Raw genomic sequence first — 144,179 nt, forward strand, 5'->3', positions numbered from 1 at the left:
CTGTTGCGAAGCCAAGACCACTGTGAAGGGAACTTGAAATGTGCTGCTGAGAGGATACTAAAAAGAGGTAGTTCCCAATAACAACTTAGGACATTTCAGCTTGCCTCCTGCTCTCTTCTAAAACAAGCCAGGTGAATCAGGATGAACTATACTCCCCTTGATGCCTACCCCCTTGAGGTGTTAATATCGTAACTAAGGTATTAATATCATCATTTAACTACAGCCATTTAAATGTTAATGTTAAATTTGGCAGCCAAAGAGCTTGTCTATATACACAAGTTGTAACACTTTAACTATATGTGTGTAGATAATGTGGTACAACTCCTCTAATGTGGAGATAATTATATTGGTGTAAAGGGGTCTTATGCTTGTGTATATTATGCCTATCAGGGAAAGAAAATAAACTGTACCAGTCCAAGGCACCTTTTACTAGTATAACTCCATCCACGTTTGGGATTGTACCAGTGCAATTATTTGGAAAAAAAAAATCACACCTGTAACTAAAAGTTATAGCAGTACAAAAATTGAGTGTAGAAATGAACATGCTCCTCAGAGCAGGTGATCTGTTCTTATTTGTATTGTAAATCATACACATGTAGGGTAAACACATCTTTACCCCAGTCTAAAGAACAATAGCCTGGACTATGTGCGGACTATCCACTCTAGCCTTTACAAACTTTGTTATGTATTCAAGATACTTGACAATCGATTAACTCTAGATAAAAAAACTAGCGAAGACAAGCCCATATGGAGCTATGTATCAGTGATTCTCAGACTTTTGTTTTGGTGACCCCTTACACACAGCAAGGCTATATGTGTGACACCCCCCCCTTATAAATAAAAACACTTTTTAATATATATTTAACACCATTATAAATGCTGGAGGCAAAGTGGGGTTTGGGGTGGAGGCTGACAGCTCATGACCCCCCACGTAATAACCTCATGACCCCCTTGGGGGGTCATGACCCCCTGTTTGAGAACCCTTACTATATACAATGAATAAACTAATAAATAAAAATCAACATTAATGGCACATTTAAAGGTGCTTTGCTTTATGCCCTCCCCCTATGATTTTCTTAGAATGGACTCTTCATCCTTGTGTTCCCTAAATCGGAAATGTTCTGTGTCTCCATGCCAGTATGGGAAAGGGGAAGTTTCCCTGCCAATGCACCCATGGATTTTTTTTCCTTTTTATCAGTAGAATAACTACACTCTCCTAGGTTGTGATGGATACCAGCTTTTTCCCCAATCCATGTAGTAATGCAGCCATTTTATCTGACAAACTTTGTTGAAGTTCTGCCCAAAAGTGCACGGTTCTGCCCAATAGCTCCAGGCTCTGGCCTTCCCCCAAACTCCCCTCCATAACTGACATCTCTGCTTTCCTTGGTGCTTTCCCATCTCCAGCATTTCCTTTCTCTCTGTCCCAGTTACAGCTTCCCACAGCAACCTGGTCGGTAAGCCTGCATGTTCTTCTTAATTCCCTCCTCCCCCCCCCACACACACAAATCACACTGAGTCTGGGATGAGCATATCACCCAGCACCTTCCTCAACAAGTCTTCTTATTTTCCTGGATCTCACCTCTGAAGTACTTTTCCCTGCCATCTGTTCCCCACTATAGCATCCCCGTGTGCTCTCTCCACAATAATCCTGTAGACTCCGACACCCACATGAGTTTTCTGTCCTGGGACAGTGAAAGCTTGTCTTAGCAACAGTAATTAGATAGGCACTAGTGAGGTGGCTAGCATAGGGTGAGAAGTGCCATATTAGATCAAACCAGTTGTCTCTCTAGCCCTGTCTCTGGCAGTGTCCAGTTCCAGAGAAAGTGCAAGAAACCCTATAGTGGAAAATCGGGGTAACCTGCCATGTTGAAGAGATCTTAATTTAGAAATGCATCCGTAAAACAAAAGCGCTCTTTTGTGAAGGTTTGTGAGGTAGGATTAATCATCACAAAATTCTGCAGATTGAGGGCAACATCTCAGCAGAATTTTTTTCAAATTTCATTGGCTCAGCTGCCTTAAAGGACAAAAGGAAACAAAGGACAAATACATGTCGTAACATGGGCCTTTGGGCTCCCTGACAGAACACCAGACTGCTGGTGGCTTGTTCTTATTCTTTCTTACTCTTCCTATCCCTGAAGACATCAGGACTGTGGCGTGAGGCAAATGATGGACCACTCTCTCATATTATCTTCAAGATTCATGCATGTTTTCCTCTGCTGAGATGCCAGCTCATTGGAATGCCACTTTCAGTCACTCCATGTGAAACTGTATCCTTAAGAAATCCTGTTGTTCAGTGTTTGTTTAGTAAGGGAATATGGACTGAGATCAGAAGTGGAACATATCTTTCCTAACACTCCCACCAAGAAGATGGCCCATGAAGAGCGCAGTAGGGAATAGGCCCAGTTGCCTATTCTTCCTGTCCTTGGACTATTGGATGTCTACTACAGAGAACCAGAGGTAGGAGAACCAGTGAGGGCTGGGAGATAGAGGAGAAGCTCCTGTCCTTTTTCTTGAACAAAAATAGCCAAAGCACTGATCTAAAGTTCTGCAAAATACAAACGTAGAAGCTATTTATTTGGGGATGTAATAAGAAACTTCTGGACAAATTAAATAGCACCTAAACCACATAAATTTGATTAACAGACGTTATTTTACATGATAATAGTCTGCTTTGTTATTGTCACAAAAGTGAAAATTGAATTGAAGTGTATATATTTTTTCACTTTATCACTTTCACTTGCTGTTTGTTTACTTATGTTTGTGACTGATAGATAAGTAAGGCTGTAAGAAAATCACTGGCCATGATATTGTTGTGGAAACCATAACTTTTAACACACACTGCAACTTTTTTGTAACAGCACTCACTCAAATTTGGCCTGACTGCCCCTTCATCATAACTCTCCAGGGAGCTCCTCATAGGTGACAGATAGCTAGGGCTAAAGGGGGTCTCAGCCCCATGCCAATCTGAGCTACCTTACCACCAGCTCAGGAGACAAAGTCCTGCCACTCGCAGCATTAGGGCCTGCTTGGTGCTGAGCCTCCCAAGGGGGGTGAGTTACTGGACCCTGGTGATGGGCAGTGAGGTGAGTCTGCAGGGCCCAACATGGTGCTGTGGACAGAGGCTGTCCTGAGAGCAGACAGCTCCCAGCAAGCCAGCCCTGTCCCTAGTGCAGCAGGCCAGCAATCCGTCCTTCCCAGGTGCTTTCAAGTGAAGTTGAGGTTGGGGCCATTGAGTGAGCAAATGAGGTAAATGGAGGAGAAGAGAGGGGGAATGTCTGTGGAGGAGGGAGCCAGGCACTGCCATAGCCAGCTGTGGCCACCAGTACCATCACACAGCTCCCTGTGGCTCCCAGCCTCTCCTGTAGCTTCCCACCCAACCCCTCCACTCTGCTATAAACCTCCAACTCACCCTTCCCACAGCTCCCACCTAACTTATCTCAACCCCCTTCCCACAGCCCCACACAACCCCCAGCTCCTGTTTAAACCCATCCAGCCCCCTGCTACCCTATCCCCAAATAAACACATATTATTAATATGGGAAACCATCAAACATTAATGTAGAGGACTTATACAATTGTTCTAAACATGCCTAAAAAGCCTAAACAATAAGCAATTTACTACATCGGAAAAGTAACAAAACATTTATAAGCATTTTATCAAGATATTTACACCCGGGCTAATCCCGGGGTGCTTAGACCCATATTGGTTGTCCCCAGTGTGATCAGGCAAATATTAGCAATGAAGCCTCTAAGAGTTTACTTTTTTACACCCTTCAGCAAACAAGTTATGTCATTCTGACCTCAGCTAAAAACCAATTTGAGTTCACTTTTATTTCCAGTCTTAATCCAGATAAGATTTACAATCTCTTTTCTTCCCAAGGTCTTTCCTCCCCTCCTTCTTGCTGTTTGTTTGTTTGTTTTTCCATTGCATGTGGGTTCACATTGGCTTTAATGCTGGTGTGGGGGTTGGGAAGGTCCATGTTGGCACAGGCACTGACTTTCCAATCTGCTGGGGAGTGCTTGACCCCTGGCTCTGCCCCACTCCACCCCTTCCCCCAAGTCCCCAATCCCTTCCGCTCCCTCCCTCCCCCGAGCGCACCTCATTCTTGCTCCTCCTCCCCCTCCCCGAGCCTCTTGCACGCCAGGTAACAGTTAATCACAGTGGCCAGGAGGCATGGGGATAGAGGGGAAGGCACTGATCGGCAGGGCTGTGAACGGGCAGGAGGCACAAGGAGAAGGTGGGAGGGGGGTCTGATATGGAGCTGCCAGTGGGTGCTCAGCACCCACCATTTTTTCCACGTGGGTGCTCCAGCCTCCAAGCACCCTCCTAGTCGGCGCTTATGCATGTTGGCTCATTTTAAGACAGATTCTCTTTGTTTATTTAAAATCATCTGCAGTTACCCCTATTGGTCAGAGGCCTTCTTTTTAGAAACTTCCTCTTATCTCATTAGTTATTCTTTGAACCTGACATCCTCCCTATTTTATTCCTTTTGGCCTTACACTTATTATTTTCAAGGCCTTCCTTCTACTTGCTAGTCAGGGCCTTTCTTTACAATACATATATATGTCCTTAACCAAACTTAAGCTAACTCTAATCCTTTAATTTCATATTTATCCTACACACCCCAACTCTCTCACAGGCCCCAGATAAACCCAAATCATGGGTGGTGGGTGAACCATGGGAACGGGGTGGACTAGTCCCCACCTTGGCTCACCTGTTCTGCCTGAGGCCCTGCTCCTCCCGCCCCCCACTTCCCCTGCCACAGCCCAGAGGGCTCCCCCCAACCCCCACGGCCACCAAGCGTCCCCCTAGCCCTGGGCCACCTGAGCGCCTCCAACCCTGGAGCACTGGGAGAGTGATGCACTCGCCCCCCCTCTGAGCACCAGACGGTGTGGCCCCAGCGCCACCCCAAGTCATAGCCCCATCCCCACCCAGTAGGGTTCCTGGAAGAGGAGGCAGCCTGCCTGGGCTGGGGTTTGGGGCAACTAGCGGCCAGCAGGAGGGGGCCTTGGAGCGGAACATGGGTGAAGCCACACGGGGCTGTTTGGGGAGGCACAGCCTTCCTCAGCCTATGCTATGTGCTGCCCATGATCCAAACCCTCCTCCTGCCACAGTCTCCTGTTGCACAACCCTCCCAGTAAATGCCCCCAGCAAAACATTGCCCAGCCAAAACCCTCTCCCACCCCTTTTCTCCACTCCCCAAAGCCTCACATTCACACATCCAAACCCTCCCCTGCTGCTGCTTACCATTTCCCTAAGCCCCATTACCCAATAATGGGAAGGCCTCAGTGAATGGGGCTGGGCAGAGTCTGGGGCTTATGCTTCATGCTGGATGCAGGACTGGGATAGGGCAACCCTGGCAGTGCTAGAACTGCACAGGGCCTCTGAGGTGGGGCTGGCTCTAGGGTTTAGGGTCATGCCCCCTTTCGCCCACCCTGGGGATTGGAGGAATAGGGGGGCATCCAGTCCCTATTGGAAGATTAAGGATGCTGCTGCCAACTCAACAGCCAATCAGTTACAACATGAGTTTATGTCCTGCATCCTCCAAGCCACCCACACATACCTGCACCTCCACACCACCTTTTATGGCACTGAATTGACCGCACCGAAGCTACCACTTTAACAAACTATGGCCACAACTTTTGAACCAAGAAATCTGTACAGTTCAACTCAGTATTTATGTGTGTGGTTTTGTTAAAAGTGATCTGCAAAAACAAACGGAGAGAATATCATTGCTCGTCTTCCCTCTTTGCTGGAGGACTCTGTGAAGTACCAGAGAGCTGGAGCTGGAGCTTTCATAGCTCTCAGTGGAGGAGGTAGGAATATTGAATCTTTCCCAAAGTGTTTGTCTGCTGTTTGAGTTAACTTGATTTTGTGATCACCCATTTTTCATTAAACAATCTTTCCTCTCTCCATTGCTCAGTTTCTTCTCTTCAGACTAGTGGTTCATATTTCTTACTAGTTATCAAGTCTTCCATGGAGCAATCCAAGAATAATAGGGTACATAAGATCGGAATTCCTAATGTAATAAAACCAAGCAGATTTTAAAAAACAAAACCACCCCCTTTCATGGTCTTAAAAAAATAAGGCAAACAAAACAGGCCACAAACACACAAACTCTTTTATTTCTAATGCAGGTCAGCTTTAAGACTGCAAGTTTTGGGTTACTGTTTAAACATACATGGTGTTTCACTTGAAAAAGTAATTTGAGTCAGGTGCATTTGTGTCATTAGAATTCCTAGTGACTGTGTATCTTAAAAAATGTGTTTGTCCTCTGTCCTATTCAAAACCCTCCCCCAGTCACAAATGCACACAAAGACAAACCAAGGCCAACAGCTTCATACCTCTGGCAATTTTAGATACGAGATTATCTATCAAAACAGTTTGATGGTATGAGTTACTTTGTGGTTAGCAATATTATCCAACGGCTTTCAGTTCCTTCCTTCTATTTTTGTATATTTCTGAAAATAAGATAAAATATATATATATTAGTAGGACACATGGAATAAATCAAATGTATCCTGCTTCTTTGATGCTTGTTTAACTGAAAACAAACAACATAAATCACTATTTGCCAAACACAAAGGACAAAATTGTTGAGGGAAAGTGTTTTCAGCTATTGAACACTAATAAATAATATAAAGCATTTGATAAGGTTCCTTTTGAATTAAACAAACTGCTACATTATTTTCTATTCAGATTCTTATACCGCTGATGACTGTATCTGCAGGCCTTCCAGAAATGCATTAAGCAGTGTGACTACTATTTTTTTTCTTTTTTTTTTTTTGGTACTACAGTAGTGCTTAGGAGTCAAAGTCTTGGACCAAGACCCTATTGTGCTAGGCACAGTACAAAAACAGAACAATAGATTAATATTTGTCATATGATTCCCTCTTTCTCTCTTCAAGGGCAAAATTTTACAGGAGAGTTTTTTCATTTTGTTTTTATTCAATATGTGTTATTCTGTGTGTGTCTGTTATTGAGGGCAAGGTCAAAGAAGTACAGCATGCCTATATATGAACTGGTGCATCTGAGCGAGATTCTGTAAAGTGATCAACCAGGCACCAGTGTGGCATTTTTCAGGTGAATGAGATCCACATTGACAGAATACAATTGAAGGTACAATTGACAGTACAGGCAAGGTGCTAATGAGTCATAGAGTTGAATGCTAGAAGGGACCCCAGATCATCGAGTCTGACCTCCACCAACACCACTCAGCACCCACCCATCACACCTTACAACAGTGACAATTTAACCAGTGTGATACTTTTCTACATGGGGAAAATGACCTGCAGAGTGATATCTTTGCCAATACTATTTTATTCCTGAATAAAAGTGACCTTTTCCAGAATAACTACTCTGAGTAGATGCAGTATTGTTGTAGCTGTGCTGGTCCCAGTATAATAGAGAGACAAGGTGGGTGAGGAAAAATCTTTTATTGAACCAACTTCAGCTAGTGAAAGAGACAAGCGTTTGAGCTTGCACAGAGCTCTTCTTGAAGTCACTCTGAGTGGAATAATTATAATTATTCTGCTATAACTTTGCTGGTCAATTTCCCCATGTAGACAAGCCCTTCACACAGTGGCTTGGAAATAGGTGGTTAAAAACGCCAACAGCTGGTCCATTGGGAGCTGGGCATCTGAGTGTTAAAGACAAGCACACTTCTGTTAGCTGCTTTCAGGTAAACCTGCAGCTTTAGGGCAAGTAATTCAGATCCTGTGTTGGAGCAGACGAGAGTGCCTGGCTCAGCAAGACAGGGTGCTGGGGTCCCAAGCTGGTAGGGAAAGCAGGAGGCAGAGGTAGTCTTGGCACATCAGGTGGCAGCTCCCAAGGGGGTTTCTGTGATTCAACCCGTCACAGTGCTGTAGTCGGCAGGATCTGTGCACAGCTGATTGCTTTGAGGTACTGGTAGTGATTTTAAATGAGTTTTAAGTGTGGGGGCTGGAGAACAGGCAAAGAGGTTACTGGTTTGTTATTTTCTGTTTGCTTATTTTGGGTAAGGGAAGTAGGGACAGAAAAGGAAGCAAAATAAATAAGATTGAAAATCAGAAGAAGCTTGAACTATACAACTTGCAGATTGCCGAGAAAGGCTGAACACAGGGCACTGGAAAAGTCTCTGTTAACTAAGAAGCCCCTGAGCTGAGTGCATTTCAGTTTCAGTGAACAGTTTCAGTTGGCAGCTGCCAGGGGGGTTTCTGTGATCCAACCCGTCACATGGTGGTGGCTAAAGAACAGAATATACTGTTGAAGCCATCAGCCAAAAGATGGAAATAGGCATGTGTGGTCTACACTGGCAAAAACAGGATGCATAATTCACCACCAGTGCAGGATAGTAGCAATGGCAAAAGCTGTAGGGTAGACTGATCACATGTGTTTACCTGGAGCTCCCTTGGAATCCATGAGGTTTGGAAGCAGAATGCTATCCAAACCCCACTCATGCGCCCCTTGTTAAGGAAACTCATCAAGGAGATCCTGATGAGGTCTTCCACTCCACGAACACGGTATCCTCCATGAACCCTGCATTTTGTAATGAAGGAATGATTGGGCCCAGGTCCTTTTATAGCAAGGGTGGCCAATCTGAGCCTGAGAAGGAGCCAGAATTTACTAATGTACATTGCCAAAGAGCCACAGTAATACATCAGCAGCCCCTCACTGGCAGTCTCTCCGATCAGCACCCCCCCATCCCTCCCCGCACCTCCTGATCAGCTGTTTCATGCCATGCAGGAGGCTCTGGGGAATAGGGGGGAGGAGCAAGTGCACAGCAGGCTCAGGGGAGAGGTGGGAAGGGGTGGAGTGGGGGCAGGGCCTGTGGCAGAGCCAGGGGTTGAGCAGTGAGCACCCCCTGAGCACGTTGGAAAGTTGGCACCTGTAGCTCCAGCCCCGGAGTCGGTGCCTATACAAGGAGCTGCATATTAACTTCTGAAGAGCCGCATGTGGCTCTGGAGCCACAGGTTGGCCACCCCTATTTTACAGCATATGAGTATGAAAGAGCAAAATAGTCCTATAGGAAAGTTTGTATAGTTCACAAGTACATTCTGTAGCTCACTTCATACAGTCATCTGAGTTGGTTTACATCTGGAAAATGTCTGCAATCCCTGTGCTTACAGCAAGATGTAGTGCATAGTTCCAATTCAAAATGAGGTGCAAGAGAGAGAGAATATAAAAATCTGAAAGAGGAATAAAATAAATTACATTAAAACATGTAAATACTGAAAGTGGTACTTGAAGAACAATTGCTGCAAGTGAAAAATACTTTTCTTTAAGTGTCTTAAGTTCATCTAAGAGATTTTAAGTCATTTGGTCCGATTTTCTGCCTTTGCAGTAGATTATTGGAAAGTGAAGTGATTTTATGTCTGCACTAGGAAGTTGTACCAGATTAACTACACTGGTATGGTTAAAAGGGTACAAAACTCCTAGAGTGGATACAGATATAGCAGTATACAGGTGCTTTATACTCGTGTGGCTATTCCTGTATGGGAAGAGGAATAACTATATTGATGTCACCTTTATACCAGTATATCTGCATCCACATTAGGGCATTTACCAGTATAACTGTATCAGTAAAAAAAAAAAATCACACTGCCAACTGACATATTTATACTGGTAAAACTTTTAAGTGTAGACCATGCCTTAGACTATACCAGCAAAACTGCTTAGTGGAGATACAGCTAATTCCAGCTTCATTTACCCACTATAGCTTATACCAATTCCCTGAATGAAATAAGCTAAACTGGCTTGCTGATATAAGGGCATCTACCTGAGGCTTTTGCTGGCACAGCTATACTGGTGACGGGTGTGATTTTTTTCATACTTGTAACTGACAGCTATGCCGGCAGACTTTTTACTACAGGCCTGAATCACCAAACTGAAACTACCATTGCCAGAATAATCTACTGCAAGGGTAGAAAATCGGACCAAATAACTCACAGTTGGCCAGTAAGGGATTACCGGTCTCAAGAAGATTGCTGGTTTCTTTAAGCCATATTAAAAAATTGACCTGAAACCTGAAAATTGTGCACATAGCTAGTGTATGTAACTATGTGTCCCTGTCAGTGTTGGGGCTTGTCTACACAGTGCTTTAGTCCGTACCAGAGGGGTGTAAATTTTATTCCACGTTAAGGTGTTGTACACTAACTGACCCATGTAGACTCTCCTACTGGCCTGCACTAAAAGTTCCCTAGTACGTGGCAAAGTTGGGAGCCCTCATGTAGACAAGGTGCTGGTGAACATCGGTGCTTTTACCATCATGTCATACAAATCTGCACTGAGCAGTATTAGAGGATGCAGTGATTTAAAATGCCACCAGCCACCCAGAATCCTGCCTAGTTTCCCATCATTGCTAACACTGCATCAGCTTTAGCAATAACAGCAAATTTTTCAGAAAAAAAGGCTGATGTAAACACATGCTGGGTGTTACACTGTTTACATCCACTGCCAGGTCTTTGGGACAGGGAATGTCTCTTGCTATGGCTCAGATTTCCATACCTTTACTCATTCTGGATAACATGTTGCTCCATAAGTAATGACAATGAAGTCACCTTTGTTCACATCTGCCCCTAAGAGTTTGCACAGTGCCTGACCTAATGGTACCTCAATCTGATTGAAACCTCTGCATACTACTGTCATTCAAATTAATAATAACCATCTTCTTTCTATTGTCTGAGGCCATACAACATAGTTTCCCCCTAGAACTTGTTCCAATTCAATGTCTTACTGGAAAGATCAGATAATATTTTATATAAACACTAAATAAGAAAACAAAGGATCCCAGGCCTCCCTATATTCAGAACTAAATTCACAACTCATCTCTTGTCTTCAGTGATGGAGTCTCTGTTGAGTTTGATGGCTGCGCTACAGGAGACCTGCACAAATAGTTGTTTAAAGTGGTACTAGGTCATGCACAACTAGTCACACTCTCTCATCCTTGTTGGCCATTTTGTCCACTGGGGCAAAAGCTTGTAACAAGTGGGCAGATGAGTGGCCACGTTCTGTATTCCCTGCTATGGTAGTAGGAAAAGAGAGTGGAGTAAGAGTCTCTATATTGTTTTTTCAGTGCTGGAGGATCACCCTTACACTGGGGTGATCTCTGTGGGTTGGTTAAGATGGTTTTAGGGAGAGATTACACTGTATTAGAATGTGGTGTAAAGCTGCTGCACTGTACCTGAGAACTCCTCCCTCCCCGCAGCATTTTCACACAATGTTACATGTATGCTTCTATAAACTATTGTAAACTTTAATAGACAGCAATCAAGTGTGTGATTTAGGTAAACAATACTAAAGATGAAAAGTAATTGCTATTTTAATATCCTTATGAGAAAAACATTCCAAAAGGACATGAGAACAGCAGGGCATGATTTACCAAGTCCCTGGACTCTACATTATACTTTGCACCCCTTAGCTCAGGGGCAGCCAACCTGAGCCTGAGAAGGAGCCAGAATTTACCGATGTACATTGCCAAAGAGCCACAGTAATACATCAGCACCCTCCCATCTGCTCCCCAGCCCCCAGAGCCTCCTGCCTGCCAACAGCCCCCACCAATCAGCCCCTACTCTCGTCTCTCCCGCTATCAGATGTTTCACCTGCATAGGAGGCTATTGGGAGGAGGAGCGAGGGCATGGTGGGTTCAGGGCAACGGGCTTTGGGCGGAGGGGTGTAGGGGGGCAGGGCTTGGGGCAGAGCAGGGGATTGAGCAGTGAGCACCCCCCAGCACATCAGAAAGTTAGCATCTATCGCTCCAGCCCCAGAATCCGTGCCTAGGTAAGGAGCCTCATATTAACCTCTGAAGAGCTGCATGTGGCTTAGGAGCCACGGGTGGGCCACCCCTGCCTTAGCTGATCACTGGCTTATGGGCCCATCTGAATTCCTTATTCATTGTTCTTCCTTCATTTGCAGAAGTTGGTAGACTACAATATCTACAGTAACAGTTGGGGTAGATTCCTGAAATGTGGTTTTTGTGGCTTGCTTCTGCCTTTCCTCACTGACAGCTACTACTGTTGCCATCCTGGAATCAGGATGGACTCCTCCCCAAAAATCTATATTTAAATTAAAATGGGCTGGACATGTCTTTCTTAAATTCACTTTTCTTTTTTTCTTAAATAAAAGACTTAAAAAAACCCAGCTTTTCTTGTAGAAGGAATAAAGGGAAGTTTGATTTGCTAGACTCCTAGAAGAAAAGATGTTCTGCCTTGATACATTTGAGAGATTCAGAGTGCTACTATGCCTGAGTGAAATCTCTGTGTATGAAGGCATCTGCAGTCTTAGGTCATTTATTTTATATCTAAGATAGAAAATCTTTTGTTCCTTAATTCTGTTTGTCACAGCTTGGCCTGGTACAGTCTGGCACACTGTATGGTTGCCAGTCTGTTGTGGTCCCATGTACTTCTAAACCCCCAAATGGGCCTAACTCACCAGAAATAAAATATAGGTGACCTCTATCCTAGGGCATGTAACTGGCCATTTCACAACTAAGTGCTTTGCAAAAGGCTAGCTGAAGGAGATAAGCCTTGCATGATGCCCTTAAAGTGACAAAACTCAGGCTCCAGAGGTTGTAAATTCATGGAGGCAATAAATTCCACAGCTGAGAGTACCTGTCCCCAATCTGGGGACCATCAGTGTTATTGTCCCCTTGAAAACGTCTGCTGCAGCGGCATCAGTCGTGTGTGTCTAATTGCATTTTCACATACCCTCGGGTAAGTAGGCTCTAGACCAGTGGTACTTAACCTAGAGTGCATGCACCCCCTGGGGGTGTGAGATGCCCTTTCTAGGGGTGCGAGACAAGTCAGATTTTTTTAGAAGGTAAATCATCGAAAACACAAATTAAGCACAGGCACGTAAGTACAACTACACCTCTACCCCGATGTAACGCGACCCAACATAACACAAATTTGGATATAACGCGGTAAAGCAGTGCTCGGGGGGGGGGGGGGGGCTGTGCACTCCGGTGGATCAAAGCAAGTTCGATATAATGCAGTTTCACCTATAACATGGTAAGATTGTTTGGCTCCAGCATTATATCAGGGTAGAGGTGTACTTTGTTTCATCAAACCAATGTATTTATTAACATTATACATTTTAAATGATTACTGTAATATACAAACTAAAAATATATCTAGGTTTAAAGAACTGAACTACTGCAATGATTTTTTATAAGGGGTGCGAGACCATATTTTGATTTTTGATAAGGGGCACGAGAACATGTTTTGAGAACCAAAGGAGTGCAGGCTGCAGTAAAGGTTAAGAACCACTGCTCTAGCCTATTTAAGGCTTTGAAGACAAGAAGTGGGATCCTAAAATGGGTGGTTAAGCAACCAGAGTGGAGTGCAGCATAGTATCAAGAGGATGTTTTAAAAAGAAGGTGGGTGAGGTAATATCTTTTAGTGGCCCAACTTCTGTTGGTGAGAAAGACAAGCTTTTGGCTTGCACCAAGCATTTTAAGTTCCCAGCAGGCTTCAGTACCTCACCAGAGCTGAACTTTGCTTTATGTTAAATCAGAGCGGGTGGCCAGATACCAAGTGTGAAAAATCAGGCCACTTTTTTTTATTTTTTGGAGGGAGTGGTGTTTAGTTGCATGTATGATACAAAGCCCCTAAAATCCGTCTGCGTGGTCACCGTAAACCTGATTCACACAGGAAACCCAGCCCGAGGCACCTGCTGTGACGCCCCTAGGAAGCCCAGCTGTGCTGCTGCAGCCGGCGCAGGCAGCGCGTCTGACTGTGCAGCCGCAGAAGCCGTGGCCAGCAGACCCATCCGCCTCCAGCGCGGATCGCCATCCTCCTTCCCGCTGCCTCACCAGCAATTGCTCCGCAGTCTTCCCTGGAAGCCTCCCCACCCACGTGCCCGCCTATCGTGGCACAGCCAAGAGAGTCCCCCCGCCCCGCTGCGGGTCACGTGAGCGCCGAGTCCCCGCCCTTGGCTGCCTTAGGCTGGGAGAGCCGTCGTGTCTGAGCTGCTGCTGCCTCCCTAGCTGGTGCTGACGCCGACGCCGCTGCCGGAGAGCGGGAGCCGCCGCTGTTGGTGTGAGTAGGGCGGGTGCGGGGCCGAGTAGACAGGGCTGGCGGGGCCCGTCCGGCGCGCGGGCGGTTTTCATTTCCTTCTCTGCTCTGCCAGGGCTGACACTTGGCGGCTCTGTCACCCCGCGGCGCTCGTGCCCCCGTGGGAGGAGGCAGATGCACCAGGTAGCCTGGGTCTGGGGATGTTGGGGTTTGGAGACAGGGAATCCTCGTTCACAACCTTCTGGGTCCCAGGGAGCAGCCTTTGCTTTAGGGTGGCCTAGGACGGGAATCACCGGCTCCTCTGCTAAAGCTGGAGCTGCTGCTGACGCTGCTGAGAAGCAGGAGTGTAGGGAGGGGCGGCTGGTCAGATTTAGCAGTCCCCCCCCCCCCCCCCCCCCCAAATCGACAAGCAATTACTGTCTTGCGTTAATGGGCTTTGAAGCGCCAAATGGGATAATGAGTTTCTCGGTATGTGTTCGAGTGGCTGTTAATGCACCGCTGCCACACCACTTCCACTTAACAGGGACGGTCATGTGAGGTGCCATGGGCTTATATAGTCCGGTATTCTCTCCAAGTCCATGCCTACCTTGGCAATTTTAGGTAGCTCTCTCCCCCTGTTGCAGCAGCGAGGGAAAATGTGTAAGTTGACTATTTATATTCATACTATTAAGTCACGTGGGGGGGGGGGAATCCCCTGAGCCCAGCTAGCCAGAGATCTGGGCTAGAACTCTCTCCATCAATATTAGTGCTAGCTAGTGCAGTGGGTGGGAGATTTTTAAGAAAATCTTAGTGCAGACCCAGCCTATGTGGTTTGGGGCAAATAGTACAATAATTGTACTACATGACCATAGTTGCAACAGGATTTGGTCTTGTGCATGCAGGACAATCAAACCATATTGTAACACAATCAAGGCACCACTGTGTTGTTGTAGTATAGATCAGTGCATAGTGATACTATATACTATGGCATATATCTATGCCAGACCCAGTTCCTGCAGAATAGACTGCTGGTTTTGGGTTTACTGGAGTGAAGGGGTGTAGGTGTCTGTTTTTGTTTTTGTTTTTTTTAAATGAAACATAGGTAAATGAATTAGATTTGAGCTATTGCTACCTTTGGGGACACTAGTTATAGCAGTATGTGCTCAAGGGTGTGATTGTTATATGTATACTGGGGACTTCTTCCATTTGAGATACCACATTTGGTAAAAAAAAACAAAAAAAAACTATTACTGATTCCCTTTCAGAATATGTCTTTCTTGCAAATTTGTTAGCTATCACAGGACTTGCTTCTCCAGTGTAGTATAAAGTACTAATTGTAACAACAGAGAAATCATTTCTCCCTGTACTAGATAGACTGTTAAGCAATGACTTCATGGGTTTTTTTTTTTTCTTTGATAAACTGCCAAAAATAAGAAGTCATATACTGTGCCCAGCTTTATCTAATAAGGCTTTAATTCCACTGAGCTTTTCTAAAAATGTTGTAAGTGATATATCCATGTCACTAGGGCACAAAATGGTATAAAGCTTGACCCTTATTCTGCTCTCTCACCCATCAGTGTAAGTAGTAAACTTCGAGCATAAGTGAAATCAGAATCAGGCCCCTTAAAATATGATTATTATTAGTGTATCTTCTGGGAGCCCCACTGATGCACCAGGACCATTGTACTAAGCACTGCACAAACAGAGAATAGAAAAAAAGTTCCTGACCCAAAGAGCTCGTAATCTAATGTAAGAAACATCTGATGGATAGACAAATATATTCATTACTTATTATAACATAACTTTTTAACTCCCCTCCATATTGAATTTTGCTTCCACCCACACATTTGTTCTCTTCTTTCCCATCTTGATTTTTTTTAAAATAGCCATGCTAGCTTTCACAAATTCATAGTGTTGTTCACTTTTCTGTCATTTTCTTATAAACTCAGTACTGAACACCAGTATTAATTTGTTTTAATATGGCGTATAATATATCCACAACTGCTCATAAGACTGAAAATTCATTAAGAAATTCTGCCAGCATTTTAATAGATTTTAAATTTATATGCCTAAATAAGTAATACAGCTGTGTTACTTACATATATTTATACTGCTTCTAGGTGAGTTCATGAGAAGTCCAAAGTTCTAGATATGATAGTTAATCAAGAGCCACCATTGAAATTTTGCTTGTGTATTCTAAAACTCCCATTTTCTTCCTGTTTGGCAGCAACATGAATGCTAGAGTTAGAGGTTAATGCTTTTATATCACCTGAAAGAAGTTGTTCCCGCTTTCACATGATAAAGTTACAAGTATTACTTCCTAGATCTAGTTGTTTTGAGATTGTGATGGCTAAAATAATATCTTCTTTGAAGTGCATGTTTGAAAAAGATAGTCATTAGAATTATGTGGTTTTTTTTTAAGATGCATTTTGCCCACAATTTAAGGCCATCCCAATGGAAAAATAACTTTTTTGTCCTTGTGGTACATGAAATATGCTTAAGTTTGATCCTCTATAACCTTTGTTTTCTGTTTTTTTTCTTGCACCCTGATTTTGTGATATGGCTGGGTAGATATTATCTTTACCCTCCACAGTCTCTCTCAGGGCTTGTCTACACTTGAAAGTTGTTTCAGATTGTTTTTGTGTATTAACTTATCAGGAACAATTGTTCCAAAAGCAGCTTGTCCTCACTGCTTTATGCCAATTGAAGCTGCTTCCCTTTTGAATCATCTTGTCCACATGGTGCTGTGTTTTACTGAAGTATGTGCACAGCATTCAGGGCAGAAATCCCATGGTGCAATATTCTGCCACTAGGTGCTATGCATTTGGGGATTTTTCTTGTGGCACATAATAAGATGCCTACTAGAAGCCACTGGAATTCTGGGACTTAGGGTCAAATGAAAAAATTCCCATGATTCCTCTCCTTTTATCCCATCATTCACCTGGCTTTTGCAAGCCAGCGCCATTGTCAAACTGTTGTCAGGCAGCATAGGCGAGACATGGCTGAGTGCTGTGATCCTGATGGTAGTTAATACAAACTGGCGGATGCACATGTATTGGCAGTCATGCTTTGGATAACTTGAGAGACAGCCATGGTAGTGCTGTGGCAATAAGAGCACAGGAGGAGGATGAAATTGAGCAGTGACCCCTGTACGAACTTTTCCGGGAGCAGCTTCTCTCAGTGAGCTGCCACTTCTGGACTCGAGTGACCAGCACTTACAGGTGGAATAGGATAGTGCTACAGACCTGGGAAGATTAGCAGTACTTAAGGATGAGCGAGCCCACTTTACTAGAAATCTAAGCAGAGCTCACCCCAGAGCAGTAGTAGTGGAACACGTACATGAGAGCTCCCTTCAGCATGGAGATGCATGTGGCCATTGCTGTCTGGAAGCTTGCCATCACAATTGCTAGTGGTCTTTAGTTAACCAGTTTGGTATTGGTAGATCAACTGTGGGGCTGTTGTCCTGGAGGTATATACTGCTATCAAGAAGTACCGGCTTCGTTTTATAACTTCTTCTAATGAAAATCCTCTTAATTCTATCCCTGATTACCTTAGTGTGGGACATCACAAACTCTTACATGTTTATCATATCTCTTTGTAATTTCTTGACATTTGGGAAAAAAGAAGGAAACCTTTCTCTAGCTGGTTGATTTTAAAAAAACAAAACAAAACACATCTTGTTAGAAGTTGCTCAGAGGTGTGGAATGTTTTAAGTAATCCTGGCCCAAATAGAGAATTTGGCAGAGGGCAGGTGACTAATTCAATGTGTCATGTCTCTGTAATATCATATTGATATCACTTCCACATATGTGGTCTGTAGCATGCACAGGCTCTTGGTTTTGGAATCAAGGAAAGGTGCTCCATCTGGATAATTTAAGATCAGGTGATCTTTTTCCTAGTTAAATATTCTGCTAAAACCTATTCAATCACAGGAAAATAACTCTTTTTAGCTTATTTTTTCTGATACAAAAAGTACTTGGGCCAAGATTCTAAAAGGTATTTAGGCTCCTAACTTCCATTGAAACCAGTGGAAGTTAGGAGCCTAAATTCCTTTGAGTATCTGTTCCTAGGAGAAAACTGTAGCTGTATCCTCCAGGAATTCTTGACTCCAGATAAAATAAGTCTTGTTATTGAGTATTAAATCCTGCTCATCTTACTGACTCACTCAAAAGGCCCTAATGAAGCTAGAGGGGTGTGTGTAAGAATTTAGCCCCAAATCTGTCTGTCTAGGTAGTTATGGTATGTTGTCCATCCACTCAATATAGTATTTAAAATCTGCCCACTGGTTAAAAATAGAAACAGTTACCGTAATCTTTCTCTTTCTTTTCCCTGTAATAGCTTGGTTACTGTGTATGGTTTTGAAACATGTGTTTGTTTGTGTGGGTGAAGAATTTATTGAAACAGAGCTAAATCAAGGAAATGAGTTTGACATTTAGTTTTTGGAAGTAAGAGTGGTCACAGGCCTCCCTATCACTGAGTTAGAGCTATAATTTAGGTGCATATCTCTTATGAAAACCTTCCTTTGTTGGTCAACAGTATGGATGTTCCATTGAAATATAATATGGAGAAAGAGAGGAGGTCTCTTGGTCACTATGAGCAGTCCTAATGGAGGGCTCTGAGCACCAAGACAGGATCTTGAGTAGGGTGAGCAGATGTCCCGATTTTTATAGGGACAGTCCTGATTTTGGGCTCTTTATAGGTTCCTATTACCCCACAGCCTCCTCCTGATTTTTCACACTTGCTGTCTGGTCACCCTAATCTTGAACCAAATTTTGTATTCAATGGGAAGTCATTGCAGAGAGTGGAACATGGCAATCACTTATTAACTGTGACTTGTGATGCTAAGGAAACTGGCTGCTGCTTTTTATATGAGCTGGAACTTTATTCTTAGATATGAGATGAAGTAATCAAGCCAAAAAGTAATGAATTCATGGATCTCTATGAGCAGCCTATGTCCAATGGGATGGAACACAATCTTCTATCCATTTGCAGTTGGAAGCAGACATTGTTTACCCCCATGGCTATTGGGGCACCCATTGGCCCTGAGAATTTAAAAAAAAAAAAAGGTCCCAAACCCTGAAAACCAGTTTGACAATCCAAGGACAGATCAAGCCCTCATCAGTGAGGGATGTTACATAAGAAGCAAGTTGTTTGAAGCCTTCTCCTCTTCTTACCAGCATCACCTGAATCTTACTTGAGTTCAGCTTTAGCCAGCTGCTCTTCATCCAGGTCATGATTTCTTCCTGACATTAAGATAACTGGGAAATGTCCTTGTAGGAGGGTTCAGTCCTGGTGTGCATCCCCTTAGGGCATGGTAAGACAGTACGGGCACCCTGCCTTCAATTCGCTCAGAGTTTTCCCCAATAATTCAGGCCCAGGAGATCTGACTGTCATGCTCCAGCCTCTGACCTCTCTGGGGAGTCTTTCACACAGTTTTCTTGTGCTGTGGTCTTTAGACTCACAAACTGCTTCCCCTTGGATTAGGACAGGGGTAGGCAATGTATGGCATATGTGCCAAAGGCGGCACGCAAGCTGATTTTCAGTGGCACTCACTCTGCCTGGGTCCTGGCCACCGGTCTGGGGGCTCTGCATTTTAATTTAATTTTAAACAAAGCTTCTTAAACATTTTAAAAACCTTATTTACATTACATACAACAATAACTTAGTTTTCTATTATAGACTTATAGAAAGAGATCTTCTAAAAACATTTAAAGTTTTGCGTGCCAGTAATACATTTTAATTAGAGTGAATAAGTGAAGACTCAGCACACCACTTCTGAAAGGTTGCCAACCCCTGGTTTAGGAGCTCCACAGCTGGGCTGTGATTCAGTCAGGCTTCCTCATCCCACCAGCATCTGAGTTCTGATCCTGCTCCAAGGAGCTTCCCTTGGTCTCTAGACTCACAATCTGTTTCTTCCTTGTTCTGGGGCTGTTTGCTGTAGCTTAGGCTAGACCCTTTATTTTCAGTTTTTCTTTTATTTAATTTTTTCCAGGAATTTATCATTGTTTATTACCACAACAATAACAGGTGAAAATCAGTGCAAAAAACTATTTATTTTTCTGGGTAAATATTGGGGTTTATTTTGGTGGATGGAAAGACAGGGGGAAAAGGTATTCAGTAGCTTTGAATTCTGTTCATTAATGTGGCTTGCTGCAGAACTAAAACAAAACTCAAAGCACAATGCCACCTCTGAGTTTAAGAAAACAATACATCTCTAATCCCCAAATAAAACTTTTCATTTGAATAAACTATTTGCTGTTGTAGACTTAGAACTATTAGCCCATAAATATTTACATTTAATAATTGGGCCACATCATATTTGCAGCGCATACACTCAACTTCATACTTTTCTCCTGTTTTTGTTAAACTTTTGAATACTTCCTTATGTTATGAAACATATTCTGATAAAGATTTGTTTTCCCATTTTAGTGTCTCAAATCTTTAAACTGTTATCTGCGAACAGCTTGAAATGTGTACGTAGTGAGCGTGAGATTCATCAGTATGCACTTCGGAGTTTGCATGCCTGCCTGTTTTGTTTTATAGTGTGTATCTTCTAGGCTAATACATAGCCTTACTTCAACAGGCAGCTTTGCATATAGACAGAGACTAATGTGTTATCGTAATACACGTATCTCATGCAAGGTATTTTTCGTAATAAAACAAGTTATTTTTCATATATTTGAATGATACAAAAGTAGGGCGGCAATCAGAAAAGAACTGAATAATACTTTTTGTAAAACTCGGGAATCTTTCGGTAAAAATTGATTTAAACTGAAAACGAAGGGTCTTACTTATGGCAGATATCCTCCACCCACCAATATGCAGATTCTGGTTCCCATCCAGGAACCCTTTTCACGGGCCCTAACCCTATGCTTCTGTTTCTCTTCTCCAGCTCAGAATTGGGTTTTAGCATGTCAGGAGGCACCTGATTAACATCTGGCCCCATTCCCAGCTTGGCTGCTGATTCCTAGAACAGCAGTTTTCATAAAGAGGGCACATCATGGAACAGGAGTTGGCTGGCCCCTGGGCTCCACTGCTCATAAAATGGACAGACCACCCTATTACAGTGCTGTTTACATTTGCTGTAAAGGAGGTGTATTGTCTGCATCTTGCTGGCACTTCAGACTCGAACTCTCAGTAGCTTCAGCAACTAGATATTGAATAATAAAAGCAAGTGGATTGAACTTTGCAGGAGAGGGCTCATAACAACCCTATAGTCTTGGTCTGAAAGAAGGGACTTCAGCCATTTCAAATGAGTTTCTGTTTGCTCTTGCATCATCTTAGAGGCAGGATTTATTTGTGTTCAGTGGCATACAATGTCACAGAGAGGTCTAGAGGATGTGTGCTGATGTACTTCTATTGTCTAAGAACAAATACATTGAAACATAAGGGTTCTGTTATGGAGATGTTTTCATTTCTCACTCAAAATTCCCCAAGACATCTTATGGAACATGTCTTGTGAGCATGATGATGTTTTTTCCCTTGCTGTTGTCTTGTACCATGTGTCTTGGAGTGTCTGTCCTCTAGTATTTTGAGGGTTTTCTGGCTTAAGGAAATACTTTTTTTTTTTTTTTTTTTCCCCACTACCAGAGTGGACAGATGGAAGAGAAACACTATATTTTTATAACAAATCATCTGCTTTACTGGAATGTGAAAAGTGATTCATTTACGGAAGAAACACTGTGACCTTTCCGTGTATGTGCAGCCAACAGGTTATTGGCATCTTAACTCCAGCTTCCTGCTGCTCCTTTCCCTCAGGGTCCTAACTCCTAGCCAATTCTTTGTGTACACACAATGACAATAATTATAATACAATTGGGTGTCTATTAATAAACTTGTCATTTTTAATCAGTTGTGTAGTAGGAATGTAAGTTTTGGATTAGTCATAATTTTGGTATCTCTTTTAATGAGATCTTGGTCACATTCTGGGAATGGGAATTTTTATTTCACCCAAGATGTTTTACTCAGAGCAGTGGAGAAAGAGGTTCTAAAAATCCAGCATTAAAGGGTAAATTCAAAAGCTGAATGGAAGACAGTGCTTCACAGGGGGAAAGGCAATAGCTAAGTAACATATGTAGTCATAAGCTTTGTCGATAATAGAGCATTTTGGCAGTGCCAACATGTCTAACATGCCTGTGACATCCCCATTCACAAGAATTTGCAACAGTGCGCAAGTGTTCGCAGCTGCCATTGTGACTGAACTTGCTTTCAGCAAGGCTAAATACTCTAGCCTTGTCCACACTATCGTTGTAGCTAGGAATGGAAATTTGGGCGGGTACCAATTTATGTCTGTTATCTCAGGACTCTACAATGGGGACACAGGAGAAAAAGAAAATACATTGTAAGCTGTGTATGGATGGCGATAATTAAAAAAAAAAAAAAACAAGACATCTTGAAACTCCTCAGAGGTTTGGAATGTGAGTCATTCTGCAGCCAGAGGGATTATTAGACAGAGTGCAGGTGGCACAGTCAGACTTGCTTAATAAATCCCAGTTTCATTTACATCATCATGTAATATCACCTGGCTGTCACTGCCACATGTCTGGTGTGTGTATAATTATTTTCTGGGAGAGGACTGATGATGTTCAAGTTTGATTAATTAAATGGCTCTTTGATTAATTAAATGGCTGTGTAGTGCATGACACTCTCCTAGATGTGTTTTAGGTGATTTCAATTTATTTTCCTGATAGAACAGTTCTTGATAGTAAGGGTGCTTGCCATGTGGTAGAATGGTGAGCATGCTTGATTGGAATTAGGCATCATAACATTAAAGAGAAGTCTTTCTATAAGCTCAGCATTTCATCAGCCATTGAGCTGAAGTCCTGCAAGAATGTGAGCAGTTTCACCTAGGCATCTTGACAGTGGCTGCTAAAAGCCCAAATTTCAGGAGGAACTCTGTAAGTTGCTTCAGCATGCTTTACCAAAAGACTGTTTTTGAAATTGTCCCTCATTGCTGACTCGTGGCCAGTGCTTAAATTCTAATGAAAGAGGTGCCGGGGCTCAAGCAATTTTTTTTCATTCATAACCAATGCAGCAAACCTAGAGGTGGCTGCCGAAATCCTGCTGATAATTTGGAGTCCCTTATGGAAAAGTGCCCAGTTTCATTTGAAACTGTCCTTGTTTCCTGTTAATAGCCATGTCAACGAAGTGCTTCTGCTGCTGGGGTGGAAGACCATGACTAGAATGTGCCTCAGGTTGCCAATGCACAAGGACAGCTGGTCTTCATGGACCTTTAATTTGGTTAAATTAACATCTGAATACTGCATTGAATTAAGATGAGGATACGTTTATTTTCCTTTGACTATTTCCTCATATTTTCAGTGGGGGCAGTGCTGTAATAACTGCTTGGCAGCAAGAGAAGGGCAAGTTGATGCTGTGAATGCCAAACTGGGGTATATGAGAGAAGCAAAGATCCTGTTTGGACAAACAAACTGACATGTCCATGGCCTAGAGTACTGGACAAAATCCTTTGTCTGTGGGAAGAATGATTCAGACTTAGGCACAAATGCCCCTATATGGCTGGCTGTTAAAATTTTTAATACTAAGTTGTTTCCTTGTTGCAGGAAGTAACTTGTATGTTTTATGTAAGTAGTCTTGTGTCCGTTAAGTATGAGTGATGGGGTCCATCTGTATCTATCACAGCTGATCCTCTAAGGCCATGGGACTGATCCAAGGACTGGAAAACATGCCTTACAGCGAAAGTTTCAAGGAGCTCAATCTGTTTTACCTTAACATGGTAAAGAGGTGATTTGATCATAGTTAATAAGTACCTACATATGGAACAGAAAACTTGATACTAGAGACCTCTTCAGTCTAGCAGACAACGCTATAACAAGATCCAGTGGCAGAGAGTTGAAGCTAGACAAGTAGAGTAAGGCACAAAACTTAAGTGAGAGATAATTAACCATTGGAACAACTCAGGGGGTTTTGATGGATTCTCCATCACTAGAAATTTTTAAATCAAGATTGAGTGTTTTTCTAAAAGATACTCTGTAATTCAAACTGCAATTAATTTAGGGAAGTCCTATGGCCTATGTTAGGCAGGAGGTCAGACTAGGTAATTGCAGTGATCCCTTCTGATTTTATAATCTATGAAAGAACAGCTTGACTTCCGCTGACCACTCAAAGTGAGTATTTTCACAGTCCCACTTGAGTGTCATAGGCTATAGCCAAAAGGAAACTAGCAACCCTACTTATTAATACAGTCAGAGGGTCATATTCATTGCTGGTATAATACTGGTTGAAGTCAATAGCTTACACCAGAGCTGAATTTATTCAAAATTGTCTGAAGAGGTCTGCATGTGGAGCAATGTAAGCACATGTGAATGAAACATCAGAGGAAGTGAAATTGAAACAGGAGAGCTTATTGTAATGTGGGGAGTTGCTGGTTAATGCAGTGTAGGTCTTGTGTGTGTGAATTTTATGTTAAATATAGAGAGGCTAGTAACCCAGGATCACTGCAGGTGTAAGGTGTAGGGAAGACTGCAGTTCTGGACAGACAGGACCTAGCCAGGACAAGGAGGTGGAGAACAAGCCCCCAGCTGGGGGAGGCTACCTGGTTGGTGAACGACTCCTACCTAGGGACTGAGCCCTTCAGCCTCAGAATGGCCTCCCTCCTGGGGGTCCTCCTTGCACAGCTGGCCAGAAGCCTCTGCCCTGGCAGGAGCATCCTCAGCCTGCCCTGCACCTTGTGCCTGCAGGGATCCTGTGTCACCGCAGGGAGCTTTCTGCAGCCCTGCTGTCATGGGGGGTCTCTGCTCTGCCCCACAGGGACTACTGCCTTCCTTGTACCTGCTGGTGTGAGTATTACCAGCCTTGTTGTAGCCAGGGGCAGCTCTAGGCACCAGCAAAGCAAGCACATGCTTGGGGCAGCCCATTTGCAGGGGCGGCAGGGATCCAGCACGGGAGCTGAGAACCACAGGGGCCTCTGGGAGCTGTAGTTCCTTGGTTAGCTCCCTGCCTATAGAGCCCGCTCTGGAGCAGGGGAAGAACATTTCTCAGCATTCCCTTGGCCACTACCAGCTGGAACGGAAGGAGGGGGACCTCATGCGGCAGTGTGCTGTGAGTGGAGAGCTGCACTGTGAAGGGTAGGGATACCATATTTTAACATTCAAAAAACAGGACACTCCACAAGGAGGGAGGGTAGCCCTAGCCTGCCATCTACTCCCTCCGACTGCCCCCCACAGAAACCCCAACCCATCCAGCCCCGCCTGCTCCCTCCCTGATCACCCCTCCCAGACACCTGCCCCAGGACCCACCCCTATCTAAGCTCCCTTCTCCTTGTCCCCAACTTCCCCTAGGACCGCACCCCCTACCTGTCCTGACAAGCCTCTGGGACTCCATGCTTATCCAACCATAGCCTGTCCCTGGCTGCCCCCCTGACCCCTCTACTCCCCGCCTCCTGTCCCTTGACTGCCCCCCCCGCCTGCTCCCGGAACCCCCTACCCTTCTCCAACCCCCAGTCCCTTTACCGTGCCATTCAAGACTACGTGTCTGGCTCCATGCAGCGCCAGACACACTGCTGCATACATTCTGCGTGCTCACCCGGAGGCCACTGCGCCCCCCCCCTGCCTTCCAGATCTGAACACCTCAAAATTCGGAATGCTCAAGCTCAGTTTGGGCAGCTGTTACTTTCATTTCTCCCAAATCAATACACTGATCCACTGTAACTTTTGTAGAAAAAGTAGGATAAATTGAGCAAGAAATGCTTCCCAGTGGTTATTGGACTGGAATGGTATTTCAACAGCCATTGCCTTTTTGTTTGTTAAAAGGAACGTGAACTGCAGGGCAATTCCCATAGAAAGAAAGAGTGGAACAAAAGAATAATACACCTCACAACTTTTCTTCATTTAGTAGGACAGTCTTATAATGTCCAGATATCCTCTAGTCACATGAGCTGAAAATTGTTCCACTTACTGCAGTTCTGTAACCATATGGGAACCAATCCTGTCTGTGTTCTGTGCACATCTAAAATTCCTGCTGAATGACCTGCCATGGAGCAAGTTACAGTGACCCAGGGCTGCTGCAGAAGAGGTGCAGTGGGGGGGGGAGGAGCGCCCAGGGCTGGGCGGCAAGAGGTGTCTGTGAGTGGGAATGGTGGGAGGAGGTCCCAGGGCTGGGGCAGCAGGGGGTGTGGGTGGGGGAGGGGAGAGCCCAGGGCTGGGGCAGCAGGGGGTTGCGGCGAGGAGCCCAGGGCTGGGACGGGGGACAGCCAAATTTTTTTTCGCTTGGGGCGGCAAAAAACCTAGAGCCGGCCTTGGTTGCAGCACAGGGAGCCCTCTGTAGTTCCACACAGCTCCACTCGCTGACCCCCAGGACAGCAGGATTGCGGAGAGCTCTCTGCGCTGCCACAGGGCTGGTGACAATCAATCCCTGAAGGCACATGGGGGGTGTGTGTGTGTGTGAGGCTGAACTAACTTGTTACCAATGGATATTTTTTGTTGTTGAATTTCAGCTGACACATTCAAATCACATTTACTGACTCTATTGATTTATATCAAATCCTGCCTAGCCTCAATATCTAGTATCTGTAAGAGACGCCAAACTGGGAACATTGGAAACAAAAGCTCTTTAATAAACAGAACTAGTCCTGCTTTGGGCAGTGCCAAGCCTTTTTTCCACCTCTTTTCTCCATTGTGCTGCCAACTCTGTTCTACTAGAAAGACTACTCTAGGGGTGAGAGAGCAGTTCCAGTGCTACACCCTTTGCCTCAGCTGAAACTGATGGTGGTGTCTACAGTGATGTGAACAGAGACGATCAACTCACGTCACATAGGACAACTAGCTTCCCTCCCTCCCCTTCTGCCCCCAACAAGAATGCCTGAAATTGCCTGCAGCTTGAAGGAAAATTCCATGAAATAATTATTAGAAAACACTTTTGTGTGGACTTTGTGGTAGATTTTGGTAGTGAATGGTCAACTGTTACCCAGGTCTGAAAACAAAATTACTCTTCCCTAGCAACAATTGAAGTTGGTTGTTAGGTTGGCTCCTTTAGAGAGATCCAAAGATGGATGGATAGATATTGAGCAGAGGATCAGTGTTTCTTGTTTGCAGGAAGCATAACAAGAAGATTTGTGGAATGGACTAGAGGCTTATGAACAATATCAGAACACACAAAAGCACCAGCAGATGCCACCAAATAACAAAAGGCTGATCATACCATTGCCATATAATCTAATATAAATATAACCTAAGATGTTGGGAGAGGTGAGGGATTTCTCTCCCCTTTATTCCATATTCTGCTGCCAGTGATTTAGAGACAGCCAATTCTTGAGTGGGTTGCAGAGCTTCACTAGGATGCTGGGGCAGAAAGCAATTGGTTCTTTTGATTATATTTATTTGCTTAGTGCTCAGGCCAGCCCTGAGCTCACACACTGGCAATTTTTTGTGCCTATATAGTATTGCTTTAAGTTTGGCTATTAGTTATGTTTGGGAGTGTAGGAAAATTGTCAGTCTGTCCTGTAGTGGCTCAAGAGTATATCAGTCTCAGAGGAAACTGTTAAAGAAGCAGGGTACAAACTGTCAAATTGGTTGAGAATTCTGTACTTAGATTTCACCAGCCAATCATCAAGTGTAAACTCTTCAAGCACTGTAACAGCCTAACCCTGAAGTCAGACAGTCCTCTAGGGTACTCTGATATTTCTCACCATCTGGGCAAGCTTACCTTTGTGATAGATGGTCCCTTACACCAAAAATCACAAAATATTTAGGCTACTTCTAGTCCCAAAGGACCACTCACTTAACTTAGGCTCAGCTGACCTGGGGTCTCGCACCAAAGACAACACTTGTAGCCTGTCCTATAATAAACTATCTGGAGATTTATTAACTAGGAAAAGTTATTTACAAGGTTAAAACAGGTAAACACATACACGAATGACTTAGTTTTAAGTGTCAAAAGATAATAAAGCTTCTATAATAAGCAAGCTCTATATGTTCCTTAGGGCTAACCCAGACTTAACACTGGGGATCTCTTGTTTACACCTAGAAAACCTTGCTCTCCAGAGTCCAAGCCGCATAGAGACACTGTTCCTCCTTGTTAGGGCTTTTTATTCCTTTCTCCCTTCTGCTCTAAGTTGCAAACTTAGCTGATTGGAGGAATTCACTTGTACGCCTCCTTTTCATGGGGGCATGGCAGAGAGGAGAGAGCACAATCAACAGTCTTTTGTTCTCTGGTGTTCCACAGTAGTTTATTTGGTGTTGATGGGCCTTCTCTGTTTGGCAGGACCTAACATGGGGTAGGCAAACTTTTTGGCCTGAGGGCCACATCTGGGTATTGGTATGGAAATTGTATGGCAGGCCATGAATGCTGACAAAATTAACAAGTCAGAGATATTCAAATAAACTTTATTAAAGATACATTCTAGTGGAAATAAACATAAAACCTTATGTATTATAAATATACCATCATAATGTATTACAATAATTAAACCAAACTTACATGCTTTCCATGCCCTTTCTCTCTAGTGTGGATTTGTTGGGCATCAGCTTCCTGTCTCTGGAACTCATTGAAATTCACCAGCCCCTGCCCTCAGAAATCTCCTCCTCCTCCTCCACGTAGGTCCCGACAGACTATAACTTTGAAAACCGCCACTGAGCACTCCCTGGCCAACTACTCTTCTTTTTATCCTCAACAATGGAAAATTAACACTACTAAAAACATCAGTCAGCTAAGCCAACAAGTAGCAGGCACGTAGGCTTGCATGTTCCAGTCTCCGACGGCACGTGAGCCGCGTTTGGGTTATGCAGTCAGAGTAACATGCGTGACCTCATGCCTGTCATGCAGGTTCTGAACATGCTGGAGCGCTGGGCTCGCATAGTGGGGCAAGGCCCCGACCCTGCTTCCTGGCTGGAGCAGGGCAATAGAGCTTAAAGGCTGGATCAAAAGGTCTGACAGGTCAGGAGTGGGCAAACTCTGGCCCAACACCTTCTTTTGGATGCCAGCATTTCACAGTAATTAGTATCCATTTCCTGTGATTTGCACAGTTTCAGAGGCTTACAGTGCAAATGCTCACATATTACCTTACCACATGGAATACAGATGTTACAAGTGAGATTAATGCATACAGTAACTTACAAGCATTCAGTAAAGGCTAAACATGTTTTTATAATGCTATCACCCGTTTTAACAATACTAACACACAGATGAACCAGACTGATTCCAGCTATGTTTGTCAGTATTCAAGTGAGGCATGGGAACCTTGGCATAAGCCGGCACCTGGTTTGCCAGTGTCACAGCTACCCATCTAATAGCAAAGCTTAGTTTTCAAGATAGTGATATTCCTGAGGCTGTTCTATTAGATAGTGTCTGACCTAAGCATTCTCTGAGAGGGCCCCTTAGCTTTGGAATTCATTCTGCCCTGATCTTGATCTGCAATACCCCTAGTTTATTAACATTCAGAGCACACTACATGGCCCAGTGTAAGGCAATAGTAAGGCTCTGGTTGATGATCTTAAATATAGTTTGTTTGGTGGTTCAAAAAGTTTACATGAGTGGTCTGTTTTATGGTGTGTATTTAAGAATTGTCAAGGTGTTGGTTTTTTTTTTTTAAAAGAGGATCTTCGCTTAAGCAAACATTTGAACTGTTAATCTGCTTCAGTGACTCCTGCACATGCTAGAAAACTGCAGTGTATGTCAAATCCCTATATTGAATTACAAAAGAAGAAGAAAAATCACTAAATGTCTTTTTTACAAAATGTTTAAAATTTTATGAATGAAATCTTGGCCCCATTGAAGTCAACTCAATCTTGCTGGTCTGACTACATAATTTGTGAAATAGTAAATTGCACTTCCCATTTGAATGCAAGAAATTTTAAAACTTGTATCAATTTTGTGTTTAAAGTTTCTAATACAAAAGATTACTATTATTACAGGCAATTGCATTACAAAAGTTTGGAAAGCTTCTTTCTATTCTCATGCATTCAAATACCAAGAGCTTTGTCTGATTTTGCAATTTTATAGGATCTTTTCCTTGTTTCTAACTACTCTTTTGGTCTATGCCAGGGGTAGTCAACTATTTTTTGGTCAAGGTCTAAATGTCTTGGTCAAGGTATAGTATATGTGCAACTGATTGTTCCTTCCTAAGTGGAGTACTTTGCATTTGTCCTAATTGAATTTCATTCTATTTACTTCAAACCATTTCTCCAGTTTGTCAGAATTAAAATTCAAAATGATCCTATCCTCCAAAGCACTTGCAACACCTCCCACCTTGATATCATCCACAAACTTTAAGTGTACTTTCTATGCCATTATCTAAATCATTGATGAAGATATTGAACATAAGCGGACTCAGAACCGATCCCTGCAGGACCCCGCTTGTTATGCCCTTCCAGCATGACTGTGAACCACTGATGATTACTCTCTGGGAATGATTTTCCAACCATTTATGTACCCACCTTATAGTAGCTCCATCTAGGTTGTATTTCCCTAGTTTCTTTATGAGAAGGTCATGCAAGACAGTATCAGAATCCTTACAAAAGTCAAGATATACCACATCTACTTCTCCCCCCCCCCCCATCCACAAGGCTGGTTACTCTGTCAAAGAAAACTATCAGGGTGGTTTGACATGATTTGTTCTTGACACATCCATGCTGACTGCTATTTATCATCTCATTATCTTCTAGGTGTTTGCAAATTGATTGCTTAATTATTTGCTCCATTATCTTTCAGGGTATAGAAGTTAAGCTGATTGGTCTGTAATTCCCTGGGTTGTCCTTATTTCCCTTTTTATAGATGGGCACTATATTTGCTCTTTTCAATATATTTAGTTTTGACTTTCTTTGTTGCATATGACTTAATGTTCAGTAACTGAGTTTTCAATTGTATGCAGATAAGAACAGTGGTGCTAGTTTTCTAGACACATTTCCAGCTGGTTCTTCAAGAATAACTTTAGATATTCAGTTAATTAGCTTTTTGTGTGTGTGTGTATATTGATGTGAAATTGGTAGCAACTACCTTACTTTTTTTGTGATTATTAGAATAATTAATATATCAGGACCTTACTGAATTCTTGTGTGCACTTGTAACAATACTGCTATTCAAAACTGTAGTCAAGGTCCAGACTCCAGAGAAATTTAAATAAACCAACAATAATGAGTAAGTAAAATGATGTGGTCTGTTCAAAAGCGTCTGTCTGTCTGGATTTGGCATGTGGTCCACCTATAGACTACCTCTATGCTCAATAGATTTTGTGAAGTAGCATGCATATGACAGACATTACTCTTCATATAATTCTATTGTTAACTTATCTGAATTTCTCAATTTAAAAAATAAATCAGCTGTGCCATAGAAAGGGGATCCCACTGTAGCTCACACTTGCTAGAGTGAGCAAGCAGTAATACCTCTCATTTTCTGCTGAGCTTTCAGGTTAGTTTTATGGTAGGCTTACTTAAATAGAGAGTAGGCCAGTTTGTGGACTCTTGCCTTATGATGAAGTATCTCTATCTTTTTAATGGGATACTAGGTCTAATTCTGCACTAATTTATACTAGTGTGTATGGGAGTAACTCCCCTGAAGTCAAGGCATTTACAATGGTGTAAAACTGATGGAAGGGAGAGTAGAATCAGACCCTGGGTTTTTAAAAGCATTTGAATATTGGATATTTATCAGTTTTTCTTTACAATTGTCAAAATATTTTGTTGAAAACTGAAATAGGGTCTGAGCTACTTATCTGGGGATAGCCAGCATCTGACACGCTGATTGAACAGTCTCTGGCTTCCCAAAGGGGATGAAGGAAGCAGATAGAATTTCCTGGGTACAAGTCCTGGGGAGGCAGAAAGATGCAGCTTTTCTCCCCCATTTACTGCTATAATAGGGTTGGTGAAAGTTGCGAATGGGCACACAGAGCCAGCTGATTTGAAAGGTACTAGGCACAGATATAGTCAGTGTTAAAGTACAGGTGATGAAGGAGATGGCATTGCAGCTTCCTGGTGTAGAGGTCTGGACTGACCCCTGTGGCGCCTCCTACTGGTTATCCTTGGAAATTAGATCACTACCAGCCAGGAGCACCCTCTGCAGGCCAGTGATCCACCTGTCCTCTTGGCCCCCATGTCCCTCCCTGGACCCTGGTGCCCCTTTTAACTGGGGGTGCTTCCCCTTGGCAGTACCCCATCAATCTGGGTCTCCCCTCTCTGGGGAACCCCCACTCTACTATCCCCACTCTGCCTCAGTTTTGACTACTGCCCAATCTCCACCTGGCCCCCACGCCCTGGGGTAGACTGCATTATCAGACACTCATCATAGGCAAAGGGGTTTGGACCTGCTGCCTTTGCCTACCCTTGGGCTGCCCCCTGCAACTCCCAATACCTCTTGCCTTTATCCTAGGCCACAGCCTGGGGCTTTCCAGGCAGGAGCTCCTCTGCCTTTCCTCAGCCCTGCTTCACTCAGGTACCCTGTGTCTAGCTTCCTGCAGCCAGGCCCTTCTCCCTCTATGGCCAAAGGGAGAAAAAACAAACAGTCTCCTGGCTTCCGTGGCCTTTTTATACAGGCCAGCTATGGCCACTTCCCCAATCAGGCCAGCTTTTAGAGCTGCAGCTTTCAAGCCCTCCCAGGCCACTTTTTTAACTCCTCAGGGCAGGAGTGGGTAACCACCCTGCTACACTTGGTCTTAGAAACAAATATTTGGCTTCATTCTAGTCCTCTCAGTCTGTCTATTGAAACCTGAGTTCAAACATTAGTAGCTGAAGACTGACATTTTCTCTAAAGATTCAGGTTTGTATGAATTGCTTATGTAATGCAAGTTTCATGAGTATCTGATCCCAGACTGTGGAACTGACTCCCACAAGAAGTAAGGCCCAATGCAAACCTTGCTATCTTCTGCTCCACGTGCAAGGCACACTTCCTCATCCTTGCCTTCACTAACACACTTAACAGCCTGTACATATTTATACATATAAAAACCTAATCAAAATTACCCCAAACTCTACATTGTGCACACAGCTTCCCCCATGAGGAGAAGATGAGAGAGAGAAAATGAACCACAGATGTTAATCCTGTTTCTTAATGCACTATTAAAAGTTGTTCAGATGCTGTGGTGATGAGGGTGGTGTCACCTTGCCTCAGTGGGTACCTGCTCAGAATATCAGATTCAGGACAAACTGTTGAGAAATAAGGCAGACTCACCCCCAAACTGGTGGTTACTCTACCATTAGATATACAAAGCCAGTAACAAAAGTAAACTGTCTCACCACGCTGGTTAACAAGAAGTCAAAAATGCAGTCTCCTTAGGCATTCCAGCACTTTTCACCGCCACCCCACCCCCCCCGACACTAGACTTTGAGTGGTTATTGAAAACCAGTTTTAATCAAAAAAGGGTTCTTCTGATCTCAAGAACTCAGCCACAAACCCAAGTCAATATATAACTCAGATCTTACCCAATAATCATGCTGCTTCCAATCCTTTCATAATTAAAATCTAAAGGTTTAAGAGAAAAGAAGAGTTAAAATGGTTAACAGAGTGTGTGTCTGTATAGATAGATAGATACACCACTGCTATAACCTAATCCAAAGGAATTATGTATAACAGACTGTTGGCTTGAAAAGTCTCTGGTAACTTCCAAAAGATTGGAAAGTCTTCAATTCGTAGTCAGAATGCTCTTTTTAATTATCTGTCCAGAGTGTTAAAACAGGAAAGAGGCAACATGGAGATGTTCCAAGGGTCTTTTCTATCCTCCGCCATGTGGGTGGAATCTTACTATCTAAACAAAGCTCATAGCCTAGTTTGTGGAAAGATACTGGCACAAGATGGAGTCCAGGGTCACCTGATCATGTCACATCCCCTTACATGGCTTGCTGACTCACAGGTGCAGCCACTGGCCATTTGGAATCTGCAGGAAGAGCCATCTGGGAAGAATGAGTTTCTTCAATGGCCCATTGTGAGAGTCCATTGCCTTTGACTGGGCCATCAAAAAAAAGCTATCTGGCTTCAATGTAGATTTTACTGGGTGGGTGTTAGCCCAGGAACAAACACATTTTGGGATATAGCTCTAGAGCCAATATTTATAACTTCAGATAAAGTGATAATCATCTTTAGTGAATCACACTTTTTCATTGACTCCTTACATGATATACTTTGCACAAGTTTTGTTGCACTTGGCTAACAGTGGCAATATTAATGAGACAAATGTTTATATTTCAATCCTACATCATCACAGGTGGTATAAGGACCTACTGACTTCACAAGTAGAGCAGCTTGAAAGCAAGGGGAAAATATTACCCCAAACTCTACATTGTGCACACAGCTTCCCCCATGAGGAAGTAAACATTTTCACAAAATTCCCCACTGTCACACTTATTTTGGGAAAAAATTTGCCCAGCCCTAGTTCTAATCGTAAACAATGGGTCTCCTCATCTTAATGATGTAATAAAATTTTTCCTCTGAACTAGTTTGAACATGTTGGTAACTGGTGAAACATGTTATCTTATATCTGCTTTGAAGGACAGTTGTCTCCTTCAGAGTGACAAAACACAATATGCTAATCATTTCCTCCCACGGGCTTGTTAATAAAACCTTTATGACAAACAACACCATCATATACTATGTAATGCCATATGTCGCAGAAAAAGTATTTTTGAAATGTTGTAGCAGTTTTTTAAATATATTGGGAATACATTTTTGTATTTCTTTGCTGTGAATTCAACTGTACGGGACTTTCGGGGCGGGGAAAATAAAACTAAGGCCTTATTTACGTGGAAATGGAACTGAAATAACTAAATTTGTTGCATTTCACTTTCGTTATTTCAGTGAAAGCTTGAGTCTGGACACTCTTATTCCAAAATAAGACCCTGACCCCAAAATGACTTACACATGTACTTAAACTTGCTACTAATGAGTAGGTGCATTGAAATCATTGGAGCTACTCATTGTAGTAAAGTTAAGTACTGTGTGGAAGTAGGACTGGGACCTAAGAGTGTCCACGCACAGACTTACACCTAAATAATTAGAGGTGTGAATTAGGTACAATGTAGCTATTTTGGTTCACGTGTCCATATGTATAAGGTTCAATTTAATAAACATGTAAGACTCCTCTAAAAATTACCAGTAGTATATTTTCTAGATATAACGTGCAATGACTGGAAAGTCTGATAGCTCAGGAGATTCCAGAGCGAGAAGCAAGTGCTGTCCATATCATTGGGAAGCTACCAATGACATGATAGTCTACCCTTTCTAATGGTATAAGCTCCTGTTTTTGCGCTCTAAGGATGTGAAATTGAACCTTAAACCTTTCACTGGTGCACAGATAAATATTGTCCATTCTGGGTCCTGGGTAATCCTGAGGGAGAAATAGCACACTCTCAAGTAGATCTGGAGAGAGAGTTGTTTTGAAGCTGTGCAGAGATTTGGAATGTACTCCTGAAAGAGACTAGGTTAGTGGATAGAACAGTGATTCCCAACCTTTTTCATCAGGCGGGCTCCAGACAGCAAGCCACGGAGGACCAGGGCGGCAGACAAGCATCCGCCAAAATTCCGCTGACAAGCAGCAACATCAATAGGTGTCGCCCCTGAAATACCACAGAAAATGGTGGTATTTCGGTGATGATGCAGCTTGGCGGCATTTTGGCGGATGCTCATCTGCCGACCAGTATGCGGGCGCACTTAGACACCCTGGCAGGCGCCATGGCACCTGCGGGCACCACACTGGGGACCCCTGGGATAGACTGTAGGTGAAATGGTCAGAGATGCATGCAACATTGAAGAGCCGTATGCATGATAACTTAATTTTGGACATGGGCACCACTTACACCCCCCCCTCCCCCATGTGGATCTATATAAACTGCATACAACCTAGTCTAGCTTGTCAGGGGTATTCATCTATCCTGAATCCATTCACTAATTTTAGAAAAGAACTTAAAAACCTCACACACAAACACAAGACAACTCTGACTCCATGAAATTTACCCACAGCTAAAGCCAATGTATGCTGGTAGGTCACTCATAACATGGGAAGATTTTTCTTTACAATCATGCTATAGATAACCTAGTCTAGAACATGTTTTAATACATATTTATGAAAAAATCCCTATATGAATCCTAATGCAGATATTTGTCTTATTCCCTAATGTAATATGATTCCAAAAATAGTCCTGCACTCCAATTCAGATAGGTGTTCTTCTTTATAATCCATATTATGCCTATAGGTATGACCTTATGAATCATGAGGAATGCCTATGGATTATGTAATTTATAGCAGAGTTTTATAATCTAGTGAGAAGCGGGGAAAGTCCTACATTACTGTTCATACTACCTGTTTTGCACAGTATTTATTAATATTTCATCTGACTCAAAGTTTCTCTAGTGATTATATACTGTGGCTGAGGGACAGGTGGGGAGGGAAGGACCCCTTTCCATACTCCTTAAGGACACTGTGGTGGAACCTGGATGGTAACAACCCTACATCATAGTTCTTGCTGGCATGGTTCCAGCTGCTGTGTGGACAAGATCTTGGTAACATTCTGATATAATTGGACTGAGCATATTATGTGATTCACCAAATAAGGCTGTAGGCAGTTATGAAATAAGCTATCACAATACATTTTGCAAAATGCTTTTCCAGTTCCTGTTTCAGAGCAGATGAATACTTATATATTTATTGTGCAAAGAAAGTTAATGGGTCAGGTACTCTGCTTAATCCAGATCATGCTGGACACAGCAGAGGGGAATATCAGGAAGCCATTGCTGCTCCAGGAGTGCAGTTTAGACTCCAGTTTTTGCTGTAGTTCCTCAAAGGACTATCTGTAGCCAGAGATAGATGGGGTGTATTGCGTCCTCCACTCCCCCCACCCAGGCACACAAGACTGTGTGCAGAGGCTGCAGGGAGAAAGGCAGAAGCAGCATCTACTCCATCTCTGTCCATAAAAGACTCCTGCATGCCAAGAAAATGCCTCCACTCCATTTGTTGACATTTTCCATCTGAAGTGTAAAGTTTTAGGTAGAGATTCAAGCCACGTTGTTGTCCCAGAAACCCTCCTAGCTGTAACCCATGGCACCATATTATACTGACCCTGGTCTGGCCCATTCTCTTGTGGCAGAAGGATTATATAGCCCTATTTTACAGTAAGTTAAAGGCTAACTAGTCTGCCCATTTTGTTCTACAGGTTGATTTTTATCTTCTGTTTTGAGGATGACACCAAAACATGAAAAACAAGTAAGTGACTTTAATGGTAATAAATAAATAAATGCCAAGTTTCATGGTGAGTATTGATATAATTTTACTGTACAAAGCCCTGTGGACCAGAGCTTGAAAGATCATAGGGGCAACTAACTTGTTGGGTAAGCATTAGAGCAGTGGTGTGCAAACTTTTCCAGTTGTGCCCCTGGCCCTGCCCCACCATCAATGGAATCTGTCTGTGTCCCCTCTGCATTACTACACAGCCAAGGCTTCCTCAGCAGCAGAGCCTGGGCTGAAGGCAGAGCTGGTGATGGGAGAGAAGCTGGGACTAGAGTTGGAGCTGGCCTGGGGCAGAGAGGGAATGAAGGCAGAGCTGGGTTAGAGGGGTGGAGTGAGACGGGATGGATCTGGCCTGAAGGCAGAGCTGGGCCAGAGACAGAGCAGGACTGAGGGCTGTATGAGGGTGGTGGCAAAGCTGGGTTAGGGGCACAGTGTTCCCTTCTCGGCCCTCATGGGGGCTGTCATGGACGTGGAGGCAGAGCAGGACTGAGGGCTGAATGGGATTAAGGGAGGAGTGAGGCTGGGGTGGAGCAGGAATGGAAGCACAGTGCTCCCTCCCCACCTCCTGTGGGGGCTGGCCTGGCCCCCACCACATGGGCCCCCGGAACATTCCTCTGTGACCCTCTAGGGGGGCATGTTGCACAATTTGAGGACCACTGCATTAGAGCTGAGTGAGCAATGGAAAATTGATGATAGAAAAATGGTATATGATAGTGGAGGAAGAGGGGGATACATTTGTGAAAGTCTAGGCACCTCTGGGATAAAAAAAAATGAATTTTTAACCCCCCGCTTCAAATAAGCAGTTAAACCAACTATTTGCATACTGTGATATTTAACAGTCAGAGTATATTGAGTAAGCTCTTCTATGAAAGCTTGTAATGCACTGAGCTTAATAGTCATGATGAGATGTGTATACAGGTTATGGTGGTGTGTGAGAGAGAGATAAATATGAAGAAAATTGCAACTGTGGTGCAACTTCTTCAGCATCACCTCATAACAGGGCAGTGAAGTAATCAGTTGGAGAGGGGCAACCTCCCCAACAAGATACAACTGGCTTCAAGCACCTAGCTAATGTTAGCTTGTGAAAAAACAATGAGGAACCATCAAAGCAAATGGGAACAGCTTAAAACTGAAAAGAGAACCTCAGTCTTCAGGAAAAGAAGATAGCATGGAGTTTTCCCCACTTTAAATATCTGTAGTGATTGAAGGAAAAAGCCCTGCAAACCCTTTTGAAATAGAGGGGGTTTGAATTGAAGGGCATCCAGATCTTGGGGAACAAAAGGTGGGAGGCTGTCCAGGAACTCTGGATCCCTCCTATAGCTGGAGATACATGGGGGAAAATGTTTGAAGACAGTGGTTCTCGTACCGCTTCGTTCGTTCTCCTCTTCTGTGTGTCTGTAATAATTTATACCCCCGGCTACCTGGCCAGCAGCCTCACTCTCCAGCTCATAGATTTTAAGGTCAGAAGGGTCCATTATGATCATCTAGTCTGACGTCCTGCACAATGCAGGCCACAGAATCTCACCCATCCACTTCTATAACAAACCCCTAACCTATGTCTGAGTTACTGAAGTCCTCAAATTGTGGTTTGAAGACCTCAAGCTGCAGAGAATCCTCCAGCTCTGAAGGCAGAGTGGAGAGTGGCAGCTGCTGGCCAGAACCCAGCTCTGAAGGCAATGCTGCTGCCAGTAGCAGCACAGAAGTAAGGGTGGCATGGTATAGTATTGCCCCCCTTATCTGCTGAAGGTGATTCTGCCTTTAGACCTGGGCACCTGGCCAGTAGCTGCTATACTCTGAAGGCAGTGTGGAAGTAAGGTACTGCAACACCCTCCCCATCCTCGCCTCCTATAATAGGCTTGGGACCCACTTTTGGGTCAGGATCCCCACTTTGAGAAATGCTGTGTACTTCTGTATACTTTTACCCTACTTTTTTTGTGTAAGAGTACCCAAAAGACCAGATTTTACAGTCCATAACCTAATTTTCAGAGTCATAATGTGGTAGACCTTTACATATGGGTGTTTTTTATTTATTATTAGGCATTAAAATGAATTCATAGATTCATGCACAGAGCTTTAATTTACAATTAAAATATATGGTTATGGGTTTGAATGACAACTAATCTATTGGCCCAAACTAAATCAACAAATCTGTTTAATGAGACAGAACAAAAACACAAACCATGTGAAAGTTGAGTTGCTATAACTGAAAAATAAACTTAGCAGGCAGTTTTGCTGTAGGATTCCTTTGAGATTTGTATTGCTTCCATTATTGTGGCTCATGCCATGAAGTACCATGCTGGTATTTTTTCCTGTTGAGTGGCTTGCCTAAGGAGTTTATTTTTAGTGGTATATTAATTAAATATTTCCCTTTTAAACTGATGAGCACTCCAAGTTGCATGTTCCTGTTAATGGCTAGTGACTTGAACTATGAGCTCACACAGGGGTGATTGAAGAGTAAGAATCTGGACTACCCAGGTTTTGGATCCAGCACACAAGAGTAAGCCAGTGCTCATGCTTGCTGCTCCCTGCACTCAGAGCAGGTAGGTGGGGATTGGGTGGAGTCTTGGCTCTATTTCCAGCTCTGTGCAACTGAACTGGTCTGGGGCACTTGTAGCTTGCTGCTGGGATGGGTGCACTGGCATTTTACTTGACATAGCCAAGACCAAACTGTTTTATCATGATTAAGGGACTATTGTGTTATAAAAGAATCCCCTGAAATGATAATCTTTGCTGTGTAGGCAGCCCTTACGCTCCACCTGCATTGGCCTAGAGCAAAATTGGGAAGTTACGTTTGAAGAGAGAAATCTCATGCCTGGAATATTGATATAAAGGAGTATGGCTTGCTCAGGAAGGACATGTTGGAGGAAAAAAGGGAGGTGGTGTTGCTTTGTACATGAACAATATACACTTGTTCTGAGGTTCAGAAAGAGGTGAGAGTCAGATCAGTTGAAAGTCTCTGGGTGAAGATATAAGGGGGGAAAAACAAAGGTTATGTAATGGTAGGAGTCTGCTATAGACCACTACACCAGGAAAAGGAGGTGGATGAGCCTTTTGTAGAATAACAAATATCCAAAACACAAGACTTGGTGATAATTAGGGAAAATATTGACTGCTGTGGGGGGGTGGCGGGTGGGGGTTTTCCCTACACTCACCTGTCCGGTAGTTCAGCGACAATTTGGCAGAGAGTCCTTCAGTCGCGGATGGTCTTCGGCGGTGGGTAGTAAACCTTGCCACCAAAGACAGAAGCACCTGCTGCTGAAGACTGTCCATAACTGAAGGACTCTCCGCCAAATTGCTGTCGAAGACCAGGAAACAAAATATCAGGACAAATGGAGTCCCGACCGTACTCTGGTTGGTATGCAGGACAGACGCCTCAAAATTGGGACGTCTGGTCACCCTAGTGATAATGGACTTTAACTACCCAGATATGTGCTGGAAAAGTCATGCAGCAAAACTCAAAACATCCAGTGAGTTCTTGGAATGTGGTGGTGTCATGGGAACTTCTGCTCACCACCGGAGCACCTCCTTCTGGTCATGTCTGGGGAGTAGCTCTGCCAGCCTGAGAGCCTCTTCTTGCAATTGTTCAGCCTGTCATCTCAGACTCTTGCTCTGTGGCCTCTCTTGCACCTCAAGAGCTGCTGTGCCTCATCTTCGTGTTGTAGCCCTCCAGCCAAGTCAAAACAGTCGTCCCCATCTGGGGTGTGGTCAGTCTTCCACACCACCCCAGGCAGTCCTGAACTCCACTGCCTTAGCTGAGCCGTTCCCTTGGTGACTAGGATGAACAATCCTAGAGAGTAGTCAAATTCATTACCCATATTGTGCCACTCACTCAGTGGCTGGTAGGGAACCCATGCTCATCCCCTATACTGGGTTCCAGCCTAGGGGCCCTGTCTCCAGCAGCTAAGGTCAGTACTACCACGAACCTTCTTGTCACACCCCTGGACCAGTTTCTGCCTAGGCTATCCCAAGTTTGCATTGTCTGCTCCACTAGCTAAACCCCTCTCTCTGGTCTGCTAGACAAACTCTACCTTGTCCCAGGGAAAGTGATTGTAGCTGTCCTCCCTGCGGTGCCCTTTTTGCTACCAGCTGTGCCATCCCTAGGGGGCGGCAGGGCCCAGGACAAATCAGCCTGTATGGGCTGCACATAACATCTTTTATACAGGTTAAATCTTGTGTGGGGAGGGGACACCGATGCTGGTGGACAAGGGATGATGGAGAGTCACAGGGTGGCACCTGTGCTAGAGGCGAGGGGGACCCCCTGTGCTGGAGGTCCCGGAAAAGGGAGGGGTCCAGGGGGGAAGGGCAATGGATGGGGTCAGCCTGGCGCTGGCGTGTTGCGGCAGCGCTAGGATGCTGGTGGCCGACAATGCCAGGAGTCAGTGGGGCCAGGCTGGGTTTGCTACTGGAGACTGAGCCCAAGTCCCACAATGCCAAGCAAGAAAAAGAAATATAATGTGCTGGGGGGGGCGGGCCCAACCCCTGCTGCCGGTGCCAGGCCCCCCACTAACCTCCCAACCAGCCTGGACCACCAACCCCTAACCCCACCTCTTCCCTCAGACACCCACCCTCTGGGCCAGCCTAGTGCCCCACGCATGACACATGCACATTAAAGCGCAGGGCCTGGAGCAGTAGCCCCGATTCGCTGCACCTAAGGGACAGCTCTGGCTACCAGCTCCCTGGTCTTACAGAAGCCCTGTCCCTGCACAGGTGAGCGTCTGTTAATTAGGGCTCTCCTCTCAGCTTAAATGCTTTACGGTTTGCAGCCTATTAGGTTAATTGCACCCTCTAGCCTAAATTAATCTCTTCAGGGTGAGTGTGGGGAGTACAGCTCCATCACAGCTGGGGAAAACTTCTTGTTTCAGAAGATGGAGGAAGTAACAAGTGAGGGAGTCATTGATTCTGACCAACAGAGAGGAATTATTTGAAACTCTGAAGGTGGAAGGCAAAATGAGTGAAAATGATCATGAAATGATTTGAGTTCAAGATTCTAAGGCATGGAAGAAATGAGAGCATAAGGACATAGGCACCAACTCTGTGGGTGCCTTGGGACTGGAGCACCACCAGGGAAAAAAGGGTGGGTGCTGAGCACTCACAGGTAGCCCCCCATCACCTCCCCCTCCCAGCGCCTCCCATCCATTGGTGGCCCCTGCTGATTAGCACCTCCCCCATTCCCTCCCAGTGCCTCCTGCCATCAGCTGTTTTGTGGCATGCAGGAGGCACTGGGAGGGAGTGGGGGAGGAGTGAGGGCATGGTGTGCTTGGGGGAGGGGGCAGAACAGGATGGGAAGAGCCAGGACAGGAAGACGTAGTGTGGGGGTGGGACCTGGGGCTGAGCTGGGGTGGGTCAAGCATGCCCTGGCACATTGGAAAGTCGGCACCTCTGCATAAGGACAATGGACTTAAAAAAAAAAAAAAAAAAAAAAAAAAAGACAACTGATAGGTAAGATCCCATGGGAAGAAGAACTAAGGGAAAAAGTAGTTCAGGAGAGCTGGCAGTTCCTCGAATGAACAATATTGCAGGCAGAACAACAAACTATCCTTATGCGAAGAAAAGCTAGGAAGAATAAGAAGAAGCTAATATGGCTTCCACAAGAGCTCCTTGTAGGATTCCTCTTTGACTTTCAGGTCATTAAAGAGTGGAAACGTACAAAGGAGAAGTACAAAAGAATAGCACAAGCATGTAAGGACAAAATTAGGTGCACCTAAGAAAAGTTTTTATAATTAGGAGTGAGAGATGTAGAAGAGTGTAGATCCACTTAGTGGAGCTAATAACGGATATCCAAGAAGGCTGAGGCATTTAATGCTTATTTTGCTTCAGTCTTCATTAAAAAGGTTAACGGTGACAGATGTTTACACCGTTAATACTAACAACAATGTGGAAGGAACATAAGCCAGAATAGGGAAAGAACAGGTTAAAGAATATTTAGATAAGTTAGATATATTCAGGTGGGCAGGATCTGATGATTTGGGGGTCATGGTGGATAATCAGCTGGGCATGAGCTCCTAGTGTGAATTAATGGCCAAAAGAGCTAATGTGATCCTAGGAAACATAAACAAGGGAATCTTGAGTAGGAGTAGAGAAATTATTTTACCTCTGTATTTGTCACTGGTGCGAGCACTGCTGGAATATTGTGTCCAGTTCCGGTGTGCACAATTCAAGAAAGATGTTGATACATTGGAGAGGCTTTGGAGAAGAACCATGAGAACGAGTAAAGGATTAGAAATAATGCCTTATAGTGATAGGCGCAGGGAGCTCAATTTATTTAGCTTAACAAAGAGAAGGTTAAGGGGTGACTTGATTAGTCTGTAAGTACCCTCATGGGGAACAAATGTTTGGTAATGGGCTATTCAGCCTACCAGAGAAAGGTGTTACATGATCCAAGGCTGGAAGTTCAAGCTAGACAAGTTCAGATTGGGAATAAGGTGTACATTTTTAATGGTGAAAGTAAAAAACAACAATGGAACAATTTACAGATGGATTCTCTGTTACTAGAAATTTTAAAATTAAAATTGGAAGTTTTTTTCTAAAATACATGTTCCAGGAATAATTTTGGGGAACTTTATGGACTGTTATACAGGAGTTCAAATGAGATGATCACAATAGTCCCTTCTGGCCTTGGAATCTATGAAATTCACCCTAGGGTACTTGAAGACCTAGCTAAGCAATCTTGGAACTATTAATGATTACCTTTGAAAACTCCTGGTTAAGGTCCCAAGGACTGGAGAAGAACAAACATAGCTGTGACATACCCAGAGTACAATCCGGACTATTGAGTAGCTGTGTCCCCCTGCTTCTAACCTGGGGTGCCCTTTACGCTGCTTTAGCCTCCAGTCTGGACTGCTCACAAAGAGCCTCCAGCATGTAAGTCACTCCCAGCTCTGTGTGTGTGCACATTGGCTCTTACCTGCTTTGTTTATACTGCACGGTGACCTCAACACACTCCCAGACTTCAATTTTCCCCCAGAAATGTATGTCCTGTACTGCCCTCCCCTCACCTGAGCAGTACAAGCTTGTAATTAAATGGCAGACTTTTTAATAGAAATGGAGTTTCCCAGACAGTTCAATTCAAACACACTGGATTAGATAAAACAATAAAATAAGTTTAACAACTATGGCGAGAGAGAGAGTTTAAGGGAGTACAAGTAATGAGGCATAAAAGTCAGAAATGGCTACAAACAAAATAAAGATAACACAACTGGTGCCTAATTTAACAAACTGCGTTAAATTCAAAGCAAGGTTTTCTCACCACATGCTTTGGTAGATTACAGGCCAAACTCTTAGGTCAGGACCCCTCGCCCTGTCTAGTGCTGCTTCCTTCCTCCTTCAGGGTCTAGAGAGGAGAGCGAGAGAAGGGAGTACTTTTGGGGTATCCCTCCTTTCTTTCTGTAGTCCTTTCCCCCCCCTTTGAGAAGCATCTCCAGCTGGGAGCATGGTGACAGGCAGTCTGTGTGGATGGGAACCCCATACTGTTTCTTTGCTAAGATGTAGATATTTTTTGCCCATGCACTGTTTCCTGCCAAAGAAACAACATTTAGCAGGTAATGGCCCATTTACCTTGTTTACACCTGGCTGTAGTGCCAGCTTACCCTTTGTCTCTGAGGCCTTGGCTACACTTGGCGTTACAGCGCTGGTGGTGGCTTTACAGTGGTGTAACTCACTTCCCGTCCACACTGGCAAGGCACATACAGCGCTGTATCTCCCTGGCTGCAGCGCTGCTTGTACTCCACCTCGACCAGAGGAATCAAGAGAACAGCGCTGTTGTTGCAGTGCTGGGGTGCCAGTGTAAACAGTGATTAATCTTACTATGCTGTAACTGACCTCCAGAACCTTCCCATAATGCTTTTAAGTAAAGATAACACTCCTTGTTTTGTTGTGAACTCAGGGCTCCTGGAGCTGCTTATCTTAAAAACAAACACAGCTACTGTTTGCTGTGAATGAGCAGTGGCAGAGTGTCATAGTATCTTTCCCCAATCTGAACCTTAGAGTCCAAAAAATGAGATACTAGCATGAATTCTTCTAAGCTTAATTACCAGCTTAGATCTGATACGCTGCCACAATAAGGATTGATTGCCTGTAACCCTTGTCTCCCCAAAACCTTCCCTGGGGACCCCCAGACCCAGACCCCCTGGATCTTAATACAAGGAAAGTAAGCTCTTTCCCTCCCTGGGTTACCCTGAAGATCACTGGATTCAACTCCTTGAATCTTACACACAGAGGAATTCCCCTCCCCTTTTTTTCCCTTACCCAGAGTCAATACAGATTCAAGCTCGTGAATCTAAAGCAAAGAGGACATTTACCTTTCCCCCCCCCCCTTTCTCCCGGAGAGAGAGACAGATAAACACAGAGAGCAGGTTTTTCCTATCCCCTTTCTCCTTTTTCCCACCAATTCCCTGGTGAGTGCAGACTCCCTTCCTTTGCCTTAACCAGGGGAAAACATAATCAGGTCTTTTACAAGAAAAGTTTTTTTAATGAAAGAAGGAAAGAGTAAGAAATCTCTGTAATTTCAAGATGTAATATTACAGGGTCTTTCAGCTTATAGAAACTGGAGAAAAAGCTTCCTCCAACAGAAATACAATTTAAAATACTTCCAGCAAACTACACATTTGCAAATAAAGAAAAAGAATTAAAAAAAACTATACCACCTTTCTACCTTTGTACTTACAAAATTGGAATAGAAGATTAGAGAGCCTGTAGGTACGTGTGGTCACTCTCAGAAACCAAAGAGAACAGCAGACAGAACAAAAGACACACCCAAGCTTCCCTCCACCCAGATTTGAAAGTATCTTGTCCTCTGATTGGTCCTCTGGTCAGGTGTTGCAGGTCACTGTTTGTTAACCCTTGACAGGTGAAAGAGACATTAACCCTTAGCTATCTGTTTGACACAGGGGGATCCCTTTGGAATGTCCACAGCTAGTGCTTACTTGAAGAGAGAAGCAGCATGGCAGGTGGGCGGGGGAGGAATCTGTTTCGGAGCAGCTGCTTATCTGGTCTGTGAGGGGGAAAAAAACAAAGGCTATTTGCATTTAGTGAATGAGAGAGGAGTGGGGAAAGGGGTCAGAACTTGCAAGGCAGGGAGATGACACAATGTCAGCTCCAAAAATCCACTCTCTGTCTCCCCCATGCTCCCCATCACACTCCACCCCACCCCACTCTTTTGAAAAGCATGTTGCAGCCACTTGAATGCTGGGATAGCTGCCCATAATGCACCACTCCCAACACCGCTGCGAATGTGGCCACGCTGCAGCGCTTTCCCTACACAGCTGTACGAAGACAGCTTTAACTCCCAGCGCTGTACAGCTGCAAGTGTAGTCATATCCTCATGAACCGGTTTGGCTGCTGCCCAGACTTGGAACATGTGTTAGTAACATCATACAGTGGAATCTTGTAATTTTATATTAAACAGGATTGCCCCACACATTTTACCAGGACAATAATGACCAGCATTATTGACCATAATGATGTAAATTGTAAATTTTCAAATGATACCTCGGAAGGCATACCTTGAATAAAGACTTACACTAGTGTGCAAGGGGTGAAGTCACAATAGATTTATGGGGGGAGGGATAGCTCAGTGGTTTGAGCATTCACCTCCTAAACCCAGGGTTATGAGTTCAATCCTTGAGGGGACCAGTTAGGGATCTGGGGCAAAAAAGTCTGTCTGGGGATTGGTCCTGCTTTGAGCAGGGGGTTGGACTAGATGACCTTCTGCGTTCCCTTCCAACCCTGATATTCTGTCTTTAAAAAGTGAAACAAAGAGCAGAAGGGAATTATAGGTCATGCAGCCTAACAGAAAGATACTGGAACAAATAACAATAAGTTTGTGAGCACTTAAATCAATGTTGGCCTATTGTTCTTTATCAAGAACAAATCATGCCAAACCAAACTCATTTTCTTCTTTGATGAGGAAAGCAGTAAATATGATGCATCTTGATTTTAGTAAGGTTTTTGATACAGTCCCACATAACATTGTCATAAGCAAACTAGGGAAATATGGTCAGATATAATTACTATAAGGTGAGTGGACAACTGGTTGGAAGATCATACTCAAAGAGTAGTTATCAGTGGTTCAACTCTCTGGCTGGGTGGATGTATCCAGAGGGGTCCTGAAGAGATCTTTCTTTGGTCTGGTACTATTCAATATTTTCATTAACAATTTGGATAATGGAGTGGAAAGCATTTTAGAGGACAGGATTGGAATTCAAAGTGATCTTGAGAAATTGGAGAATTGGTCTGAAAATCAAGATGAACATGAATAAAAATAAGCGCAAAGTACTACAGTCAGGAAAGAAAACAGAAATGCCCAAGTACAAAAATGGGGAATAACTGGCTAGGCAGTAGTATTGCATAAAGGATCTGGGATTTATAGGGGATCAGAAACTGAATGAGTCTACAATGTGATGCAGTTGCAAAAAAGACAAATATTCTTCTGGGGTCTACTAGCAGAATTGTTGTATGCAAGGCTCTGGAGGTAACTGTTCTGCGAAGCTGGAGTATTGTGGGAAGTTTTGTGTACCCACTTTTAAGGAAGATATGGACAAATTGGAGAGTCCAGAGGAGAGTAACAAAAATGATAAAAGGTTTAGAAAGGTATGACCTATAAGTAAAGGTTAAAAAACTTGGTGTGTTAGGCTTCAGAAAAGAAGAGTGATGATGTACATAAGTCTTTAAATATGTTAAGGGCTGTGATAAAGAGGATAGTAATCAACTGTTCTCCATGTCTACAGAAAGTAATCAGCCTAATCTGCATCAAGGGAAATTTTAATTTAATTATTAGGAAAACTCTTCTAACTACACCTCCACCTCGATATAACTGTCCTCAGGAGCCAAAAAATCTTACCACATTATAGGTGAAACCGCCTTACATCGAACTTGCTTTGATCCTTCGGAGTGCACAGCCCAGGCCGCCAGAGAACTGCTTTACCACGTTCTATCCAAATTTGTGTTATATTGGGTCATGTTATATTGGGGTAGAGGTGTATGAAGACAGTTAAGTGCTGGAATAGGTTACCAAAGGAGATTGTAGAATCCCCATCACTGGAGGTTTTTAAGAAGAGGATATATAGAATCATTGAAATTTAGGGCTGGATGAGATCTTGAGAAGTCACCTCTTCCACATCCCCATGCTGAGGTAGACTAAGTATAGCTAGACCATCCATAATAGAGGTCTATGTCCAAGACTTTTGGCACAACTTGGAAAATGATTAAAACATAGTTTGACCCTGTATGCAATACAAAACCAAATTCTTTTGGAACCAAATCCTCCTTTTTCACCCATTTTTTTGTTGTGTTTGAGGTGGTGAAATAGCAGATTCCACTGTGTTTGTCAAAGTAGCTCCCTTGGCTAATTTGGAGGGAAATATGAGACATTTGATTTTTAAAGTATGAATTAGCTCTGTTAGATGAGAGACTTGCTAAAGAGAATTGAACATGTAGTACAGGGGTTCTCAGACTTTTGTACTGGTGACCCCTTTCACATACGAAGCCTCTGAGTATGACCCCTTTATAAATTAAAAACACTTGTTTATATATTTAACACATGTATAAATGCTGGGGGCAAAGCGGGGTTTGGGGTAGAGGCTGACAGCGTGCAACCTCCTCATGTCATTGTTTTGCTAATAGGCAGACTGACTGGAAGAACTTTTTTTTTTAGGGAGCTTCATGGAAAATGCCTGGACTGGAGTTGGTGAATAAGCAGATGAGTACCAGTTGTGATTTCAGTCAAACCATTGTAATGATGGAAATATCAGATGATAACCTCATGTTCTAATCATCTGATATTTCCATCATTATAATGGTTTGACTGAAATCACAACTGAATAGATGAAGTAAATAGCTAAACAATGAGATGTTTTTTTTATCCTTCACAGTAATTTTTGCTATTTTAAAAATAGCTATTTCCATGGCAGACATTCTGTTTTACAATTATAAGTATAAAAACTCACCATAATTCTTCATGTTATATATGCTTTCTCAGAGACCTAGTGCTTTTGTTCTCAAACTTTATACAGAGCACCTGGTTTGCCAGTTATTGTAGGGCAATATGCTTTATAGTCAACAAATTAAACCGGCAGCAGAAGCAAACCTTAAGAATATTTCTTGCATTTGCTTCAGTTCCTTTTGCAACATATTCTCTCCTTTGTGGCTAATCATAACAAGAAGACTCCTGATACCTTCAGCTTTCAGTGGTTGTGTCTACATTAGCCTTTTCCCCTACATATTTCCCACCATTGCCAACACCAATGCAGCTCCATCATGAGAAGCAGCAGTGAGAGGGCTAGTGTGGAAAAGCCTCCTGCATCGTCTTTACCACTGTCATGCACATGTATCCCTGCATGTCTAGAATGCCCCCATTCCAGACAATATGGTGGTGTAATAACATCACTGGTGCCTTGTTTACACTTATCAGTGGAGCTGCGCCAGTGGAGGGAAATATTTTAATGAAAAGGGTAGTATAGACAAAGGCAAAGAATCATTAAAGTGAATTTATGGTCAGAAGAGAGGCTATGCTGGTACCTGCTTATTAAATAGCTAGAACTTCTCTTGGTATTCCAGGCCCTGTCTGTTTGCTGTTCTGAAAGACATGTTAGCTCTCCGTAGCCATTTCAGATATAGGAAAGTAAGCTGAGGTTGCATTCTTCCTCACTTATAATCAACAATATTCTTAACTAAAGCCTTATCTACACAGGAAGGTTATACTGGTCTAAGGTAAGGTGTGGATTTATACCTCTATAGTTATACTGGTAGTTCCCTACGGGGAATAAGAGTGACTTTTTCTGGGTCAGCTTCTGCCACTTTGGAAGTGGTTTAAGCAATACCAGAAAAAGCCACTTTTATGCTGGCATTAGGGAGTTATGCCAATGTAACTATATCAGTATAGTTGTACCGGTATAGTTTTGCCACATAATTTCCCTGTGTAGATGAGTCCTAAGTTCTAATTGCAGAGTGTGTACTGCTGGCCCTGGTGTGTGAGCCAGAAAACACCAGGCATGACTGTTGGATCCCAGGTGAAGGTTACAGGACTGGCAGTTAGGGGGGAAATGTTTTGCTTGTTAACTTAGCTATTTGTTATAAAGTTACTCGAGAGAATAAATGAGAACCTCATGATACCTTTTTCCCAGTGTCTTTCTGTTCTGTCTGTAAAGTTCCTAACACTTTGGGGCCTCTCATCCCTGAGTATGGCTTCCAAGTGCTACTGCAGCACAAATAATGATACTTTTAAGAGTATAACAGCACCATAAGCATATATTCTGTGAAACATTTGTGCCTTAATAATCACAAGGCAGCCTCAATTTATAGCATCAATGTTTTTTGTTGAAGACTGGCCACTTTTAAGTCTGTTGTTGAGTGTCCAGGGAGACTGACGTGCTCTTCTATTGGTTTTTGAATGTTACAGTTCTTGATGTCTGATTTGTGTCCATTTATTCTTTTGCGCAGAGACTGTCCAGTTTAGCCAACGTACATGGCAGAGGGGCATTGCTGGCACATGATGGCATAGATCACATTTAAAAGTGGCCATTCTTCAACAAAAAAAAACTTCAGAAACAGACTTTAATGAGAAACTGCAGAACTGGAATTAATTTGCAAACTTTACACCATCAAATTAGGCCTAAATAAAGACTGGGAGTGGCTGGGTCACTACAAAAAGTAATTTTTCCCCTCTGTTGATATCCACCCCTTCTTGTCAACTGTTGGGAACGGGCCACACCCACCCTGCTTGAATTGGCCTCGTTAGCATTGACCCCCCCACTTGCTAAGGCTACTCCCATCTTTTCATGTGCTGTATATTTATACCTCTCTATTGTATTTTTCACTCACTTCATCTGATGAAGTGGGTTATAGCCTACAAACGCTTATGCTCAAATAAATGTATTAGCCTCTAAGGTGCCACAAAGACTCCTTGTTGTTCTTGCTGATACAGACTAACACAGCTGGCACTCTGAAACCTTTAATTCGACTGGTCTACATAAAGCAGTACACCTTTCTAGTGTGGACGGGGCCTAAGAGTTGAAAGGAGTTGGGGCATTCTAAGCATTCAGTTCCTGGCTCTGCCGAGCACTGCAACAACAGCGGTGGTTGCTCACCACTTCTTGGAGCCAAGTCACTAATATTGAAAATTCCATAGATCTTGGGAAATGCTGTACATTTTCTTTTCTTCCCATTAGTTAATATTTGTCTTGCTGCCTTCTTTCCTTTTAGCCTTGGTATTTTTTGTGGGTTACAAAAACAAAACAAAAACAAAAACCCTGCTACATGTTGTTAGCTTGAGATTGTGAAGTTCATTCACAGTGTTCAATAAAATGATATAATTAGCTGAGCTTTGAGTTAGTTCCTTGCTACGCTTCCTCATTGGAAAACGGTACAGCTTACGATGAACCCAGCAGCTACTAATGTACGTAATCACCACAGAACCCAGTTCGTGTTTTGTTAGTTGTACAAATAGAATGTGAAAGATGTCTAGCTGGTATATTACTGCCCTACCATGGGATCATAGAGGTTAGGGCTGAATCAGACCTTGGGCATAAAATGATTGGGGTGTTGGTTTGGGGGTATTTGGAGGTATTTACTCTAAATGGTCAATACTTTGGAATAGCCAATTTTTGAAAGCAGAATTTTACTTAACACGGCTCTTTTGATCTGTTGCAAAGGGTGAGGGAATTTAAAGTTTATTGGAAAATAATATAATTTGGGGAACCTATGTATAAGGAGGTATTATGGGCAGATGATATGAAGAATGGTGAAGGGAAAGGGATCAAGGTCAGATTGCAAGAAGACTTCAACCCTGTTTGCCTCATGGGGTGGAAGCTTTTAGTGGAAGGTAAGAACAGTGACCTCGTTCCTTGTGGAGACGCCTTCTTTCAGCTGGCTGAAGCTATGTATTTGTGGGGTGGGGAAAGAAAGGGAACAGCGTGTAGGAGAAGAATAAGAGTACATAGCACTAAGATGGAGCAGGGAGAGAGCATGAGGAGCAGAGGAAAAACTCAAACAAGAGAAGACAAAACAAGATTAAGAAACTGAAAATCTAGCAGGAGAAGAGCAAAATGTAGGCACGGGGAGCAAGATATACAGACAGTAAAATAGGATTAGACTGGGAGATTTAAAATGCAGTATAGACATCCAAGACTGGGACTTGAACTTTTCTCTTTCCCTGGTTTTTACTTGGTATGTCGAGTTATTCTGTTTTGGAGAGGGAGTGCTCATTCCCATCCAACTCTCCCATTGCCAGTTCCAGCAGCATGTTTTCTTTTTCCCCCCCATTTTAAACCTGTGGTTACTGTAGAGGTGATAGTTCTGCAAACTAAGAGCCAGGTCCTCAGCTGGTTGAAATCATCATCATAGCTCTGACTTCAGTGGAGCTACGTCCGTTTACATTGTTGAGAATCTGGTCCTAAAGGTCTCAGATGGCTCTGCACTGTGCCGTTGACTCCTATGTAAAATGCCACCAAATCAGAATTGTGGTGTTTTACATCCAGTTGGCCCTAGCGTTTAAAAGCTATACAGGATGCAGGGCAATGGAGAATCGGGTCCTGAATGTTTCTCTGGTGCTGAAAGAGGAAATGGAATCACCATGAAAACAGTTGTTCCATGTGATGAATTATTTAATCCAGACCACAAATGCCTCTTTTCACACATGATGAACAAATGCGTTTTCAGTCTGAATACACCCTTTCCTCTCTCAGATGTCACAATTCTCAAGCATCCACTTGTTTAGTTAGCAGTTTACTGGTGGGAGTATATGGGTTGTGTGAGTTGGAGGCAGAGGGGAATTCAGTTGAAGAACGAAGCAGTCTTTTCCGGTATCTGCAGGTTGGGGGTAGAAGTATTCTTGGGAGCTCTCTGTCAGTACTTTTTGGTTTCTGAAAAGAAAAGTGTAAATTATTCTATAAATAACACTGAGTTCAGAATTCTGGGCCAGACCCTCAGCAGGTGCCAATCAGTGTGGCTCTCTATTGAAGTAAAAATCACATCAGCTGCCAGTCTAACCATCTCTATGCAAAATGCATTTTTTCTAAATAGATCATTGCATTTTTAACACCAGCTCCTTCTAAAATAAGTTTGTGAGTAACTCTGCCCCTCTTTCCAGGATTGTTTCACTTACCCACAGAGCTGACAGAGTTCTCCCCTTTCTGTTTTTCCCCTGCTGCCCCAAAAGTATAAAGTGATTTTTCTTTTCTTTGTTTCTTTATGTAATTTAGAGCATTTCTAAAGTGTATTATCTCCAGACATGCAGGCATATGACAGACAAGTCTCCAAGATGGACAAATGACTATAACACAGTATTTTCTCTAATTTTACTAAATTGATAGGAAAAAATGATGTAGTTAAATCAGTGCAACCCTTTAGGTGTTTATATCTATATTAGTTTTTGTGCCAAAAAAAGCTATACTAACACCTTTATACCAGTATAACTGGCCACACTGGAGACTAAATCATTGCAAAAACTGTGTGTAAACAAGGTCTTCGAGCATCCTGTCCAGTTTTTCCTATTTATTTTTGGCAGTTCTCTGGGGGAAATGATTTGGTTCAGTAACTATCCTCCAAAAGTTGAACTGGTTATTAAATTACCGTACAAATACATTAGTTAGATGCTGCCAAATATTTGTATTTTAAAGGATGCTTTACTATTTACTACTTATGAATTTAAGGCTTGCTACGCCACTTTCCTTAAAATGATGTAGGATCTTCCAGAGATGTTAGGTGAAAGTGTCTGCATTTCTTCAATCTCATACAGCTGTTATTAGCAGTACTTATTTATAGTGTAGTATTGTCCAAAGGCCTCAGTCCTGACTGGGACTCCATTCTGCTGGGCACTGGATAAATACTGGGCCACATCATGGTCCATTCCACAAGCCAGCCCAGGGAGTTGGGGGGGCATGTGTCCCTTATTCCCTTGGGCCATGCACTGTACCACTGCTTCCTGTGTGTAGGGAGAAGTGGGCTCTGAAGAGCCACTACATTCAGGTAGGTGGGAAAGAGCCTTGACTCGGCTCCCCTTCAGTGTCCCCAATTATGTAGTTTCACTGGTGCATCAAGGAGCATATGCTGTGACAAGTCTAGGCCTCCCTCCACAGAGCAGCTAGGAGAGAGATTGTGACTTTGCAAGGCAAAATCTTTCCACTTGTGTTGCTCCTGGAGCAGCCTGTGATGTGCTTCCCCCTACTCGGGTGTGGATCACAAAGAGATGATCTAGACCATAGGGAAAAGACAATTCTTGCCTCCTTTAGGCTGGTGTTAAGCATTTATATATCTTAATTTCAGAGATTTTGATTGTTAAAATGTTGTTTTTTTTAAGAAAATGTACAGAGTGGTGAGAAAACATAGATTCAGCAGCATGCTAATAAAATGTAATAGTCATTCTGTACCATAGAGTATTTTTTGTAAAGCGTCTTATTTAATTCAGTGATTGGCATTTGAAAAAAATTGCTGCACAGCTATTTTTAGTCTGATTTAAAAGTTAGATAATTAGTTTGTCGCCACTCAGATCGCCGATTCCCCTGAATGTGGTGCGTTTGACAGTTTAAAAATCTACAATATTATTTAATTTGAAAAATTCCCGTTTTAGCTAGCTGTGTGGCAAGGAGTTTCCCGGACATATACTGTAGTTCAGATGATTCATTGCTTTTTGCTTCTCCTTTTAAAGGATTGCAACATTGCATAAGCAGCAGTTCAGATTTTAGTCTGAACACACAAAAGCAAAACAATCAAAGAATCTTTCAAGCTGCGTTCTTATTCTAAAACTAATTGCTTGATTTATTATGCCCTTACAGGAATTTGTAACTGTCCTGGTACGGGACCCTAGGACACAGAAGGAAGACTCTTGGCATTCACACATAGACTATGAAATATTCATTCATGTAAGTATAAAAATAAGTGCAAAGTATTTTTACTATGTTATGTAGCACATCTGTTCAAGGCTGTGATCGTTTCAGAAATATTAATGATTTAAGCCTTATAGCACCTGGAACATCAGCAAGTGGTATGCTCCTTCTACAGATGGATCATGATACACACTGGCTCACATTTGTGTGCTCTAGGATGTTTTGTCCTCTGACAGATACTGTTCATGGTTCAAATTCTTAACAAGATGACCAATGTGCAGTGACCATGCAAAGTCTTCATTTTATCATACTAAGAAAAAACATTGGATTTCAAACATCTGCGTTTATACAACTTTCTTTTCAATGAATAATCCAGTTACTTACATCATAATCAAAATTCCTGAATCTGTTTTATCTACCAAGCTATTTGAACATTTGCACAGTTATGACAATCAATGTGTCTAGACATTTATATTGTGACCAGCTCTGTGGTATCTGGGTACTTTTAAGTTTTTCGTAATGCTTATCATTTTAATGTACTGCATTCTAATAAGGATACATTGTGATTCTGTCATATCTTAAATCTGCCATACATTTCATTCAATTAAATATTGCTGATTATTCTTGCATTACCATACTTTGTTGGATGAAACATTGAAGGGATTATAATAATTTCCTTAATCTAGATCCTAAAATTGGAAAATATGACACATGAAAAATATCTTCCAATCCCTCATGGCGGCAGGATTATTGGGTTCCGCCTATTACTGTTTTGAGTGTAAAGTGTCCCCTACAATATTGGCTGCCAGACAAACCTAGATCACTTTGGTAGAAAAGTGAAATTTCATCCTTTGTCACACATTGATGCTGTACTTTGAGGCAGCCCATTGTTGGAAAATTGACGGGAAACTCGTAATGTGGACAATGTGAATGCATAAGAGGATAATTTGGATGTCTCAGAGGTTCAGTTTCTGCTATTCCAAGCACTCAAACTGCAGTACACCATACCTCGTCCAGCTGCCTGTCGTTACCTGGAGCTTAAGCACCTCTTGAAGGACCTATTTAGTCCTGTTATGCTGGAAGCACCAGAGACTCCAGTATTGTTGCCGATCTGGAGAGCACTCCATAGGTTCACCTGACCAGTTATAGCTTGTTACGACTTCGTGGTCCAAAAACTCCTCCTTAATTTAGATTGCTAGTGACAAGCATTGAACAGTAATTTGTATATATTCTTAAAACCTAGCCAATGGAGAAATGCCATGCAAAGCATTAAAAACTGAATGGTTCTACGATTAAGGCTGATTTTAATAGAAAATTTATATTTCATTCACACTGGTCACTGACAGGTTACAGTGCCTGAGCCTTGCCAAAAGAAACTGCTGTTGGAGATGTGGGTCTCCCAGAGCTCAGATGTTTTGGGACTGGCCCAGGATACAATCCTTTTGGCTAGAAGTGGGCAGGAGGATTAATATGATAATGGATACCTCTTTAAAAAATTACTTCCCAGAACTGTGTTTTGGGATATATCACATCATCTTGGAAACTCTCCAACTCACGGAGAACTTGTTCTCTAGAGCAGTGCTGGTAGCCAAATGACTCATACTGCTTAGGTGGCAGAGCAGACTGCCTTCAGGGCTAGAAGCTTGGTTCAGCAACTGGGCTGACCTGGCAGCTAAAGAGCAGGTAACATTTCTGAGAAGAAAGACCTCAAACAGAGTTGGTCTGACTTTTTAGAAGTCTTTGATTAAGTCCTAGCAGATGGAAACTGAGGTCATGCTCTCCTCTCCTTTCTTTTCCTTCCCTCTTTTCTTATTTTTTGGGAGGAAAATATAAATTGAAAAAATCTGGCATAATTACTCAAATATTGAGGTGAGAGTTTGAGAGCATAAAGTCATATGATTGCTAAATAAAGCCAAAAGGCTATCAGCAGTTGTTATGTGTGTGGGAGGAAAGCATTAATCATACTAGGGCAAACAGTCAAGTTACTGGTAACTAAGGGTCCAGTCACTGCAACTGCTTTGCCCTGTGTAGCAAGTATTCATGCTAGTCATATTGGTAGACCCCTGCGCAGATGCACAAATATGTATTCACATCTGATCCGCAAAAATTATCTGCGGATGCGGATATTTGCAGAGCTCTACACCGGGGGCTGGAGCCTTGTTGGGGAGAGATCCTTTGGAAGCTGTGGGGAGCCGTGACAGACCCTCCACCTGTCTGGGGAGGGGTGGGGTGGGCAGTGTTCCCTCAAACTTTTCCCACCCATGTGCAGAATGAATTTTGTTATGTACAGCAATATGGAGGTAATGTGTGACACATCACCCTCATATTGGTGCACATAACAAAATTCTTGTGGTGGGGATGGGGCTGAGGGGTTCAGAGTGTGGGAGAAGGCTCAGAGCTGGGGCAGAGGGTTGGGATGCAGGGATGTGAGGGTTCCAGCTGGGGGTACGCACTCTGAGGTGGGGCTGGGGCTGATGGATTTGGGGTGCAGGAGGGTGCTCTGGGGCTATGGCGGGGAGAGAGGACTCCCCATAGCGCTCTCTCTCCCCACAGCAGCACCTGGGCTGGGGAGGAAGAGGTGCCTCTCCCCACCACAGCAGCTCCAGGGCTAGGGCTGCAGGATAGGCGCTACTTCCCCAGCAGGTCCAGGCTGGGGCTGGGTCCGGGCCGGCCGTGGCCGAGTTGTGGCCAGGGGAAGGGCACCCCCACCACGGCCATGGTAGGTCCCCAGGCGGGTTTCCCGAGTGCTTGTGCAGTGCAAAGAAGGCTGCTGCGTGGCTGCACTACAGGGAACTTAGCCAGGAGGCCCGAGCAGTCCCCCACCCAGGGCATGTGGACGGACCCAGGGTCCCCACAGCTGCCAGTGCAGCTGTCCCCGACCGGGCTCCAGCCAGGGAGGGGGCAGCTCAGAGCTGCGGCCCAGCCACAATAACAGCTGGGGAGCTGTGGTGGACCCTCCACCGGCCTTGGCTGTGGGGCCCGAGCAGCCCCCAACCCCTGTTCCTGCCCCCTAGGCCCTCCTCCCAAGGCAGATGGAGGATCCACGCTGCGGTTCCTCACAGCTGCCTGCCCACTCTTACTGTCCGAGCCCTGCATGAATATAAAATTTGTGTCTGCATCCGCGCTGGTATCCACAGAAATGGTCCACGGATATAAAGTGGATACCCATGGATTTGCAGGGCTCTACCTATTGATTTAACTGGCACTATGCACTGGAAGAAGCATAATGCAGGAGTAAGTGTTTGCAGCGTAATGACCAGAGCTAGTTTTAAAAAAAAGTTAGGTTTTTTTAATGCAAAAATTGGAATTTTCTGTTGGAAATCATTTTCTAACAAACTTTTTCACCTGCTGTGATTGACGTCTTTGTTCTGGTCATTCTTTGCTTTCAAAACAAAGTGAAGAAAAATATGTTCCCTGAGAAGTTAGAAACTGATCCCTATCCGGTTCAAGATACAGCTGTTTACATAGCTCTTACACTGAACTGAAGTCAGTCCTTTAGTTTTCAGGGACAGAATTCTCAATCAACTTTTTTAGTATCAAATATCTATGCTGTTTTCTTAAGTCTAAAGGATTTACAAGTAAAGTGAGTCTCATTTCCTAACAGACAAATAGCATGTGCTTTACAAGGAAAACATCTTGTGTTAGACGACGCTTTCGAGAATTTGTATGGCTGCGACAGAGACTTCAGAAGAATGCTGTGCTACTGTGAGTGACTTTTTTTTTTTTTTTTAAATCGTATCTTCTTCCATCAAACACAAGTTTAATACTCTGCAGATGACACACACTGCTAGTGTTTTTATCTGTTCTGCAGGGCTGCCCAGAAGGGGGGGCAAGTGGGGCAATTTGCTCCAGGCCCCGGGCTCTGCAGGGGCCCCCAAGAGAACGACTGAGGCTCCCACCTCCGCCCCTCTCCTGGAGCCTCAGCGCAACAAGCAGCGTTCCCGCACGGCGCTGCAGCATCCATCCGGCGTGCCTCCTGAGCTCCGCCCCGCTCAGAGCCGCGTGGTCAGGGGGCAGGGCTGCGAGCTCCGGGCTGAGCGGAAGGAGCTCAGGAGGCGCGCTGCAGCTGTTCAGGGGCGCGCTGAGCTCTGGGTGAGCCGGGGGCAGGGAGTCTTGGGGTCAGTCAGGGAGGGGGCAGAGGTTGGGAGGGCGGTCAGGGGACAGAGAACGGGGGGGTTGGATTGTGGGCATTCGGGGGTTTGTCAGGACTCAGTGGGGGGTGGATAGGGGTCGGGGCAGTCAAGGGGACAGGGAGCAGGGGTGGGATCCCGGGGTGGTGATTGGGTGGGGTTTCTGGGGACAGTGAAGGGACAAGGAGCAGGATGGGTCAGGGATTTGAGGAGGGCAGTCGGGGGGGCAGACGTGGGTGGGGGTCAGAATAGGGGGCAGGGCCAGGCTGTTGGAGGTACAGCCTTCCCTGCCCTAAAGCTCATTCAGCAGTTTGAGGCTTGCAGAAGAGCCAAGCTGTTAGGTTTTCCGTTAGGGCTACCATCCCTTTCACTTCTCAAATGCCAAATTATAGTTAATATTTAATTTCAGTGCCATAGGGAGATTCCATGTCAGGGGAGGGTAGCTCCATTTAAATTAGCCACTGGAGGAAGGATCACATGAGAAGAGCAATATCCTTCCCAACCCTACAATGGAGACCCCCCTCCCTCCCCCGCATTCCCTGAGGCTTCAGAGGGGTTAATTCAGTGGTTCACAACCTTTTGTCCTGGTGACCGCTTTCACATAGCAAACATCTGAGTGCGACCCTCTCCCTTATAAATTGAAAACACTTTTTTATATATTTAACACTGTTATAAATGCTGGAGGCAAAGCGGGGTTTGAGGTGGAGTTTGAAGCTCGCGACCCCAGTAATAACCTCATGACCCCCTGAGGGGTCCCAACCTCCAGTTTGAGAACCCCTGGGTTAATTTAATTTTAGCACCATTGCATTCGGGGTTTGTCAGGACTCAGTGGGGGGTGGATAGGGGTCGGGGCAGTCAAGGGGACAGGGAGCAGGGGTGGGATCCCGGGGTGGTGATTGGGTGGGGTTTCTGGGGACAGTGAAGGGACAAGGAGCAGGATGGGTCAGGGATCTGAGGAGGGCAGTCGGGGGGGCAGGACGTGGGTGGGGGTCAGAATAGGGGGCAGGGCCAGGCTGTTGGAGGTACAGCCTTCCCTGCCCAAAGCTCATTCAGCAGTTTGAGGCTTGCAGAAGAGCCAAGCTGTTAGGTTTTCCGTTAGGGCTACCATCCTTTCACTTCTCAAATGCCAAATTATAGTTAATATTTAATTTCAGTGCCATAGGGAGATTCCATGTCAGGGGAGGGTAGCTCCATTTAAAATTAGCCACTGGAGGAAGGATCACATGAGAAGAGCAATATCCTTCCCAACCCTACCAATGGAGACCCCCCTCCCTCCCCCGCATTCCCTGAGGCTTCAGAGGGGTTAATTCAGTGGTTCAAACTTTTGTCCTGGTGACCGCTTTCACATAGCAAACATCTGAGTGCGACCCTCTCCCTTATAAATTGAAAACACTTTTTTATATATTTAACACTGTTATAAATGCTGGAGGCAAAGCGGGTTTGAGGGGAGGTTGACAGCTCGCGACCCCCAGTAATAACCTCATGACCCCCTGAGGGGTCCCAACCTCCAGTTTGAGAACCCTGGGTTAATTTAATTTTAGCACCATGTAAAAAAAAACCACAACAAATTTTGATGGAAAGCAGACATTGTCCATGATTTTTTTCTGCTTTTTAAAAACGCCTAGTTTTCGATCCAAAAAAAGTTTTGATGGAAAATATTTGTCCAACCCTTTCAATGAGCTTTAGTGCCTTTTGGTGCTAGCTGATGCTGAGAACCAGTGATACCTTGTAAAGAAGTTTTCTCAAAACTGGGTTTGTGCTGAGATGTGGAAGGTTTATTTTTCCCAGGTCTGCGCGTGGAGGGGAGCAAGTGGGGCAATTTGCCCTGGCTCCACATGGGCCCCCACGAGAATATAATGCAATTTTTTTTATGGAAGGGGCCCCTGCAATTGCTTTGCCTCAGGCCCCCTGAATCCTGTGGGCGGCCCTGCTGTTCTGAACTATTACTAGAGAATCATGTAAGTTAGAGTTGGGCAAGACTTCAGCCCATATACTCTCTACCCTACCAGTGCAAGGTTGTTTTTAACAATATATCTTCTAACGGTTTGCTGGTACTTCTACACAGTAATAAAAAACTCGCGGCTGACCTGGCCTCCAGGACTGAAAAATTGTTGTGATGGTCCCAGAGCTTGGGTTCTAGCCTGAGCCTGAATGTCTACACAGCAGTTTTTCAGCCAAGAGCCCAAGCCCAAGTCAGCTGACAGATTTTTTTTTTTTTTTTTTTTAATCACTGTGTAGACTAATTCCAGGCCAGGCAGGAGTACAACATCTCAAGCAATGGGGTTTCCACTATTACCTTTTGGTAACTATTCCCCAACTAGTAAGGCTTAACACATTTAATCTTATATTTTGTTTCATACAAGTTTGGACAGCTAGTTCTTTTGATAAACCATTTAAGATGACAAAAAATGTAAATTACACTGTTCTACATTTTCCTGACCCAACTGTTAATCCTTGGAGTCTAGGTGTCTACATACCAGGGGTCTCATGTGGTCCTTATCACTGTGGTATCTGAGCACCTCCCAAAATGATAAAATGTGTGCACAAAGATAGGTTTATCTCTCTCTCCCCCACTCCAGTCAACAGAGACTGGCTTTGCTTTATATTTGTCCAAGATATTTTTTCCTTTGGCCTGATGTTGTAATTTGTCCTCCTAAAATTAGATCACTTGCAAAAACTATTTTTTCTCAGCCACTTATTTTTGGTTTTAACTCTGTATTTTATTTTTTAAAGCCAATTACCTGAACTTCCATCTAAAACTCCCTTTTTTAATATGAATAATCCCCATCACGTGGACCATCGTCGACAGGGCCTACAAGAATTTCTTGAGAAGTAAGTACTGCATCTTAGTGAGTGTTTTATTGTTAATAACGTCACTAATTTGCTGCATTAGACAGTCCATCTCTTGTACGGGAGAGCCATCTTGTGGCCAGCATTATATATTGCTCTTTTAGATTTGCTCTGTCTCTCATTGACACACTTTTGTATATACCACTTCGGCTGAACTGTTGGAACAGAAATTTCAGCTGAAGTTCTGCACATTTCAGTGTATTAATTAAAAATTGTCATTTTTGTAAAGCATCAGTGTTTAAATTATTTTATTGCCTTATTTTGGTTAAAAGTGCTCTTCTGGTGAAATCTGTTAGCTAGCTCGTTCTGGAAAGATATGTTTAAACAAAGAAACAGATTTACAGTGGTGAGGAAACCAGTGTTAACACCTCTCTAGCAAACTCTGCTTAAACACAGTGGGCTTGGGGCTGTAATAAGGAATCATTAGTCTCTCTTATACTACAGCTGGTTCGGTGAGCTGGGGTTAACATTTTTATGTTTGGGTCCCCTAGTTTAGATAAGGCAATCTCACAGTTGGCACCATTTTTACCACTTTGCCAAATAAGTTTTATTCTAGCAGGCATAACTGAAATAGTACCAATGCTCCTTCATCTGGACTGGTGATAACAGCGGTGGAATTTTATTTTGGTAAATTTCCCCAGTGTAGCCTTCTTGCAGTGGACACTGTGTGTGAAAACATTGTTTAAAGGGATGGACCCAAATAATTTTTAAAATAGTCTCCTAGGCTAGGCTTCAACCTGAGCTATGAAAAGGTTTTAAGAACAGTTTAAATATGGTTATTTAGCTCAACGCTCTGGCTGTTTAATAATACTTAGCTCTTACACACACTTTTTTTTCTTCTGGGTAGATCTCAAAGCGCTTAACAAAGGAGGTCAGTATCATTATCTGTATTTTACAGATGGGGAAACTGAGGCACAGATGTGTTCAAAGTCATCCAGCAGCTAGCTGCAGAGCTGGGAGAAGAACCCTGGTCCCTTGAGTCTGAGTCTAGTGTTCTAGCCACTAGACCAGGGGTGGGCAAACTTTTTGGCCTGAGGGCCACATCGGAGAGTAGAAATTGAATGGCAGGCCATTCATGCTCACAAAATTGGGGTGAGGGTGAGGGCTCTGGTTGGGGGTGTGGGCTCTGGGGTGGGTCTGGGGATGAGGAGTTTGGGGTGTAGCAGAGTGTTCTGGGCTGGGACTGAGGGGTTCGGAGGGTGGGAGGAAAATCAGGGCTGGGGCAGGGGTGTAGGAAGGGGTGCAGGTTCCGGCTGGGGGTGCGGGTTCTGGGGTGGGGCTGGGGATGAGACGTTTGGGGTGCGAAGGGTGCTCCAGGCTGGAATTGAGGGGTTTGGAGACGGGGAGGGGGATCAAGGCTGGGGCAGGGGGTAACGCTCAGGGGTGCATGCTCTGAGTGGTGCTTAGTCAAGCGGCTCCCGGAAGCAGTGGCATATCCCTTCTCTGGCTCCTATGCAGAGGGGTGGCCAGGTGGCTCTGCATGCTGCCCATCCGCAGGCACTGCCTCTGCAGCTCCCATTGGAGTGTGTAGAAGCTGGTGCGGGGCCATGCTGCGGCTTCCAGCACCCGTGTGGAGCGGCCTCCGACTCTGCGCCCCAGCTGGAGTGCCAGAGTGGGGCCAAGTCTTGGCTTCTGGGAGCCACGTGGTCCTGCCCCCGACTCTGTGCCCTGGCTAGAGCGCCGGAGTGGGGCTGAGCCTTGGCTTCCGGGAGCCATGTGGTAAAGCCTCAGACACAGCGCCCTAGCTGGAGTGCCGGAGCAGCTCCCAACCCAGCACCCCTGCCGGATTGATGCCGAGCTGCGTGGTGTGGTCCCAACCCTGTACCCTGGCCGGAGCGCCAGAGTGGGGCCGAGCCGCATGGTCCAGCCCCTGACCCCGTGCCCCAGCAGGAGCTCGCGGGCCAGTTTAAAATGGCTCATGAGCCCATAGTTTGCCCATCTCTGCACTAGACCAACCATGTTTGTACTACCTTGTGGCTCTTGTGGCTTTTTCTACCATTTGTAAAATGTCCTACCATTGTTATCAATGGTGCAGCTCCATTTGTGGTTGCAGTGGTAGGCGCATTAGTGAAGTCAGGCGGCTACCAGCCACCAGCTTTTAAACCATTGTTTTGTTTAGAGCTACTCTGAGCTTGATTAGATGACATGAGGGTTAGAACACCAGTCTCCTTAGCACTTACCAGTGTGGAGTTCTACCAGTAATATCAAAGGCAGGAATTTTTAAGCAAGTTACTGTACTTTTTGGCACATGCTCTTCCTGGCCAGTGTCACGTAGCTTTTAAGCTGAGTCCTTTGCTCCCAGTTTGGGAAGAGCAAGGGAAAATCTGTTAGCAGTGTGCTCAATAACTGGGAACAGGGCGTGTGTCTATAGTGACCCCATTAATCATTTCAGGAACAGTCTTATCTGTTCCTGCATAGAGTCATATCCAGTCTTTGTTGGCCAGGACTTTAGTCATGACTCTGGTGCATGACACTAAGAGTGGAGAAGGATCCAGGGATTTCCCCTCAACCTCATTGATAAAAAACAACTCAAGAGTTGGGAATACTGATAGGCTGGACAAAGCCACATATCCTTGTCTGAGCTCTCAGCCTTCTCTGTGCCATGTTGTGGATCATTGTTATTTTTAAAGATACTCTAATTTTAAAATGAAACTTGTAGGAATGTTGAACAGCTCAAACTGCTCCAAAGTGACTTTAATAAAGGACACAAAATATTTCCATCCAGTGGCTGTTTCTAGAAATGACATTAAAACAGAAATGTACTTTCTTTCAGCTTTTTGGATACCTACAGTTTTACTGAGTATTGTTAGTGGAGAATGTTGAGCATTCAAGAACATTGCTCCATGAACGTGAAAATGATTAGTGTTCGGTGCATCAAAGTTTTTAAACTGGGTTTTTCCTCTTATAGTAATGATTTAAATGTTTGCTCTTCAGTGCTGCATGAAAGGTTGCACCGTTCTCCCAGACATTCTCACCCACAGGAGAAGGCTAGACTTGAAAGGAGTTTTTAAAAATATAGTTTTGTGTTAGGATAAATTGGCATAGCATTGACATTCTGTGGCGCTGCCCTCCGCTGGATGGAATATCAGACATCCCAGTTTGTAGAAAGGTTCTCTCCATTAGCTGAACTAGGAGGCTGCTCCAGACGCCTCTGTCTTGGAGATTGTGGGGTTTTTTTTCCCCTTGGACCAAAATGTCATGAATTCTTTCCCCAAAGCTGCATTTATGTGACTCATTGACAAGCGTGAGATCTCCATAATTCCAGCACTGGATCACTGCAGATTTTTTTTTTTCATATGACACATGCTCCAATAATTTAAAATAGTGGCACTGACATATGGTTAGTCTGGGGCCTTTCAAATTCCTCTGCCTTGATTTTATGTACATATATGGACATTTATTTATTTATTTATTTATTTTGACATTGCTTAGTCCTTTAGGTCTAAATTCTGGGCCCCATGGTGCCTATAGCACAGAGGCCTCAGCAGCTCCCCAGGACGTCCAGGCTGTGCATCTGTAAACAACCACTTCCTTTCAGAGACGGAACATCCTTTGGTAGCACTTATGCCAATGCTCTGCCCTTATCCTCCCCCACACAGCAGTTTGGTGGCATCAGTAGGGGAAATCAGTCACGGAGAAACTGAATGGGACCCTACCGGCCAAAACAGCAAAAGTGAGCTATTAGCCGGGGCAAGGAGACAGGTGCCTGTCAGGCAGAATGACACCCAGCTCTCTTTCCTCTCTTCCCCTCCCCCTCACCCCAATTGCTTATGGGAGTGAACAGACCAGGGATCACAAGCCACACATGCTAACCAGCTTGAGGAAGATGGGGCCATGGGTAAAACTTTCAAAAAACCCTCCTTGAATCTTAGGCTCCTAAATCTCTTTTGAAAAATGTGACCTATGCTCCTAAATCATTTAGTCGCTTTTGAAAATATAATGCCTCATCCCTAGCTGTTTTCTGTTTTTCCTCTCCTCCATCCACCTCTCTGTGTAGGAAGGTTACTGCAACAGCTCCCAGGGCACCCACAGAAGACAGAGGGGCGAGGATTTATGGAGGGCTGATGGGGAGAGGAGGCTCATTTGCACTCTGTAGTACTCAGCTGGAGAGTGGATGTGTATCTCTCTCCCCCACCTCCACATACCATGCTCTGGATTAGTTAACTCTGTGAACAGCTAGTTACTTAGACATAGGGGGTTTCTGCAGCTCTTCCTGCTGCATAAATGAGGGCCAGGATTTGACACTTAGTTTGAAACAGACTTAAAGCATTATAATACATGTTGGAAGTTGAGGTTGGATGAATCTGGCTTTATCATATATTTCCAGCTCTGATCCTGTTTTGTTTTGTAGGGGATTATAACTTTGATTGATGAAAGAACTGTATAACCCAGTCCTTGTTACTGTCAAGTTCAATGTTTAAGAACTCTGAATTCATTAGCTAAATGTTAGATTGCCGATCTTTCAGTCATAAATTGCTTTTTGGGAATGAGGAAAACTACACATTTCCTATTGGAAATATTCTGAAGATGTTGTATTGTGATGCTGATTGAATTCTCCTTTAAGTTCAAATAAAAAACCTTATTACTGAATTGAAAAAAATCAAGAAATTTTCTTGATTAATACTAAATTTTGTTAGACCTTTTTCCTTTTCACCCATTTGTTCCGCACAAAACTTAATTTTGGGGCTTAAAATTACCTAAAATGATTTGCATTCCTGTTTGCTTTTGGTAAATACATATTGGAGTTATAACAATTTATTTTATTTAAGTTGCATTCCATTATTTTGCTTTAATGGAATGAAACTGGAGTTTTCTCATACCAGTGTGTGGTTTAGAATAAAAGGTAAATATCTATTAGTAATCTCTTGAGAGTGGCTATTCCTGGCAATTACCACAGGAAACATGCTTAATGTTACATCTCCTGACAAGAGATTAATATGGAAACAGATTTAAATAATATTTTTAAAAGTTCACTGCTGTCTCACCAAACCAGTTCCTAATCCTGCCTCCGTATCTTGCATGCATAAATATTGTGTGTGTGGTCCCATTGGGCCTGGTTCACTTTTGCCCTGTATAGTTATTTGCATCACTGCCAAGTGGGTACTAAAACTACCATTCTGATATGGTTGTACTTTACTCTCACTTTGCACTGTATAAATGGCTATGCAAGGTACAAGGCGATAGTGCACCAGGGCCATTGACTACATGTAAGATTTATTCACGCTAATAAGGGATGCGGAATTGGGTCCCATCTTTCTATTAGCATTATTCTGAATAGAATGCTCCAAATATTTCAAATTTAAGTTGTGCTGAAGTGAGTATGGGATCTGGCAGCCCCTCCTAGCTTCTCTATTTGGTTAAATTCTCTTTCATATTTCCAGCTAGCACCTGCTACCTTTCACACTGGCCTATCATAAAAGAGGAAATGGTATTGATAAAAAGTATGAGGAAATAGAGCTTTAATGACTGTGCCCTGTATTTCCACATTCTCCCTGTCTGAATCTGTGTGTGTGTTCAATAGAGGGCACCAGAACACAGGCTGTGATCAGTTGGTTTTGGTAAGTTTTATTTTTTCCTCCTCTCATGATGTGATGTAAATGGGCAGAGTAAATTTGCTGAAAACGAAATCAGAGTGTTAACCTTCCGCACACATTCAAGTGTACATCTGTCATTATATTAGGTTACAGTAGATACAGGAAATCTTTAGTTAGGATTAAGTTGTACTGTTCAGCCATATGTTGTTCTCCAGCAGAACAGTGGATAATATACCTAATAAAATCACATTGAAGAAAACCAGATTTTGGCCTTTATCCAAATAAGACACAACACATGTTTTGCCTTTTGTAAATGTTCTCTCTTTAGCTTGGGAGAGGGAACATGCCTCATGTAGCATACAGCATCTCCTCAAAAGCTATGCACTTTCTTTTGCGTATCAATTGGAAGTTTATTAGACCTGAGCCGACCTCTAATTTTAAAGGCCAACCCAACCCAACTAGACCACAGCTGACCTGAATCCACCCGAAGTTGAGTGTCAAGGCATTGTCCTAACTGACCTGACCTTTATAGTCAGGCCACATCAGGTTGCAAGGTCAGGGATGGAGCAGCAGGAACTGGAGCTAGCATAACAGCATGTTCAGGATGCTGCAAACAGACCCAGGTGTTTCTGCCATTCACAGACCTGGCCCACGCCTCTTCCCTCCCCTGCAGCTGTCCCAAGAAGTCCAGGGTTGCCCATACCTCAGTAGAGCCTCAGTCCCTCAAACTCCCAGCCAGGGCAGCCACACAGCAGGACAGATGCATTGCTGTGCAGGCATGGGGCAGCTCCCCTTCTCTCCTCCACTGCCACCTCTTGCCTGGCCCTACTGCTGAGTGGATGGGGGCATGGGCCCAGGGGTGGTGCAAGGTGGGTATCTATCTGCAGATCCCCATGAAAGCCTCCATGCTGGGCAGGAGTGGTGAGGTGCTGGGCAGGCAGTGCCTGGTGTGGGGTCCCAGCTGGCCATGTTGTTTCTCTCTGTTCACACCTGAACCACACTGTGTGTCTGTCTGTCTGAAGGCAGGAAACAGCTGATGCGAATTCAATGCTGCCTCTCTTGGTGGCAGCACCTCCCACCAGTCACTGACCCATGTAGACAAAAGACTGTTTACCACCTCCCTGCCGTGCCATCCCTATGGCTGCCTGTGACTGCGCACCTGCCCCCAGTCTGCTCAGATCTAATTTTAAAGTCTGACCTGAATCGAGTTTAAGCACGTCATCTCATTTTCAGCTCCAAACTGACCTGAACCCAGCACCTGTAGTTAGGTCCCCTTGGGTTTGGGTCGGATTGCAAGACTGTATTTTATGCCGTCTTTCTGTAAAGGTTGAGAGATAAATTTTTACCAAGGCTGCTTACAAAGATTCTCATGACAACAAATAAAAGATTTTACTATCTCAAATTCAAATGTAGGGTCTGGTTCTGCAAACCCTTACTCATGGAAGGGAGTTCTTATGTGAGAGTAATGACTACTCGTGTGGGGAAAGGTTTGCAGGATTAGGGCATTAATTTCTATATCCTAGGTAGGTATAGGAAAAGTTTGACTTTCCTTTAAATCTGCCAAGTCCAGTTTTTTCAGATGATCTAGAATTATCAGTGTGAGCTGTGACTTTTTATAAATTAACTGTGTGGGCCAGATTTTGATCTCATTTACTGAAGATTTACATCAGAGCAGCTGGGTCAGAATCTGTTACTGTGTTGGTATTTGCTGTAATGGCTGATCGTCGAACATTGTGATAATTGCTGGTTGGCTAAAAATTGCACACATGGTTAGTCAGTGCTAAAACATCCTAATTATATGTTACCTCCCCCTGCCTCCTCCACTTCCTTGTGCCCAGTTGTTTGTTTCATCTACATGTCATGTCTTGTCGTTTAGACTGCAAGCTCTTTGGGGCAGAGATTGTCACTTTTTATGTGCTTGTACAGCACCTAGCACTATGGGGCTCCAACCTAGTTGAGGCCCCTGAGTGCTACTGTAATAGTAACATTCCACAATACTAACAATGGGCGACAAAGCATGCATGTCCTTGTTTTAGAGGTATGAATATTTTGAACATTAAAAACTAACAGAACTGAATAGTGCAGACACTTTGTTTCATTTTGATGGCTTTTTAATTACATCCTTCAAGCAATATAAGCGGCTGGTGCAGAAGGAAGAAAGCAAAAGTTGTCATTTCTCAATTAAAGAGTAGAGCAGGCGTTCCAAGGGCATACCTAGGTGAAGAGTGCTTCTATGACTGCTCACATGTTGGCTTAAAGTAGTTAGTAAAGAACTCTAAATGTTTTCCCTTCTAGATGGACTGTGTGGGATTGGTTCAATGAGCATCTTTCTCTAATTCTTCCTCTCTCTGTTTCTTCACTCATTTAACCTCCAGATGGCACTATTAAGCAGAAGAAAAAATAACTGTGAAATAATGAGTCCAATGTAAAGTAAAATTGGAAATTGAATTATAGCTGCAGAAAAAGGACAGTAGCCTTGAGGTTCTGATCAACCTGTACTCGTATCACTTTTGTTTGCTATTCCCATATGTTAGGTTACCAGCAAGTTAATAATAGTGCTTCAGCAGTTCAAGGCTTAGTAGAATTGCTGTGGACATGAAATAAAGCTAAAATGAATTTGTGTCCAATATCATTGACATTAGTGCTCATTACTTCTGTGGTGTAAAGCCTCAAACCATCTAAAATCAATTTTAAAGATTACCCATTATTTTATAAAGAAAATAAAATACATTTCAAACAGCAACAAAGCTGCAAGTATAGCATAATCTGACGAACAGTTAGTTACTTGCGCTTTAGCCTGGGTGGCAGGAAGCTACTGGAGGTAAAATACAGGAAAATCTTTAGGGGACACTAAAGCTTATTCATGTTGAATTTAATGGGCTGGCTTTTTACTATATTACTCTGAATTAGAAATACAGACATTAGTAATGCAAAAATGTGAATCTCCTCACTGTTATCTGTTTTTAAATCTGGAACATAAATTCTAGTAAGATTTACTTTAAGAAAACAAACAAACAAAAGGAATGAGTTTGCTCATCCAGTGCTTACACTATAAATCTGTATTTATTGTGTGGTATGATTGGGGGTTTTTTTCCCCCTTTTTGTTTTTCATGATGTTTGTGTCATTTCTTGTTTGGGATTTCACATTCACCAAGAGTGGCCAATGAATGATGGCTTTTCATACTATAGTCATGAAGCTATTGCTGTTGAGGGAGGGAGGTGTGTGGATTTGTAGGTTCTGTGGCTTGATTAATTTTTGTACACTATTAGGTGATTTCTTTTGGGGTTACTGAGAAGTTGTTTTTAAATATTCTGTGCATTAAGACTTTGTATGCATGGATTTTAAGAGAGAATATATTTGTGATGTCTATTTTTAAGAAAACTATGTGTAGGTTTATCAGAGTAAAAGCTGGGTTTTATCAATATTTAAAAATGTCCTTATCTTAAACAGTAGCAAAAAGTGATCTCTGTTGCAGCCCCACTCTCTGATAATTTCACATAGAATGTGGTCATCATTATGGGCCACTGCAAATATTTTTCATTACTGCAAACTTAACAGTTTCAAGTTATGTCTTTTTTTTTTTTTCATTTTGCTGTCCTTAAGACAGAAATCCTTAAGTATATTACATTAATTAAATATTACCAGTATATTGGTCACAACAGAGAAGAGTTTTCAGAGTTCATTTATATTTAAAATATTACAGTCCAAACACGTGGTTAAGATTGGAAGAACCAGTCTGTTGTACACTTCATGTTAATTTGGGTATTTATAATGCAGTTGAATTTTATTTGTTTATTTTACTTTCATCAGTTCTTGTTGTCTTCTATTCGATTATATTCAGTAATGCTGCCAAATAAATGGAAAAGATATTGATAACTAAAAATTAACCTAAATATTTGTAAGCAGATAAACATAAATTCTCAATGGTTCTGGCTTGCTTAAATATATTGCAGTAAATTTGCATGCAGTGTTAGTTGTTAGTGTCATATGCCCTTATTTTGCAAATGCTGAGTATTCCCACTGAGCTCAAGAAGACTACTCTCATGAGTAAAGTTACACATGCACATCAGCATTTTGTGGGAATGGGCCCTTATTGTCTGCTGCTGATCATGTTAGAATAGACCTATCGTGCAATTAGTTCCTTATTCAAATATTGCAAGAGCATTGCATTTTCAGAGTAGCAATGCTAATGCTCAGATTTCAGTCCTTGTAGAGTAACTCTAACTTTCCAATTTTTTTGAATGCATTGTACTTGGATTACACAGTTCATGTGATTAAAAAGGTTATACTAAATGCATTTGAAGGCTTATTTTCACAAATATGAACTGCAGTTGAAGATAGACTTTTTCAAAAAACAGCTAAAATGAAGAGTATAGTCAGAACTTACTGAAAACATTTTACAGATTTAAGTCAATGTACATCAATGGCATTTTTACTATCCCTTAAATATATACAAATTTGTAAAAGTGTAAATATGTACTTCTAGTTTTTTTAGTGCACACACATTCTATTTCACAGGTATGTCAAAGTCCTGACTTTCCATGCTCTAAATTCCTTCATCTTCTTCCACTCCCCCTAGAGAAATCAGGCAGTTGAAATTTTAAAGTAGTTTAGTATTTTAAAATATAGACAATTCTTGAATGTAGACCAAATTTCCGTAAGTGCATGTGCCTTTGCCCCCCTTACAATCATTAATTGATACACATGGTAATAACAGATGGTTAAATGGAAGAAACGCCCTTGAAGTTATTCTTATAACAGATGTTCTTAACTATTAGCTTCATGTTTTTACTCACCCAAAATTCCAGATAATGCAATAAAAAGATAACACATACCTAATCATTTTATTATATGCAGTGCATTCTGAAGCTAATTTGGGATTCATTTGAAAGCCGGACACCTCTGAGAAATTGTTCTAGTAATTACAAATGTTTTTTGTTTTTTTTTTGTTGTTTTTTTTGTTAAAGGATCCTACGAAATGCATTATTGCTTTCGGACAGTAGACTTCACCTCTTCTTACAGACTCAGCTAAGTCCGGAAGATATTGAGGCTTGTGTATCTGGACAGACAAAATATTCTGTTGCTGATGCGATTCATAAGTTTGCCTCTTTGAAACGACGTTTTCCTATTGAAGATGAAGAGAGAAAAAGAGGGAAAAATGAGGCAGATTCTGATTCAGAGAGGTTACTTTCTGTCTTCTTTACATTCTGATATACATACATATATACACACAGACTTTACTTTTTTGTTGATGTAATACTAAGATAATGAAAAAATTAATTGACTGAGATTTTATTGAGCTGTGACAGCTCATCATAGAAGTCTTCACACACACCTCCACACTGAATTAATGAATGCAGTAGAAATTCAATTATCTGCATTCTGATTATGTGAATTTCATTTAGTCAGACTTGAATTATTCGCGTTTAAATTATCTTGCTAAAAAAAATATCCAACTGCACTCCAAATAGCTAATTAAAAGTCCAAATTTCCTGTCTCTCTTTGTGACTGGAGATAATTAAAGTTCTCCTCTGTTACTCAGGCTTTGAGTGTGTTGTGAAAACCAATTTCCTCTCTTTATTTTTTTTCTCCCCTTCTCTGTAGTTCATTCTCCGGGCTTGGACACAGTAGTGATGACAGCATTTCACATGGATGTAAAGCAAGCACAGTCCCTGAAGAATCCTGAAAAATCACTTGTATGTTGCCATCCTAAGACCTGCAAAATAAAGTTCTCTCTCAATTTTCAAACCATAGCTTTGAAACTGTTTCTTTGTTGCTTTTATTAAATTGCACTGATTTATTTTTACATGTTGCCTATTACATTTAGGTTTATGCAGCCATTAAAATCTTGACAAATATTGGGCTAGTGGTGTTCTATTGCCAAGTATGGCTGATAAAATATTTCCCTGCGTGACTATGTAAAATAACGGTATATTACACTAGTTTAAAAGTGGTGTATCAAATGAAAATATACTCAAAGCAACTTTGTGTACTTTATACCAGAGAAGTTTCACTCTAAACAGCTGTGTGACATTGATAAAGAAGTTATATAGACTACAAGGCATTAACTTTTTAAAATAGTATGGTGACTTGAGGAAAACAGAATCTGTGCTGTGCTATTTGTTGCTGACAATTGGAGATATAGGCTGAGGGAAGATCGTCTTTCTCCAGTGTTTATGGAAAACTTGCTCTTATCATGCACAAGAGCCAGAGGCCAACATTTTCAAATGTAGATGCCTAAAGTTAGGCACATAAATAAATGTGACATGATTTCAAGGGGTGTTGAAAACCTTCAGCTCTCATGGAAGGTAGTGGGAGTTATGGTTGCTCCCTCCCTGCGAAAATCATGTGTAAAATCTGGCCCCACTGAAGTCAATAGGCATTTTGCAACGACTTCGACAGTGTCAACATTTCACTCTAGGTATCTAACTTTAGGGACCTATGTTTGAAAATGTTAGTTAAGTGTTCTAGGTTAACATTTTAAATGAAGTGAAACTGTCTTTCCGAAAGGATGATAGTCACGTAGATATAACACATTGTTTGAATATAGAACTCTAAGCTATTGGATACAAACTGAAATGAATGGAGTTTTTAATTTCACTTTTACTGTAGTAAACATGTTGAAATATTGACTTTTTCACAAATGGCAGGCTTGAACACAACTTTTTAACCACAAACATTTGTTATAATCGACTTTTGCTCTTTATAGCAGCAACTATGAGTTGGCTTGTTCCAGAGCCTGTCAATAGAAAATGTTTCAGTGTTTGTTTATATTTGACGTTTAACTGCTATTAAAGACAAGGCAGTGGGTCTGATCCTGTTCTATTGAAATAATGGCAAAACTCCTCCGGATTTCAGTGCTGCACGTTCAGGTCCAGTATGGATTTTTGTCTCTGACAAAGATACAGTAGTTAGTATCTTTTTAACCTGTGAATTACACAGAAACAATATATAATTAATTGGCCAGCTGATAAAAGTTAGTGGGGATGTGTTTTTAAAGCATCCTCCTGGGAATCTGTTCAGTTTTAGAAAGGTGTGTCTTAAGAGCTTGAGGATAACATTTTTATCTTTTAGGTAATTATTCTGAACAAGTTTTCTCTTCATGGTAGCACTTTTATAAGATAAATATCTGTTTCTTTTGCTCAGTTTTGTTGAATTGCACAAATATATCTAGTCACCATCTCTGCTTGTGTGTAGAAGGGTCAACAAAATATTTTCGTATAACAGCACTAACATTAATTAAAGCAACAAGTTATCATGGCAAGATAGCTTCTATGGCAAAGTGCAGATTTTGGGGGGGGAAGATGTTGCCTCATTGATATACTTATTATTTAGCAAAGCTGCCCATAACATCAGCAAAAAAATCTTGAAATGAACAAAAACTGAGAATGGGATAATTTTTTAGAGAAGGAAATTATCATTTTGTTTTACCATACTATACTGTTGGGTTTATTTTATTTAAATGTTGAGCTAGATCATTGAATGCACTTTACACTTTGTGGCCTGCTAACACACATCCTGACTGTCTGTTTAAATGGAAGACTTGGAGAACCTTTGCGACTACTTATTATAATTCAGGGATCTTGTCTTTTGTGTATTAAGGAGATTTTGCAAAGCAGCCTGTTTCAGTGATAAATACTTGGGATTCATCATAATCGTATCGTTATTAACTTTATCATACTCTTCACAAAGTTAGATCTGTGCTCTAAAATCTGTTCCATTATCATCATCTTGTCCTGCATGGAAATTTATTTAAAATGTTACTCTTTTGAGTTCTTTGTATACCTAGTATTAGTGAAAATGTTCGTGTTAAGTGATAATGAAGAATACTCTGTTCTAGGGTTTATTTACCAAGAAAAAACAATTGTAAATGTTTTAGGGTATGTTTCTTATTTTGTGAAATTTAAATATAAAACTTCTTAATTTTTGATGTGATTTTAGCACTACATCAAATATTATTTTTTCTACAAGAAACTCATCTTGTTGGGGATTTGATTCTTGGCTTTTCTTGTTGTTTTTGACTACAAGTGACATTTCTGTCTAGTTTTTCAAAGAGTCAGGATTTTTAATGTGCCACTCCTGCATCCAAAATCTTACATCACTTTAATTGTTCCTCCTTTGCTGCTTTCCTACACTTAAACTTCCTTATAAAAGTATAGTACAAACAGAACATTCTTAAGTAATTAAATAAGACAAAAATAAATTGCTGTTTTAACTTGTAAATGAGATTTATTTTATTTGTAAAATCCATTTTCTAATTTATTTATTTTAATGACTTTACACAGTTTTCTGTTTCTCAGATATTTTTGTGTGTGCTATATGTTGTTAAACATAAATACCCCCACTCATTTATATTTTTGAATTGTAATGCATATTTAACTTAAGGATATTCTAAATCAGCATTCCAACAACCTGTTACTTGTAATGCAACTGAAACAGTTGTATAAACAAGGTAACAAAAATCCTCTCTTTAAAAGAAAATAATTCATTCAATAACAGCTCAGTTTTTATAAACATTAAGAGTAAGAAACTTGACAGTCTTATTTTCTCAACACTCATTTCTAAATTCTGTGCGCAACTCTTCCAAATTCTGTGCATTTTTTTCTTGAAATATTTTTATTTGTTGATACTTTTAATATAGTTCTGAAAAACTATCCAATTGTTTGTAATACAAGCAGCATGCAAAGTTAGCAACCCTTTCAAGGAATGGGTAAAATTGAAACCTTATGTTTCTAAGTAGTTATAACAACAGTAGTAGAATCAATAATGATCAATGTTTATCCCAAAAAGGTTGGGGGTTTTGTTGTTGTTAAACTACTTTTACAATGCTGCAATCTTTCTTTTAAACACAAAAAATGTAATTCAGTACTTCCAGTGTCAAGACTGATTCTTCTCATGAAAGGCCTTCAATACTTAATGAAAAATACTTTTCCTCTTAAAATTAAAAATATTGCAGGTTAAATTGCTTTTTTGCCTATTTGAATAAACCATATTTAGAAGATAATAAACAATAATTTAATAACGAACCAAAAATAATACTCCTTTTGGTTTGGAACATTTAGAGTTCTTGAACTGAGATACCCATAACATATGTATATATTTCTAAGTATTCCTATGCTATCAACTTTCCATGAGCAATTATACAATATTATATTATATGGTTTGCAGCTCTAAAATTTTCTTGTAGGATTGCTTGTGGAAAGTTAAATAACAATACCTCGTTGATATACCTCTACAATCTAAGTTTGCAATTACAATATATACTACTTAAAATCATCTACAGCTTGGCAAATACAAAACTGTTCCAGTTCCATGAAGAAATCAAGCACTAAAGCATAGCTGAGCACATTTACTGGAAATCATATGTTAAAACCTGCAAATCAGAAACTTTACCAACTCATTATACTTTCCAAAACCTTGCTATCTCTTTGTAGCTGTATCTTAGTAACCAGATCCCCTTGCTTACAGAATGCTACATGGCAAACCTTTCACTAAGTGATACTGTAATTGTAAAACTTTTCCTAAATGTTAGCAACACAGTTCCACCAGTTTGATATCTGCCACCAATTGATCTAGCAGCACAAACTCTTCCAGTGCCTGCTTCTTTCCTCTAATTGTCTGTGCTCTCTCCCAAGGTCACCGTGAAGCTTTCAAACTACCCTTTCCTGCCATGAATTCCTAACTTTATAAATTCCCCTTGCTAGCCATCTGGCTCTATGCGAAGAGGCAAACAGTTCAACAAGTGCCTAGTCATCAGCAGCCCCCCCATCGCCTCCTGCCTTTACTCCTGGAGGCAGAATTGGCACCACTTTCAGTTGAGTTTTGCTAGTTTCTTACCTCAGGGCCTTCATCCTCTCTTCCCTCCCACCCCACTTGCTGTAGTTTTTCCTGCAGCTGCAAGCACAGACTGACTGTGTGTGCAGGGGGCTCTCGCGGCAGCTCGCTCCCTCCCTCCCCGCCCGTGAATATGTTCCAGGCGCCTCCATGCGCCCAGGCTCTGCCAGGGGCTGTTTGTCAGGTAAAGCAGCTCGCCGGCCTTGATCCGGTAACTCGTAGCAACCGCAACCCATAGCAACAGCGCGGGAGGGGTGGAAAAGGGAGGGGAGGGAGACGCAGCAGTTTGCGGCTTCTCGGCCCCAAGAGCCAGAGCCCCAAAGTCTCATGCATGAGATGTGAGTCTAGACACTGACCCGCCCCCACTTGAAAAATACAAAAGCACCAAGAGATGGGGGGGGGGGGAAATCCAGCAGCATCCCCCTCAACTCCCAAGAAAGCAGAGTTTAGAGGAGGGTGCCTGGGGAGCTCTGCAGGGATCGGACATTTTTAGGGCGCTGCTGGTTTATTTTTAAATGTATCCACCACCACCACCCCCCTTCACATGAATGTAAAACAAAAGGCTGGGAGCGGGGTGCGTGAGCCAGGCTGTGATAATAGGATGCTGCAGGAGCAGGAGGGAGGCTGATAGAATTCTTTGTTATGCAAAAGCCCAGGCGGCTGGGCTCCTCTGGGCAGGCTCCGAGCCAGAGGAAACGTATTGGGGGGGCGGGGGAGTGTACAGAGCAAAAAGGGGGAGCTCAGGAGCGGCAGCTGGGAGTGAGTGTGATCCCATAGGATGCACCGGTCCCTTCGATTAGGGGTAGCCTACTCCTCTTTGCAGTTACATTTCAAACTTCAATCAATGCAATTACCAGAGCATAGCCAACACTTTCCTGTTTGCTGCCCTCAATATCCCCACCTTCCATCAAATCGTTATGGCTTTATCTAGTTGCAGCGACACTTGTGCCCCCATGAATTCTTTCCCCCAGGACTGGAAGGAACTAAGGTAAATATTTCGTTAGGATAATGCAAATTTAACATAAGGATAATGCAAATTACACCAAAACACGTAACAGGTCTAGATTTCTAAAAAAAAATATTTAAATTGACTTTTGAAAAGTAAGCCATCATGGGATAAGAGGGAGTCCTCTCATGGATCAGTAACTGGTTAAAATATGGGAAACAAAGGCCAGGTCTACACTGCGACTTTAAATCGGTTTAATGGCCGATATACCGATTTAACGCTGTACCCGTTCACACGACGTCGTCATTAATATCGAGTTAAATGGCTCCTTAAATCGATTTCGGAACTCCTCCCAGACGAGAGGAGTAGCGCTAAATTCGAAAGTGATAATAAAGGTGATACCTCGGATTAGGGTTCGTATGGACGGGAAATCGACATTATTGGCCTCTCTAGAGGTATCCCACAGTGCACCACTGACACACACTCTGGTCCGCAATCCGAACTCGGATGCGGAGTGCCGGTAAACAGGAAAAGCCCCGAGACCTTTTAGAATGACATTTCCTGCTTTCACGTGTCCCAGCTGTTGATCAGCACTGTGGCGATGCAGTTCAAATGCAAAAGTAGCTCCTGCATTGAACCTTACGGGAGATACTAGATCTGATTGCTGTATGGTGAGACAAATCTGTTTATCAGAGCACCGTTAAAGACAGGAAATGCCAAAAGCGTTTGAAAAATAAACTCCAGGAATACACAGCGGTGCGTGACAACCGTAACGGGAAGCCCAGAGACTCAACGGTAGAGAGAGATATGCCATGGAGGGAGGAGGGTAATGAGGACTACAGCTACCAGTCTCCACAGCAGTCTCTGAAAACATCTGCATCTGGCTGAGCGCCAATTCTGTAGCTTAATACACGTTCTTGCGTGGTTCACGGAACAGCTCGTCATCTCTTCCCCCCCCCCCCAGCATGGAAAAGAGAAAAATAAAATAATATCCTTGAGTACTGTAAATGTCACCTCTGGTACTGAATGCTCGCGCAGAGAGTACGCGAGTTGACGAATCGGTCGAATCCTGTGATCTCAGGGTCCAGATTGCGCTGCTATGGCGTTGCTCAATGCACTCCGGAAAAAGGCGCCAAAGGGTTTCTGCTGCCTTCACAAAGGGAGGTAGGCATGTACCCAGCACCACCCGGGGCAATGTTTCTGCCCACAGGCACTGTGCTCCAACCCGGAAGGGGAACTATGGATATGCGAGGAACAGCTACCCACAGTGCACCACTCGAAATCGATGGTACTTTGGACCATGGACGCAAACAATCGATTTTTGATCCCACTGTGACGCGCAAAACCCGATTTTATAGATCTGTTTTGAATATCGGTTTAAGCTAATTCGAAATAAGGCAGTGAGACGTACCCAAAGTAGGAATAATTACAGTTCAGAAGGAAAGAGAGAAATAGGGGTACCCAGAGGGGCGATACGGAACCATCATTAAACACACTCAGATAGCTGGAAAAATGGTAAACAGTGAGGTGGCAAAATTTCAGATATACAAAACTATTCAAGATAGTTAAGTCCCCAGCAGACGGCGAAAGTAAAAAAGGGATCTCACAAAACGGATGACGGTGGCAACAAAATGCCGATAAATCAATTTGATAAATGAAAGTATGCACAGGAAAACAATCTCAATTAACAACAAATGCAGAGTCTGATTAGCGTGAACACTCAAGGAAAGATCTTGGAGCATTGTGGATAGTTCCTGAAACATCCGCTCAATGTGCAGGCAAGCAGTCAAAAAGCAACAAGTTGGAACATCAAGAAAGGATATGATCAAACAGACAAATGATCATATGGCTCATATTATAATACATCAGTATGTGTACATCGATCCTTGATGTACTGTGCAGATCTGGTCCTGCATCCCAAAAAGAGAAGAGTATGGAACAATGCTAAAGGTAAGAGTGGCCAACAAAGATATAGGGTATTGAAGAAGATTAAATAAGGGAATGCAGCTCTAGAAGCAGAGACGGACTAAGGGGGTGAAAGATGTTATTAAAATCTTGACGGTGTGAAAAGGAAATAAGGAAATGTTATTTGAACTTCTCACATACACAGAACAGCAGCGTCAGAGTGTCAGCCCGTGTTAGATCTTGTGGATTCGCAAAGTCAACGGAGTACTTTGTGCGCGCTTTAGAGAAACCTAAAACAAATTAAATTTGAGCATAAGCTGTGTGTGGTGCTACAGCCTCACTTATCAGATGCATTAGAAGGGAACAGTTATTAGTGAGAGATATATAGAGCTGGTAGAGAACTAATAAAGAGGTGAGTGCCCAATCGAACTCTAGAGGCTTAATTAATTTAATGACGTAGCATTATTCGCAGGAAAGAAAATTATGTAATGATAATGCAAGATGACCGCATTTGTAAGGACAGTGGCACAAGAACGGTGTGAGATACTAACTGGGAAATTAATTCTCATGTGATGGTAATGGCTCAGCCATGTCCGCAGTCTTTTAAGCCTGGATTGTTGTATCCTAGTTATTGCAATAATCAAAGTCAGCATTCTTGTGGATCTGTTTTTGAAGCTTTTCTGGTTGCATAAATAGCCGACCTTAAATCGTACGACATGTGCCAGAGAGGTTGAAGGTGTATCTCCTACTGGTTTACATGTTATTGATCTAGGTGTCGAGTCTGGTCCATTTATTTCTTTAGTAGAGACCTAGCATGTCTTGTCTTGGCGCAAATGACATGGCCAGTGGCATTGCTGCACATGATGGCATATAATCACATTGGAAGATGTGCATGGTTAGCCAGCCCGTCGATGGCAGCGGCTGATGTGATAGTGTCCTATATGGTAGTGCACTGTGAATAGACCATTCATGGTTCTTGAGGAAGATGGACATGCGTTGACAGAAGTTTTAGTGTTGTCTGTGGGTGAAAATGCTGTGAGTATTGGCTTCAGGTTTGGGGTGTGCTATAAGCGGCAGACAGGTCGTGACTCCCAAACTTAGTAGAGTGGGGCATCCTTCAGGATATGGTTGTAGATTTGCTAGGAAGCAGTTCTGTCAGAAAAGAGATAGGGTTACGTAGGACAAGGAGCTGGATATGATCACAGTGTGCCCTGTGCCAAGAGGGCTAATAGGCATTTGGGCCTGTATAAGCAGGGCATTGGCCAGCTAGATCGAGGGATGGATCTATGCCCTTGCTGATTCGAACATTTTGGTCGAAGGCTATCATCGGAGTACTATGTTCCAGCTTTGAGCCCCACACTACACGAGATGTGGAAAAATGAAAGAGCGCGAGGCGGGCCAATGCAAAATGAATTTAGGGCGGCTGGGAGTACATGACTTATGGCCAGGAGAGACTGAGGAACTGATTGTGTCAGTCTCGCAGAAGAGAAAATGGGGGGGATTGATGCAGCTCTTCAAACTACTGGAACGGCGGTTCCAAAGAGGTGGACCTGATGTCTCATGGACCCGCTGACATAAACAAGGCGGAATGGCTCAAGTTGCAGTGGGGGAAGTAGCGTGGATATTTATTGGTAAAAACTTTGTCACCTAGGGAGGTGGGTGAAGACAGCTGTAATGTACCTAGGGAGATGTGGATACCCCTTCCTTAGAGTTTAAAGGTTCAAGGCTTGACAAAAGCAGCTGGCTAGGAAATGATTAGTGGGAAATAGGTTCCTGCCTTGAGCAGCGGTTGGATCGTAGAGACCCCTCCCTGAGGTCCCCTCACAACCCTGATTATTATGATTCTACATAGTCTTTGTGATGCGTCGGAAAGGGTTAGTGGGGACTGAAGGTAATGAGGCTTAGTGAGGTTCTGTTATTTCTTTTGGCGTGCTGTCTGTAGAGATGGTATCCTGGTACTTTTCTGCTCTTGTCAATCTTTTTTTTCACTCAGCAGATGAGATATTGTAGTTTTAAGAAACGCTGATAGACGATTTGATGGTGTTATGTCTTGTTTGAGGATTGAGCAAAGCAGTGGATCTAGAGCTTCTGAAACAGTGACGTCAATGTCTGTGCGATATGAAGGTGGAGCATGAAGGTAAGTAAGCGGACAGAGGTCTGTAAGGGGTGTGTTTAGTCCGTCGAGTATAGCACAGTAGTGTCAAGGCAAAAGGACCCGCGTTGTGGGAGTGTCTAGGCTGAGGTCAATGGGGATTGGAAATTGTTGAAATCATGGTGGAAGTCCTCAAGGGCTTCTTTTCCATGGGTCCAGATGATGAAGATGTCATCAGTGTAGAGTAGGGGCATTAGGGGAATGAGAGCTGAGGAAGCGTTGTTCTAAGTCAGCCATAAAAATGTTGGCATACTGTGGGCCATGTGGGTATCCATAGCAGTGTCGCTGACTTGGAGGTATATATTGTCCCCAAATGTGAAATAGTTGTGGGTGAGGACAAAGTCGCAAAGTTCAGACACCAGGTTTGGCATGTAACTAGTTCACAAAACTAGGGGGAGGTGTTGGGGAAATTCAAGGGAGGTGTAGGGAAATCACTGAGCCAATGCAATTTGGTTAGTCCTTCCTTTATATTAGATTAGAAAACCTAGTGTCTGCAATGAGAGTGCAGAGTCTGGGACTGAGCTGGGAAGAGAACATTGCCTCTGTGCAAGATGAGGAGACTCTATCCTGCTTGGGCATGGGGCAGGCACTGCTTCCCAGCGTTAAGTCTGCCTGACCCCATTGGGCCTAGAGAGCTCTTGGTACCTCTGTGTGTAATTCACCTAGCGGCCGGAAGGAGGCGCTGCCAGGCAGGGAGCCCGCACGGGTAGATTGAAGGAGCTGAGAGCAGAGCCCAAAACTGAGCCGCCGCCACCTTCCCCTCCTGGGACATTGGACTCCAGCAATCTGCTCCCCAGCCCCTCTTAACAATGCACTAAATCTCTGTGGTGGGTGACAGGGCCCTTCTGGTTTGTATGGGACTCTCCCAAAAGGTGGAGCTTACAGAGTATGTTCCAGACACAGAGAGCTTAATGAGTTCATTGCATTTAACACACACACACACACTCTCTCTCTCTCTTCCCAGACCTGGGTATCTCTTTAGCCAAGGAAAAGAATCCATTGCTACAAAATACATATAGATCCACCTTCCCCACGTGCAGTGGCAGTTATTGCTGGGGTGTTAGATTGTGTGTGAGAAGAGACAATGGCTTTCTGACGGGCCCACTCCTTAATTCCTCCCCCGTTCCTCCCACACACAGCAGCTCTAAGCCCTTTAATTAATTAATTTTTTTAAACTAAAGCAATTACAGAAAAGTGCAAATCTAACTCATGACATTTAACACTTCGCTGTGGCAAGCAGGCTGCCTTTAAATGGGGGCCTTTCTGCGGAACAACAAGAGCCAAAAGGCCCTGTGTCATGGAGTAATGTAAGACACAATCTTGCCTGCAAATGCACAATGAATCGGGAAGGATTTATGTAATTAATTGACCAGTCTTAACCTGTTATCGTGATGTAAGGAATTTGGAACTCATTAATTTGGGCCCTGACAGATTTCATATTAGAGCTGGCAAATATGGATTGAACCTCTTATTCTTGCAGCAGCTGGAATGTCCATGACAGTGAGGATTAGTGAAGAAGACCTATTGCTGGAGTCAAACTGCCTCTTTTGTAATCAGCAGCCCTGCTCTGCATTAAAGAGATAATGGGTGATAGGAGAGACAAAAAGTGTGTGTGTGTGTAGAGAAGATATTACCCTGGCCCTTTTGCTCACTCTGCTAATATTTATACAGGTCCCAAGCATTTGCAGCTGAGTGGAAACCTTAATACCAATCATAATGAGAGTGCAGCTACCCAGAGCTAAAGGGAGAGGAGAAGGCCACATGCTGAAGATGTTCTGGGGGAAGTTTAAGGTTGAAAATGTGAGGAGGTGGGCGTTTCTGCAAAAACATTCTCTAGCTGTAGCACAAAGTCTGAGAGTCAAAGGCTGCAGAAGCCAGGAGATTCTAGGTTTAGGCCAAAAGGGAGTTGCTGCAGTGCTCTAATTGTAAGTGAGCACACCAGGGCAACTCATAATGGAGGCTGGCCTTCTCTGGAGCACACTTACTGTCTCCTAGACAGTGGGCTACACACAATCTTGTGCAAAAATAATGAATCTGTTGAGGTACCTGTACTTTAATGTGTGCCTTAGTCCCTCTGTGCAGAATTTATGAGTCATCTCTTCAGCAGTGTGGAAAGGTGGTTTTATGGTTAAGGGATTGGATCAAGAGATCTAGGTTAAATTTCTGGCTTGTCCACAGACTACTGGTGTGACCTTAGCAAAGCTTTTAATTCTTCTGTGCCTCAGTTTTCAATTTTAAAATGGAGGATAATAATACTGCCTTTCCCATCCTTTGTCTGTTTCCCCTATTTAGGGACTGTCTCTGATTATGTGTTTGTAGTGTCCAGCATAAAGAGGCCCCAATCTCCGTTGTGGTCTCTGGGCACTAATGTAATAATAAGGTATCCAGACTCCAGCTTGTATCTGGAAGGAAACAGTCTTAGACCTTTTATCTTTCCTTGGCAAGTCATAAATTATGGCACAGAAAACTGATGAAGTTCTTAGAAGGAACACTAAATGCACTGAACCAGACCCCATCTGCTTAAAAATCACATTTCTGTCTACAAATTTTTTATCTACTATTGTTACTAATACAATTTACTGAAAGACATTAGAGAAAAAACATTTCTCCCTTTTTTCTGGTTTCTCCACTTTGTGCATTTGACAGCAAGTTGTATCTTGCCACTTTGAGTGGTTCCCCTGCATAGTCAGTGCACTAGGTCTCTCTTTTATTTGTGTGGGTCTTCTGCATAGCATTAAAAATAGGCAGATATGGCTGTGAAACCACAACATTTGGCAGGGGGCAAATGTGGTACCAAAAATACAGTTGGATTTGTGCTCTTTAAGCAGATCTATCATTTATTATGCATTTGGATAGTGCCTGGCACAATGGTGGCCTTTAGACTGCCCATATAAATGTCAGATAATAATACTGCTAATAGGTTTAACTCATTTTATTAAAAAAAGACCAGATTGCAAGTTGCTCCTACCCCTTTAAAGTGTGTCTTTTTATTGCTTCCTGGTACATTAATCTTAACATATGCCATGGAGATCTTATTTATCCACAGGTGAAACAACATTTATCTTTTACAGATTTACATGAATCTGTCCTAACAGTTGCTTCACCAATTCTGTACTTGCTTTTCTTAGTGATCAAGAACAGCAAACGGCTCAGTTTACATTGTAAGCATACATTTTACCAAATTTTTACTCTCATTAAGTGTCGATCAAGTGTAACTAATTTCCTTGTTAAATTAAATATGCTGGCATATGGTGAAGCTTAACATTATTTAAAAACAACAAAACAAAGCACGTTTAAGGTTTTGTTTATTTGTAGGGCCTGTAGTTTTAAGTATTTTCATCCTCTTTGATTCTTTCAGGTGAACAAATTCAAAGTACGAATCATTTATATTTTTTCCTTAATATTATCTGGTATTTTGGATGCTTGCAAAATGAAAGTTAGTGGTTGTTATTAGTAAGGGTGAAGGTTTTTGCAAGATATATGTTGGTTAAAAAAACAAATATTAAGTTTCATAGAAACCTTAAGATCAGATTTTTATTTTGTTCTGAGATGATTAACATACAATGCAAGGCAAAAACTGTGTGTATTATATTTCAGTATAGTCATACCTTCCAGACTAATTCATTTTTGCTTCAGATATTTTGTACCTGAAGAATACAAACGTATATGTCTCATTAAAAGTTTAGTTTATTTATAGAGGGTAAATACACATTTCTGCCTAGACCAGATGAAGGATGGAATGGTGGCCCCATTGAAGTCAATGACCAAACTTCAGTTGATTTTGATGGGGCCAGGATTTCATTCAAATGGTGGGTTGTTACTGTTACTTTAGTGTCATCTTGTCTGCTGTTTATGCTCAAGTTGAAAAAGTGCCCTTTCCTAAGTACAACTTAGGTTAAAATTATGTCCTCTTTGAACCAACAGGTGGCCTTTTTTGAATGTAGTTAATTTTTGCCTGTACATCGATGAAAGCCTGATTTGAACTTAGGAACATTTTCAAATACTATCAGGATGTATTTTTATTTATGAAAACATGGTAGACAAACTGTCTACTCTTGACAAAGGAAAGTGTTTACTTCTCTGACCATTCTGGTCTTCAGGCAGACACTGTGAAGATCCATTTACGTTTACATATAAGGTAAACAAAGCTACACACCACCAGTAGAGAGAAATTTTATCTGAGCTATCAAGAGAGGGGTCTGTCCTCAAGTGACAAGCAACTGACTCAACTGATTATGTACCATATTACTGTACAATAAAAGTTTAACGAGTGATGTTTTTTCTGCAAGCCTGTGACCCACCAGTGATTAATATCATTGTTAATTGTATGTATGTATGTATGTATACTACATAAAGAATAATGGATTTTTTTTTCTATTATGTTTTACAATCTGAGACCAAACAAAGGGAGAAACATGTCTCTCCCAGACAGGAGGGACCATCACAGTAATTTATCTGTCACCAGTGAAATTAAGTAAGGTGTGACAACAACAATAGAAGCTTCATTTACATTGAATCAGCAAAGGAATGGGAAGCCCACAGAAGGGAAGAATAGCATGAGGTCATCCTGCCTCTTGAAACAAGGTCACTGAACTTTGAGAGATTTAAGCAGAGACGGAAAGCCATTTTGGCATCCATCACTGGACAGACACAAGGGGCCGGAGTTCTTGCAAGCTGAGAAAGATGGGTCCTTCAACCAAGGAGGGATTGCAGTCTCTGAGAACTGAATATAGATGAGAACCTGCATGGGCAAAGATCTTTCACCTAGGAAGACAAGGGAACCCAGCACCTTGTGCTTCTGTGAAAGGTCCTGACTGAAGGAAAGTCAGCCTGGCTGGGAAGAAGAATGACTGGCAAGAGGAACCATCTTGATTAAAGCCTGTATCGTGCTAGATTAAGTTTTAGACTTTTAAATGTGTTTTCACTTTTATTTGCTTTTAACTATCTCTATTTTTATTTCTTTCACTTGGCACCACTTAACCATGTCCTATTGTTAACAAATCTGTTTTATTTTTACTATAAACCAACAGTGCTGTTTGAAGGGAAAGGTGTTTTTACCCCAGTCAGGTTAATAAGTTGTAATGTGGTTTTGTCTCTTTAAGGAGCAAACAGACCTTATTATTTCTCTGTCTTGTCCAGGAGAGGGCTGGGCACTTGCAGAGCACACTGTTTGGGTAAAACTTGTGACTGGGAGTGTGTTGAGGCACCCTGTAAGTAGTAACTAAGGCTGGTGGTGGCCAGGATGGGGCTGTTGTGCTAGAGACAGGATGCTGGAGCCAGAGTTGCTGATCCAGGGATGTACAGCACACAGACGCTTGGGTGTGACCTGCATGTTTGTCTGCTGGCTGCTGGTGTCTAGGCTGTGAGCCACAGTATCGGGGCATTTCATGTACCCAGGGTTACAGGGCAGGCAGTGATCCCCATCACTGGTCTGGATTGTACCCTGTGCCCTGCACACTATGCCAGTAGTGTGCAGTGTAGATGGAGCCCTAATGTGGAATCAGAGTGTCCCCACCAGGAGGATAGTAGGGAACAGCTACTGCATTTTTAATGCATATGTGAGCTGTTTCACACTCTCCTGTGAATTCCCCATGTAGACAAGCCCTCAGTGTTCTTTGTAGACACAGGACAATATTTTGCTTTTTGTGGTATTCAGCAACATTTGGGGCCCATTTCTTCTCCCTGGGGAATTATTAGTATGTCTAGATGGGTTATAAAGTAGCACAGCATGGAGTACTTTCTCCAGCACTCTCAGAGTGAAATCCTAAGTCCACGGAAGACAATGGGAATTTTGCCACATTGATTTCACCAAGTATCAAAAAACAGCGTCATCCATACTGTACCTCATGTACAGCAATTGGTTGGCTAGTTTCATAGTATAGGGCTGGAAAATGCATTAGACATGCTGTTCATATTAAGCTTCCCAATTATTGCTGCTACTTCTTGATATAAAAAATGGCACTTCAGTATCCTTTGTTAACAGTTAAGCCTCCGAACACCTCAGGAGGTAGGTACTATTGTTTTACAGATGGGAAAACGAGCTCTAGAGCAGTTAAGTGACTTAACCATGGTTGCACAGAAAGTCTGTTGCAATGTTGGAAAGGAATAACAAGTGTCTGTTTCCTATTTCTGTGTTATAAAGGACTTCCCATTCCCAATGGGACATGCTAGGTAACAAGCTCTTTTGAAAATCTGGCCACAACTGTGGATGCAGAGTACTTTTAAAAATATGATTTCTGGGGCCATAATTTTTGGATGCCCAACTCAAGACATCTCAAAAACACCTAATTTTCAGAGGACAATGAGCACGCACCCACTCAAACTCAAGGCACTCAAACAGCAAGGCATCCAAAATCACTAATCATGTTTGATAACATTGGCCAAAGTATTTTTCAGGCTTCAGCATTCATAGTAGAGGTCTGTGTTTATTTTGGGGAAGAGAGAAGCAGTGTAGTCACCTTGCTGATTACAGAGTCAGAGAAGGGGAGAGAATTAGTGTACGCTTGTACATATTGGTTAATTCTGTGGATGCAGCCCATTTTCCTTTTAGGGAAGCTAGTAGCAATGTTGTAGTCTTGTTAATGTCAATAGGTGTTATCATTGGAATTGGTGCCTGAGAAAGCAGGATTGGTGTTGATTAGAAACTGTAGGAAACATATAGATTTTTGGGCCAATCTTGCAGTCATTAGTAGCCCCTACTAAAATTATTGGGACTACTGGCATAAGTAATGACTACTCATTGAGTAAGTTTGCAGAATCAGCTCTTAAATATACCTTATAATAAATCTGGGCCACATAGGGTTGTTAATTTCAAGCAGAACTCCCCATAAATGGGAGTTCTGTTGTTCAAATTATGCTATGATATGCGCTCCATTATTGTTTTCTCATATAATAAAATTAGTTCTTGAAAATTGATCTTATTTTACAACTTATCGTTTTAGAGATATGAAACGTATAGCACATGACAATCAATTTAACCAAATACACTGAAAATGTGTTGAGATCTATATTTTATTTTCTGAACAGGTCTTTTCCCCTTAATGCCTTTTGTACAGGTTTTTGGCCAGGAAGAATTATGCAAACAGCTTGTATTTGAAAACAAAACAAAATTTTGTTTCTTATTTCACGGGTATGTGTTTGCATGTTAACAGAAATAACATGCACTTACAGAGTAAGATTTTTGCCTTCCATTGCCAACAAGCAATTACAGAGAAACATATATTTTCTTGTTCTATATTTAAGACTTATTTCTGCACCTCTGACTGACAGGAAGAGTCCTTATGCCTATGACTAAGACACACTTGAGTAGGATTTTACAGGATTGGCCCTGATTTTGTATTCTTCACATAAAACAATACAACTTCTTTTCATTAGCTTTAAACTATGCCGGGCCTGGCATAAAGACAGCCTGAGACTCAAGGAACCACAGTTGAGTCCTTTACTCCTGCCCACCCTCTGCTGTGCCCATTGGTGTCAGGGGCGGCATCTGAGAACTTCAGATGCTTTCCCATATGTCTGTCTGTCTCCCTATCTAATCACAGTGGCCTCTGAATGTATTACAATGCATTGAATAAAGGCCAGAATTTGTAAATAATTGAACTCTTGTTCTCTCCCTCTATTCCATGAGCCTGTAGTAAGAGGCTCTTTCTCTTCTTTCCCTTGAGTAACATCTGTTCGCTTAGTATGATTTTCATATTAGTCTTCCCCTCCTTGTTTCCCATCTCCCTGGGTGGGGTTCGTTCTGGTGGGAAAGATCTGGGTCTTACATTTCCTTCTGAAGATTCACTTGCTTAAGTGCTTTGCTGGATCAGGGTCAGAGAGTTCAGCATTTGCAGGATTGAAACCATAAAGATCAAGACTAGAACTTGGAGTTCAGTCCAAAATTCTTTGGGAAGTCAGTGCAGTATGCAGGAAGCATTGAGGAGCTGTGTTTGCATTGACCTGTGTTACTTAATAGGGTAGTTGTTGTATTGTGCACCAGCTGAAGTTTCTTCAGGGACATTGGATTAATTCCCAGCTACAGTGCATTACAGTAACAGGCTGTCACAAATGTGTGGATTATTGTGGCTTGGTCCATGTCTGTTTAGATGAGGTTTAAGCCTTCTGGCTAGCAGGAGGAAGATTTTCTGGTTTAGAATGACCCAGAGACTGTTCATTATCTGAATGACTGGAGGAGCGACACCCTCGGTTGTTATCATTTTGGCCAGTCCTCTGAACTCTTTCCCTGTTGCACTATACTCATGTCTGTTTTGCTATGGTTTAGCTCCCACCAGCCGTTCTTCAACCACACGCTAATTTTGGGATCCCTGATGGGAGCAATGTCTAAGATCTGGGTGTTGTCTGCATATTTTGGCATGTGAGTCCATGATGATTCACAATCTGTCCCAGGCTTAGGTCTCAGAGCTCTCCTGTCATGTAGGAAGGTATTAATAGTATATGGATGTAGAAGCTCGAAGTACAGAGAGTTCAAGAGTTTGACTTACCTAAGGTTGCATGGCAAGAGACAAATCTTTCCTTTAGTTACAAGACTTAGGAGACCCCAGGGGTCAGTTGTTCATGTGAGAAAGGCAAGCAGGACCTCCTGAGATGTGCAAAAATTATCTTCTGCTAGAGGTGAAGGTACACAGTTGTCCCAGGAGGCCCTCAGAATCTTTCAGGATTAGATGTGTTAATTGTAAGTTCTTCCAGGCCTGGATCTTGCCCTTGTATTTGTCTGTGAAACACACATTTGATGCTACATGTGGTAAATAATAAATAACGACTTTAGACACCTGCTGCACATGGGATTATGAACTGATTCTCCCTCCTGATTAATTTCCCGTTCCAAGATGCCAACTGTGCAGTTTTCCTGGAATATGTCAGTAGCTGGTATGATGGCCTCTGCTACTTTCTTTTATACTATACAGCATTAACTGTTGGGATACTGTCATCTGCCATATACAACATATTTTACAGCACAGAGGAAGAATTTTAATAAGACCTCCAAGGGGCTTGCTGCTATTTTTTAGTGGAAAGGTTTTCTACAAAGAAAGTGCACTGAAGCTCCCAAGAGATAGCAGGAGAAAACACTCCTACTGAGAAGAGACTGTGTCATCCCATTTTATTGTCTATATGTCACTACAACACTCACATGATTCTGACAAGCTGTTCTTTTCTGCCTTAGCTAGTGCTGCTTAATGTCATTTTCTTGGTTGAACATCTTCATTTCAGACTTGTTACAAGGCATTAACTAGTTTCTCAGTTTCCACATGTTGCCTGTATGTTGCTTTGAATAACATTCTCCTTTCTCCTTCACATAAAGGTAAACTACACGTTTACTTGATCCACATTTTTTGTAGCACATCACAGAAGAAAAAGCTCTGTGATGTCTCCATCCAGATTAAGCATTTTAGAATCACATAAATGAATTTGATGGGCAAACTAGACAGCACTATTTCAATAAGTTACAAATAACAGAGAAAAGAACGTTGTCCAGTGCAGTGACTCCAAATACTATACATTTAGGCCATCAATTTACTACAGTCATATGATTCTCTCTCATTGATAAACCACCAGTTAGTCCATTTCTTGGTGCAAAATTACTGAGAATAGCCTTTGAAAAGCAATGGGCAGCTCATCCAAGTGTTTCTCTTATTTTTGCTTGTGTATACAGTGAGTACATCCTGTTTGTATAATTTTGGATTTAGCACTGTTCCAGGAGAAGTGGATCATTCTGAGAGTTGGCAATCAATAACCTTACTCAGAGAATCAATCCGATTGAGGCCCCTTCTATAAACATTCATGTGGGTGGTCCTTATGGTTCCTATTCTGATACCGTTACTTGTTCAATAGCCCATGACTTCACAAATAATCCTATTGATGTCAAGGGGCCTATTCGTGGTGTAAAGTATTGAACGTGAATAAAGGTATCAGGACTGTTTCATTCAGAGAGGCTGTTGTGAGAACGTTTGCAGGATCCTACCCTAAGTGATGAACCTAGTCTGCAAAACAAATGCAGTGGGCTTTGAAAATTAAACGGCCTCATGCTGCAAGGAGTAGCTTCCTTGAAATGCAAGTACCCTCTCTCCCTCCATGGAGATGGGGTTGGGGGCGGCATTCCACCTTGGCCAGCACCTAGCAACTGACTTAGAACTGGTGCACACCCCTGAGTGACACATTATATTGACATAAATGGTAGTGTAGACATTCATCAGGTGTGCTACAGCACCTCTTCAGCTAGTACCAAATGTGCACAACAGAGTAGGATCTCATGTTTGGGTCCTGATCCTTACTTGCCTCAGAGTTATCTTTTGAAGTCAAGGAGACTACTCATGTAAGAACCGCACATGTGAATACGGGTTTGCAGGGTGGGTTTGTGTTCCTGAACTGGTATAGCTTCACCCTTCAATTATAGTCAGCAGCTATAGGGTTAGCCAACAAATTCTCTGCTCTCTCACATTGCAGTGCTCATTCATTCTTCACTAATATATATATAAAGAAACTGAATGCTTTAGAAAGTTTGCCTGAAAGCTGATAAATCATGTTTTCCAGATTTAACTTTTAATAGGGAACAGTGATATTTTTTGTGCATTCACATAACAAACTCCTAACTACTGCATCAGGCGTATTGAGTTTTTGTTTCATTTTGCTTTTAAATTGAACCTGAGAAGCTGATGTACATGAGCTGCCCTGTTCTGAATCTTTGTCATCCCAGACAGCTCTGCTCATTGCCAGCTCATTTCACAGAGATCTATTTCAAATCAACTCATAAATTATTAATCGTACAAGTGTAGGTCAGAGAGACACTAACCCTGACAATCACACCCTAATATTCTCTCTTTAGCATCAGAAATAAGAAACGAGATAGGAATAATCAATATTCAACAACCAAGGTATATCTCACACAGATATGGTTATGTGCACTCAGAAAAAAAAAATTGTATCTTTACAAAACCTGTCAGGTTGGCATTAATCTTGCATGATGAATAATGTGGCAATTTATGAATTTTTAACACCTTTAAAATGATGAAATTGTGGGAGGTGATATTCAAAAGTAAATTTGATCAAATCCGAGAATATTTCTGATCAAATGGAGAGATTGAATAATGTGTAAAAAAATATTTAGACATCAATTAAGCTCACACAGCAAGCAAGAGAGTGCAGATAGGTTTGTACTGGGAAGTAGTTCTGGTCACAAATAATTCGCTTGAAGATTTAATTATAATTTAAAGCTTAAGCAGTAAAAGGTAACAAACCAAATCCTGTAAGGTGTTGAGTGCCTCCTGAGACTGGGAGTCACAGATGCTAGCAATTCACAGGAGGCACGCTGTACCATACAGGCTGTTGTGCCAGACTGTGCTACCTCAGCTTCCATTGTGTTGTATCTTATTTACGGAAAGCCCAACTGATTTCAGTGGAACTCCTTGCAGAGTAAGATACTAATCAGAGTGAATAAGGGAACTGGGAGAGAGTCTGGCCATTTATTAATACTGGGGTCTGAACCTGAGAGGTGCTAAGCAACAGTGACTCCTATTGACTTCACTGGGAGTTGTGGGCATTCAGCACAGAATCAGGTCTTTATTCTGATAAAACGAACACCAAATAATTTGCCTACACATTTATTTATTCGTTTTTGAGAGAGGCACAAATTATTGCTGTTGGCTAATAATAAAAACTATGGGACCAATCCTGTCACAGCTGAGGAGTTTGCCATGACTTTTAATGGGAGTAGGGTCAGACCTTATCTTTAAAATTTCCTAACTTTGAAATTGCCAGACATATATCAAACCAAAATGTTTCATTTATTAGCTGTCAGGAAGGAATAACTAACATTTTATGATTATTAAAAATAGTTACAAGTTTCCAGGAACCATGGAACAGTTGTACATTTTAATTTTTCATTGTAAGTAAAATAAAAATGAAGATCAAGAACTTTATTTATTAACAAAAGGCATCAACCCTTTCAATGCAAACATTTTATTCAGTCTTTGTTGAACAGAAAATAAAATGTTTGTTTCCACAGATCTGAGGAGAATTAACATGTGTCTGATTGTTAATATTTGATCCTTCTTTAATTATTTATGATGCCAAGGAATGAATCTGTCAAGTAAATAATGAAATGCATACATGCAGCATATGTAATTAGGTTAGGTGCATAAATCCAAAGTGTTCACTTTGTAGTTGTCAGTGCAAAATTTATAAATAATGAGAAATGCTAAATGAAGAAAATCTCTGTCTACTCATTAGCATAGGTTTGAGAAGTTGCTGAAAAAGAAAGTGGCCATTAGTCCTCTTTAGCTGCAGTTCATAGTTTAAAAATGTTGGTAAACTGCTGTCCATTTTGCTCTTCCCTGCTCTGAACTTGTAACAGGAGCATCCTCTAAGAAGAGTGTTGAGAATGCATATTGTAACTTCGCTTTGTAAATAAATGTACAACTATCTGACTACAGTAATGTATAGGTAGAGATTTTCTGTATCCACCCAGAATTTAATATTCAATAGACTACTGCATGTTTTATTTCTTATGAAACTGAAGTTCCAATAAACACTAAAATAAAGTGAACCATGTTTGAGTGTTAGAATGTTAGGATCAGAAATGTGCAATAAATTCTCATATTTCAAAAAACAACAGGAACAATACTGCACATAGACTCATAAGTAGAATGATGCTTGCCATGTTATGTACTTGCTTGTGTTGTGTTCTGTGCACTGGGCAGAACATGGGAGTGTGTGTCTGTGTGACGTGTGTAGTTCATTTAAAATTCCTAATTGTGGAGCAATGAAAATCCTCCTTTAGCTCACAGTCTGAGTCTGTAGCGATTTTGTGTCCACACAATCAAAAAATTTAATGTATCACTTTATTAGCATGCCTTCAACTTGTTGTCTAGCTGCCTCTGCCTTTTGTGAGGGAAGACAAAAAATGGTTCTATTTAACAACAAAAAAAAGCTACGAGTTCATGTCTTTTGGGGTACAAAAAAAAGTGAGAGAAATACCTTTTTGAGACAAACACCTGTCATTGTGGGACTCAGAATGAATGTCTGTCAATCCCAAATGATATTTTGAGTTTAACTGCTAAATTTGTTTAAAAAGTCTTTTAGTATGATGTCTGAATTACATAATTAGCACATGCAAATAATAAGACAATTATCTACACATGAGATGCTAACACATCAGTGGCATTCTGTTGTATTTTAATACATAATATCATATGAACCTTGTTGTTAAACCAAGTCATATTCTGGGATCCAGAATGAAAATCTTCTCAGGATGGCCATAAGATAAAAATATTTCAGCCTATCTAAATGACCCTAGCTAAGAGCATATGCTTTATTTTTCAAGGCATCAAAATATCAAGACCACCAAAAGAAAACTGGTAGCCACCCATTCAACTCTGCAGCAAAAAGTTAGTTTGCAACCCCAACATTCTGCATCAGAATCACAAATCCTGTTATCTGCCATCAGGGCTAATCCCAGGACTAACGTTTCTTTGCCCCACATCAGATACTACAATATTCATGTCTGCTAACCAAACCTAGAAGTTCGTTGAGTTGTCCATCCATAAAATCAGGAACAGGCATATAGTGACACAAAATAGTCTTGCTAAGACCTAATGCCTGAGGGGCAGATCACTCATATCAGACTCCCAGTTCTGCCTGAAAAAGACCAATTAGGTTATCCTATCTCTATTCCACTACCAGTGCAGGATTGCTCCCAACAGAATATTCCCTAGTGCTTTACCCAATCTAGTTTTAAATTACTCAAGTGCAAGGACTTCTATCACCTCCCTTGGGGGACTATTACAATCTCAGCTCTCACTGGTAGGAAATCTTTCCTGTTATTCTGCCAACATTTTCTTGTGCTCTTTCATCCCAGCACTCCTAGTTACATCTTCTTGGACAACCCTAAATTCCCTTTTCCTTAGTAGTTTCACTATTCCAAAATGTAATGACAGTTACTTTAATCTCTTGCAGAATTAATTGGCAAAGCTATTTATTGTTTTAAACTTTCGGCAGGAGCGGTAGGACCACGATGCCCAAGCTAAGCCCTCCCTCGTTTGTTTTGAGCCCCCTCAGCGACCCTGGGCTGGACTTTTGTTTTACCCTCCCCCATATCCTGTTGTCACACCCTTCACCTGTGTTATCAGACAGGCAGAAGTGGGAGCCTAACAGCCAGATCTCGGATTAACCTAGGAGCCATAGCCTGAAATTTCTGTCTGCAATAAGTAACCTATTGATGGGGCTGCCCATGCCCTTATGCAGCAGTTCAAGGTGATAAATCCTAGCTGCAGAATGATATGCTGCTGACATTTCTATGATATTAATTGGATCCACCTTGTCAGGCTGGAGGGAATTTGCTTAACATTCATTAGGAATTTCTTACAGAGAAAGATAGGCATCTCCCCTCCTTCCCTCCCCTTTCTTTCGGCTTTGATTGACAGATGAGGTCAGGCCAGAGCCAGGTCTGCCCCCACCCCCCCGCCATGCTTGAAGAGCCAGTCCCCCGGCTCCATGTAGCGAGGGGAGGAGTATGAGCTCATTACACGGGACAAAAGCTCAGCTGCCTCGGGGCTCAGGCTGGGCGGGGCTCCGTGCAGCAGCCTGCGCGCACCAGGCAGGCGAGGGCGCGACGCAAAAGCCATTTGCGGCCCCTGCAGTCATTTTTCCACGCGGAGGTAATGAAGTTGTCAGCGCAGCCCCGCTGTTCAGCTAGACCTGCCAGCGTCCTCCCCACCCGCCCCGCGGCTCCTGCTGCGCGCGCACTCCCGCCTGTCCCGGGAGCCGCCGGCTGGCGCGGGGGCGGCTGCGTTCGGCTACGTGCGCTGCTGCCGGGCCCAGCTGGCCGCGCCGGGGCTGTCATTAGGAGCCCGCTGCTGGGCGCCCTTTTCGGTGCACTGGATGGGCCGGGTTGTTGGTATCAGTGGGGCAACAAGTGAGATCCTGGCAGAAACTGGGGGGCGTTGTGTTACGGGCCATGGGAGAGGAGGAGGAACGTAGGGTTCCCGCGTGAGCCGGGGCTGTGGTTCGGTCGCACCCTCGGGGTGGTTTTGTATTTCGATTGCACACGTGTTCCCGCAGGTCCCACGAGCGCTACACAATCCACCTGCTGGGGGACGGCGGCAGCCGAGCGGTGCCGGGCAGGCTGCAGCCGCTGTTCTGTTGGCGGTGGTAAAAGGGTGGGAGTTTTGGCTAAGGAGGCCAGAGCTGCTCCCTACACTCAAAAAGTGCCATAGGCGGGATCAGACATGATACCAAAGCAGATCAGACTGGGTCCCGATTTTTTTAAAGATCATGTTTGAAAAACTCCCTCCTGATAAGATTGCCCTGGAACGCTATATATTGACATCAGCATGAAGGGGTGACAGCCCTGATAGCATTGGAAATCAGTTACTCCAAATCTGAAGCCAGATCTTCAGCTGGTGTCAGTGGCATAGCTCTCTTGCTGTCAGTGGAATGACACTGATTGACACCAGATGAGGATCAGGTGCTTGATTTTCAGACCACTGAGGTGCACACTTTTCAAGGGAGCTCAATCTCTCTTCCATTTTTGTACTTGTCATGTGTTGTGATTACAAAATTGTAGGTGCAGATGATCACATTTAAACAACTAATTGATTGGTTTGCAGGTTCAGTCAGGTTGTTAGAAATCTACATTCTTTAATTTGGGCCTGTAATTGACAGAAGGTGCAAAATTAGGGGCTAATAAAATTGATCCCACTGATAAGTATTTATCTGCCATGATAGTCTCATTTTTGGATCCTCAATTTATTTATCACTTTCAGGAAAGAATATTTTGTGTGCCCTTATGAAAATGATCAGTGATCCTTTAGCACAGAAGACCCACTGGAGTAATTTATTTTGTAAGCAGGATTTTAAAAACAATGGTTCAAGCATTTTAAAAGGTACAGAAAGCTAAAAAGAATCAGTTAGCTGATGTTTTGTTCTGCCTTTGTTCTTACCATGAGATTTTGCAAATCCCTAGAAATTTGGGAGGTCCATGGATTTACAGTGTATGATACATAGTAGTGCAACTAGCAGTGTTTATGCCTTTAGGATTTTCTTTTTTCTCAACTTTAAATTCATTTAGAAATGTATATACACTAAAATAACTATTCCATCTGTATTTTCAGGATACAGAGTTACTCTGCATGCCAGACGTGTAGAGTAAAGGCTACCCAAATATACTTGACATGATGCACTGTAAATGATCCACAAATGGAGGAGTCCCTAAGTGTGCATTGATTCGATATACCATGACCATAACAGCTCCTACAGAGATTTTACAGCATAGTATGCCAATGACCCATGGATTAAGGACTCCCTAAGTACTCGTTGACATGATAGACCAAAAAAGCTCCAGTCTATTGTATCAATTATCCAGGGATAATGACAGTGTCTTGTGCATGTCCATTGAGACTGGAGCTGTTACGGAAGAAACAAAATTGTTCAACTCTAGTCATATTGCCCTTCTTGGGTGCCCTAGGAGCTTGGCATATGTTCCCATGCTTCATAAACCATCTAAGGTGTATATACAACACTTTTACAGCACTGGCTGCTTTCTCCGCTTGGGTATATGTTTAGAGTAATGCTACTCAGATGCATATAGCTTCTTCATCTAAAGTACCACAGAATATCAATGTTTTTATACAGAAAGTCTATCACAATTTAAAGAGAAGAGTTGGGTTTTTAGGGAAAATTTAGTGAAGTGATTCAAAGTGAAGATGAATATCAGACAGATGAGTAGCACTAGAGTCAGAGAAAACTCCCCTCCATCCCCAGTACAGAGAATAATGGGCAGGCGAATGAGTTGAGATAAATAACAATAATACTTTACAGTTATACAGTGCTGTTCATCTTCAAACTGCTTCCTCAACAATAACTAATTAATTCTCACAACACCCTAAGAAGGTGCTAAGTAAACGTTCTTATCCCCATTGTACTGATGGGGAAACTAAAATGTAGAGAGGTTAAATGGCTTGCCAAGGCCAGTGGCACATCTGACGCTTGAATGCAGAAATTACTGGCCCCTAGTCCTCTCCTTCACCTCTAGACAAAGCTTGAAAGTCTAGGAAGTAGATTATATGAGGCAAGGTTGACATGTGCATAGAGAGTTTTGAAAACTAGCATCACAACATGGAAATGGATTTGGAGACAGAAGGGAAGTCAATGGTCAGTAGTGTTCTTCCTCCAGCAAGAAAGTAGTTGGCTGTTGTCAGGATCTAGACCCCTCCTGAAGTTTATTCATTAGGGATTTAAAAGCTTGGGAAAAAAAAAGAAATTTAGTAGTCAGGATGGATCAGAAGGTAAAAGGTATAAATGGGATTTCAGCAGAGGCAGAGTCAAAGTGAGGATGATTTTTAACAATGTTCTGGAGGTAGAGATAAAGAAGTTTAGGCTCAGATTATCTGTTAGCCTGATAGGATTGGTGTGCAGAGCCCTAAGGTCTCCAAGCATTGGGACTCCTGAAGATTTTGGAGAGACAGCCTCTGTGTTCGGAGTCTGTCTTTTGATGCTGCTGAACCAGAAAGTTAGGAGGTAAATGAGATTCCTGGGTTGAAAGCAGACTTTCAGTTGTATACATTTTTCTTCTTCAAAAGCAAGAAAGTAGCAAACTGATCACATTGTTCATTGAAGACAGGGATGGAAGAAAAAGTGTACGTGTTGGGGGGAAGAGTAGGAATGGGCAGAAAGCAAGGGCTGGAAATCAGTAGCTGGCACAGACTCTGTAGTCACCTTTATCTTCACTGGTGATTGCTGAAAGAACCTGGGTATTCACACTACGAAAGCAGATTCTGCAGTCCTAGTGCTCTGGTTTGTACCATCATCTCTCTGTCCTTCACTCTAGACTCCAGTAGGTGAAACCTGAGCTGATTTATATAGCAGAGTGATGTGGGAGGAGGTACAGTACAAAATTGCATGGGATTAAGTTGGCACAGGGTAGAATTATAGATATCAACATTTCAAGGAATAGAATCAGATAATGAGTGATTAGGATGATGATTTGTTGAGAAAGAATCAAGGTATCTAGGTCCTTTATCGAATAATGAATGTAACACATAACTTATGACAAATATATCTTGTTTCTCCTGAGTAATAAAAACTCAGGAAGATCTTCAGACAAACGTTTACTGGATTCCCATCCGTTTCTGAATGCAGCATTTAGATTAAGCCATTCACATGTTAGAAGTCCTGGCCACAACTCCATCTGAAGTCAATGGGAGCTGCTAGTGTTCAGCTTCTCTAAAATTTGGCCCTAAATGACTGCTATCAAGGCTGGTAGGTCACAAGTGTGAGCCACCCATTGTGTTTTGGACTGCAGACGTTCACACACACTCGCTCAGCTCCCTGTGCCTGACTACTTTGTTTTTGTGAGAGTGGGAGGGGCCTTGGAAAGTTTGAGTGTACTGGTGACTGCTAAGAGTGGAGCAGTCAGACACATTAAGAATAAGTGGCATGAGCATGTGCATACCTCTGTCATACTCATACACATTTAGTGAACCGCAGGATGTTTTGAATTTTGTAGGGTCATTCAGAAGTGCTGAAGTTTTTCTGCCGAGTTCAATAGTTATTTTGAATAAAAAGACTACATTGCAGGTTTCAGAAGGTCAACAGGAAAGGAAATATAACATTTTAAATATAGAAATACAATCTGAGACTTACCAACCTCCACAGAGCTCATAATAATTTGAATACATTTAATTGAAAAAGAGAGAACCTCTTTGTCTCTGATTATGATTTAAATGAATATATTATACACTGACTACCAGCCCCTTTGGTGAAAGGCTGCTTAGCCACAATATATTGGTTTCTCAGGTACAGCGATGTTAATCATAAATGTTCCATTATAATATGCTCTTCTTTGCAATGCTCAAATTCCTTGACTCCCAACAGTCCAAGAAAAAAGGTGTTGTGTGCATATTAAATGTATTTTTAGGGCTATTTTCAATTTTATTTTCAATTTTACATTCATGGAAACCTAAACCCTACCCAACTGTCTTCTGAGGGAGAATGCACAGTATTGAGATCTAAAGAAAACTGAGTAAGGTCCAGATTTCATTAATAATGTTCATGTGCCTAAATGCTAATCAATTTTTCAGTTTACAGCCTTGCAATGGCAAAGCTCTGATATATGAAACTTAACTGGAAAATGTCACTGTATTTGTAGCAGGCATGATCTTACTCCCATCAAATCCAAAATGGCTTAGATACAGTATTAATGCAATACATAAGAGTTTATTACTCAGTGTTCATTCTCAAGAATTATCATTTAATTGTGGGCAGGAAACAAAAAACCCTGACATTTTTGGATGACAAATGTTGGGATTTGAAATTTTAACAGTTGAGGAACACTGCTAACAGTTTTTTTTGGGAAAAAATATCTCAATGTGTTAAGTTTTTTTCAGGCAGCTCTACTTCCAGCTATCACAGTTACTCGGATTCTGGATGGCATTCAGCTTTTATCCAAACGCCAGTTGACCCCACCAGTTGCTGAACTGCCAGTGAAGCCTCCAACCACAATGGGAGGAAATATAATGGAGGACCTGGCTCAGCTGCAGGGGAGAACAGAATAGAAGAATCTCCCCACAAACACTCTTGCTAGCAGCAACAGCTCTTCTGACACAGAGCAGAAGTAACACGGTGAGAATGAAGGGGGACCCGTTTACCTGAAATCTCAACAATAGCAAAAATTGGCTTTATTAAGGTAGGCATATTTGGGAGTTGAATAGAATAGAAACCCCATAAAGAAGCAAAGATGAAATGACACACAGTGGGAGAGAATGGAGTCTGACCTCTGGAGGGAAAGAGATGGGATTGTGGGGAGAGAAGAGAAAGAAATGGAATGGAGGAGCAGGGATTGGCAGTGGATTTTAGAGATGCAAGGAAACAGAAGGGAATGCAGGGAGCAAAGGGGTAAAGGACAGAAAAAGGGGAGTGTATGTAATGGGGTGTACACTGGCCCTCTAAGGGAAGCTATCACTCAAGCATGGCCTGAAAAAAAGCGTTCTGGGGAATGTAGTCTGGATGGGAAGTGTAGTCCAGGAGCCCTGTGACTGGGCTGGGGCCAGGGGTGGCTCCAGGCACCAGCGCAGCAAGCGCGTGCCTGGGGCAGCAAGCTGCAGGAAGTGGTGTGCTGGTCGCTCTGATGGTGGCAGTTAGGCAGCCTTCAGTGGCATGCCTGCGGGAGGTCCACTGGTCCCGCAGCTTCGGCAGCAATTCGGCTGCGAGTATGCCAATGCGGGACCGGCAGACCACCCACAGAACTACCGCTGAATCTGCATGGCCAGCGGACCTCCTGCAGGCGTGTCGCCGAAGGCCACCTGACTACTGTGCTTGGGGCGGCAAAAAACAGAGAGCTGCCCCTAGCTTGGGCTATGTAAGTCAGGCTTCTTTCTTAATTTAGAGTGATCAGGGAAGAAGAAAGTTTTACAGCTGAGAAAGCAGCCTGGGGCAGGGGCTGTGAGAAAATGCCTGGAGACAAGCATAGCTAGGACTCTTGGGTGGGATGAAATAAATGAAAGAAGAGCATATGGGCAAAGTATAGATGGCTCGGGATAGGAACTGAGCATTGGCTTGCAGCTTTGGGCCCACAACTGGGGCTTCCGGAGAGGATGTGAGGAAGTTCTGCTTGTCTTACACCAACTGGGGGACGCTGAGCCCTGGGAAGGGACAAAGAAGAATTTGTTTAGTCCAGAAAAGGCCAAAATACTCCTTGAATGGAGAAACTGAGTCATGGATAGGTGACCTGATTTCAGAAGGGCAAGTGAACCTGCCATAGGGAGCCTGGAGGAAATAGACTTTTGATCTAGTCTCATCATCCACCCTTCACCACTTTGAATCCTTACTCCGACTTCCCCTTTTCTATTTAAGGCTACCTTGTCATTGCTGCAAAGATCTGTATAGCTTTGCTCTGATCTTGCTTATTGCAATGCTACTCCTGCTGCCAATACAGCCATTCCTGAGTGATCATTTGTTCACTTCTGCTAGGGTGACCAGATGTCCTGATTTTATAGGGACAGTCCTGATATTTGGGGCTTTTTCATCTATAGATGCCTATTACCCCCCACCTTTGTCCCGATTTTTCACACTTGTTGAATTCTGCAGACCTCTTTTGATGCTCATCTTTGTGAATGGAACAGTAGGACCACTATCCTCTCCTTCAAAATCCTTCAAGACTCACACCTATCCTGATGCCTGCAAGAAATCAGTCAACTAATGAGGGCAGAATTGAGGAGACTATGGGCTATTTGGATTACGAATGTTGGCAGTTTTTGGAGAGGACCACACATTTTCTATGGTATTTAGCAGGAAATCACTGAGACAAGTTTTTATGCTGGAGATAGGTTTATATATGTATTTTTCATACCAGTACAAACATCCCAAGAGAAATCTGCTTGGATATTTGCTGCAAATATCACCTACATAAAATAACTGAAAATAGAATTTTCTGTGCCTGACTGCTTCATCCCCACTAACATTAGTTCTGAGACTAGCCAAAAACCACAGCATTATAGTAGGACACTAGAAGAAAACGTAAAAACTTCAGAAAGTCCTTGCCGTCATCCATTATGGTCAAATGTGAAGAAAATATACTGATATTCATAGAGTTTAAGGCCAGAAGGGACTGTTAGATCACCTAATGTGGCCTATCACAGGCCATTTAATTTCACCTAGTTACCCTTGTATAACTTGAAATTGATTTCAGCATAACTTGTGCTTGTCTAATGCGTGTCTTCCAAAAAGGCATCCAGTCTTGATTTGAAGACATCACGAGATGGGAGAATCTACTACTTCCCTTGGTAGTTTGTTCCAGTGGTGAGTCGCCCTCATGCTTAGGAATTTGTGCCAAATTCCTGTTTTGAATTTGTTTGGCTTCAGCTTCTAGCCATTGATTCTTGGTACGCCTTTCTTTGCTAGAATAGAAAGCCCCTTGATACCCGGTAACTTCTTCCTCGAAGGTACTTATACACTGTAATCAAGTCACCTCTCAATCTTAAATGAAATTGAGCTCTTTAAGACTCTCACTGGTAGGTATCTTCTCCAGCCTTCAATGTGCAAGAAGATGTACTAAGGAGATGACCCAAACCCAATGAAATCAAAGTAAACATTCCTATTGACGTCAATGGGCTTGGGGTAAAGCCCTAAAATTGTACCAATTCTCGTTGAGAATGACTAAGCTCTCAAAGACATGGCAAACAAGATGAGGCTGTCCTGAATTTCTGTCTGCTCCCCAGATATATATTAAGCTAATACCTGTTTCTAAAAATTCATGTTCTCCTTGAATTTGAGCCCTGGTTTGGTAGTGTCATTTTAGTATAGTGAATATTTGTGCATCTCGTAGCACAGTTCTCAGTCTTGGCTCAAAAGAATTCTAGGACAAGCTGAGCAGTGGTATTGCAAGCCAAGATGTATGGTGCATCAACAGGACTTTGTGGAAGGAAGCTTGCACAGCACCTACCTGCATTGCTCTTTGATGTAACCAGTGCCATCCACCCCCTTCATAGCCCCATTCAGACCCATAGAATTTACTCCCATATTTTTTACAGTAAACTCCCGTCTAAGCTAAGAAACTGTTTGTTGAAGACAAAGTCTTTCTGCACTCTGAAGTGTATTTGATAGGCATTTTGTAGAGGTGCTGAAAGTGTGGACGGGTGAAAACCATTAATATCATTGGTTCTAGGCAACACATTGGTGACAACCATTGTCAGCAATGGGTCAGTGTTGTTATGCTGATAGTGTAATAGGTCAAAACGACATTCATCCAAGTTTAGCAGGCCCAAAACTTTGCCCTATTCTTCTTTATTATACCTGTTTGCAAAGTCCACATGAAATTTTTTGAAAACCAAATGGGTTGATTCTTGTATTTCTAAAAGTAAGCAAATACAAGCAATCTAGTGCTCCTGAGTAACCCTGTAATAACCAATCAGTGAGTTTCATACAACAGAGGAAGACAATATATTTAAGGAAATATATTGCATTTTCAAGCTTCGTATGATTATTACCAACAACTGTGAATTTGTTTTAAAAAGGTTAATGATTAGGAAAAACATGTTTGTCATATATTTGACTGTTCCAAATAGAATGTCTATAACAGGGACAACATGTACGCTCTTTGGGACAGGGACTGTCTCTTTGTTCTGTGTTTGTACAGCTCCTAGTACCATGGGGCTCTGGACTCTGACTGGGTGGTACAGTAATACAAATAAATAATAATAACCACATGTTTAATCCCCCAAAATTGTCTTAAAGGACAGTAAATCCCATGTGAAATGCCTGGTGGATATGGGCTGACGCTTTTGTGCACTTGCTATTTGGGACAAATTCATTCATTACAAAATCATGACACTACTGCACTCTTACACCACACCAGGATGAGGCTGAATCAAAATATCTTCAGGGTGATAGTTCTCCAGCACGATGATGGTTTTCAGATCCTGAAATTGGTTATGGACTTGTGATCCCATGTGGCAATGGCTCAACAACAATATGATTCATCCTAGAAAGTAAGGGACAGGGGAATAACTCTGTTGAAAGATGCCATTTAATACTCTAAAAAAGAGGCTAAGAGTCTATGAAAGCATTGCGTTAAATCTTAGTAACTGAAACACTGTGTGTGCAAGTGTGAGCGCATGTGTGTGCTATCTTAGCAACCTAAACAATGTGTGTGTGAGCACAGGTTTCTGTTCAAAACATTTTCCAGGGATGCTAAGTGATGCTTTCCTTTATACACACACATTTTCTCCAAACTTCTGGACAAACTATTCAATACTTGCACAGCTAATACTTGCACAGAGCCTGATCCAAATTGACATCTAGGGTTTTTTTCATTGACTTGAATGGGCATTAAGTCAGACTCAGGCAGTTAATGGGGGAGGCTCCAATCTTACAATATGATGCATATAGGCAGCCCCAGGTCCTGCACAAAGCCTGGGCAATAGGAGTCTGTGTGGGCACATGCACTTATTGTGAGCATCACTTTGGTAGATTGGGGCTTTAACACATGTAGGTTATAACTGTGGTGATGAGCCCCTTTTATTTCAACATACATAACTGAGATGAATATACCTAGTAAAATTCCCCTGCTCTTTAATTTAGAGATAAAAGGAACCTGGCTTTTTAGGCCGAGAAAAGGTATGGTAAACTTTTCGCAGGTGAAGGATCTTTCAAACATTGGTTGAATAATTTTTATCCATTTGTCCATTCAGCTAATTGCTTTAGTACATCCTCCCCTGCATTTCTTCACAAGTAGTCAGACCTTTGCAGTAAAATATTACAGTCAAAATATATTTTGGAGGAAAGGTATAATAATCCTGTTAATGGATTTCTTTAAATTTCTATGTATTTTGCAATGAAATAAGCATATCTATAGCATTTTTTTAAAGTTGTGCTTAAGGATTTATATACTCTTAATGGATAGATATTATTTCTCTAGATAATATAAATATCGTAAAGATTTAATGAAGCCATAAAGACATTAATAAGGCTTCTGTAATTTAGAATTATGGTTACAATAGCTTCAGAATGCTAAATACACTGGTAATATTTCATTGTTTCAAGTTTTTAGTAAACAGGCTTAGTGTGAGAGACCTATACAGGTGCTGGGGAGATGTAATTGCCCTCCCAACCTGGTGGTGGGGCACAGAAAACCAGTGTACACATTAGGGTGGGTTATAACCAGAGAAGCTACATACCTAACGGCCACACTCCAGCCACTCTGGCAGACCACGCCTGACTTGTCCACAGCCTCCCTGTGTACACTGCTGCAGAGTATGCCACAGTGGAATACCACTTACCAGGGGCATGGATTCTCCATCTTCGACTTTTCCATGTTCTGTCTCCAGCACCTAGTAGCTGAACCATAGTTTCACTGTTGTTGAGGTCTTGTGCAGCCATGCAAATGTGGGGACACAATCTGACTCTGAGCTCCCATGGCCATAGCAATATATATCTATTTAATCAGTGTTACTACTCAAACAATTTCTGCTGTGTTGATCCATTGGACATTTTGATCGTATGCAAATGTTTTGTCTGTTTGCTATGCAAAGAACAACAATGACACAGAATCCAATGATGATGGCACAGAATCCAATCAGAAAACCGGCATAAAGATTAAAGGTCTTCCCAATGAGAAGTGAACTTGCTAAACTACACCTTTCAATGAATTTGGACAAAACTGAAAAATGTTGTTGGTATCAGATCCTTAGGCTGATTACTGAAGCGTTCGATTTTTCAGTGTGTCAATTCATCACTGTCTACCTGGTTATATTTAACATTTTCTCCTGTTTCCATTGTGTCTGCTGAGATAGGCAATCTCTGTCACATGATATCTGCTTCACAAGAAGGTCAATAGACCATTGTGGAGGCCCATGATTTCTGCTCCCAAGCTGGCTTGATTTTTTCTATGATATTGCTGAAAGCAGATGGAGCTTCCGTGTTTTGCAGCTTCTAAAATATTAATAAGATTAGAGCTTTTATCCTTCAAACAGTTGAGCATTTCTTTTTTGGTGCTCTGCAAATAGCCAGCCTGTAAAGCAATGTAAAGCAAGGGCTCTCTAAAAATATTTGGTAACTCTGACTGGTAATACCAAAATGCTATACTGTACCCACCAGTAAATTTCCTGTTTATCTAGTTAAAATGGTACTCCATATTTTAAGTTATGCTTCGAAAGAGTTAATTTTATGTTGAAGATATTAAGCTTAGTGTAATTCTGTCTGAAGTTGAGAGGTTATGGATTTAATTTGCTAAGTATTTGCATCCAGATCTTCACATATGGCCAAAATGCATGAAGTGTGAGGTATGGGGTCTTTGGTGTGCAAAGGTGGCTTAAAGCTCCGCTGTTCACTGACCTGCTTATGGTGTTGTGTTAGAGCAGCCCTTTAGGTTGCTCTAACTTACACCCTGCCTGTAATTTCTGCAGGGTGCCAAAATGAAGTGCAGAATTGACATGGCATAGAAATGTTCTGATCACACCCTTTCCCTCTGCCATCCTCAGGGCATAGAATCCATTTACATTACATCTTTGTTACTGCAGGACCAGTCTTGCACTATGTACCACTGTCCCTGGGCTGGTTAGGACAGAGTTTATAGCTAGAGTATATTGATGGTTCAGAACAAAGCTGCTGCATTTCATCCAGAGATCTAGATCATTATCTAGGTGTGGACCTGAACCAAAACTCTGGATCTGAACACTTCCGAATTTTAGGGGATTTGGAATCTAAACTCAGACCTTTTTTGCCTCAGTTTCCCAACCAGTGATGCTTACCCACCTTTGTAAAGTGCTTTGAGATCTACAGATGGAAGACACTATAGGAGTTCTTTCCTTAAAGGGCCTATCCATAAATGTTTGTTGAAGAATCAGTATTTATAACTATGCATAGCCCTCTGGTGTAGTATTTTGCCTATTCTTTTCCGAATACATAGGCCCAGCTGTTATTCACTCTTCCCTTTTTAGAATCAACAATTAAATTGCACAGCATTGCTGTGTTTTACCAATTAAAATAACTCCTGTCTATTTGGCAGTCCTTTAATGGGAAATGAAATTCCCATTTAGGCATATATCATGCCAATACATATATCATATGGTATACAATTTTTAGGTAATTTTTGCGGACAGTAACTATATTAGTTTACACTCCCCCTACCCAGTCCTGCTGATGAGCATCAATTTTGTTAATTAAGAATTTTAAGCTCTGTAAATTTATAGTACAATTATGTTTTACTTCACATGTAGAAGGTCTTTACCCCTCTACCGCTATTAACAAAATATTCACTTATATTATTTGCTGACAGTTTCAAAGGCTGGTGAATTTTATATGAAGATTTACCATTGATTTCTGAGCCTTGCTCACTGAGTCTCAGCTGTTTGTCAGCAAAACATAACAGTGAAGACTTTTGACTTAAATCTTTTTTTTTTTTTTTTTTTTTGAAGAAAAGGCCATTCATCAGGTAGGAAAAGACTGCTGCTCACAGTCTCAAGTTCTGCCAGAGACAAATGGCTGTAAAAATTTAAAATCAATCATTAACGGATTAGCTGTTGGTCCAAAGTAAATAGCAATCAGCTTATTAGGCATCAGGCAGAGTGAGATAAAGGAGAAGAGTTATTGAAAATGAGGATGTTTGCTGGAGCTGTGCTGATGGAGCAGAACAGGAAAAGGCTGTTTCTTTGTTGCTCTAATTACAAATGGAAAATAACCTACAGTGCTGAACAAGTTGAGCTCCCTAGTTGAATTGAATGGAGCATGGTGCTTATGTTCTACGTCCTGGCTTGATTTATCTTGATTAGCATAGAAGTTTGCTTCACTTTTTTCCCCCTCCCCACAAGGGCCAATTCTATATTCCCTCTGCACTTAAAACCACCACTGAAGTCAATGGAATTTTTGGACTGAAGGGGCTGGAGCAACATGTGCCAACTGGTTTGAGCTCAAAACCGATGGCAATGGTGCACACACTGTTGCCACACAAAAACATTGATGACGTTTGCAAATCTAGTTCTTGCACAGGGAATTCCCTGCAGGACAGGTGGAATTTTTATCCAAACAGGGTTTAACTCTGGCTAGCTGACAAGCTGTTGAGGAATAAGTCGCAGCCAGCATTGTCAGCTAACTTGACAGCTATGTTGGAACATGGCAAAATTGTGTAATGTAGACAAGCTCAGAAAGAAAGGTAGGTTGTAAGACATAGAGAAGAGAAAAGAATGAATGAGAAAGAGGAAGAGCAGAGGAACAATGAAGGTTAAAAAAGAGTCGAGAGGGAGGAGAAATTTCAAGGAGAAGAGAAGGGGAGATCAGAAGGAAATGCAATAAACAGAAAAGTGAAAATCCTGGTTCAACTGAAGTCAATGGCAAAGCTCCCCTTGACTTCAGTGGAGCCAGAATTTCAGCCACAGTGCCTTTTTTATGATATGTTCTGCTGATCCAGCTGGATGCCTCATCATATGGAAATACCTGAGCGTACTTTATTTTCTGCCCCTTTGGGTTAGGAAGAATGAATTGAATGAAGATAGTGACTTACTATGTTCATTCAGTTCATTTTGGTATTTGGAGTTAGGGTTTTTCTTTTAAGCGACTAAATTTGATGCTTATGAAAATGAGAGATGATTAATACTGGCTAGGTCTAGGTAAAATGAAGGCCTTGTGTAAACTTCCACACTCCTTTTCTAATGCTTACTGGTTCCAACTTGCAGCACTCACTGGTTTTTCTAGTTCTACATCTCTGTTTTTATAAATTGAATCTGTGATTCTTGCTAGATTCATCACATCAGCTGCCCTGCAGTCTAAAGTGCATTAGTTCAGTCTCCCTGTCCAGTCATATTCCTTGTGTCACTGCTGAGAATGCCAACAAAGGTGCCAGCTTGATAGGTTTTGTGATTGTAATGAAATGTCCACTAGACCCTAGGGCCTAGGCAAAGACCACAAGTTCACTCCCATTGGTGACCTAGCAAGATGTCAGTACAAGTTGGGTTTATGCTGTACGGTCAGCTGTAGAACTGTGCCAAGTATTTGCTGCAAAAGTGAAAGCATTTGAAATTTGACCTTTAGAGTTCCCAGAGTCTCCAAAACAGAGCAGTGCATGTGCACTTTTCTGTGAAAGCAAACATTTTGTAGAAATTGAGCACATCTTTTATTATCCATCTTGCAACCTGGGAAAACTTCACTCCAGGTTTTGTGGAGCACTTTTAACTTATGAAGTTAGTTAATTGGGAGCAATGAGAAAAACATGGTATGTGTGGTTTACTGATTGTTACCAGTGCCAGGGCTCTGCATGTGTCCAGAAGTCTGTCTGAGAACTGAACAATGCAGAGTCTGGGTCAGTTAGAACTTGGTGGGAAGTTGTGATGAAAATGGAATTCAGACAAAGTAGAAATTATCTTTTTCGGTAAAATTTTAGTGACTTCTTTCTGATTTTTCTGCAGCCCTACTGGTTATTTGTATACCTGGGAACTCTCCGTTCAAGGGTTTGAGCATCTAGTCTCCCATTTATTTCTTTATTTCTAGTAGATAGATTTGGAAACAGTTTTTGTCTCTGAAATTATTCTACACTTTATATTTCTGCTTTGCCTTATAATATACTGTCATGACCTAGGGGCATCCTACTTACATATAACTCTAATGATGTGCTCATTAATGGCTGAAGCAACCACATGAGCTTATTATTGTAACTCTCCCTCCTGCTAATCAACATTTGATCACATCCCTCATCAGATCATATCTTGGCTTCTAAGCTCTCTGTGCAGGGACTTGTCTGTTAAATGCTTTGCATATTTGTTGTGCTGTGTAAAACAACCATAATAATAAATACCCCCGAGAGTGTGTTTTGTTCTGTCTGTGGTGAAGGCAGCTTGTTCCTCTTCTTAGGCCTCTATGTAGTAGGACAGCAGCAGAACCTTCAGCTATCCCATTGAGAACAAGGGCCAGGGATAATCACTGCCCGCCCCTGCACTATATCTACAAGCACATTTCACAAAGACAGTCCCTGCCCCAGAGAGCTTTCAATCAAGGGTTTTCACTATATGCAACAGGTAAATAAATGGAGTCTATGCCCTTTCTTCTTAAAGACCTAATGGGAGTTCTCAGGAAAAACATGGTGTACTTTGAAATTAATTTCTTAGCAGCTGAAGAGACATCTTGGACATCAAGAGGCACATCATGAGTCTACAGGGCATCAGAAGGGCACTGTCAAACCATTCAGTTCCTGGGCAGGATGGATGGGAAGGTAAGCAGGGCACAGTATGCCATGCCACTTATTCAAATCAGTACACCTGTTGGAATTCTAAATAAGTTTTAAAAATCATCAGCCCAAGGTGGTATTGAAAACTTGGTGTAAAATTGAATACTGTGGCCCAATTTTCAGAGATGATGAGCACTTGCAGTTCCATTGTCTTCAATAACAAATGTGGTAGACTGAGTTTCATTCTATTTAGGCTTTTTTTGGCCTAAATTTGCTCTTGGTTATGCCAGCATAAATCTGAAGAAATTCCCTTGAAACTAAAGAGCAGAATTTGACCTAGGCTCTTCAGATTTCAGTGTTCTGAGAAAGTCACAACATCTAGGAGCAAAAGTATCTATTCTGCATGGAGATACATTTGAGGAGAAATGCAAATTAGGGGACTGAACTTGTGCATTCTACCAGAAACAGTGCTTGCTACCATGAGTAGACCCATTACTTCTCAAAAGCTAGATTGTGGCTGGGTGTCTGTGGGTTGCGCTGGAGATCAAAGGGGAGTAAGACCCCAAATCCCACCTCCCTGCATGACCATGTCAGACCTTTCATGTTGCCAGACCACAACAGGGGCTTCATAGCTATGTACATGTGGGTGTCCACGTGAAAATCAGGCCCAAAGTCTGTAGGGCTGTGCACCCCAAAACTGAAGGCCTCCAAAATCAGTGCCTAAATCTGAAATTTTGATTGCATAGGGTTCTTTGGAGAGATGGAAAGTATTATCTTGTTCTGATTTAGACTCTGGATTTAAGTCATTGGCTTAGGGAGGAAAAATGTCTTTTTTGTCAATAACCATGCCCCAGTGTTATGGAGTTTCCATTGTTAGTAAACTGGCCACATCACTTCCTACCATTATTTGAGGGTAAACTGAGTGTAGACAAAACGATACTCTTCCTAGATCCTTTCCTCTCATCTTTTCCCTCCCTCTCCCTATTTTCCCCTTCTCTTTTCCTTTCTGTCTCCATTCCTCTGTGTTCCTTGCTAGCCAACTTCCCTACTTCTCCATTTGCTCTCTCATCCATTATTTTCTTTCTTTCCTTCATTTCCGTACAGATCACTCTTTGCCCTTTGTTCCCTAACTTTCATTATATGCTCTTTCCCTTTCCACTTGTGTTTCTATCCCTTCTTTCATTCTCCTTTCCTCTCCCTCTGGTTTCCCTCCCATATCCCTTCCATTTCCATTCTCTTTTGTCCATATCTCTTTTTCTTTGTTTGCTTTGCTTATTATAGCTGAATGTTCGCACTGATTTAAATAGCCTGTTTCAGGAGTAGCTACAGCTGCCAGGATGAACAATCCTCTATTCTGCTGAGCTGGGGGAAGTCAGGGGATTGACAGGAGGCAGAGCCTCTGGCATATTCTAATCTGGATTGGTGTGAACTCCTGCAAAGGACAATGTTGGTACCATTTTGCTGACAGTTCCCCCTGGGAACCCTCTTCTTCAGAAATGTAATAAACCCTGGCCATCTGCTATGATGGCTGAGAAGCCCCAGTTCCCCATAGGGCTCTCCCATGGCAGGAGAAAAGGGCAGGTGGGCATAGGTGGCATGATTGCTGAATCTTTGAGGAAGGGAGAACCACTCCAGGATCAGATGGTATGTGTGTGTGGACAAGGTAAAGCGTCCTTACCTACATAATCATACCTGGGTGGAGAGGGGTGAGACCTGCTACAATGACACCCCACTCCCAGCGATAATGGAAAAGGCTCAGGCATCGTTAGCCACAGGTACATGGGGTAGGGAGCCTTTGAAGCATATCTGCCTGTTTGGAGGGCACTAAAGAGAAACACTTGTCCCCTGAATGCTACAGCTGACTTGGAGGCTCAGAAGAAGCATGGGGAGGTGGGGGCTTTCCCAGACTGGTTACCAAAGCTCTCCTCTCCTACTCTCTCCCTCTGTAGACACAGAAGCTCTTTGAATTGTCTGCCCAGCCCTGCTCAGCTACCTTCCCCTTTCAGGACGGTGAGTTAGAGTTATGGTCCCCTGACTGAGATGGGGAAGAAGGATTGTGGAGGTAGGACCGCATGATCTTGTCCTTCCAATCTTTGGCTGGTTTCCCCCTGGAGTGGATTCTCTTGCCCCACAGCTTCAGCACCCACCTGTTGCTGCTACCATGAGGAAACCATCAGGGTTTCCACTCAGCTGTCACAGTAGCGCCAGAGCCTATTCCTCCAGTGAATAGCTACCAGGCACTCCAACTCACTCTGCCCATTTTTATTATTACACCCATGCTGGGCAATTACTAGGTCAGTGAAAACCTGACGATGACTGTCCATGAAGGATAAGTATCACGGACCTTGACCACTAATGGAGTTAAACTTCAATAAAAACAGCTTTTTTATTCAAATACCATTTTACTTTAGCCACTGTCGTCATCTCCAAATAACAGCCAAATAAAAGCAAAAGTATTATGATTCCTATAATTTGCAGTAAAACCTAAATATCTCCTTATTCCATAGTCTAACTACTACTGTTAAGCATATGGATGGCCATACCAGGAATCTATCAGAACAATGGTTGCTCTAGTCCTGTCTCCTGGCTGCACCAGAGGCCAGTTGCAAATCCTTCACAGTAAGCTTGAAATTCTCCCATAATGGAAAACTATAAAATAAACTATCATAGGGAGAGTTCCTTTCTGAGCCCTAGTTATGCCCTGAAAGTGAATTTAATCAAGAGTAGGTAATAAGAATATATCTACCATAATGAACTTCAAGACATTGTGAGCAGGCATTGTCAGGAACGGAATTCCTGATATATGCTGGTTGTAATTGGAAATCATTACGTTTTAGTTCCACCTGTCATTTTTCTAGTCCCAATAATACTCTCTCTATATGACAATTACATTTGAGCCCCAAAACAAATCTAGTCCTCTTGACCGGAAAAAAATTGCATTGCTACAATTCAGAATGGATGTTAGGAAATTCCGGGCCACATTTTAAAATAGATCGTATCAGGTCAAGCTGCATTTGTATGCATAGTTTGAGTAATGGCACGCCCTTTTGTTTGTGGAGTTGTTACCCCATTTATGAGCACAGATGAAGGTTCCTTTCCACTTGATATCAAAGGAGACTTAGCCAGCCAGCCAGAGTTCTAGGTACACGATGCAGGTCTCAGGGTTTGATGGCAGAGTAAGTTTATCGTTTTCTTTTTTAGAGTTTTAATAGCGAAATTATGTTTGAAAACAATTAAGCCCAAACCGAAGGATACTGATGATAATGCAGACCTGACTAAATAACACTGGCTGTTTCATTTTCATTCACTTATCAGATATATTTACTTCTCAGATATTTCCTTAACTGGAATTGACTGTACTATAATTGCCTATTTCTTTGGTCCATTGGCTGTTAACCTTGAAGTGACTAGGGTAAAACTGGCGAGGCCTTCCCTGTCAGGCCTGACCTCTCACTATGCTGGAGAGAGTGCTGCCATGACAACCACGACAGATGTCAGCTAAGCAATGTGCACCCTAGAAAGACTCCTGTATTGAGAAAATCGATCTTGTAATGGTACTACCGAGCACATTCACTGAACTGCCAAGTGTTCTAGGCTTAATCATTTATTTCATCCAGCAGAGAGAAGAAAACATAAAAGAAATGAAATGAATTTGACCTCTGTCTTGTGAGTGACTTTAGTGCTATGCTGAATTCAAGCAAGTGCCTCTTATGAATTTAAAAAAATTACATTAGGAATAACATTTTGAAGTGAAATGACTCTTGTAATGCCAACCCTCCAGAAACATGTTATTTCAAATGTCAGACACATAATAGTCATTTGCTATTTTCCATGTGTGTCCAGAGGTTATCTCCACCTAGGGTGCATTTCAGGTAACTTATTATAAAGAAACTGCATATAAAATATACAAAAATATTGCCTGATTTAGTTTTATTTTTCTATACTCCTTTGGTAAGGAAACCTCCTTCGTGACTACATTATAATACAGCTGTGCTGAGAAAACAATAAACAATGTTTCATATTGATGGCTTCTCTTCTTTTTCTATGTCTCGTAACTTTCCAATTGTAGGAACACCAATATAAAACATTCCCCTCCCCAATCCCGAGTGAAGTTTTTCTGGATGACAACTAATCCCCCAATGGTATAGAATGGTTTCCAGACACTGAGAGAGACTAGTCAGTCACTCCTTTCAATTGCATTTGGATTTTGCTTACTGTGTATGCAAATGATTTTATGACCAAATCCTGTAACTCCATGGTAACATTTGCCAATATATTAATGTCATTCTGGAAACATTCTATATGTCTTTGAGAAATAGCGAAAAACAAAAACCCACCGGATTTGATATGCGCCTTCTCTTGGATGGGCCTGATGTTAGATTTCAGGGGTAACCCCCCCCCCCAACTTAAAGAGACTGGAAAAATCTCTAGGTTTAACTTGTCCTTAAAAAAAAATATCACTGAGGGTGATTATAATGAAAAGGATCTCTTAAGACTGTCAATGCAATATGTCTGTCTCTGTGCTGTGGGATATTTTATTGCATTTTTGCCCTCAAGTGAAGCTGACGGGAGCCAGGCTTGTAATTTAAATCAATAAGAACCCTTTACCATGGCCATAAAATACTTGGCTAAACCTTTGAAGTGGCCACAGTTGAATGCACAGTGAACACAGTATAAATGTTCCTTAAGATGTATTGTATTAGACCACTCCTAAAACAGCATTCAAAGGAACGAGCGCCTAAGCACCTTTTGTGAATGATAGGAGAGCCTCCCAGCCTCTTTTGATCATTTACATTCACCGTTCACATTGCCATGTGAAGTTGCTATAAACAAGCACTCGTAGTTGGCATATCACCCCTGCTGCAGATGTCACACTTCCTTGTCAGGCGTTCTTGATATCTGCTTGACAGGTTTCCTGGGATCTGGATTAGGTTCTAAACCAGCAATCCACATCTGATATGTTGTTATGTCAATTGGTCTTTTACATTTCAATGATGCCTGGGGAAATATAAGGCAAAGGTAGTGTTCAGAACCGTTCCATACGGATGGTGTGTGCTGCTTAGTTACAAAGCTAATTTTGTACCAGGTGATAGAGATTTTAAAATGATCATCTAAATGAATTATAATGTTTCCCTGTTTATTGAGAGCTGATTTAGCCGGGATGTATTTTTGATGCATTTCGAGCCCGTTCCTCAGCTGGCATAGATCAGCACAGCTCCACTGATGTCAGTGGAACAATGCTGATTTACAACAGCTGAGGATCAGGTATTTGCAGTCTTTAAAATGTATCTTTTACAAATATATATTTGTACAACTTTTTTCTTTGTAAAATAACTAAATGACAAAGACTCCCACAAAACCAGCCCCATTTTAAATAACACCAAGCATCTGAGTTTTTCAAAACAATAAAATCCAGGAAATTCAAAGTTACAGCTGACACTTCATCCTCACTACAAATAGCCCAGGTAAAAGAAGTAGAGTTTAAATGAATTTCCTGGCTTTTTGTTCCTTGGAATTATTTAAACATAGCTCAGTGTATTTAACTTACTTTTGTAATGTAGTTTTATTGAATAAGTAAATGCATGGTCAAATGTGTATTAAGCACAAGCTAAATTATGGGTCTCAGAACCAGTGTCGGGGGCACAAGAGGTGGAGTGGAGGTGTAGCATTCTAGTGGCACTGTCACAAGTCTATTAGCCTGCATAATGACTCGAGAGGCACTGGAGGACTAGGGCATTTAATACCATTTTTAAAAAGGAGTAATATGTGCCCTCTTCCCCAGGGGCAGTCTCCAGGCCATAAAAGAGCCTTGGGTGGTTAGGCCCCCATCCCCTACCTGCCTAACTATGCCCAATTTGGGGTATGCAATTCTGCAGTCTGTGCTAGATGTCCCTCTTTGTGCTAAGATGTCCTGATTCTGTATTAATTGAAGCCAATGGGAGCCTTTTCATTGACTCCAGTGGGTGTTGGATCCAGCCCAGTGTTCACTCTCCTGAATGAATGTTTTAAGAAGGGAAAGGGCTTCTTTCTTGCCTCTCTTACACATAGTCACAGGGGCAGTCGCAGTCTGGCCTTATAGTATCCATAATATGCCTTATTATTAGGTAACTCTTTTAGCAGGTATGTTATATCCCCGCTAGATTGTAATAGTTTGAGTTAACAACAACAAACGTACTAGTTTGGGGCTGTTACAAGCTAGCCTATTGTATACAACCGCTGGGACTAGAGCCAGGCAAAACTTTTGTTGTGAAATCCCAGTCCAGAAGACATTTATCTGATTTGCCATTTTCTTATAAACTGTTTGCTGGGGTTCGCTCCTAGGTAAGTTTAGAGGTAACCTATTTGGAAAGAACATGTGGATCATAAACACTGAGAGCAGGTAGTCATTTTTATATGTGCTACACATGTGTATGGACTGTCATCTGAACCTTTCATGTTAGTTCATATATGAGTGAATCTCATATGTCAATGTCAAACATAGGCCACTAATGTAGAATTCATGCTGATTGCATCTATTTTGTTCTCCATTGAAAACCACAGCACAGTCAGTGGTGTCATGGGATTTTTTTTTTTACCCCAAATTAGGAAAAACTTGGTAACTTCAGATAAATTCCACTGTGGTTTTGTTCGTATGGGACATGCAGCAAAGCAGAAACTGGGAAAAGTTGCTTTGCGAGAATGGTTGCAAACTCATCACTGCATTTATGCACACCCTTAGTCTGTTTGCTCCTTAGTCTGTTTGCTCAGGGTGCCTAGTTTGCTCCAGCGGACTTTTTCTGGGTTCCCTAAAATTGAACCCTAGGTCACTCTGCCCCTCCACTCCTTGTAGCTTAAATAACTGTCCTGACTACAGGAAGAGGTGGACCAGGCCTCTCTCTCTTTCCAGCCCTGTTCGGTGTAAGTTCAGGTACATTATGCCTTGGAGTGGGGACATAACTGATGGAAACCTCAGATTACTTAGATAGACTCTGATTCTAGAAAAAAATAGGGCCAAATTCTTCTCCCGCTGGAGTAATAGAAGGCACAATTTGACCCAGAGTCTTAAATTCAGAGATATATAAGGCTAAACAATACAAAATGGGAACAGTCAGCTAAAATAGAATAAAAAGTGATTTGTTTTACTGAAATACATATGAAGTTCATAGTTTATTCTACCTGAAATCTTGCTTACTAAAAAGAGAATATTAGTTACAAAGTATGATTGTGGATTACTGAACAAATCTATCTATCTCATGTTTATCACTGAGGATTCCATGCACCTCTTACACCATTAATCTAGGAAAACATTAAAAATATTCATCCAAAATTGTATGCATCTTTATCTTTCCCCATTTGTCTCTGTCTTATTCTGTATCCTCCTTGGATTGGGATGGCAAAGGAAGGCATTTCCTCATTTGTTGTGGTTATATATTAGGTAATAGGACAGAGAGACAGATCTCAGGCTGTGGCCCTGTGAATCTCTCTGTGCAATTTCACAAATGAGTTGTCCCGGTGATGCCTGTTCAGAGAGACAGATTCTGCCACCCCCATGTTGATATGCTGGCACTTTAAGATTGAGGAGGGAGGTCTCCATGGTCATGCTATCCAGTTTCAGGTCTTTTTCTGCAAATGCAGACCCATCAAACAAATAGAATAACCACTGAGCAAGAGGAGAACCCAAGCTGCTAACTGTTGAGACCCCAGAACGAGAGCATTGAAGTGTGTGGGTGGGGCAAGGCTATCCTCTCTTTCAGACAGAAGTACAGGGATATAGTCCTAGGGCTGCTAGAATTTGTAGGCCTCCCAAGTGAGTCACAGTTGGGAGCGGCAGGGCTGTATTCTTCCCTCATAATAGGGAGACTATGGAGGAAGCCAGACTCTGAATCTGCCTGAGACAAGGAAAGGCTCTCTGTCTAATCAGAACTCTAACTCCTGAACAGTCTCGGGTCCTAGCAGGAACACTGGGGACCAGGAAACCCACTGTGAGGGGGTTGTTTCTCTTTATTTGAAGACTAATACAAGACCTTTTTTCAGATTGCTTTTTTCTTTCTTTTCTTTACTTTGCCCCTAGACCTCAGGGGGAGAATCCTGGTTACTGGGAGGACCATCTGGCAGAAAGAAATCCCCAAGGCAGGGTGGTTCAAATCTGAAGAGTTCATGGCACGGCTGTCAAAGAATGGCAACTTGCTATGAGTAGTAATTTACTGTGAAAATAGTCCCATTGGATTAGATTGTGACCTTGTCTTACTTGATTGTGCAAGGAATAAAGATCCTCTCCTGTTGCTTGAATGAGTGCGATCTAATTGGTTCATGGCTCTGCAGAGGGGCATAGCCTCTGTTGCTCAGATGTTCTCTTCTGTCCCAATACAGCTGTGAGCAAAGGGACAAAGAGGTATAAGCAGTGGGCAGAACATTGGCTTTGTACCCTGTAACAACTTGGTCCAGTCTCTCTCTCTGGATGGACACAAGGCTGTTGTGAGTGGACCTAATCACTAGATCACATGTGCTTCTAAACACCCCCCCTCAGTCTGGGCACAGGCTGGTCACTTGTTCTATCTGTGGGTCTCTTGGGCACACTCCCAGGTGCAGACCCCATATCTGACATCCTTCTTGGACTGTGGGATCCCATAGTCTTAGACTCTGGAACCAGTGTCCCAGCCCTACCAAGCCTCCAGTTGCTTAGACATGTTTTCCCAGAGTCCACCTGGTTATGGAGCTCCAGCTTCTAGGTAAAGCCTTTAGAGACAAAGTGGCATAAAGCAAAGAACAGGGCCTCACTAGGAATTTCTTAATCATAGATACTACTCTTAACAAAGCACACTAGAGTGACAGCTCTTTGAAAAACAACAAATAGTCCTGAACATCCCCTCAAGCCTGATATCAACACCCCTCCTCCCCAATAAGTCCCCATTTTGGACAGCTTCCTTAGCCAAAGCAGCCCTTCCTGCCTTCCTTAGTCTGGTCTTCTTGCATATGCCAGTGGTCTGGCTTCTTGGTTCAAGAAACAGCCACCTTTTAAAAGAGTCTCTCTTACCCTTGTGCCCATGTGCATAAATTGGTGGAGTTCTGGGATCCATAGCCGTACCCAATTAGCTTCTCTGCAGAATCATTAAAAAATCACTGGCCCTATCCAATGAAAAGCCATTGTTCCAAGAGGGAAAAGTCATTCAGTTTTGATGGCCCTTGGTGGTCTGCCACAGCTTCTCAGACAAAGGCTGTGTGCATGCTACCACTTACTCTGGTATAATTACATCACTCGTGAATAAGCCACCCTTCGAGTGACATAAGTTACATTGACCTAAGCACTGGTGTGGACAGAAGCTGTCCCACAGACAGAGCTACCTCTACTTGCGGGGGCTGGAATAATTAAGTTGATGGGAGAGCTCTCTGCTTAGAGTATCTGCACTAGCAGTGCTGTATGGTTGCAGCCGCACTGCTGTAAGCTTAACCATAGCCATAGTCTGTCCACTCGGTGTCAAGCCCCTGCTACAAAATGGCTGCTCTAATCCACAAAGGCGGCTGCAGTACACCATGGAGATCATATTCTCAAATGAAACTTACAGTACAAAGTAGAGCCCCTGAAACAAAATAGGATTCACAAAACAAAATGGAGTGTGTAATCTGACACAGATGTCTCCTCAATCTATCAGGCCCTCCCTACTTGCAGAACAGAGCTGCTGGCCATGTGTGAGCAGAGAAATGAATTGGACCCTTACAAGAGCTGCAGTAATTTCCTTCTCCCTCTCATCCTCCCCTCCCCGTGAGGATGATGACAAATTTCGGTCTTTCTTATGACTTTCTAATTGATGGAGTGACAAACTATTTCTTTCTCAAGTGAGTCCTAATCCTCTCTTATGCCACATGTATGCAGGCTACTGTGATAAAAGCCTACATCCTATGACACCTGGTCAGAACAATTATTAAGGTTGTTATCCTCTAAGTAGGGATTTCGTCTATGTCATGTGGGGCAACTAAGCAATTCTGGATCCTTGGAGGAGTAGGATTTCTAACATGCAATATGATTTAAGGGAATCATGTGGTGTTCTGGAATTATGTGTATGTTTCTTGCATTAGGCAGCTTGGGTTTATGTACCTTTTTTCTTATGTTACAGCCAAATAGCAGCCTGTGGTAAGGATTCCATGGGCCACATTTTGAGAAGTCAGTGGGTATTTCAGCACTTCTCATGATTTGCCCCATGGAAATTAGAGCTCAATTACCTAGTCCATCCTGTTAGCACTGAAGGATTGTCCCTATTTGTGTTTTCCATTGCTGTGTCCAGTCCAGCTGAGATGACAGGGTGTTCACCACTGTTCTTGCGAGAGTACTCCATACTTAGGCTGAATATGAAGCAGAACATCCTAGCTTTATGTGCAGAGCCCCATCAATCCTATAAAGTATGGAAAGACTATATCATTATTTTGCACAGGGGGTACTTGGGCACGGAGAAACATCCTCAGAGATGTTTCGGCACCTAATTTCCATTGATTTCAATAGGAATTAGGTGCCCAAATACATCTGAGAATCTGGGCCTAAGTGACTTGCCAAGATCATACAGGAAATTTGTGGCAGAGTAGGGAATTGAAACCCAGGTCTCTTGTAATCCAGGCAAGTGCCCTAACCACTGAACTCTCCTTGCTTTCTCCTCCTTCTCCTATTACTCCTCGTTATACCCCCTTGCAACTCCACCAAAGAATTCCTCTCCTTCCTTATACCCTTTAAGTGCTAATAGACAATGATCACTGGTAATGAAATCGCTAAACGTTCAGGCCCTGATTCTTCATTACATTCAAGCACAGCTGAGGTCCTGCAGAGAGTGGTGGCTGCCAGGAGCTGACTATAGGTACTTGATTCAGTATCGAGCAAGTTAGGGCTCCACAGATGGAGTGGAGATTGGGCATAGAGGAGCTTTGCTATCCCATGCCTCCTCCTAGCCCATGCCTCACCCTAGGAATGGTCCTGACATGTCCCCTTCTTCCCTTTGCTGGGGATTGGAGTGGCAGCTGATGCAGGAAGTGGCTAGCCTGTCTTGGCTCGCTGTATGCCAGTGTGGGGAGTTGCCGCACAGGGGGAATTCTCCACTGTTTAGGTGCCTAAAGGTCACTTAGTGCTACTTATGCAATGTGGCCTTAGGGTTTGAGGACTTCAATAACTCAGACATAGGTTAGGGGTTTGTTACAGGAGTGGGTGGGTGAGATTCTGTGGCCTGCATTGTGCAGGAGGTCAGACTAGATGATCATAATGGTCCCTTCTGACCTTAAAGTCTATGAGTCTATGAGATAGGAGAATCTTGTTTGGGTTCAGCTGGTAGGCTTGGCTGGATTGCTGTGTAAATAGATATATGGTGAGTGAACCGATTGCTTCTGTGGACTGTGGGGTCAGCCATGCCGTTAGGATCTATCATTGTGGCTGCAGATCCAGGAGACCCTGGACTGTGCAGGAACATTGGTCTGAGGTCTGGATGATCTGCCAGGGATAGTTTTAGATCAGGTAGAGTAAACAGTGCACAGGATAGTATTCCTGTTTGCACTGCCAAAGATCCTGTGTTTCATGTGCAAAGCTCAACCTGCATATTCCCCCCACCCCCCACTGTCTCACAACAGACATCAACTCTTTCTAAATAGGTGGTAAGTTTTCTTAGTAGGCAGAGTCTCTACAGCCTGCTCCAGTGTCCTATTGCCTTTTCAGTGTCTAGTCTCTCTTTCAGGTGGTGATTGGCTGATCTTCAGCGAGCTATTCAGAGGACCTCTTCCCCACCATCTTCAGGTGGCCAGTCTGCAGGGTCATATTCCTGTAACCTACCTCCTTCTGGTAATCTGACTGGTCTGTTTCCTCCTCTGAGACTTTAGACCATCGCTAGTTATCATATCTTCTCTTTATTTGTCCTCTGTTTTAGTAATATGGGACTGATTCTTATCTCTTTTACAACAGGTCTAAACTAGTGAAGCTCCACTGGCTTCAGTGAAGTTACCCCCAATTCATCCTGGTGTGATTGAGGGTAAGGTCAAGCCCTATTTATTTGATTATCTTAATCTTTTCTTGTCCCTCTTGTCCCTTACTTTATTACTTCTTTCTGAACACACTCTAGTTTGTTGGCCACTCCTGTAACAAACCCCTAACCTATGTCTGAGTGATACTGAGACGCCCAGCACCATCCACCTTAATATTTGAACAGAGGGGATGCATAAATGGTTATGCCTATACAGTTGGAAAGAAGCATAAACCTGATTGACAGCTGGTAAAAGGAAAAAAAAGAAAGACAAGGGTTAAAATGTGGAGCAGGCTATCGCTTTCTTTTTCAGTTTGAGCACACGTGAGCATTATTCATGGTGCAGTCTCATAAGTGCCATCCCAGAAAGGGATTATTGCTTCCCTGATCCATGACTTGAGGATTCTGAGTATGCAACCCAAAATCATAGTTGATTTTTGTTTCCATATACTTTTGCTGGGGCAGGAGTGGCTTGGAGGTTCAGCTATTTATAGGGATAGTCTTATTTTTTCTATCTTTCAGTGTAAAGAAAGAGTCTTTGCTTATTTTATTTTATTTTATTTTATTTTATTTTGGCAACTGTATACATGCCCCCTTTGTTTTGTGGAAGGTGCAGTTAATAAAGTTAATAAATATTGCGTTACAAACTCATGTCTTGCTGTCCACAACTGCTTATAGGTATCTCTCTTTAAGTTTGGTGGAATAAATATTTCATCATTAATTTCACTTACAGGCAATTTTTTTACCTCATAATATTCAAGGTGCAAATGTTCTTGTACAATTTGTTATTGTGTACCTCCTAAATATGCTAAAAATGTAAGGGGTAAACCGGAATAACCTCTTGGGACGCTGTTAGATGGTGCATCACAGAATTATTTGAAAAATCAGTTGCTCGTGTCCATAAAAAATAAAGTTGAAATTATCTCATCTCAGCCATTCTTAGCAGTTGCCCTACAATGTTATTGATCCTGACTGCTCATCGCATGGTAAACTATACAGTGCAGCAGGATAGGCTTTCAGTTTTATGTATAAGTGTGGCAACTGATATTTTTAAAAGCTAATATACTGTTTCTTGGCATTTTTATAGCAGTTTATTAAATGTGTTAGTAGTGTTAAGGAATTGAAGATCAGTGTGGCTTTGGGTTTATTTTAAGCGTATTTCATTCGATTTTACAGCCTTCCTTCTGTGTCTCCCTTCTTTCCCCCTTGGTTCAGTTTAGCTATCTATGTTTTTCAGAGTTCCTTCCTTTTTGGACCTGATTCTGGGCTTTACTCATCTTACTTATTCCTTAAGTAGACCCATTCATGTCAAGGGGACAATTTGTGGGTTAAGGTACTACTCAATGTGAGTAAGGGTATTAGAATCTGCCCCGCAAATCAGGAACTACGGGAAAAAAGTATGTAACTTGTTCTGTAGGGTAAGCGCCACCCCTCTTTATGGGCTAGCTGCTAGATTTTGCATTTTGAATAGCCTTAAACAAGGGGTGTTGCATAACTGTACCATCACAGGAGTGCTCCAGCGAGATACTGGGACTCAGAAACATAAACCTGAGCTACAGTGCCTCCTCTGTTTCCCCCAGGAAGAAGTTATTTGCTTCTATCTTGTATTTGCAACAAATTACAGCACTTTCATTTGTTCTGGCCAGTATGTGTGGGTGGGGTCTAAGCTCCATGCTTTCCCATCCACCTCACTTGTAGAGGACAAACTGGCTGTATAGCACTTGAGTAGTCTGGGAAGTCAGTGTAGGGATATTTAGGGAGTTCTGACACCCTCTTAGGGTATGTCTGCACTTGTAGCTGGGGGCGTGATCAAGCTAGCAGGCTAAAAATAGAAGGTAGCAATGGCAACACAAACAGTGGGAGGGGCTAGCTCCCCTGAGGATGGACCCTTTAGAGACCCTTGGTACGTACTTGGGGCAGCTCGCCCATCTTACCATTCATGCTGTCATGGCCACATTCTATTTTTAATGCACTAGCTCAATCAGAGATAAGGTGAGTATGTCTCTTTGAGCTGGGAATCACCCCTCCAGCTCCAAGTGCTTCCAGGAATTTGTTCCTGTTTGAACTAGAGCAGAAGTTTTAGAAAAACTTCCAATCTTGATTTCAAAATTGCCAGAGATGGAGAATTCCCCCACGTGTGTTTCTTTGGTTTTATGGGCGGCTGTCTCCAGATTTACACTAGGCCTGCTAATGATAGGCACAATCCTGCAAGGTGCGGAGAGCCTTCCACTCTCTCTGAAGGAAATGGGATCAGGGAAAACATAGACTCATAGACTTTAAGGCCAGAAGGGACCATCACAATCACTGTGACCTTCACCACTGTAGTTCAAACAAGCAAGTGACCCATGCCCTTGTGCTGCAGAGGAAGGTGACAAAGCCACAGGGCCTGACAATCTGACCCGAGGGAAAATTCTTTCCTGACTCCAAACATGATGATCAGTTAGACCCTGACCATGTGGGTGAGACCCACCAGCCAGACTCCTGGGAAAGAATTATCTGTAGTAACTCAGAGCCCTCCCTATCTAGTGTTGCACAACATCTCACAGCATCAGAGGCCCTGTCCCTGTGTTCAGTATCTAGCAGCATGAAGCCTTATTTCTGCAAGTGAAACAAGTACTTTGTAGCAAATGGCACCATTCATTTCTGTTATTTAAAAAAAATGACATACGCATGCCTCTGATGTGGTCCTCACAATGGCCTTGATTCTGCAAAGTGCTGAGCAGTCTGTCCCTGAGTCAGCAAGAGCTTAACTTAAAGCACATGAAAAGTCCTAATGAACTTCAAGCACATATTTAAGTGCTTCACTGGATTGGGGCCAGTCCTCAGCGTTTTGCAGGATCAGGCTCCATTGGGTCAATCCCACAGTTTGAATTTTGGATCCCCAGCTTCCCTCTATCCTAAAAAGTATAATGACCATCTCTACAGTGCTTCCTACCTTTGTGGCATAGGGAAATATTATGACCTCTCTGCAGAGGAGGAGGAAACTGAGGCACAGAGAGATTAATGATTTACTCAAGGTCAAAAAGCAAATTGGTCGTGGAGCCAGGAATATAATCCAGATCTTCTGAAACCCAGTCCTGTGCTCAGTCCCTTTGGTGCTCCTATGATGCACATCCACCTTTTGTTGGTCTGGCTGGCTATTATCACAAGGCTAGAACTATGAATTTAAACCACACTTAAATTACTATGTTATTTGCACCTTTCTGCCTTACTTATTTTTGTTGTGTCTTTCATTTTTGCTGTTTACCCCACATTGTACAGGACAAGTGTCACACAGCTAGTCAGTAGGCTTTTAATCTAATTTATGCATGTGTCTATTAAAATGTAACTGCTTCCAACCCTCTTTGGAAAAAGCTTACTCCTTGAGCTGCAGTAAAGTCATGGTAATTTCCCCCAATTGCAACTCCCTGACTTTGTGTCTCAGCATCACATACAGCATAATTTATAAAAGTGTGAGCAACTGCAGAATTGTCCTCTAATAGATTCTGAAGATTTCAATTTCCATTCTGCCACACAAGACTGAAAATCCACTTGTGCTCAGCTATCTGTATCTTTGCCTCATCCTCACACTGCATCAAAAATCAGGTTCAGGTGCAGGTTAAGAGCATGCATTTACCTCAGGAATATGGGACTTATTAAATATCTCTATACAATTAACATCACCATATCAATAAGGATTATCATTATGTCCTGTCAATCAGGTGCTGAATTTCGCTACAGGGAAACAAAACAATTTCAATGATAGGAAATGCTCCCCTTCTTTTTTTTACATGCTTCTTTTAAAATTGGATAATTATGTGGCTTTTCATTAGATCCTTCTAAGCGTAATAGATCACGATATTCACCCTTTGACCTTGGTGATGAATGTTTCTGGTGAAAACATGTGACAAGCAGTGCTCTAATGAGAATAAAATACTGACTAATGGGGACTCTCACATAATGAAAGAACAAAGCAAGAAAGAAGCACAACTACTTTTAAGGTTGCAATGTAAAATCTGTTCATGAAGCAATTCTGATACGGATGCAAGAAGGAAGCCCTTTTTAATTTAATTTTAATAGACAGTAGCAACTAACTTCGGTATTGGATGCAGACACAAAGAAAAAAAGACAAAGAGAATCTTTGTATTCTGAGTCTATGGAAACATGCAAAGTATTCTCTTCAGATGATGTATATGCAAGTCGGTAGATAAGGGTCTGTCATTCCATTTTTTAAAAAAAATCCTCAAAATAATACTGATCTATTTAAATTTAAAATAACCATATTTTAATTTCTTTTTTTTTGAGAGCAGTGTAGAATGGCACTCAGGATGTTATTAAAAGACTCACTGGATTACATTATCCCCTGGCATAAGCCTCCTGCAGTGGAGTTATACCAGGGATAAATTTGATCCGATGTTTTATGTATCCAATGTTTTTTGATCCAATTATTTTATTTTGACTATCAAGAAAGTTACATGCCTAAACCAGAACCTTTTATTGATGCCCAAACATTGGTAGTTTGGATAAACTGGATCTTGGGTGCAAACTGCCCCTGATTTTGATTTTGCAACACCAAAACCAACTGAGATTTTTGCAAACTCAAGACTAAAGTACAGTTTCTTTTGCCCACCTTTCTTAACTGGTCATATAGAACCTGATCCTGCTTGAGAAAGGACTGTGGAAGTGTTCTAGTTTATTAATTTGTTCTAATTTTATTTGTTTTTTATTTGTATTAAGTGTTTTATTTTTGGGAAATGTTTGTGATTGTGAAGATTAAGGGATTATCATTTCTGGAAACTGAAGTTCCATCTTTAGCCGTGGTCCATGACAAGTCAGGTGCCTTCCAGTAATGACTGTGCAAAGATCACAAATTCCTTTTGTAACATCACAAATTGGCAAAATATTTCTTTAAAAATCAGTAAACTGCTAATCAATCCTCGCACTTTTCACCTTGGGGCTGGGATTCATATCTGGTCCAAGCGCAGATCTTCTCCAGAGCATATGTTAGAAAGGGTTTCTTGACTTTGGTTGAAGTCCTGTCCCCATAAAGTCAATGTGTATTTTGCCATAGACTTAACTGGAGCCTGATTTTCGTTTTCTGGGCCAAATTCTCCTTTCAGTTACTCCACAAAGGTATTTTGTGGTCTAAACCCAAGATTTAGGTGCCCAGGTACTGTTTTTAGGCACCACTGCAATCCACAAAACCCCTGCTCGGCTGCCATCTAACCCTGTAGACGCCTGGCCTAGTGCTAAAGCTTTTGCAATAAAAGTTCCCTAAACATCCAAGTTTCTGCCAATGAAGGTGTCCGGGCACTTATTTCACATCTAAGCTCCAGCAGGATCCATGAACAGGGGGAAGATAGGCATTCTCCAGTCTGTCTTACCTGTGGGGCCTGATCCGCTAGACATGCTCAGAAGGTGCCTAGCTCCACACAAAGCAGCCGGAGTGGCAGGGGCAATGGGAAGGGGAACTGGGCTATAGAGTCATTCTCGCTCTTTCTCTGGCCCAATTAATATTTAAGTAAAGTCGAACAACTTCAACTGGAGAGCTTGAGAGAGACCCACAACAGAATATCCCATATAGTCCCATGGTAAGACTGCTCTTGCCCAGTTCAGTCCTTAAGTAGCTGCAAACGTTTGGCTATGTTGTATTCCTTTTACAGTCCGGTTTGTGTAAGATGCATTGCACAGTTGCCCTACCACTGGAGTAGCCAGGGAAGAAAATGAACCTCAGCGAGGCATGTTTCCTTCAATGCTTCCCCCTTGTTCCAGGAGGCCAGCAATCTGCTATTGGCTCTTCCCAGCTGAAGGTTACTATCCTTTTCCTCCCAGACTGGCTCAGCAGCACTGGCTGGCATATGGAGATGGAGCAAAGTTTCTTCCTGCTCTCCACCCCTTTCTTCCCATCTAACTGAAGGAGAGGAGAGGAAGAGAGAGCAGGCAGTGTAAATTTAACCCCAAGCTCAGGCTGACTGAAGGAGGGGGTCTTACTTTCCTGACCTGTCTTTGTAGCCATGTAGGCTGGCCACAATCTGGCCCACCCACTGGATTATTAGTATTTTGAATCATTCAAATGTTTGGTCTCTAAGACTCTAGTGACTGCTTCATCAGCCTTGAAAACAGCAGGAGGAAAAATGTGTGCTTATGTTAGACAGTGCTAATGAAGAAAGCTAATTTTGTTTCTCAGGCTGGTGGATCATTAAAACAAGATCATCTTATTAACTGTTTGTTACAGCTGTCAGAATTTGAAAGCGACATCGTGCAACTTGAACCTTCCAGCAGCTGATGTGATCTCATAAAAGCAGAGCAGAAGCAGAATAAAAAAGGAGCATCTTAAAAGAAAATTGCCCGGAATACAATGGTTAGCATCAGAAGCAAGTAAATAAAAATCTGTTACACTTGTTTACAAACGTCATCTACATATACAATGAACAACATTTAAGTTTAACAAAACAACCTTATTTTTTATTTATACTCTTATGAATCCCCTTTTTAAAAAAAGGAAGGCCCTGATCCTGCAAACACTTATCATAAGAACATAAGAACGGCCATATTGGATCAGACCAATGGTCTGTCTAGCCCAGGATCCTGTAGTCCAATAGTGGCCAAATCCAAGTGCTTCAGGGGGAATCAACAGAACAGGGCAAGTATCAAGTAATCCATCTTCTGCTGTCCACTTCCCCAGAGACTAGGGGACACTCACAGCATGGGGTTGCATCCCTGATCATCTTGGCTAATAGCCATTGATGGACCTGTCCTCCATGAACTTATCTAGTTCTTTTTTGAACCCCAATATAATTTTGGCCTTTGCAACATCCCCTGGCAACGAATTCCACAGGTTGACTGCTTTGTGTGAAGAAATTCCTCCTTTTCTTTTTTTACCTGATGCCTATTAATTTCATTTATACTCTGTTGCATCAGGCCAAAGCATTAAGGGTAGTGCAACTAACTGAAACAAATACAGTAATGTGAAAACAAAACAACACATTTCCAGCTGAAATACATTGAAAACAAATGAGAAAGTCCAATTAAAAAATAAGGAAATAAAGAGCTTGGGAAGGTGATAAATTCAGGGCTAACAGTGTTTGCTTTGAAAATACCCAAGGAAAGCAAACACTTTCAGATACTTTTTACAAGTGGCAAGAGCTGAAATTAGATGAATTTCAGAGTGGGACAAATTGCACACTGTAAGGTCACTACAGCAAAAGAAAGATGGTAAAACCATTGTGGAATAAGGCCCAAATGCTTGTTTAGAGAATTTTGATATTCATAGCCTAGGAACATGTTTAAAACAATGCTGAGTGGGGGACCTGATAACAGTCTTTAAATATATTAAGAGCTGTTATAAATAGGATGGTGATTAATTGTTCTTCATGTCCACTGAAGTTAGGACAGGAAATAATGGGCTTAATCTGCAGCAAGAGAGATTTAGGTTAAATGTTAGGAAAAACTTTCTAACTATTAGGGTAGTTAAACTCTGGAATAGGCTTCCAAGGAAGGTTGTGAAATCCCCATCATTGGAGGATTTTAAGAACAGTTTGGACAAACACCTGTCAGAGACAGTCTAGGTTTATTTGGTCCTGCCTCAGTGCCAGGGACTGGACTAGCTGACTTCTTGAGGTCTCTTCCATCCTTACATTTCTAAGATTCTATGACAATCTGTCCACAAACTGCCACCACCACCACCTTCTCCTCCTCTGGCTGCTGCTGAGCCAGAGGATCCTCTTTCAAGGACTCCCCTGAGTGACCAGGAGGAGAACATAGAACCTGTAGGACTCCTGGGATTTCATCCTCCACAAGTACCCAAAATCCCTCACTGGGGGATCCCCCTGAGCATCCAGGAGGGGAACAATGATCTGATGGGAGTCTTGGAATCCCACCAAGTGCTCACTCCCCCAAATCCTATGCAGATGTCCCCGGTTTTCCCCCCAAGAGTGATTTCGCCCATTGTTCCTCTCCGTGGCGGGGACAGGCAAGGGGATGGTTTCAGAGACAGCAACATTTGGCCAGTGTTCCCAGTTTCATTCCCTTAATTTTTTAGATTTTTGGTTGACCTTTCTTTTAAAAATATTTCAACGACACATTCCATCTAGTAGTTTTAATACATATTATCCTTTCCTTGACTTCTGTGTGGACCCCGCCCCCCCGCCCTTCCTCAGTGTGATGAACTCAAGACGTTTTCAGGTTCGGGACTGGGCCCATGATTCACAGCACATGTATAACTCTCTAGTGGCATGATGTTGCAAACACATTTTTCATCTGTCCATCATCGCCCTCCCCAACTTCAGAAATATCTGAAGTTCCAAGGAGACACAGGAGGGATGGGGAAAGTGCAGTTAATGTTCTGTGCTTTCAAAAAGGACTACTAGTTTTCAACATAGCAGAACTCTCTCTACAACACAGAAAAGAGGTAAATGAATGTGCTTATGGCTTAGTTCACCTGCAGAAAATCAGAACATAATTCCAGTAACAATACAGGCACTGACAGCATCTGCCACTACCTCATGCATGAATGGACCCTGCAGCTGAAGTTACATTCCTGGTATGTAGCCCCAAAAGTATGTACCAATGTTCTGTCATGTGCATTTCCAGTAACTGTATAAGGTGTGAAGGTGTCCCTTGGGACAAGGAGATGTCGTCCTCTGCCTCTCCACTGTACTAAGGTGTGTGCACATGTGGCATCACTGATTTTCCATCCCCTTTGGGACCCATCACCAATTTGCATGTGGCTGGGATCCAGCTGCCTGAAGAGAGTTTGTAAACCAGACTTGCTCTGAGCACACTCAGGACAAAAGCATTCCCCTTCATCCACACAAGTGTTACGGAGCGTGCAGCAGGTGATGATTATAAGAATGGCATTTGCCATATGGGCATTCACACTGGTGCATAAGTAGCACCAATGAAATTTCAGTCTCCCAAATGCTGACTCCATGACCATTCTGCAGTTACTGAGCTTGTAATTGAATTCCCTTTTCCCAGGTTGCCAGCATGTCAGGTTGGGATTTTTGCCCACAGTGAGTCCCAAATGGTTCTGTTTCTACTCTTTTTGGAAAGCATCCTCTTACTTGACATCCCCTGCTTGTAGTTTCTATTCTGAACCTTCAAGCTGGGGAGCAATACAGATTGGTTATATGTACATAGGGACTGTTACGGAGCTCAGAGAGACTCCAGGCAGGGAGGAAGCTGGCAACTGAGGAGATATGGTTCTCCCACTCTAATAATACCATAATTTGTGAGGGTAACAAAAAGGCTAGAAGTGTCTTATTCAGGAGCGGAAGCAATAGTGGGGAAGGAGGTGGGCTGAAAGAAGGAGATGGTTTTGCAGCCGTGGTTTTTCGTCACAAACCCATCTCCAGGGCTTCTTGCAAGAGATCTTTTGATCATCAAAAGAATCAACATCACTTCAATATTCAATATCACTTACAGCACGTCACTAGTTAAACGTACTTACTTAATAGACAATCATTTCTGTTATTGCAAACAGAACTGTACACACCAGTACATATTTTAAAAAGCAAAGTACAAATTATGTTTAGAGGCAAATTCTCTATATGCATCTGTCACGTTATAAGCAAGATAGGCTTACAAAGTTTAATACAATAAAATATTGTGGTTAAAAGAGACCTTGAAATGAAAGCTTTTTATAAGCTTTACAAAGTATACGAATATCAGGAGAGCCATGATCCCTGTATATATAAAGGGCTAGATGCTGATGACAGCTGTTCAGGGGAATACATAAGAGGGAGTAGGAATCCCTTGGGCCAATGCATGGGCTACCTATGCCTTGGGTCTGTTATACCCTCAGCATACATACAGAGAAGTCAGATAAAAATATCAAATACTCTTGCTGAAAGGTTACAGTGTAACACTTTTTTTAGTCTTATAATTAAAAATGATAACCCACAAGAATGCAAAACACACAGAGAGACAAAGCAGGCTGCTCCCTAAAAACAGAGAAGCACAACTAACCCTGTCTTATTCTTGGCTGGCTGGCTGCAAACTGACTTTGCTAGGTCACATCTCATGCTTTCCTACAGAGCCCCTGAGATGCAAGCAGCTAGCAGGAAAGGGAAGAGATAGCTTACATTTTTTGGTACAGCACAGGTTCCAGATGTGCAGGAGTAAATAGGCACTTTGTGCCTGCTACTCTTCTCTCTAAAGCAGGTGGGCACCAACATACCAGCCAGCACCATGATGAGCCAGCATAGGGTGGTGATGTGTGTTGTGGAAAATTGACCACATGTTTGATTTTAGATCAGACAGTCTGAGGCTTCTTTATTTTGATACAAGCATATATGCAGGGAGACACAGCATGACCCCATGCAAGAGGTAAGCTGCTCTGCTTTTTACAAATTTTACCATGCTTATAAAGGTTAAAACCGCAAAACATAGCATGCTGGTTACACGTTATTTGCCTAATTTGGAAAATAATGTTGATAACAAGCAAGCTGACCAATTAATTTTCCATCTATGGCAGAGCCCCAATTTTCCATCTATAGCTTTTCCTGTTATTGTTTTTGCCAGTCAAGCCTGCGGTTTGGCCGTTCTAACACCTTTTCTGTAGTCCTGACAGCAGGCTCAGCTGTTGTAACTTAACAGATCTCCTGGTTCCCCTTTATCCAATTCCAGTTCCTCTTTTTGGGGCCCTGACCACATCGTTCTACCCCCGCATGCCGTTTGTACACACAAATCCATTGTTCTGTTTTGGGAACTTTCCACTGTGACTCCTTTTACCTCTAGACACACAGAAGCAACTTTCCTTCATTCTTTCATCACTCTGTCCCCCTCCTCTCTTCCCCTTATACATAGAGACAAGCTGAACCAAAGTTCAACACAGCCCAGAAACAAGCTTATCCAAAGTTTAGGCCTAAAAGCCTGGCCAAAGTTGTAAGCCCACCGTATTTTCCCTCACATATGATTAGCTGGTAGTATAAGCCTGCAGCAAATCACTGCCCTCCTCAACATTAAGTGCAGTGGAGAAGCAGGGAATATTGCCTAAAGAGGCACAACTTCTTCCCTGCACTCAGAACCGTCCCTTGGGTACGGTGAATTGGGGCAACAGCTCTGAGTCCCGCACTTTTGAGGGCCCTGCGGGCCAGTGCGATTGGCCAGTGAGGTTATTTCTGGAAGTGACAGGTCAGGCCCAGAAGTGACGGATTCATCACTTCCACCCCAGGTCCTGCACCCCCCTAGGGACGGCCTTGCCTGCACTGACATGGGGCAATGTAGCTATGTGCTCCCCTATATACAGGACTTGTGACAAAGCCACAATCTAGCCAAAAGATGTTTAAACTAAAGATGAGCTTAATCCAGACTCTGATATTTGAGCCCCTTTGAATTTAAGCATATTGGAAATCCAGATTGTAATTTTGTGCCTTGAACCTGCCTCTAAGGTAAACTCACTTTGGTCGTCAGCATAAGCCTGGACTGCAGGTATCAAGTGAATGGGCCCTGCATTTTCAAAGTTAAATCAGCAATTTCTTCCTTCCCCTTTTAAGTTCTTTCAGAAAATCTGCTAAGCAAAGTGATCGTCACGTTTTGGGTTTTAGCTCCATTTCAGAAATGGTATTTTGTCAGAGATGATATCTCATATGATCAGATCATGTAGGAGCCACACGGCAGATATAAGAAAATCTTTCTTACAGAGCTCTGCAAGCAGTGACTCTCCTTCACCACTCTGTGATATTGTTGCTCTTCTGCATAGTCTCTGGACTGTAGCCAACAAGGAGCATTTCCACCGCAGTGCTCATTTACAGGATTATACTGGTATCTGCGCTATGTGATTTTCCTGTGGTGTGGAGCTACTTCATAAATGGGTTGTTTGTATAATCAAGCAGTCTGTGTACATTTTCTTCAGTGGATAAGTAATGCAACGAGACTCTGACATACTGCAGAACCTCAAAGGTATTTAGGTATTTAACTCCCATTAAATTCAATGGGAATTAGGCACCTAAATACATCTGAGGATCTCGGCCCATGATATTCCTGCTCCCTTTTATACTCATGAACCCCTCCATGAGGTTCTGGGTCTCATGTTCAGGAGAGTGGGTTGGGACAGTCTGTGTCTTCTCCTAAATCTGTGGGGAAAGCTGGCCCAAGCTGTACAGACTCTAGCTGGATTTATTTGTGTTAGGCTCCCCCTCCACACTAAGAACCCTCCCAAGAGGTGGTTTCAGGGCAGCCAGGGTAGCAGAAACCTGTGGGTCTGGCAAGAGGAGGCAAGGGGCATCCCCAGAGATGCTTCTGCTTATTCCCTTGAGGGATTGTTCACTGGCTTCTTTTGTAGGGAGCAAATCATCCCTCCCTTTTCCCCCTACCTTCAGCATAAGAATTAATAAGAATCTCTGAAAGTTGAAATTCATGGTGTTTTCTCTCCCCTGAATGGGTTATTCCGTTTAGGGAACAATGAGGCCATTGTTCTCCAGGGCTCCCATGCTTCAGGGGCAAATAAGCCAGCCTCAGATAACTATCTCAACTCCTTCAGTTCAATCTCCATAATCATCAGATCTGATCTGGCTAGTTTAAACTTGCACAATATTGGCCACCCAGCATTTGCAATGTGGGCTTTTTCTGTAGGAGCTTAAGTCCTCCCTAACCCCTGTAGTCATACAGGGAACATAGTCAGTTCCTGTAGCCTCAAAGGACTCCATTCATACAGTCACGAAGACACAGCTGTCATGGTACAATTCCCCACTCTGAACCTTAGCATCCAAAAGATGGGGTATCAGCATGAATTCCTCTAAGCTTAATTATCAGCTTAGAACCTGTAGCGCTGCCACCAACCAGGAATTCCAGTGCCTGGTACACTCTGGTCCCACCAAAACCTTGCCCGGGACCCCCCAAGACCCAGACCCCCCTGGTCTAACACAAGGAAAGTAACCCTTTCCCTCACCGTTGCCTCTTCCCAGGCTTCCGCTCCTGGGTTACCCTGGAAAATCACTGTGATTCAAACTTCTTGAATCTTAAACAGAGAGGAAAATGCACCTTCCCTCCTCCTTCTCTCTCCCCCTCCAGATCTCCCTGAGAGAGACGTAATCCTAACACAGAGAGAAATTGCCTTTCTCTCCCCCTTCCCTCCTTTCTCCCCACCAATTCCCTGGTGAATCCAGACCCTGTCCCCTGGGGTCTCACACCAGAATAAAAAAAAACAATCAGGTTCTTAAACAAGAAACTTTTAATTAAAGAGAGAAAACAGTAAAATTATCTTTGTAAATTATAGATGGAATATGTTACAGGTCTTTCAGCTATTATACCCTCCCAGCCTAAATATACAAGTACAAATTAAAATGCGTTCAGCAAAATACACATTTGAACTCCTCCCAGCCAAATACAACATTTGCAAATAAAGAAAACAAACATAAGCGCTAACTCGCCTTATCTACCTAGTACTCACTATTCTGAACTATTCAGAGACTATATCGGAGAGATCGAGAGAGAAACCTGGTTGCACGTCTGTCCCTCTGAGTCCCCAGAGTGAACAACAACCAAAAACTAACAGCACACACTAAACTTCCCTCCCTCCGATTGTGAAAAGATCCTGGCCCTGATTGGTCGTCTGGTCAGGTGACAGCCAGGCTTACTGAACTTGTTAACCCTTTACAGTCAAAAGAGATATAAAGTACTTCTGTTCTATTAACTTCTACTATCTGTTTATGACAACAGCCATCTTACAAGGATAAGTGCTCTTGCTAAATGACGAGAGCGGGAGTACATTAAGACAATACATATTTGAGAACACTAGAGGGAGCTGAAGGAGGGAGTCAAGAAGCGAAGAAAGAAAAGAGCAAGATGATGGCGCTGTGCTCTCACTTGGTATATATAAGGGAAGTTGGAGCCTAATGACGGCTTGCTTACTTCAGCCGCAGCACAACATGGAGCACCTCCAGACTAGACTGAAGCAAATCGAAATGGATAACTCTCAAAATCATCAACGCGTTATGCACCCTATGTCAAGGAATTATCAAAATGATGGGAGTATATAGTCTCCTCTCTCAAACTGAGAGCCACCCAGAGGAGTGGGAGGTGTGGGGAAGCCAAAGGTATATTTGAGTGAGGAAACAGTTATACATCACCTCGGGGCTGACAATGGTCAGCTATTAAATAGCTTTTGTGGCATTTGATATAACTCAGATCTAGATAAACTCAGAATGTCAGATTATTGCTATCTATAGCAGGAGGTCAGGTTTTTGTCCACTTGAAGCTGAAAAAGCTGTGGCGAGACTTGCTGGGATTTGTTACATGACAACTCTTCTCCTTGCACAAGCCCTGCACAAAGCTTCAGCCAGCTGGCTGACTTTGAGATATCCTCCTAAACAGTCCTCAGTTTGGCTCGTGTGATTATGTCACACAGGTCATTATGTCAGCAACCTTCCACTGCTGACATGGGCTCAGAAAGAGCCTGTATGAAGAGTTGGAGGACACCGGTCCTAGTACGGCCGGGTATAGGCTGGGTTCAGTGAATGGGGTAATTGGTAGTTGAATTTTTTTAATGCATTCTGTTAACTTTCATGAGTATGTTTTGAAACAGTGGCATGGACTATTGTGCCGCAACATCCATTAAAATTACTCTCCCAGAGACTTATGTTGTTCTTAAAAAAATATCTTCGCAACAGAAGTTGATCCAATAAAAGATATTACCTCACCCACCTTGTCTCTCTAGTTTCCCGGGACCAATACGGCTTCAACGACACTGCACACAACATATAGTGTATAGCACCTTTCCTAAACTTGCATTTAGTAATTTGTTCCCATCATTCTTCCTAACTAAAAGTAACAGGTATGTCCACTTTGGAAACAGTTTTGCATAGGCTAAGAAACTGTCACAGTTTTTGAGAGAGTTGCAGCTTTAACCAGATTTCATCTTTGTGAGTCACTGCTCATGTCAAAGTATAAATGTGCTCAGACATAAGAGTTGTCCTGCTTTCATCGAGGGAGCCAGCCTGTCTTTGCCTAGTTCTGCTTGGTTAAGCTTGTTATTTAAATTGTTAAAACTGAGACATCAGCAGTAAATTTCAGAGAAGATATAACAATTATTAGATACAAGCAGGGCTCTTGTACTTGGGAGCATATCAATGGCCTCCATCCACAGCAGAATTAGCCACAAATAATTTACAACAGTTTCTTTAAGAAGTGTGCCCTGTAGTACTTGGATGACATTAAATCAGAGTCATTCCCCAACTGGATCATATTTCCAAGTTTAAGAGAGATTTGATGCGAGTCAGCACAGTGGCCCAGCACTCCAGGGGCTACCTTTTAAAGCCGATGACTCTTGAAGAACTGCACTTTGATTCCCGGTGCTGCCTTCTGGCCAGGAGCAGTGGGTTTCTGTGTCTTTGATATGCCAGGCGAGGGAGCCACAACAGTACAATTGCCCCTTGGGGGCGGGGGAGTAGAAAATAAGGAGGATGTCTGAGTGACCTTGTGCCACATGAATATTACTGAAAACTGCTTGACATTGGGGGCAAAGGGAGGGCTGTGTTTGAGAAGCCTGCAGCCCTGCTATTTATCAGCTAAGATTACCAAAAGGTGCCAATGCTAGTGCTAGAAGAAAAAAGCACAGTAGGAAGGGAGTGGAGTAACTGGAGTAACATCAAATGAAATGCACACACGTTTAATTTAAACAAGAGACTTGTTGGGCTCAATCACTGTAGGTTGTGTAGGAAGAGGAACATTTTTGTTTTGCCAAATAGGCTTTACTTCCCTGTAATGAGAATGAATTTAAGCTACTAAAAGCCAAAGGCTTATCCTAGAAATGGGCAAAAGAGTCAAATGCAAGGAAGGGAAAATACGTATGTTAGAAAACTGAAAAGAAGAAGAGGTGTGCGTGGCGGGGGTGGGGGGATCGTATGCTGCATTCTACCCTCTTTTGGGCCGTATGATGTCTGTTTAGACTGTAAGCTCTTGGGAGTTTGCAGATAACATGGTGATGAGGAGTGCGGTATAAAAACTTTGAGATACGCAGTGGGTCAGTAGGGGCAAGGATTTGTCTTGTTACATGTTTGCCTGGCAGACTTTTGGGCACTGTGCGCTCAACCCTGAGCTCTGCTGTGTGCCTGTGCAGGGGAATAAGGGGGAATGTGGCATCCCCTTTCATGCCTAGGTGGGGTACACACACAGCGGGAGCCAACCCAAGGGATGGTGCCTGCAGGCTGCAACTTCCTTTCTTTCCCTTCCGGGCAGATGAGTGAAGAGCGAAGAGAGCCTTAGCCTTGCTCCTTCCCCCATGCTGGCCGGTGCACTGAAGCTGGCTCAGAGGGGTCTTAGGAAAAGGACTGGTGCAGATTACTTTCTCCCTGGAACAAGTGGGACCAGCTTGTGACACTCAGAGTGCCAGGCTGGTTTTTGCCCTGCTCCTGCCCCTTACTCAGGCTGGTTTTTAAGGTTTCAACCCAACCCTACACAAACAAATAGCAATAACATTGAAATAGAATGTTACCAACTCTCTTCTCATAAGACTTAGCAAAGAATGGTTTGCTAGCACTGGGTTTCTGGGAGTATTTTCAATAGTCTGAGAATCACTCAAGGTCACACAAGCAAGTTTCTCACCTCATGCACAAGGACAACAATGATTTTTCCCCCCACTTTTTTGGACTCACTCTCCTCAGCATCTGGCTCTCTTTCTGGTCCCAGTGTGTATAATGGACTAACTGAAAACCCTAGTTCCAAAGACTTGCAAATTTGGGGAGGGGTCAATTTCAACATCCAGAGCAAGATCTGAATTTTGCAACTGGGGGTCCATCTCTAACTATGAGTGGCGCTCATGACTCAGTGCATGACAGTCGTCTCTGATTGAAACAATACCCAAGTATGGTTTTAGGGATCTCTGTGCTGTTGGAGGAGAAACTGGCCATTTGTCAGTATTAAAGATCCCGCGGCACTTTGTGTAAGAGTAATAATAATAACAATAATAACACCTAGCTTTTATCATTAGACCTCAAAGCTAGAAATATTAAGTGTGGTATCCTGATCAAATTCCAGCTATGGCAATGATTCTGCCTGTCTAAATGCTCCCTGAAATAAGGGTCTTCTTCACACGCAAACTCTGCACTCATTTGGTTAAGGGGCTTCTTCCCAGCTGGTCAAAGACTGTCAAATAGTGTTGCTGTGAAATGGTAGGCTATTGCATTTCATCCCAGAGGTGGCTGCACTACAATAGTAAAAGAATCGTGACATTTGTTAAGTTTATAAAGTGTTTGGGACCTTACAAAATGGAGGAGGTCTAGATCAGAATGTGTGTGGGTGTCTCTGTAGGCATGAGCTGTATGAGCATTTGGCATCCTGAAATCAGGCTGGGTTTGGGCTATATAGGGGTGCTGGCTGGGGCTCGACCCTCTCCGGGGCGGAGGGGAGCCACACTGTCTCACGGCACACTGCTGAGGTTTGGGGAATTAGTCCGGCCACGGGAGTCTTTCCTGGTGGCCCTGGCAGTAACTGGAATAAACATCATAAGCCCAGGTCCTGGGTCAGGGCGGGCAACAATGAATCCGGTGCCCAGGTCCTCAGGCAGGGCTGAGCACTGGCAGTATAAACAGTAGCAATCAGCCCAGGCCCTGGGTCAGGGCAGGGCAACAATGAATCAGGGGCTCAGGCAGGGCTGAGCAATGACAGCCTCCAAAGCCCAAGTCTCCAAAAGGCCTGGGAGAGGGGGAGACTGCCATCCATGAGGGCCCTCCCACTCCACTGTGTCCCAGCCTGGGGCCCTAGCAGCAGCAGAAGACCCGCTGCATAGTCAGTGGGGATCCTGGCCGCAACACACTGACATGGGCTCTGGCAGTGCTGCAGCCAGACTAGGGTTGGCTGACCCCAGGCTACTTCCAGACCTCCCTCGGCTAGTACCTGGGTCATAGTGTTGTCCTCTGGGGGGTCCAGCACCATAGGTTCCTCGGGGTAGTGGGTGAGCGGCAGGTCCAGCAGCTCCTCCAGGTATCGGGCACAGGGCAGATCCAGCCAGTCTGAGCGGCCACCTTAGGCCGCGGGGTTTTCCCAGTCACGGGCTAGGCTAGAGACGTCTGGTCTCTCTGGCGGCTGGGGCCTTATTGAGCTCTGACGGGGAGCCTTTATACTTCTGGGTCGCCGCCTGACCCTCTGAAGGGCAGGCTCAGAGCTCCCTAGCTCTGCCCACTCTGGCCTCCGGATGGGCTCTTCCCTCTCTGGGGCGGAGGGGAGCCACACTGCCTCACTACAGCTATTATGTTGGTGAACCTGAGCTGATGCTGGTCACACAGCCCTGTTGCAAAGTCTGTCCCTTTACAGTTCTTTCTTCATCTCTATTCTGGGACTTGATGACCACATGTGTAGTCTTTAGGGAGTGCCAGATGGTGGCTACTTCTACCTCACCTTCCGAGTGGCCATCTTATAGAAGCCAGTGCCCCTCTGCATGATGAAATGAGTCTTTGAGGGTCAGGATACAATTCCTATTATTATTTATTTATTGAATGACCCCAAATATACTAGAAGCCTCAAAAAAAAAAAAGTTAAAGGCACGTACTCCAGAGAGCTTACCATATAAAGTAGACCACAAGTGAGGTTCATAAGCCAACAAGGAAGGAGAGAGGGATGACAGAGGTGACAGTAATAAGATCAGGTGGTTCTGCTGGAAGGCCTGAACACATCTAGATGGGTCCCTTAAAACTTTTGTTGGTGTTCCCTTTTCTCCCCACCTACCTCTCATAGGCCTCCCAGTGGAAGTGAGTTTTTAGTGGGGATTTGAATGCACTGAAGAAGGTGGCTTGGGAAGCCCAAGGGTGCTCCAACCATAAGGGCAATATGCAATAAGGCAAAGAAATGATGAGATAGTGGACACAGTGGCTGGTGTCATTGCCAGAGTAGGGAGGGTGGCAGACAATAAAAGGAGATCAGGTCAAAGAGATAGGCAGTGACTGACTGCATGGTGCAGGGCCTTGAAGGCAAGGACAATACGTTTAAATTTAGTGTGCAACACAAAGAGGTACCATTCAGTGATTCGTCTGGGAGGTGGGTGGGTGGGTGAGGGGGGCATGGTTAAAGCAACAGACAAAACAGATGATTTTGGGTGGACAGCAGAGGACCCTGGATAGAGCAGTTGGACTGAAAACAGTGCTCTATAATCCCGAGCATGGTAGCTAGGAAGCTCCTAGGTGTTTTCTAGCTAGGGTGACCAGATGTCCCAATTTTATAGGGACAGTCCCAATATTTGGGGCTTTTTTTATATGGGCTCCTATTACCCTCCACCCCGTCCTGATTTTTCACACTTGCTATCTGGTCACCCTATTTCTAGCCACCATGCTCTAGGGCACAGAAGTCAAGACCCATAATCTATTGTGAGGGAACAAGGGATTGTAGTAATACCACTTAGTACTGATGTAGAAGCTTGCCTGCAAAAGTCTTAAGCATTTTTCAAACATTAATGCAGTAGATTTTATAACATCCCCATGAGACTAGTAATTTGATCAATTTCAAGATGACAAAACTGAGGGTCTCAAAGCTTAAACAACTGGCCTATGGTCCCATAGCAAGTCAGTGATGAAGTCAGGAACCTAGTTCTCCTGTCTCCTGGAGCACAGTACAGACCATTGGCAGAAAGAGTGTTTCCCCACTCCCTCTGCCCTCACTCCTTTCTGCCCTCTCCAAAGACCCTTGTAAGAATTGAATCAGAGAGGGGAAGAGTGGCCCATATCTAAGAACATCTAGAAGAATCTGCTGTGGGGAGAGGCTATTTTTACTTTCTAGACTAGAGATATGCAGGGTTGAGGGGGTAACTTAGTCACAGGATGAAGGGTGAGCTAGGAGGAAGGCCATTTCCCAAAGTCATTAAGTATAAGGTAAGGAGAGGAACCGGAGACAGAGGGATGAGGATAGAGGGGAGGTATGCTGGAGGATGGAGGGGAGAAGCCTGAAGGGAGGAAATGGTCACCTGTATGAGGCATTCTTGAAGATTTAAGTTTGTGTTAGCTGCCCCCCCCCATGTGACCCTGCAGCGTTTGTTTCCCTGGCAACCCCTGTGAATGAACCTTGCAGGATTTGTGTAGGCTTCAAGAACTGAACCTGTTGCCTTTTGCTCCTGAAACAATCCTCCCCACTGGACTAACCTCATAAGAGAGAGTAACTCAAGGCTTCCATTCTCAACAGATGTTGCATTGTATATTAAAAGGGAAATGTCCAATACATATTTTTTTAAAATCATGCTTTTAAAAATTGCCCACAAACCACCAAGTGTCATTCTGAAGGGGGAGGTGTTGTTAAAATGGGCTGGCAATCCCACTGTTCTCAGTTTTCATCTTTTTCTCTCTATGCGACTGTGACATGTACTGGTATTT

The 144,179-nt window shown here is 42.7% G+C and overlaps 1 protein-coding gene across 2 annotated transcripts; it reads left to right on the plus strand.

Moving 5' to 3' along the window:
• The first annotated feature begins 13,628 nt into the window (after positions 1–13,628).
• Positions 13,629–75,685, plus strand: SNX10 (sorting nexin 10). Of its 2 annotated transcripts, XM_032773818.2 has the most exons (8): positions 13,904–14,015; positions 37,058–37,107; positions 54,897–54,983; positions 58,552–58,652; positions 61,811–61,909; positions 67,449–67,485; positions 72,485–72,645; positions 73,067–75,685. In XM_032773818.2, the coding sequence occupies exons 2-8, from the start codon at positions 37,084–37,086 to the stop codon at positions 73,146–73,148; spliced, it is 591 nt and encodes a 196-aa protein (XP_032629709.1). In that variant the 5' UTR covers positions 13,904–14,015; positions 37,058–37,083; the 3' UTR covers positions 73,149–75,685. The 2 variants fall into 2 exon arrangements, with proteins under 2 accessions (XP_032629708.1, XP_032629709.1); XM_032773817.2 differs by lacking the exon at positions 67,449–67,485 and having other exon boundaries at positions 13,629–14,015; positions 72,430–72,645.
• The last annotated feature ends 68,494 nt before the right edge of the window (positions 75,686–144,179 follow it).

Source organism: Chelonoidis abingdonii, chromosome 2 (genome assembly GCF_003597395.2).
Source record: "Chelonoidis abingdonii isolate Lonesome George chromosome 2, CheloAbing_2.0, whole genome shotgun sequence".
NCBI lineage: Eukaryota > Metazoa > Chordata > Testudines > Testudinidae > Chelonoidis > Chelonoidis abingdonii.

Bases quoted from the DNA above. Each gene is read 5' to 3' on its own strand.
- SNX10 (XM_032773817.2), top strand. From the start codon at position 37,084: ATGACACCAAAACATGAAAAACAA. The intron at 54,984-58,551 runs GTAAGTATAAAA...ATTTCCTAACAG, and splicing joins ACTATGAAATATTCATTCAT to ACAAATAGCATGTGCTTTAC. The intron at 58,653-61,810 runs GTGAGTGACTTT...TATTTTTTAAAG, and splicing joins CAGAAGAATGCTGTGCTACT to CCAATTACCTGAACTTCCAT.